Genomic DNA, 121896 nt, shown 5'->3' with positions numbered 1-121896 from the left:
ACACTTAGCAGTACGTATTGTTGAATGACATCTTTCTGACAACATTTAGTATGAGCTGCATGGCGATCTTAGTGAATGACATCTTTCTGACTTAAGAAAAAATGGAAAATTATATAAAGATAAGATTGTATTGTAATTCTTCCAAAACGTGACTGAAATATGGATAGGCTCATGGGCGTTAAATTTGTTTTACTTTCATTTTTACAACAAAAAACAAATTTCATGTCCATTTTTACGTCGAAAGAAACCGAGCCTTCATGGAAATTAAAAGGGTTTTATTGTAATAAGAAATGCTTATTTGTGGTGTTGAACAGGTGGTGTGTGTCTTCCTTTGCACACACACACAGAGAGAGAGAGATGACTAGCCTGTCCTTAGTTTGATGTTCATACTCAGTTTAGCGCAATCCCAAACACAATTGGTAACTAAGTTTGATATTCATAAGAGATGTGCCCTCTCGTGGCTTCACTATCCTGGTCTTCCTACGGGTGAAGACCAAACCATTTTACAAGCTTTACACCAATCTCCAAGGGTTTATATGCTGCGCTCCACCAATCTAAGTTTTATCATCGAGCTTGGCTTTTTAGTGTTGATGAGGTGTTCTACACCGATTACAACGAACAAAGAAAACAAAAATCTTCTTTCAAAATTAGATATACAATTTTATGCTAACTACAAAAAAACTCAAGAAATATATACAATAAACCCTACCTAATCCCTCAATTGAACAAGTAATGGCACTAGAATCCTAACACTTCTACGATAGTAAATTATGAGATCAAGTGTCTTAGTTATGTGTTTAGGTACCTAAGAGAGCCTTTTATGAAGGTTTGGAGCCAAAACTAGCCATTATGCATGGGCTCCAAAACGGTCTTCATGGACGAACCATAGTCATCCGTTGGACAAGTCGTTGGGGACTAGCCGTTGGGCGAGGCCTATAGATGGTCGACTGTGGACGGGCTATGGCTGACCCTGCAGGGCCGTGGTTGTCCTTCCAAGGAACTGGAATTGTCTTGAGACAGATTGACCCTCACGTTCAGAGTATGTTTCCTGATGGGTGGTTTTGCCGGCATGACAGTTGTTCATCCTTGGCCCCTTGCTTAGATCCTTTCATTCACACAGACGATGCCACTTTGTTCCCGCTGAAATTGAACAAACTCTTGGAGGAAGACCTACCCAATATCAGTCAGAAAGAGCACTAGAGTTGAGTCGGGTGCTCTCCGATGCTTAAGCCAGGAACGAGAACCATAAAAAGGTTTAGAGAGAAATGAAGTGAAGAGATTGGAATGACAGTGTACCTTAGATTCTATTATTCTAACTAGGGGTGAAACTCGGGCGGGTTCAACGTGGAAAAAACTCGGGTTGGCTTGAGTTCAAGTCGGATTATGTTTGGTTTTTTTCAACCCGGGTTGAGTTCGGGTCGGGTTCGGGTTGAGGGCTTGGGCAACCCGACCCGAGTTCAACCCGAAATTTTTAATAATTTTTTTAGTTTTTAAGCTTAAAATCTTGGGTTGGGTCAATTTGGGTCGGGTTGGAACTCAGGTCGGGTCGAGTTCAGGTTGCCCTCAACCTGAACCCGACCCGCCCAAGTTGCACCCCTAATTCTAACCCTCTTTTTAGGGTTAGGTTAGCTCATTAAGGAGTCTTTCCTAATAATCTGACTTCCTACAATCCCTCAGGTATTTTTTGAAAGAGTCGAATTCCTAGAATAAGGCAATTTCTGGAAGGGTTTGTGTACTGTAATTGCCTTTTTCATTTCAATTGCTTTCGAGTCTCCTTCACACGCCACGTGTCAGCTTCTCATTGGGCATCAATTTTTTTTTCCCATCAAATGCACCCATGATTGCTCTTACCTGCCCCCGCCCCCACCCCCAAACCACCCCCACCCACCCACCCACCCACGCACATCTACCCACTGACCCATACACCCACACCCAGACCCACCTCCACCACCACCACCACCACCACCACCACCACACACACAAACTTTTCAAAAAAATTGAGGCTCGCGCCTATTAGATAATCTTTTGGATCCCACTTATGCCAAATGTGATCAGATCATTGACACGACGGGTCCAACCAACAAGAGCCATTGATTTTTATCCTATGACCTAGGTCATCTCTGATCACCCATGGATGTTGTCTCGTAATGTTCTGCAAAATCAACGGTCTTGATTGTATATATAGACACCCACGTGGGACCCTACAACTGATCTTCACCATTGATCCTTACAATTGCGTCGAGCCTATTGTTCTCAGTTTTTAAGTCCCCCTTCTAAATTGCAAACCGTGAGTTAACAAGCACGATTTATACGGAGGGTGCGTATGTACGCCCCAGCTATAGATTAGAATTTCTCTCCACTACTCCCAAAAAAAAAGAGGGAAATGATATCAAATGATATCAGCACAAATAAGTTTTGATAATTGCACTGACCCATCTTGTCTTTTCTTAATGGAAGAGCTGTAAAGGGTTATTACTTATTACTGTTTCCAAAAAGCTCTTACAAAGTACAAACCAATTAAAAAGCAAAAGACAAACTGTGTTTTTGCAATTATTAAAGAAAAACATAAAAATAAATAAAAATACCCCGCGCGTTCTCACTCTCTCTCGCTCTCAGTCCCGCCAAAAACAAAACACTATAAAAATCACACCCTTTCTAAAAATAGGTAGGAAAAGAAAACCATGGATTCTGAAAATAGAAGAAGATTTAAAAGAAAACCCCTCTCTGATTGCACCAACACCACCCCCATTTCCTACACTATCAAATGCAAAAACAAACCCAAACCCTCTCTCTCTAACAAAAGACCAGACGAGAATTCCCTCAATAACGAAAACAGTAGCATTGGATCAAATAATGATAAAAACCCCATCAATCCCCAACACAAATCCTCTCAATTTTATGGTAATTCTCCAAATCTTTTTCACTCATTTGATTAGCTTAGTGTTTTTTTTCTTCTAAAGGATTAGGGTTTATGGGTGTTCTCTTTTTCTTTTTCAATTGTTGGGATGATTCTCTCTGCATGTTCTGATAATTGGGCATTATTTTGTTATTAGCTTTTAATCGAATGCGTAATCGATTTTGGGCTAAAATTTTGAATTGGGTATTTTCCTTTTATGGTTTTGTTGAGTTTATTTGTAAATTCCTTTGGTCTGAACACTATTTTTCCTAAATGATAGGGTTTATGGGTGATCTCATTTTTTTTCAAATGTCGGGATGATTATCTCTGCGTTTTCTGATAATTCTGCAATGTATATAGTTATTAGCTTTTTTTTGAATGCGGAATCGATTTTCGGCTAAAATTTTGAATTGGGTATTTTGCTTTTATGGGTTTGTTGTGGAAATTCTAGAGTTTATTTTCCAATTCTTTTGTTTTGAACACTTTTTTTCCTAAAAAATGGGGTTTATGGTTGGTCTCGATTTTTTTATTTTTTTTCTTTCCAAATGTTGGGATGAATCTCTCTGCACTTTCTGATAATTCTGCGATATCTTGTTATTCATAGCTTTTAATTGAATGCTGAATCGATTTTGGTCTAAAATTTTGAATTGCGTATTTTTCTTTTAGGGTCTTGTTGCGGAAATTCTAGAGTTTATTTGTAATTCATTTGTTCTGAACACTACGGGCTCGCTTTTGAATCTTGTAGGTAGCATTGTTATTGAGGGATCTGCAATATATTGTTATTAGCTTTTAATGGAATGCCGAGTCAATTCGGTCTAAGATTTTGAATTGTGTATTTTTCTGTTAGGGTTTTGTTGTGGTGATTCTGGGGTTTATTTGTAAATTATTTTGTTCTGGACACTATGGGCTTGCTTTTGACTCTTGTAGATAGCATTGTTATTGAGGGCTCTGTATCTTATTATTTATACCTTGCTTTTGAATCTTGTAGATAGCATTGTTATTGAGGGCTCTGCAATATATTGTTATTAGCTTTTAATTGAATGCAGTTTCAATTCCTGTCTAACATTTTGAATTAGGTATTCTCCTTTTATGGGTTTGTTGTAGAAATTCTTTTATTTGTAAATTCTTTTGTTCTGAAACACTACAGGTTTGCTTTTGACTCTTGTAGATAGCATTGTTATTGAGGGCTCTGAGGTTGGTACTGTTTACAGTCAGCAAAGTATAGAGAAAAAGGGGAAGAGGAAGAGGGAGGGAAAAACGGTTGCAGTCATGATGCCCTTAACTTGCCCTCCTGTGGGAAGAATCAGGAGTTTTGTGTAAGTGCAATGAGATCAAACTTTCATGGAATTATTGTTTCAGGTTGCTGAATTCTGTGAAGTTTCTTTAGGTTCTGTTTTGATTGTAAGAAAAAAATTTCTTTGATTGAACATAGTTTCCTAGGAAAAATTTTCTTTACATGATTTAGAGGAAAATTATATGATTGTGGTTAATTTATAGGGATATTGTCATAATTTGAAGGCCCTCTAATTAAAAATTGAATAGGGTTGGTTTAAGTTATCTTTTTCTTCATTTGTAAAAAAAAGTACGAAAATTTAGAAATATTTTTCCTTTCCAAACTTTTCTGAAATTTCCTGCAATCCAACACCTCTTTTGATTGTGGTTTAGTGTTAGTATTTTGTGACCATTCATTTGTCGTAAATGAGCTTTGCGACCATGATTTTGTTCTACTGGAAATTCGCTGGAATTGACTTAGGCCTATTTAAGCTATCAGCTGAGCATCCTACGCTAAGGTAAACTAGTCTTGATCCTAGTCTACCGATAGAAAGAAAGAAAAAATTGAAAAAAAAAAATCCATAGGTAGATACTCCGACCCTTTTCTTCTGTTTTTCTTTTAGAGGAAAATTGGGGATTAAGGAATTCATTTTGCCTTTTGGGTGTTGGTTTAATTTAATGGTATGCTCATTGTAATTTGTAATCCATGTTGATATTCTAAACGAGCTTTGTGACCATGATTTTGTTCTACTGGAAATTCGCTGGAATTGACTTACGCCTATGTAAGCTATCAGCTTAGCATCCTACCCTCAGGTAACTAGTCTTGATCCTAGACTCCTACCCTCAGGTAACTAGTCTTGATCCTAGTCTACCGATAGAAAGAAAGAAAAAAAATAAAATAAAATCAATAGGTAGATACTCCGACCCTTTTCTTCTGTTTTTCTTTTAGAGGAAAAGTGGGGATTAAAGAATTCATTTTGCCTTATGGGTGTTGGTTTAATTTAATTGTATGCTCATTGTAATTTGTAATCCATGTTGATATTCTTGATGTTATAACGTTTTATGTTTTTTAGGGGGAGCATGTTCAATATTCGCTGACAGTTAGAGAAGCATTTAACATGCGGTTTTACATAGTAGATCTCAAGAACAATCTGCGTTGTTTTCCAGAAAATGAAGAATGGTATCTGTAAACTTTATTTTTCCTGGACTTTATTAGGGATTAAAAATGTTCTCTTTTCTGTTTATCTGTTTTCAAAGCTTTTGTCAAATGTCTCATCCCCTCTCTGAATATGCAAATGTTTCGCTGCATTTGTATGTCATAACACTAGTTCTTATGTTTTGCTTTTGGTTGTCACTTATTCCATGCTTGATAGTTTATCATCTGCTAGAGCACCTTGGATGAGAAATAGTAAACTGTGATTCTTTCAAGCTATGCTATGCTGAAGATGAGAATTTGGTTTTCTTCTTATATGTCTATTTGCTGGTCATGCATTATAATGAAGCTATTCATTATGCTACAAATTTAAAGTAGGGACAGGCTGAAGCATGCACATCGAGGTGATGGTCTGTCTGAGGTGTGCTCAGTTTGTCATTTAGAAGGCAAGAAGGTTTGTTTCTAATTATAATCTGCTCACAAGTTATTTTGACATAAATCACATTCTTACTTCTAGCTACATGTTAAACACACACACACACACAAGTTTTTTCTACACGAATCACCTTATTACATGTTAAAACACACACACACACACAAACAGGTTTAGTAAATATTACATTCAAAACCAGTAACTTTGCTTCTACACCCAATTGTGTTTCTTCAAGCACGACCGTCCTTGGTAATATCCTCAAAATTAGATGTCCTTTTGTTGCAACTTAGATCTTCTCATTTGTACTACCCACACATTTCTCATTTGTACTACCCACACATGCTTGGTACATGTTTATGATTCTAAACCATTACTAGAATTGACGCTCAGTTCTTGGAAAGCAGTCTCATGAATTAGTAATTTGATGTTCTATTTCGAGGAATAGGCTTTTTCAGAAGTAGAATATTATGTATAGTTATTTACTAGACCTATTCCATAGTTTTTGCTTTATGTATATCTATTTGGTTCATTTTGAAGTTAATAAAATCTCTTACATATAGTCTATGTTGCATGGATTCGGATTCGCGTGTCACGATCCGACACGGATTTGAGGTCTTAGATTCGACAAGCCCCCAAAAGTAGGATTCGGATTCGGTAATTTTTAAATGAAATAAAATTTTCAAAATAAAAAATTTAAATGTGGCTATATATGTGTGTGCATGTATATGCATATGTATATATATTAAAAATTGAGGAAGGGGTTGTGCACTGGGGTTTTTATTAAAGAGTACGAGCTGTGCTTTCGTATAAATTTTTTTAAAAGAGACAACAATGAATCAGATTCGCCTGAAAATAACAGGATTCGTGTGGAAAAGAGACAAAGATGAATTTGATTCGCCCGAAAAAAAACAGGATTCGTGCGAGACACAACTACGACAAGAGTCCGGGTGTGTCCCATGTGAATCCATGTCCGATTCGCATGTGGAGACGTGTCGACATGGATTCGGCATAGGGGGGCAAAGAATCCATGCAACATAGCATATAGTAGTTATATCTGAAACTTGAGAAATTTTAGATGTTATGTGAATGCACACGGATGACGGAACCATTAACTGTAGCATTTTGAACGATCTTATTCAACTCCCTCACATAATATTTTCTTTAGTAATAAAATTTGTGGATTGTTCATAAGTAATCTCGAAATTGGACTAGTTAGTAACAGTGCAAACCAGTTGTAATTGCGATAGGAAGGGCCTACTGGCGAAGTATAGAAGCAATATCACACACAGATTAGCTGTGGTTTCAAATTCCGAAGGATGTGGTGCTGAGCTGGTTAACCATGGGAATTAAATTCAGCATTTTTCAAGTGGATGAAATGCCAACTAGGGTGGAAATTCAGATCAGATAATGAACAGAAAGGAATTCATCAAAAAAAATGAAAGAGTTTAGCTAGATCTAATGGCTAATGCTAAACAAATTAATGATTCAGAATGGAGGTAAACGGATTGGAAATTTCAGATCAAATGAAAAGTAACCGAAAAGAATAAACAGAAAATGACTAATTTGCAGGTTTGTGCAGTGTATGGAAAGATCACATATGGAAACTTTCTGAAGTGATCAATTTCCACAAGATTTAGCTTAATCTGATGCTAGCAGATTTGAAATTCAGAATTGAAGAAAGATCATGCAAAGTGGTTGGTTATGGAAGCTGATTTAAGTAAACATTCAGTTGAAAATGTTTAAAGCTCGGGTAGATCTGTTACTAAAAGATCAGTAATTCAGATTGGAAGCAAGTTGATTTGTTACTTGCAGATCAAACGATGAGGAACAAGAATGAGTAAACCAAAAATGATAGGCTCTGCAAATGGATTTCTGCAACCTTGAGCTGAATTGAGCCTCAAACCCAAAGGAGAATTCGGATTACATAAGAAACACCAGAGAAGACTCACCGGTAATGGCGGATCAGTCAAATGGTGAGATGTTTGGACTCAGAAGCAGCTAAGTAGACCGACACTGTGAAGATCTGTTTCTTTAATGGAAGGAGATTTGAAATTCCTGCGAGGGGAGACTGGAATTTGTTCAGCACAATGACAGCAAGCTGAACCATTACAGAACAGCAACCTTGCATGAAACAAGGTAAAATAATACTTAGGAAAGGATGGAAAATGACAACCAGCTAATGTCTGCCATTCCATTGCTTCGGAGAATGTTGCTGAAGAAGACAATCGTATCTCTCCAAATTCAGACTCCAGAATTCAATTCAATAAAAAAAAACACCGAAAATTGGCAGTATTGGGCTTTATATACCAGCATTTTACAAATTAAAATGAATAAACTAACCTGCTAGCAAATGACTAAATCACTAAACTAACCTGTAACAAACTTAACAGCTTCAACTGATTTTGGACCCAATCGCAGAGTCTTTGTCCTAACCATTTCTTGTACTAAGTTGAGGCAAGCAAAGTTTTCTTTTGCTGTTTTTGAAGCCTCTCAGAATATCTGACACGTTTGGAGTGGTCTTATTTCCCCTGAAACTTGGCTGCGACCTCCTCTATATAATCCCTCTTAGTTTATGCTTTTGCATCACCCTCCTCTTCTTGAACAGAAATTGACCATGAGTTCTCAGCAGTATTATCATAGAAGGCATAGATGTGCCTGACATTGAACGGATTATCAATTGTCGACCCTTCTGGAAGCAACACCTGATAAGCATTGTCATCTATCGTTGCCAAGATTTCAACATGGTGTACAAACCACTGGGAAATCTCTTTGGGGAAAAACATATACAGACCTTGTCTGCAACTTCAAAGGCTAAATTCCTTCTTTTCATCTCAGCCTTCTCCTTTTAATTGGCTATATGTTTTAGGATGGTTTCTCTCACTTTTGTGTGTATCTGCTGCAAACTTTCCAACATTCCTCAACTTTATTAGGGATTTTCTCAGATGTACTGGCAGTGGAATAAGGTCTAAGGGCCCTTGTTTATTCTTCCCCAACACTATCTGAAATGGAGAATATCCTGTAGTGTGATTCACCAAACAGTTAAATTCAAATTTCACTTTGGGCAAGACTAAGTCCCAACTTCTGAAGTTCTTCATAGCTGTTCCCGTCATATTTCCATGCGATCTATTGACCGTCTCGGTTTTACCATCACTTCGGGGTGGTATGGGCTACAAAATCTCATATTTGTTCCCAGCATCTTCGAAAGACAGCTCCATAATTGGATGCTGAACTTTACATCTCTGTCTAAAACAATAGTGTGGTATCCCATGGTACCTTACAACTTCATTGAAAAAAATACGTTATCCAAACTGACTCATCTTGGAGAATGCGTCCACAATCACAAATATGTTATCCAAACTCCTTGCTGCCTTAGGCAATTGCACTACAAAATCCTTTGAGATGTCTACCCATGGTGTTGGAGTTGAGAGAGAGAGAGAGAGAGCTACAAAAAACATAAGAACATGTGGTTGCAAAGAATTTAGATCACTTATCGACTTGAATCATGAGTCAAAACCCTCTGTCCTTAAGACAAACTTTGCCCCCAATCTGACGAGTCAATGATGCATATGGGTTGATGATGTTTGCCTCTAGAATACACTCACAGAACCAAAGGCCTTGCAAACACGCATTGTCCACCTTTACTTGAAAGAACAAAGAGAATAGAAGAGAATGCAAAGAAGACAATAGTGTCTGTAAAAAATTGTATATGAAAAAGAAGAGAGCATCTTCCTAAATAGGGAAACTCAACCACTCACTAATATAAATTGTTCACAAATGCATTTGTTTAGTAAGTGACCATTAGAATGACCGTTCATTGCAAAACACACATTGTGTAACGGACAAAACAGCTATGGCTCGTGAACCTATGTGAAAAGTTTGTTATACAACTGTCTTTAGTTTTTTTAGATCCCAACTGTTAGAGAATCTCGATAGTCTATATAAACCCATGAACGGTCTTTTGCATTACCGATATGGGACTAAAGATTTTCACTAAAGACAAAACTAAGAACAATGACACTCTTTCACAGCATACAAAATAAGAAAAATCCAAACATGAAACTTGAAATACATCTTTTAAAGCACATTAAAAGATAACATCTGACATGACACAATATCCAGATGCTTCACAAATGCTTCATGAATACATCTGTTTTGTTTCAAACATATGCCTCTCTAATCGAATTAACTATCATAGTTTTTGCTTTCTAGGGTCTTATATTTGCAATTATAACTTTAAATATGCATCTTGCAAATGCTGTTTTAAATTTATTATAAATTCTATTATTCAAGTTAAATCTACTTAAATATTGATATATTTCATTTATAGATGCCTTGTGTCTTATGGCATGGGATGCCAGGCCAACAGACTTGTGCCTTGCACCTTGCTTACAGTTTACGCTCTCTCTTTTTCACCCATACAACAAGCACAACAAAAGCATTGTGATGATGCGAGATTTAAATATGCATCTCATCCATTGTATTTTTTTCATGGAGGCACTTTGCCTAGAATGGATGTTGTCGGACATATGAAAGAACAGTATGGACTATGATAAAACAGACATCAATGGGGTGCTTCTACTTTTTTGCATGATTGGTCATAACATAAACTATACTTTTTACTGTAAACATGTCACTCAAATTCAGAAGATGTAGAGAACTGGTTTCTTCTGAACAAGGTTCACAATACGGCCTGCTTTTCTTCGGAACAAGGTTCACAATACAACAAAATAGAATACTTTTTAGCCACTGGTGCGCGGGTTTGGTACATGGGTAGTACCTTTTACATCACAGGAATCCTATGTTTTGGTTAATTTTTTTATATAGATTCCTATTTTGTTGTTCAAGTTGGAGTATTTGCACTTCCCCAAAGCCGAGATCTGTTTGTATCTTCTTTTCTAAAAAATGGAGATGTTTCCCATGACTTTTGTCCACTTGATAATCAATGTTACAGTTTAACAGTGCCATCACATACAAAAAAATTTCATTATGTTGCTTCTTATCATTCAGTTTGTCTTTACAAAGTTTAATTTCTATTGACTTACCATTTCTCTTGCATTTTCTGAGCTATTACAGTTGTTGCCATCCAAAGTTTGATCTTCTCATTACTTAATCTTAATATACTTTGAATCTGACTGACATATCCACAGAAGCAACGCCGTTCAATGAACAAAGGTGTCAGCATACACTCTTTGTCTGAGGATTTTGTCAACAAACAGAGAGCTTACTTTGCAGAAATTGACGCGTTCGAACTGCAAGAGGAGGTTGTTTCAGAAAGCGAACTGGAATAATAAATTGAAAGTAGAGGCATTCTCTCATGGGCAATTCTTTTGACTGGTAACCCTTACATTTTCTGCATAGTAGTTTCTGTATTACTGAAGCAAATGTAATTGGGGGTTATTTTGGCGTAATCCCCGTTACCCAATGTACATTTGTTCAATGTAATTCTTGTACCTTGTTGCATACTTAGCGATAAATGAATAGGATGTTTTGATGTCAAACACGAAAAATGAATGGTATTATAACCCAGAATTACTTTCTATCTTTCCACACGATATAGAGATGTAGGCTGAAATGTTTGATTTACTTTCAATTCTTTTACATATAGGACAAACTGATTGGGGTGCCACCTCTAATTTCAAAGGGCACAATATGAAGATCCTCCTTTCAATTTTTATTTTGGACGATTTCAATGGTTTGAGGATGATAAATTTTGTTGTTGAGTAGTGATCTTATACCTGTTTTATTTGTTTGGGAGCTGATATTGGCACCCCTTAAGATTTACAGGAACTTGCCTTCATGGACAAGGGCGATTACATTCCTAGTCTGCCTGTTGTCTCTTGTAGAGACCATTCTCCTGATATATAATTTTAGGATTGAAGAAAAAATGTTATGTACCTAGATAGGTTCCACTTGGGGTGGAATAAATTAGTTTAGATTTTGTAGCTTTTGGAGTTTGCTTTTCTCAGTTGTTTGGTATGGGTAAGATTCTTAGAGATAAGTGTGGTTTTTAGATTAGCTTGGGTCGGAGTTTTAGAGGAAGTAATCATGTGGTTCCCAAGTAGCTTCTTCATCTGGTATAATTACCATGTAATTAATCCTTTTCAAATCAATGAAGAAATTTATTCCTGAAAGCGTGTTTCTGTGCACAGACGACTGACACTTCCCTCGAAGTGGGTCAAGAGGCGTATAATGTTGCGAACCTATGTGTTAGTAACAAAAAAAAGTAGCAGAAGAGAAGAAAACTAGAAAGACAAAGGGCATGCTTGGCAACTCTGACAAAGAAATCATGGAGAATTTGTTTACCCAAGGTGAGAGAGGGGTAGACAGGGCTGGTGAGAGAGTGGTTTCGGAGAGCAGTAAGAAGAGCATAACAATGACATTCTTTCTGTCTCTTTATTAATTCTTCACAACGAATCCACCACCCCAACAAGGGAGAATATTTAAGGTGAACCCTACTAGTATTTGGTCTTGATAAATTTGTCACTAATTCATTATTAAGATTTTATAACTAATAAGGTTTCGATCCATATATTTTAAGGGATTTGCTAGGGCCATCGCAGAAGGCGTTTCTCGGACGGTCTATTGCATGAGAGAGAAGCCACATCATGAATGAAGACAAAACTGTTGAAAAGTACTGAGCCTGTGTGGCTGCTCTCTCATGCAATAGACTGTCTGCGAAATGCCTTCTGCGATGATCCCTGTCAAATCCTATATTTTAAACAAAGTATTTTCTAAAAAGAAGTTTTGAAGAATATTTTGTACAGTCCAAAAATCAAATGCGGTTCACAGTTAATTTTTCAGACATGATTTTGCTAGGCAATTTTGCTGAAGCAGCTCAGTTTTGCAGAAGAGAACAGCCACTCAAGTTCACTATTTAGCAGATTTTGTCTTATTCATTTCATTCATCTGAGGTGGCTGTTCTCTTCTGCAAAAGTGAGCCGCAGAAGAAATTTGCGAAATTGACATGCAAATCCCTTATCATACACCTAAGGTAGACATGTATTCTACCCCTACATTGGTCCCAAATGTGAACATTAGTTGCTGAAAGGATTGAATTGTAATTCTGGTACAGAGGGTCTACTAGTAATTTTTGGGTGATGATATTTTCACCCCCACTGCAGCACGCATTCGCCCCCTTTTAACGTGATTTGACGTCAAAAAGCGTTAAGGTTGCCCACTGTTCACGCTGTAAAGGGGCGAATGCGTACTGCAGAGGGGTGAAAATATCATCTCCCTAATTTTTATGATAGAGAAATTTAAATAGTAATTTCATAGATGGATACTAGTTCTAATTGTGAAAGTCTATTATTAATGACTAATGTGCTTTCAGTAGAAATCAAATATTGTTAGAATTTAAGTGCTGCCTAATTAGAATTTAAGTAAGCTACTCAGACGTCTAACAAAACTCCTGAGAAGTAGGGGTGTAAACGGATCGAATTCGGAGCGGATATGGCTATATCCGAATTCGATTACAGTATACATTATCCGAATTCGGATTTGGATTCGGATTCGACGGATATTTAATATCTATTACCGAATTCGTATCCGTCGGATATTGTTCGAATTCGGATATGATCCGTATCCGTTTATCCGGTAAATTCGAACATTTTATTGCAGCACTTTATCTTTTTTCTCCTACTTACTCGAATGAATTTTCCAAACCCTAAAACTAGACCTCTACATTCTCTTCACAAAATTAACTCTCAAACCCTAAAATATATGAGATCCTCTTCTTCCTTTTAAAACAAAGGCAGAGAGAGAGAGAGGGAGGCGATGGGGATGGATGATAGTGTTGGTAGTGGTCTTTGGGTTTTTCCTTTTTTTTTTTTTTGTATATGATGGAATGGGTTTGGGTTATTTTGATGGAATGGGTTTGGGCTATTTTTGTTTTTATTTTTATTTTTTTAAAAAGAATATTCACTTTTCTTATAGAAACAAAAGATAGTGTGTCATTACTAAAAATAAATATTAATGATATTATTAATAATAAATAAAAAGGATTTACTTCTCGGATTCGGATGTTAAACGGATCGGATATACCATTTACCAGATTCGCATCCGCTAAGAGCCGGATATCTCATAAACGGATTCGGATAATATCCGCTTGAAACGGATTCGGATAATATTCGCTTTAAATGGATTCGGATGCGGACGGTAATCGAATTTTCGAATATCCATTTACACCCCTACTGAGAAGGTCTCACTCAACACTTGCTACTTTGGAAAACCATATCCTCTATACCTCATGGAGGGCCTCCCACACCAAATTGCACACCAAATTGCGAGTGCATCTTATCTCAAACTTTTGTTGAGCATCTCGTTGAAGGTGGACACCTTTGTGAGCAATGAGTGGATTGACACGAGGAAAACTTGAGATTCTTTAACTAATGACCCCTTCAATCTTTCTTTTTCTCTTTTCTTGATCAACCATAAATGTCGAGGAGGCTAATATGATAAAAAATAATTATCAACTATTGTGTCGTGGTGGAGTGGGTTATCACATGAGTCTAACGTACCGAATTTCTCGGTTCAAATCTCAATGAAAGTTTCATTACCTCACTCTTAATCACAATAGTCTCTTTGCTACTGTTCCTTTGGGACATTGGTGCGAAGGGGTTGATTTTTGTGGAGGAATTCGAGATCGAGCCTATAGCTCAATGGTCCAGGCTTTGCACTTCAACGTGGAGGTCAGAGGTTCAATCCCAGCTTACCTAACCAAAAAAAATTCGACCAAAATTATAGAATAATCGCGCTTAAATCGTAAAAGTTGTTGGGTATACATGTGTATGGTATAACCCTAGTATATGTTCTAATATAAGCCTAATAAGATAATGGACCGGTGTAGTAGGCCTACATGGGCTAGAGTCCATTAACCAGTCATTAACCCTAGTGTATCTCTATATATATATATAGGGGCTGGAGGCAACAAACTTGGTATTCCAAACTAGATACCTTGGGTGTAATGCTTCAAGCAACCTCTTGCTTGACCTAATTACTCTAACAAAAGTAAAATCAAGCTTCCAATCCTTCATCGAGAAAGAAGAGAGATCACAATTACAACATATCTTTGTTTAGTTATCGTTAGTCGTTGGACCATATAAAGTGGTGGTGTATTTCAATCATAGATGATTTTATTCGGTCTATCAAAGACCAGCTGATGATTGGTTTAGACCATCTGAATATGTGGGCCCCACTTATACTTTTGAGGGGAATAATTTTTATAGGAAAATAAGGTGGGACATCGTATAATTCCTCCTATAACATACATTTTAGAAAGGGGTGGGTACCAATCTTTCAGTAGCGAGGGATGCCTTTACCTGTCTCATCTGATACTTTCTACGGAATTTCCAAATTGAACCATGCCTCTAACATACATTTTCTTCTTCATATTATTCCTTTGGTCCATTTATCACTTTACAAACATGTAGCTTTTGAAGAGTTGCCATTTGCACACACTTTTCTTCTATCGGAATCTTTTACCATTTTGGTATCTCGAGAAGAAAAGTGGAATGCCAACAATGCTTAGAATAGTGGCTTATGACTTTTAATGAAACAAATTTTAAGTATTGTAAGTTACAATTTGGGATTTGCTAGGGACTATCCTAGAAAGCATTTCACAGAGCGGCTGTTGCATGAGAAAGCAGCCACGTAGGCTCAGATTTTGTCTTATTCATTTAATTCATCTGAGGTGGCTTCTTTCATGCAACAACCGGTCCTCGAAATGCCTTCTGCGATGGTCCCTAGCAAATCTTAAGTTACAATCTATTATTCTTTTTTGGGTTTTGCTAACTAGTGCCCTAAGGGCCACCTGCTAAGGTGCATTGGAAATTTGATTTTAGTGTTTTGATAAAACAATCTCAAAACTTGTGTAAAGTATGAAAATCTGTGTAAAATGATTGTAAAATCACATTTCCAATTTCACCTTAACGGGCGCCCTAAGGGGACTCTTTACAAAAACCCTTCATTTTTTAAGTGTTTAAATGTTTGCACATTTCTCTATTGTATTTTATTCACTCTTTAATGTCATGCTTTTTGCCTTTATTTTATTCTTTGCAAACGGTTTGTACTTTTAAAGAAGAGAGACCCAGCGTGTATTTTGTATATAGAGATCATCCTTTCACAGAAATATACATATACACAGGGAAAACTTCATCTCCTCTCTTTCTCTCTCTTTGTTTTTGTTCTCTCTGAACTTGTTTTTATAAGTTCTTGATCTTTCCTTATTTTCAAAGCCTTTTCCAGAGCTTTTCAAGTGGGTATATTGTTCAGCATCGATCATGTTATCAAGGTCCAATCCGGTGCTAGCACATTGTCAAATACAATGAAAAATGGAGTTGTATCCTGGAGATTACCACTCATTCTATCTTAATGGTAGCATGAACCATGTAACGTTCCTCTACCACTCATTAACTTTGATACTGAGCATATTTAGTTAGATATTACATGTGAATTTATTGCTTACATATGTTATTATCAATCACAAATTCGTAATTTTCAAAATAGTAGCTTGATTTATCACTTAGATTGTTGAACTAATCTAGATACCCCAAATTATCCCAACAATCTTAAGATTGATTATCATATTAGTTCAATATGATAGGTAAAGATCACACACGTCCCGAGAAGTTTGATTGATTGAACTTCTAGCGTTAGGAACTCTTATTCTTTTGGTTATCAACACATAAATTAGTGTATGTCTTGAACACATCACAATCACATCATGAAGAATACAAACCTGCTCAACCTTCGCTTAAAAATACGTGGGAAAGTGATGACTTTCTGTGTTGCGGTTACATATTTAAAGCCATGACGAATTCATTATACGAAGTCTATCGTGGTATGAAAACTTCAAGAGCAATGCGAGAAGCTCTATATAAAAATATTAGAGCAAAAATACAAGAGCAAAAAAGTATGTAGCTAGAAACTATCTTAGATACGAGATGGTAGATGGAAAATTTGTTTTAAGACATGGATGACCATTTCCATTCAGCTACAATCATTGAACTTGAGGACGCCATTCGACGTTCGCACTTTAGTGTTTTGTCTGAACCGAAGGCTAGACCATGACTAAAAAGTTCAAGGGATCCTGCTTTATTTCTCTCATTTATATGTATTATTTGTTGTGGATTTAGGGTATAATATGGCTTACCAGACTTCTGTTGAGGAACAGAAAAACAAACGAACAACGTTAGTAAAACCTTTTCCGATGCGGCGAGATGAAGCACGGACTATGTCACTCTCTTTATGGTGAATTTGCGCCTCTGCAGAAACTAATTCGGATGCAGCAGATTACTGGCCGTAATCACCCCCAGGATACAACAGCCCGACGCACCGTCGATCTCCAAGAACTGCACGATTAAAGAGATTTGAACTACCCGACCACTCCAATAGCCCAACAAAATACGTACAATAAAGAGGAAAAAAGAAAACTTCGTTTACATAAAGATAATGAAAAGCAAGAAGAAACAATAAACTTCTGTAAGGGTTTTTCGTTCTGTTATGTTGTAGAAGAAAACACAGAGAACTTCCTCTTTTATAAACCAAAACATGTTCGTTTAGCACACCCTTTAATGTAGTAAATACGCCATTTAAGAAAAGAGCCATTCAAAAGACGTTACGGATGCTAAAAGTCGCATCTCAACAGCCACAATGTTCAGGAACGGCGCAGTTATTCATAAAATAACGGCGGCATTATTTACCCAGTTAATCAACGTTTTAGTAAGCTGGCTTACCCAGGTATGCCGGCTTACCTTAATAACGTTGGCATTCTTTTTGAAGAATGGCGAAGGTAAAGGTAATGTTTTGATGGATAGAAACAAAAATTAAAATATAGGGGAAGGAAAAACCTTGACTCACACGCGCGGCCGGCTGGGCCGGGCCAAGCGGCGCCCGTGTGGTATAGCCAAAAGCCCACCGGTCCACTTGGTGGCTCATGCGCGTAGGCCCCCCTTTTCTTCTCATTCACAAAGCTAAAGAAGTGAAAAGCTATAGACACATAAAGCTTTTCTTCACTTTCCAATACAGGACTATTCACTTTTGTGAACGAAGTGAGCAAACTCATTTTCCAAAACCAAAGTGGCTTCTCTTTGTAAACATAACATCTTTGTAAATTACCAACATTATCCGCGGCCTCAATTCTTTTTGAACATTTGCCTTGCTGAATTATTCTTGAATTGGTATCCCATTTGGGTGGGCCCCATCTTTATATCTAGAAATGGAGATTCTTCGCGTAGGTTTTATATCATGAGTGAGTTTATTTTTATCCGGCTAAAATCCTGTCATGCTTCTTTTCTTTTCAATGTAAAATCAGCATAAAACAAATTTTATGCCTTTTTTTTGACTTAGAAATGGGTGAAAAAAATGTTTCATGCCCATTTCACGTCGAAAGAAACAAAGCCACAAAGTAAAATGGTCAAAAAGCATAATTGTTGTGGTAAAAAACAGTTAATGTGATGTGGCAGTTCAGGAGAAGCGAACCTGGCTGGGATATGATCGGATATTGGAGTTGATGTTGACCCGATTGTCTGATAGAGAGGGTCCAGCGCTCAGATGAGTCATGCACGAAGTAGCACCCGATCAGAAGGCCAACCCAGGGTAATAGTCCCCGGGAGGGCCCTTCGACACTCAAGTAAGTAATGGGCACCAATAAGGAAACCAAAGCTGTGAATAGTCATTTCTTGAGATCCCCCCATTTACCTTTGAGCCTTTGATGGCTATTTATAGTAGGTGGTTATGGCTGATTTACCTCTTTACCCTTTGGACTGGTGTCGCCCTGTGATTGGGTGGAGTATGAATGTTTCCTTTATTTTTTAGGATTTGGCTTTTAATTATTCCCTTGTAGCGGGGGTAATTAAGGTATATCGTTAGAGGAGACGTGTCGCTTTCTGATTGAATGATCAATTCTAGGTCCCATCAGATGCCCCCAGTTCCTTAGGCCGTATTTATGGCCTGGGGAAGTCTGAGTACCAGCCTTTAAGATTGTCTTTAGCGCATTATGGTTGCCATATTAAGATCGGCTAGGGCTGATCCAAATCCCATATTATTGCTTGTCAGACATTGTGGTCGGCTAGGGCCGATCGCCACCTTTTCGACTTTATCGGTATCGCATTATATTTGGATCGGCTTTAGGATGATCCCAAAACTTTTTTTATAGCATTGTTTGGATCGGGTTTCCATGATCCTAGTCTTATTTTTTATACGGCATTCAGGCTATATTGAGACCGGTGTTATAAGACCCAAATCTCGAATTTCGAGGCGTGTAAGTCATATTAGCATCGGCACCCAAATCTCGATTTTTTAGGCATGTAAGCCATATTAGCATCGGCAATTCTAAATTTTTGTCTTTTGTGGTATTGCATCATGTATGGATCGGCTCTGTATGATCCAAATCTAAAATTTTGCCGTTTGTGACACAAAGCTATATTTGGATCGGCCACTAGGGGGAATTGTAATTCGGCCCTTTAGTTCCTTTTTAACCTGTAAAGGGCTGTTAATACCAATAAGGGGGGATTCACCTCAGGGATAAATCTCTGGCCGAGACGTTGTGCGAATTGTGATAAACGAGAACCTTCTTCTCTATTCTCATTGGATGAAAAGTGAGGTTCAATTAACGGTTCTGATTACGTACACCTTGTGTAGGAGTGTTGTAGCACCGAAGGTTTGTGAGTTTATCCTTGTTGTATATGATTGGTTCCACCCATGAGGCATAGATTAAAAGCGGCACCCATTGTTTGATCGTGTGGTTGGGACCGTTCGACGATCGTTTTTGGTTCCGCGCCAGATTTGGATCGGCCTCAGATAGTTCAGATTTTGTCTTTTATGGCTTTGTGCCGTATCCGGATCGGCCTCAGACGATCCAGATTTGTCTGCGTGATGTCCGGATCGGCCACGGATGATCCGAATTTGTTTGTTTGATGTCCAGATCAGCCACGGATGATCCATATTTTGTCTTTTTGCGGCTCTGCGCCATATCGTGATCAGCCTTGGAAGATCACAACTTGCCTCTTTGTGGCTTTGCGCCATATCGTGATTGGCTTTGGACGATCCCATTTTGTCTGCACGATATCCGGATCGGCCACGGATGATCCGAATTTGTCTGCGCGATGTCCGGATCGGCCACGGATGATCTGAATTTGTCTGCGCGATGTCCGGATCGGTCACGGATGATCCTAATTTTTTCTGCGCGATATCTGGATCGGCCACGGATGAACAAAATTTTATGCTTTGTGGCTTTGCCTCATATCGGGATCGGCCAACGTCGATCAGATTGTTATCGTTTTGTGGCTTTGCCCCATATTGGGATCGGCCAACGACGATCAGATTGTTGTTGTTTTGTGGCTTTGCCCCATATTGGGGTCAGCCAACGACGATGAGATTCTTTGAAGCGATCGAGACAAACTACTTTGCTTAGTAGTTTTTTGTCTTTTTTCTGCATGGGGGAGGCGAAACGACGTGATTCCTCCTGAACCGAGCCAGCCATTAATGGCCTCTATCTTTGTGAGACACGTGTCAAGGTGGCATTAGGGAATGCGAAGGGTCGCCTGCTTTTGGGTCATCTATAAAAGGAGATGGCTTTTTCTTCCATTTTTATTTCTGGCTTCCTCTTGCCCCCTCTCCTGCTCCCTTTTCTCTCTGGTCATATCGGCTGTGTCTGTTCCCCTTAAGTTCGGGGCTTCCAACTTTATGATCGGTAATCTCTTCAGCTCCCTTCATTTCTGATTTTTCCTTTCATGTCTGGTAGTAGTAGTTCTAGTACCCGAGTCGAGTCCAGATTTGGTTCGTCTTCGAGACAGTCTTCTTCTTCTTCCAGTAGTGATTCCGGAAGTAGCTCTTCCGAGAGGACTAGATCTACCTCTAGGGGTTTTAGCAGCCAGGCCATGGCTGGTCAGAGTCCTCGAAGGAGGATTCCCAGTCCTTACGCAGTTGATAGCGATGTGGAGGTAGCCATTGTTGATGACGATCCCATCTTAAACTTTGGTGCGGCTCCTGATCCGTTAGCGTCTCCTTCTGATGAGGGAGTGGATCACGATTCCGATGTAGAATTGAGAAGTCGTGTACAGGGGACCTCTAGTTCGTCTGTGCTGGATAGGATTGTAGATGTTATTGTGGAGGCACAAATGGATGCTGAAGTAAAACATCACAAGGCGGCTCTTAAAGAATCCAGTATGCTGGCGGAGCCCAAGTTAGACTTTATTAGAGACAGGTTCTGTATCCCTAAGCGGTTTGGCTTGCGATCGGCAAAAGCAGGAGATCGCGCTCCCAACGACAATGCAGATGTGCTCATTTACAAGGATTCCCTTAGGGCCGGGTTTAGGTTTCCCATTCATCCTTTCGTGATGGAGATGTTGCGCTTCTATGGGCTAGCTCCATCTCAAGTGGTCCCGAACTCATGGAGGACCATAGTTGGCTTCATGTACATAATGAAGAAGAAGTTGGGAAGAGATCCTACATTGGATGTGTTCCGCAGGTGTTGTCATCTCAGTAGGAATCACTCTGATAGCTGGGTTTCCTTTAGCCAGCGTCTGGATATGAAGTTCATAGTCGGTTTGCCGTCTTCGACCCATGGTTGGAAGAATAGGTTCTTCTATGTGAGCCTTGATGATACTAACCCAGGTGAGAGGTGGGAGGTTCCCTTGGTATGGATAACAATAGATACGAAGTTAATGAGTGAGAAGTCTGAGTTGTTGGGTGGTGACCTGGCAACCTTTGAGGCTCTTGAGGCACATATTCGGAAGGATGGGCCAATATTCTACAGTAAGGACTGTGATAGTGAGGAGGCCTTGTTAGCACTTGGAGTTAGTTCTGCGACCCCAGGCAGTAGGTGTCTTAGGCCTGCTTGTGATTAGAATGCATGCCTCTGTTATTCTTTTGCCTTAATTGGTCATATCTCATTCTCTGATTGCTTTGTTATTTCTTTGTTCTTTGCCTTATTCCCAGTGATGGAAGCTGCGAAGAAGGTTGAAATGGTGAAGCGAGTAATGGCGGGCAAAGCAGGCCATGCTCACAAAAGGAAGGAGCCAGAAGGACCTTCTGAACGTCCGACTCAGGAGAAACACACTGGTCCGTCCTTCGAGCGGATACTGCACTTGCCAATCCGAACGTTGCTCGAGAACTCCTTAGAAAGGTTGTGCTGGAGAAGGCTGCTCTGCGCATTGAGAAAGAAGTTCCTGAGACGGCCTTTGGGTCTGGCTTTGCATCTATTTACCAGGTGACCGTTCTCATTTCCTCTTCAACTGGTTGTGTGCGGCCTTCGTAGTCCTGGTTATCTTCTTATCTGCTGCCTGTGTTTGCAGTTGAGCTGCTACTGGACGAGGAGAACAAATGCCTAGGATGAGAAGATCTGGAGGGCTTTAGATGATCAAGCTTTAGAGCATCTGGCTGATAAGAAGAAGGCTATCGATGAAAAGTAGGCTGAGTGTGATGAACTCACTTCTACCGCTTATGCCGAGGCTTTTGATGCATGCAAAGGCCTTATCCTGAAGAAATATTCTAGTGCTGGTTTTGACTTTGAGCATATTACTTGGGAGAGCCTGTTCACCAGTTCTTCTGCTGATCCGGTGGATGCTCCTGTTGCGGAGGAGGTTGGTCAAGGTCATGATCAGAGTCCTACTCTAGTTGTTGATGATCAGGAGGCTCCGACTCCTTAGGCTTCGTTTGTTTGTTTTCTTTTCTGGTGGTGCTACATTTTATTTTGTTCTTAGTCCTTGTAGGCCATTTATGGGTATGTTGGCGATCGGGTTGGCCTTCTGACCGGGTGCTACTTCGTGCAGGACTCATCTGAGCACTGGACCCTCTCTATCAGACGATCGGGTCAACATCAACTCCAATATCCGATCATATCCCAGCCATGTTAGCTTCTCCTGAACTGCCACATCATATTGACTGTTTTTTACCACAACATTTTGGCGCCATCCGTGGGACACGAACGAAAAGCTGTCCCCAATCTCCCACATGGCAGGCAAGAAAAGCAACCGCTCAGGTCAAGGTGCAGGATCGGGGCGAGGTGCCCACTCCCCGTGGCCACCTAGAGACCCTCCGCTTTCCAAGGTTCCTCCAAAGAGCAGGCACCTAGCTTCGCAGATCGTAGCTGAAGTTCATCCAGAAGATCAAGGACTAGAAGAGCAGCGATCGGCCGCGCCCGTTATGCAGCTCCCGGTGGAGCAGTTCAATCACATGATGCTACAAGTGGCCGATCTGACTAACCAAGTCAAGATCCTCACCAACCCTCAACCTGTTTGTCCACTGTCCCCAGGGCTACACATGCAAAAAGAGGGAGTGTCTCACAGGCACGAAGAGCCACACGACTGTCTCAGATCTCACTCGCGCTCGTCCAATCGATACTCCTGCCACAATCATGACCGGTCTCCTTCGATTAGTCGAAACAGACGTCGAGAACGATCTCCATCACCAAGCCACGATTGCCATCGGGATCGATCGAGATCGGTAAACCGACTACAAGGCCCAAAGAATATCGTAGGCCAGGAAAAGCACCAAAAGCAGAAGAAAAGATCCAAGAGTCGATCAGACTCTACTTCTAATCCTTTATAAGAACATAAAAGGCACAGGGAAAGAAAATAATACAAAAAGGGAGAGCGCATGAAGCGCAAACTTGAAGAAATTGATCATCAGATTGAAGAACTAGCCAAAGGTCGTAAGAATCCTGATCTCAAAGTCTTCAACAGCAAGGCTCCATTTACAGAAGCCAATATACTACATCAGCAAAGTGCTGCACGAAGCTGAGACAAGTTATAATCGAATGGAGAAGTTGGCATATGCTCTAGTAATGGCAACAAGGAAGCTATGACCATACTTCCAAGCACACACAATTAAAGTACTGATCGACCAACCGCTAAGGCAGATTCTACACAAACCTGACACATCCGGACGACTCGTAAGGAGATCGGTAGAATTTAGTGAGTTTGACATTAGATACTTACCTCGGCCGGCAATAAAGGCTCAAATCCTTGCTGACTTCGTGGTAGAGTGTACTCAGCCCAACCAATCGGAGGAGAAGCAGGAAAATTCACAGCAACCCCCAGGTGGGGATAATACAACTACACCTGGGGAGCAGCAGCGCGCGAACGATGCGGAGAGCTCACAACAACCTCTGAGTGGGGATAATAACTACTCTCGGGGGGCAAGACCATGAGAAAGAGGCACCGAACCTCGAAGGATCCAGGGCAATAAAGGCTCAGATCCTTGCTGACTTCGTGGTAGAGTGTACTCAGCCCAACCAATCGGAGGAGAAGCAGGAAAATTCACAGCAACCCCCAGGTGGGGATAATACAACTACACCTGGGGAGCAGCAGCGCGCGAACGATGCGGAGAGCTCACAACAACCTCTGAGTGGGGATAATAACTACTCTCGGGGTGCAAGACCATGAGAAAGAGGCACCGAACCTCGAAGGATCCAGTGATCCAACTGAAGGCGATTAGCCACTATCGACTTCAAGAAAATAAATTCGAATATTCCAATTCGGATGAGTGAAAACCAATCACTTGCTAATACTCCCGAAAGTCGGAGGACAAACTCAGGTTGGGATAAAAAGACATGATGATGGGTTAAGCTTCCAAAAAGATAAAATCTGGAAAGAGCATTCCAGGTAGCCAAAAAACCAATTACTTGCCAACCTCTCGAAAACCAGAGGACAACCTCAGGTTGGAAGAGATAAAGGCATGATGATAGGTTAGACAAATAGAAAACCCGAGTTTCTAAACTCAGGTCGAACCAAAAGACCTAACCTGGTCGTGCATCCGAATTCTAGGAACTACCTGGGAGGGATGCTAAAGACAGAGTTAGGAGGAATAGAAAAAGTTATGAACCCCCCTCTCCCCCCCAAAAAAAAAAGAAAAAAAAAAGAAGAGAAAAAGGTAGGGGAAATCTAACAACTACTGGCTCTCAAAAAGTCGGCACAGGAGTCTTAATCCAATCAACCTTAGCCTATCAAAGCACAGTTGATCCAATTAGGACCACCCCCTGCAATCAGACAAAATTGCTTCACTAACCATCAAAGCAAGAAAAACTACATGTACAACAACAGAGCAATGAAATTTCCAAGCATGAGAAAGTTCTGTATTTACCAAGCGCGAAGTAGTAAAACATCCACCACACAAAGAGTAGCAAGACTACTTAAAAGGAAAATCAGTCAAAATCCCATCCAAAGAGTATTTATACAACCTATAAATAGCCATCAAAGGCTCAAAGGTAAATGGGTGGGGGGGGATCCCAAGAAATGACTATTCACAGCTTTGGTTTTCTTATTGGTGCCCATTACTGACTTAAGTGTCGAAGGGCCCTCCCGGGGACTATACCCTGGGTTGGCCTTCTGACCGGGTGCTACTTCGTGCAGGACTCATATGAGCGCTGGACCCTCTTTATCAGACGATCGGGTCAAAATCAACTCCAATATCCGATAATATCCCAGCCAGGTTCGTTCCTCCTGAACTGCCACATCACATTGACTGTTTTTTACCACAACAATAACTTATGCCAATTTTTCAACTAAAAAATGGAAGTAAATTTTTTTTTGCATCTATTTTATCATTGAAAGAAATAGAACCTCAATAAAAATTTATGGTGGCAAAAATATAAGTATACCCCACATATTTGGATTATCTAAGCCATCCATTCGTAGGTTCTTATAGTCGATAGATCATCCATCTAAATTAATCTCTGTTAGTTGATCCTAACCCTCTGATTGATTTTTTTGTAAAATGCAGGCGTCAATTTTTTTTTTTTAAAGATAGTACAAAAAATCCACAAATTAAAGGACTAGGACCATTGATTATTTTTTATGCACGACTTATCTGTGGTGGGGACTAAACAACGAATGGTTTAGATTATTCAAATATGAGGGTCCCACTTGTATATTTGTTGACTAGTATCTCGGACGAGATAATTCCCCTTGTATATGATGCGTGGGCATGTATTTCTCTCAAAAGTACAGCACGGGCCACTTGAATTATCTAAGCCGTTCATAGTGAGCCATGCCTTTATTCTACTTTGAATAATGTCTCTTTCGAACTCATGAGAATCTTTCCCATTTATAGGCACTTGTCTCTTTCGAACTCTCCTGAACAAAACAACCACTTTATAGTTAGGGAGATGATAAATCTGCACCCCTGTAGGTTAATTTGCACCCCTTTAGCACGAATTAACGTTAGAAAGCAATGAAATCTGCTACATACCCTCCTGTAAAGGGGTGCGAGTTTATCATCGTTCTATAGTTATCATGCTATATGTTGATGCCGAAATATACTTCAAGGGGTGATGGGTGATGACTGGTAGAGCTCCGATCTATGTTCAACCTACTCTCAAAGAACACGCGTAAGAGGTCTCGGAGTGTGGACTTCGGGAGACCACTCCGACGCTCAAGTCAGAAATTGGCACACAAGCAGGAAACCAAGCAATAGGAGAATGGAGAAACAATACTTGTGAGTGATTGAGAATAATTCAAGATACGTACTTTTGAGCATGGAGGTCTTTTTTTAGAGGAGTCCAAGGCCGTTTAGAATACTTGCCTTTGTGAGAGTCTTTCCTGAGAAAAGGGCCGCACCATTGGATGGTGGGCTGATGCAGCCCCGATTCATGTGAGAGACAAGCTAGACCATCCAACGGCTTTAAGAAGATCATCCCTCATTCGAGCACAACATAAGGCTCAAGCCCAACTTGAATCCACAAAGCATAAAGGCTAGCTTCAGCCCAAGATCATGGGCATGCCAATTCAAGCCTGACCCAGTTGCATTTTCGTCATAATGAACCTGGTCAATTTTGATGCACGTTTTTGGACCTCTAGATGGACGAATCAAAGAAAATGCTTAACTAAGATGAATTATCTTTCCAAAGGATATTCATGGTCTTAATTTAGCCCAGTGGTTGAAGAGTTATGGTTATTTTGGTAGACTGTGTTTGCTAGCTTTGACTAGTTAATGTGTTTAGAGTTCCTAAGCTATTAATGATGTATGTGAGTCCCTAAACTAGTTAGTGGACTAGTTTGAACGAATTTTCTCATGTATTTCTCTATTTGAAGAGCATCAAACATATGTAATGGAATTTTAGTGAATATTGAATGAAAATTTGCTCAATGTATTTTTCTTTGAACCTTGAAGAGTTCATCTTTGAAACCTAGAAGAGTTTCACTCATTCCTTGAAGAGTAGGAGCTTTTCCCTATCATTTGTATCCTTGAAGAGTTGCAACCATCAATCTAGAAGAATTGATGTTACCCACCTTCCTTGGCAACCTTGACGAGTAGCCATTGAAGTTGTTATCTTTCCTATCATATCCCACTCTGTTTTTCAGAATTCTGTCCATTCTCTTTTGTCCATAATTTTTCGAGCACCCTATGATGATAATCTGAGAAAATATTTGTCAGCAAAGTTGTAGATCTTTGAGTTCTTGAAATTTTGGCTTTGAATCATGTCATTCCGATCTATATCGAGGGAGATACGCTTATTTCACCGAAATCGCATAAATCTGTTTTCTTGTATCCAAGTCATTGTGCAATTGAGTGTCTTTCTTTGTCACTCTCCCAATCCTTAGTCCAAGAAGCCTAGGAGAGGCTTGCATCATGGGCCATGTTTAATTAACATGTGTACCTAGAATACTTAATTTCTATTGGCTAGAACTTAAGTGATTCAATTGTGCATGTGCTTAATTAAAGCTTAAATCCTATTGGTTGGGATTTAAGTAAAATCCTATTGCCTACAAGATTGGTAAAATCCTATTGGTTGGATTTTTACAAGGAAAAGAGAGATGGAGAGATTACTGGAAGCCAACTTAATTGGAGAGCTTCTACACACTTCCCCACATGTTAAAAAAACGTTTTCACCCGTTGCTTTATTTAAATAAAGAAAGGTGGTAGAAGGTGAAAGTGTAATTACACATAACTTACCAATTTAGAGGCATTTCTAGTGGGAAACAAATTCCCAAGAGTTCTCTATATAAAGGAATATGGGGAGAACGAATTTGTCAAGTATGAATTTTTCACTCTACACATCAGTTCTTGCTTCAAAAATTCATGCAACTGTTCTCTCTCACCTTTTCTAAATTTAGCAAGTTCTTGCCTAGTTTTAGTTCCGGTTTCTCATTGATTCTAGTTCTAGTTCTTCCTGAACTTGGTTTGGGTTTGTGAAACCCTAGTAGCCTCTCTCTTTTTTTTCTTTCTATCAGTGAATAATTTGTCCAGTCCATGGATCTAATTTGAATAGTCCAGTCGTGGAATCTTATTACTGATTATGAAATCTTTTCCAATTTCACTCGGTTGATAGCCTTTCCTCAATCCAAATAATAAAATTGAGTTCACTTTTGCATGCTCTTTCATTATTCTTTTTATAAATAGAACTATTTTGATTACCCATCGTATTTTTTATTTTGAGACCTTTAGACAACATTTTGTTCTTTCTTTTAAAATTCTGAAAACTCGAAAATATTTTTTTTATACTTTTTTCGAGATTTAAAGTCGGGTTTCGAACCCAAGGATATCTTCTTCAACCTCCTCCATCTTCCCAAGCTTTAGAGGCTACTACTTCAACTTTCGGATCGGCACGGGTTTGAGAACGCTGAGCATCTAGCGGGGAGTAGATTAAGCAGCGATTGGCGGTGACGACAAACTAGGATCTTGGGTCGGCCGATGGGAATGGAAATTTTTTGTTTGTAGCGCAGTCTTGCTTCTGCCGCGTGTGCCGATTGCCACCACCGTCTTTCATTTTCTTAGGTGCTAGTTCTCAGGATCTAAAACCTGGGCTCTAATGCCACTTTTCTGTCCCTTGAACCAAGACCATAGCTCCGCACATGACAGCGCCGCACACCCGCAAAGTAAACTCTAGAAGTATGCAAGGCTAAAGCAAAAATACTCCAGAACCATTCTTGTCATTATTCTAATTATCAAGTTTGTTCATTAATAAAGAATTGAGATAAATAAAATGGTCCCAATATAAGAAACTAAAACATCAATATGGATCATCATATCCAAAGCAAAATACTCACTTGAATGTAAATCAAAGTAACTAAAGTCTCTCAAATAAAGAAATATGCTCAAAATAAAGCATGTTCCTTGAGCGAACGCTGAGTAAGTAATAAAGCACTACTCTAGCTGGGTCTAGGCATGCCAAGAGAACATAAAGGTAAACAATGAATGTTATGTGCTAAAATCACAAGATTAAAAAGCGGTTACATATTCAGAAAGGGAATCTCATTAGGTTGTCATAGGGAAATACAAATAAGGTATGATGCAATTTAACTTAGAAAGGACTAAGCTTCAGAACACATGATGTTTTGATAAAGTTTCACATAGCCACAGTCTAATAGAGTGAAGAAATCACACACAAGTCATATGTCGAACAAAATACTTCAGTGCCATTGGTTTATTTCACATTAACAACAGGCCACAAAACCCTGCAGAGCCCTGTGGTTCACAAAGACGCGATGCATTCGCCAGTGGTTAGCGGCATCACAATCTTCTGTTGACAGGGTCAACATACTAATCTCCATTGGAAGGAGCCATAATAATAACCTAAGTCTCCACAAGAATTGCCCGCAGTAAAAAAAGGGCAGCCTAGTGCATGAGACTCCCGCCATTGCGTGGTCATCTTGATCCTACTATGATCTTAGGTTCAATAGCTTTAGGGGCAGGCCTTAACATCAATAGATTGCGGCTACCTTTTTCCTACTGCTGCAGCCCCAAACCAAAGCCCGATCAATGACTTGAAAGCTATTGCAGCCCTGGGGAGGGCTAGATGTACGCGGCCTTACTCCCATTATGCAAAGAGGCTGTTTCCGTGACTCGAACCGGTGACGACCAGGTCACAATGGAGCAACCTTACCGTTGCACCAAGTACACATAGCAAATACCATGAAAGGAATGTACACAAGTAATTGACAAAGGCCACATGCTAAGTCTTTCACAAATGGAGTTCCGTAGTGGAATAGAATTCAATAACATGGCAATAATGGGTAACATAAGTGAGGAGATTTTATATGGTGGCCGACCATTACATATAAAGGTCGGAGAGAGAAAACCCCTCCTCTCTTGATTTTTGATCCGGCAGAAGCCCCCTTTTTTGACTTTTTGTTGGATCCCAAATCAAGGGTGGCATGTTTTCTCTCTCTACGCCCTTGTTTCTACACGGTCGGCCACCATATAATTTCTCTATAAGTGAGTATACAAAACACAACGAATGCCCTACATCTTGCTTTTAAATCTAGGAACAATTACCAATGGGGGACACAAAAATGACGTAATTTCAACATGACCCATACTTTTCTGAAATTATCAACGAGGGACAAAAGAGGTCTTATCAGTATAAGCTGGACGAAAATGCCCTTTGGCATTTACAACATGTTTTCACCTCTTTTTTTTCCTTCTTTCCTCTTCTTTTACTTTTCCATTTTCACCTTTTTGATTTTTACCCTACTAGTCATCTTCCTCCTCAGTTAGTCACCATTGTTGCTGGCAAGTCTTGAAAACTTGAAAGTTGAGTTCTTAACATCTATCTCTCTGTATATATGTTTTGTTTTTCCTTTTTTTTAAGGTTTTGCACTATTTTTCATTCCTCTGTTTTTTATTTATCTTCTTTAGGGTTTAAGTGGTTTGTATTTTAGGGTGTGTTCTGGAGATAATGCATGAATGGCTTCACTCACTTTTTGGAAGACAATTGGTTGTATAAGAAAATTTTGATATAATACATGAATATCTGGCTACACATTTTTTGATATACTTGAATTTTTTTTAATGAATTGGGATGTAATACATGAAGCACATTTAATGAATACAACATCCATTTCTTTTGTTATTTCTATCATGAGCAGAATTGTTATGCCATTAGAAGAGTTGCTATAGGCAGGGGGTTTTGTAGCAGAAGGGGTTTATCAACTCTTTGGAAGGGGGTTAGCAACTCTTAAAAGTAGGGTTGCCAATTTCCGAATGGGCTTATAAAGTCCCTGAAAAAAGGTTGAGGGTACTGGAGTTTTGGAAGGGGGATTTCAAGTCTTTGGGATTGGGGTTATCTATTGTCAAAAATGGGGTTACCAATTTCCGAATGGGCTTATCAAGTTCATGAAAATTGGCCGAGGGTACTGGAGTTTTGGAAGGGGCTATTCAAGTTTTTTGGGATTGGGGTTATCTAGTATTAAAAATGGGGTTACCAATTTCCGAATGGGCTTATCAAGTCCCTGAAAATTGGCCGATGGTACTGGAGTTTTGAAATGGGGTTTTCAAGTCTCTGGGATTGGGTTATCTAGTAAAAAAATGGGGTTACTAATTTCCGAATGGGCTTATCAAGTCCCTGAAAATTGGCCGAGGGTACTGGAGTTTTGGAAGGGGTTTTCAAGTCTCTCGGATTGGGTTATCTAGTACCAAAAATGGGGTTACCAATTTCCGAATGGGCTTATTAAGTCCCTTATGAAAACGTTTTTAGTTCCTATTTTTTTCACTCGTTCATTTTCACCGTTTTTTTTCTTTCTACCCTACTATTCATCTTCCTCATCCGCCATTGAAAGGGAGAAGGAGAAATGTAAAACCCTAAAACAAATGAAAAACAAAAGCTAGATACAGAGAGATAGATGGGAATGAACTGATGTTTCAAGTTTTCGGGACTTTCCAGCGACAATGGAAGCTGAACTATGAGGAAGATGACTGGTAGGGTAAAAAAAATAAAGTTGAAAATGGAAAAGTAAAAAAAAAAAGAGGGAAGAAGAGAGGAGGGAAAAGTGGAAAAGTAAAACGTGTTGCTTAACAATTTCATCATTTTTGTGCCCCCCATTGGTAATTGTTCATGTTTTCTACTTTAATTACACGGTTTTATCTTCTTTTTTTTTTTGATGATTAAGCTGCGGTTAGGCAAGACCCCCACCAGATATATTAAAAGAAAAGGAGAAATAAAGAGAACGGGCCACCAAGGACCTAACTTAGCATGCCGCGACAAGCCACCAAGGTCTAATGAAAAACAACAATATACAAGCTACAAGAGATCACCAATCCTAAACAGAGAAATACATTAAAGAGGATTGTGCAGACAACAAATTCATTGAGGCTTTCGAAAGTAAAGCATCCATCTCTTGTCACTTTCCAGTAATCTCAGCAGATCAGTGGGAAATTTTGAAATGCCCAGATTTTATCTTTCTAAAGTAAGGCATGCCTTCTTTATTTTACTTTGAAACATTTCACTTTCACTGAAATTGCATGAGAATCTTTCCAATTTATAGAAGGGAAATGATATCTCCCCGGCCCCCACTAACGGTTTCTGTGCGAATGGTTAAAAGCTGAGGATAAATTCACCCCCTTTAGCCTTTTTCTTTGCCTTCAAAACTTAACGGGGAGATTTTATCCGTCAAAGGCGTGGGAAAATATCATTCCCCTTTTATAGAAAAACGTATCTCTTTCTTATCTCCGAGAAAAAGATAGCCACTTCAAGTTTGGTCGGGCCATATTTGCTAAAATGTGTGGGCCCACCTATCTTGAAAATCTGAAATTTAAGGAGAACCTACGCAAGTGTTGTAATGTAAAGCCTGTAGGTCCCACTACAAACAGTAATGACACATGGGGAATCTCTCTCCCCTGGCCCTTCTTACTCTACGCCGGGAATAATGAGTATATTTTTGCGTGAAAAGCAACACAGAAAGTGAGCGTGCGCTGTAAACCACCATGTGAGAATAGAACAAAGTTGTGTGCTATAAATGGGAAATATTCTCTGTAAATAGATAAAAGTACGGAATACAGGCTGATGTTTGGAGAAATTACGGATTACGGGATCTTTAAACAAGAGCGGCTAATCTTCAAAATCGGGTGGTCAAAAGACCCTGATACCCTTTTTACATTGACAGAGTCTTCCTTTTTTATTACTGCCTATTAAATTGGCAATTTTCACGAGGATTCTTTTGTTTCGTTTGAATGGGTATTCGAACCGAAAGAACATTGGTTCGTTTCTATCTTGGCCGTCAGAAATAACTAGAGATGGAAGGATGCTTAACACGTGTTGGAAAACTTAAACTTTTTGGAACGCTAACGTTATTGAATACTTTAGTGAGCAGAGTTAATCTTTTCTCACTTCTCTTTTGGCTTAGAACAGTAACGCTATTGAATACATCTCTTTTGGCTTGGAATCTTTTCCATTCTCTGTTGGTCTCCATTATTTACGCCGGCGTAACCCATTATTTACGCCGGCATAACCCATAAAGGAAATAGAAAAAGCAAGATCCATGTTCTTGCTCTATGTTCAGACAAAGATACTAAAGTGTGGTTGATGAATGGTGGCCTCAAGTCAGGTATGTTTTGTGGCCACAGAGCTGCCACGTGGAACATTAATAGCCAGAATTCCCACGTGCAATAGTACCATCCCTTCTCTTTATAAAGCCAGTCTCCACTATCCTTGCATTTACGTTGCCTCATTTTCTATACATCAAAATGAAATGGTATATGTTCTTATCATTGTCAAACTAATTATCATGTATCTATATACTCTGAAATATGATATTCTTTCCTTATTAAGAAAAAGTGTGTGACTAGGGTTTTGTGTTACTTTTATTACGGTTAATTTTTTTTTACAAAGATGATGATGAAGATGCTAATGATGATGTTCCCAGGCTACAAATCGTGAGCTCTGGCCAAATGGGTTGAGGGTTCTCGTCGTCCAAAATGACGCTTACTCGTCCCACATCTACCAGCTCCTACACCAGTGCAACTACCAAGGTAAATTAGAATTAGGGGTGCAACTTATGTTCGGTCAGGTTGGACTTTAGCTTAAAAAAATGGAGTGTTTTGCTAGGGCATTCGTTAAGCATCATTTAATGGCCCTAGGAATCATGAATTTACACAAACTTTGATGAAAAAAATCTCAAAACGAGTGTAAAAGTGTAAAAGTATGTGTAAAATCATGTTCCCTATGGCCATTAAATGATGCTTAACGAGTGCCCTTAGTTATCAAAACCCAAAAATGAATTGGATTCAACCCAAAACGGGTCTGATTTTCACTAGAGCTCAACCCGAGTTCCAAAAAAGTAAACCGAGTCGCTGCCTTAACTACCTGTTTGATTTAATTTGGATTTTGAGAACCGAACGTGAGTCCAAAACTGATTATGGGACTCAATTGAGTCCCATAATCAGTTTTGCCATAATCAGTTTTGGAATCACGTTCGGTTCTCAAAATTTTGAAATAATAGGACCTAAGTTAGATAGTCTGATAATTAATAATTATCTTCGGATTGAGCTGCATCGCTTGCTTCGAAATTTGCAAATCCATTTCTTGTAGAACCCAAGTGATCAACTAAAAAAGAATAATTAGAAGACGACTAAAAATGTCCAATTGTACTTTTTTTAATTTATTTACGCGCACTCATCATATGCACATTTAAATTCATTAGACTCACAGTTTCTTCTGGTTATCAATGTTTAGGCTATCACTCTTTTTGTGGCATGTCTGTATGGTAAATAATTAATTTGAGCATAAGAGTGTGTTTGAAACACTAAATTTGAGCATGCATGATAGTGGGTTTGAAACACTAATTATTGTCATTATTCCTACTATCATAACACTTGTTTTTTCAGTTACTGGTTGTAGACAAGTTTCAGAGGCTATAATGATGGTGACGGAAGATAGACAAAGATTTGACATAGTTCTCAGTGATGTGTTCTTCCCAGATGAAGATGGTCTTCTCCTAGTGAAGATACTTGGTCGTCAACTTGGAATCCCAGTGATATGTAAGTTACATTCTCTTTGAACTTTTTCCATATTCAACCAAAAACAGTAGGTTTTTTTTTAAGTTCTACTCTTCTGGATCTTCTGGCTATTCTCTAATAAAATTGTAGAATTTTTTGAAGGATAACACTGCCATCATGAACATTAATCTCCTGTGATATAGCTTTGTGGGGTTTTTATGTATATCCTCTTTCCTTTTATAATGGATCACCAGAGGGATCTAGAATTTTTTTTTACTATATCTCTGCTATTTAACAACTTTTTCTATATAAATAACACAACTCACACAATTGAAGGTGTGTTGGAAATATGGCAAAAAGCATCTCCTCATTCGATGCTACACATGGTTTGAGACGAACGGGCATTGTAGTCTGACTTGTTCAAGTATAAATGAGTAAATGACACCAACTCTAATAGCTTAAGCTTTTGGAGTAATTGGTTGTTTCACATGGTATTAGAGTTGTTGCCTCACGGCTATGTCACATTCTCGTGCTTGGGAATTTCTCAGCAAGGGAAAATCTCGAGATACATTAATTTTATTTTTATTTTTTCGGGTTGTAATATTGGGGAAAAAGGGTAAAAATAAAATTATTTAAAAAAATATATAAAAATATTAAATTTAAGAAAAAAATAAAAATATCGTAAAATCTCGGGGTTATTTCAAGATTTTGTCGTTTTATCAAAGTGATATTTTGAAAATATCGGAGATATTTGTGACATGACCTGCAATCAAACAGCTCTTTGATATTAAAATCCACGAGTACGGACAACCCAAAAGAGGAGCACGTACAACAAACCCAAAAGAGGGGCCATATATACGTGAGGAGGGGTGTTCAAGTATAAATAACACAACTCTAACAGCTTAAGCTTTTGGAGCAATTGGTTGTTTCACATCGCTGTTTTTTTTTTTTTTTTTTCTATTAATTTTTCTGCTGCTCTCATCTTGCCTACATCCCATGGTCTCTGATAGTTCAACGATGCACACCCCTTCATGCTCTTCAATCCCACCCTATGATATACTTTTTTTCTTTTGTTATAGTACGAAACTTCTCAAATCTACGTCAGTAATTGCCAAGGTGCTCCTAATCCGCATCTGTAATGGCCACAGTTTTCCTAATGCTCATTAATTTTGATGTCTTTTCTTTATGATATATGATTCACTTGAGTAATGATCTTCATGTTACTTCCATTAGAATAACAATCTCTTGTTTGCTAGTCATTATTGTGCTGAGAATAATGTTTACTTTGAATTTCATCCACACTTCTGTCTTGCTAAGGACAGGCAGACAGGGACCATCCTCGCAAGAAATGACCACCAATGGACTTTTATCACATTTTTTCTTCACCTACGAATAATGCTTCTCTGTTGGACCTCAATGTACGTACTTGATGGGGAGACTACACTTACTGACATTTCGAATCAACGTCTTGGGCAACCTCCTTTATAAACGTTTCAGCATAATATCTTCAACATGGTCCCCTTGTTTTATGCCTTATCTAGTGATTCCTGTTTTTGTACTTTGTGTCAACTTGGAAAAAACCATTGGTTGCCATTCTGTAATTCAAGTAACGCATCTACCTCTCCTTTACAACTAGCCTTTTGTTATGTTTCGGGCTCAACTTGTTAAGATATGTCAGATCAATATAGTAAGATCTGACCGTTGAATCATTAAAGGGTGAGATTAGGGTATCTAGCTTGATTAGGTAGTTAAGACAATCAGGGTGAGATTAAGCTATCTAGCCTTATTAGGTAGTAGAGATAAATTGTCACACCCCAAACCATGTCCATGGCCTGGCACGTAACAGCATCACTGTGGACCTCGATTCGAGAGAGGCGGGGGATGAATCCCCAGAAAGTCTCTAGATCATCCATGTGAAGGAGAGCTTTACCAAAGAACTCTCGAAAGAGTGCCCCTCACAACATGAGTGACGATGTAAAATGAGATACCTCTCGATTCGGGGACTAGCCCGGATTCGAGACGTATCTTAAACAAAGAAGAGTCGTTATTTAAGAAAGTAGGCCCTGAATCCCATACTATGCTGTGTTGCAATGGATAACCAGAGATATATAAAAGGTTCGTGCCTGTTTACGAATTTGGAAGGTCCGAAGAGCACCTCATCCGCCCAAGTGCAAGCACCTGGTCTCTTATGTCATTTATTTATTGATTTTGAAGAGTTTTGGGCAAAAATAATGTAAAATAGGAACAAATATCTCCGAGAAGACGTCTATCTAATCATGCATGTCTCGGAGATGAATAATTAGCATACACAAAAGAAATGTCACCTAAGAATAGCTAGGTTATGAGTGTCATGCCTAATTGGTGTCTAAGTTCTGATAGGCAAACACATGCATGCTATAGCTAAAGGTATAAGGTCTGTACATGAAAGTAAGAAAACACAACAAAATACACAACACAATACAACTTGACTCCACACACGGCTCGACACGATAAACCCTAAACTCTAATGTGATACTTGACTCGGACCAAGATGACCATCCGTCCCGGCTGCTCTACGTATCCCGGCCTCGCGAAGAATCAGAGTCGACGTAGTTCGGTGACCTATTCTAAACTACGATGCCTAACCATCTAAGACCGCTATCCTAGACTCGATCAACTAGACCCGACTAGTTTTTAAAGCTTTTTGTACGAGTGCTTAAGTTCAAGTGAATTGTAACTTTTTAGGACTCCCTATATGTCCCAAGTAATGCAAGTTGGTTAGCCTTAAGCTAATGCAGGTGGTTCCTATATCCTATGTGTAACTAGGCTGTGTGTCCTAAGGAAAATCATGGGCTAACTAAGTGTTTCCTAGTCTAGCCATCGGCTCGACTAAGTGTCTAATCGACTACGACTCGGGGCCTCCTAACTCTAGGGACACTCACACGACAAGACACAGCATATCAACACAATCAGGACAGACTCCTGACTCTAAGACACCCCAGATATCTAGGACAGACTCCTAACTCTAAGGGAATATCTTTTTGAAAAGATTTTGAAGATTTTTTGTATTTTTGGAAGGTTTGAAATGTTTATTTTTGAAGGTTTGGCTGAACTTGGGATAAGAATCTCAATCTGCCTACGTACCTGGTGGAAAGGGATCAAGCCAACGTAGTTCAGAAACATAACTTCCTAATACGCTCCTAAGACTCGACTTTTCAGATGTTTTGATTTTTTGAAGAATTTCAATATTTTTGGAATTTTAAAATATTCTTCCTTCTAGCCAAAGGGGAAACAGAAAGACAATCAGAAGGAGAAGAACACTCCTGTGATCCATAGCCTGGAGAAGTGTCAGATGAAAAGACAGAACCCTTTTAGCCTAAGGGTTGTCCTAAACAAGCAAATCGGTGGCTCAAATGAATGATAGAATGGAAGGAATCCCAAGAAGGTGTGAAAACCTAAGAAGACTGGGTTAGACCTTAAGAAGAGTGAAAAGAACTAAATCAGAAATGAATTCTTGCATTTTTCTTCTCTGAAAGAGTGTGCAGATGAAATAAAGCCTGTCTCTCAAATGAAGATGGCCATTAGGATCAATGAGACATAGCCTGTCTCTTAAAAGAGAAGAATCGACAATATAATGAGACTGGGCGAGTCTCCTAAAAGAAAAGAATGAGACTGGGCGAGTCTCCCTAAATGAGGATGACCATCTAGTGAGACCAAACATGTCTTTCTAAAGGGTATGACTTTCTATGAGACAAAGCATGTCTCTCTAAAGGGTGTGACATTTCTACACAAGACATAGCTTGTCTTCTAAAAAGGGTTTGATTTTTCTGTTGAGACATAGCTTATCTCTTTAAAAGGGTGGGCTCTAGATAACTCTTTCATCTCCCTTGCAATGAAGAACTAGTGGTTTCAAGGTACATGTCTAGAAGATTTGGCAAGTCTTTTAAATAAAAGAGGGGAGTGCTACTTGGACTGAGCAAGTCCCCTAATGATGGGCTTGGGCTAGCGCCTTCATCGCCCTGCAATAAAACTAAATAGGACAACAAGACAAACGGCAAGCCACAACACTTATGAGACCATTTTGCCTCAATCATAAAATTCGAATTAAATTCCTAAAATGCATACAGAGTGACTATAAAGTACAAAACTGATATGATTACTCAATAATGCCACCTGCCTAATATAACTCATCCATTGAATGACTAAAGAAGAGCACTTATCCAATATGTAGAACATAAAAAAAGTTATTCAATTCCATTTACAAGCTAAATTTAAACTATTCATGAAACAACTGAAGCAGTTATTAAATTATTAGAGTTAATGAGGATAATGCATTCATGCAATATTCAGTATATGATTGCGCATCCAATATCATCCAACACGACTTATTTAGGCAAACAGAACATACATCAGTTCATTGACTACATATTACATATGTATTTGACTGAACATTCTTCTCTGGAATTTATTCAAAGCATAAAAATATCTCATGACATAAAAGCAAGATGGGCCTATATCATTAGATAAGCAAACCTATAAGCTTCTATTATTTTGACAACAGAATAGAACAATTCTTATGTAATTTGTAAATCAACATATTCCCCTTTGTTAAATGACAAGTTTCCTTGGCCACAAAAGATAAGCCCAACATGAAGACGAAAAATTGTTCTCTCTCTCTAAAAACAAAGTTTAGCAATAAGATCTCCTTTTCTTTTCTTTTTAAAAAAATAAAAAATAAATAAATAAAATAATAATAAATAAAACATTATAATACCGGGTCTTATATATGCAATGAAATCATGCTCAATTACTTTTTTCTACTATTCAACCATAATTTTATGCCAATCCAAATTACCTAACAGTCCAGATTTGTATTGTCTAAAAACATATTGCATCCAATATATATAAGATTTGTAATACTACCATGATAAGCAACAATAAATCATACCAGAATGACTAAGAAGAGAAAATCTGTTGATATTATCCTAATACCTGGAATGCATATTCTGACTTAATCCAATAAGTGAAAACCACAATATCTACATAATTTGTAATATTAAGCATAACAATTATGACCAATAACCTGTAGCTTAGTATAATCTTCCTAGATCAAAAGGCAAATACAAGACACAAGCAGTAAACCTCCAGTAATCACAAGTTCATAAATTACAAAACTGTTGATAATGATATATAGATCTACTGTCTCGGAATCAAGTAGCATTGAGGTCAAAGAAGTGAAGGGAAGAAATACATACAAGAGCCATACTGTTTTGACAGAAGTATGAACTCAAAGCTTCTTCTATCAAAATGATTATGAAAAGTTAACATGACTCGTAAATTTTCAGGCAAAAAATAAGAGAATTTATTTGGTCAGAATGAGCAAATCGGATTTGGATTCCCTAACTATTCAATCAGTTTACTACCCTTTTGATCCTTTTAACACTAAATTAAATCTGAAAAAAATACGATTAAACATGATTTAAAAAAAAACAAAAAAAACAAAAAACAAACAAGATATACAGCAATTAGTATGCTAAACATAAAACCTGTTCCAGAATCACAAACAATACAAGAAGTAAAAACCACTATAAATCAACAGCCATGTTCCACTAATAATTTGCTTTATCTTTAATATTCAAAGAACTACTAATACTACTATAAAGCTTTCTTTAAATAAATTTACTACAAGAAAGAAATGATCATTAAATGAGTGATCCAAACTTGAAACTCTTAACATAAAAAAATGGAATAGAGCTACAGGTCCTCTCAAAGTATTAATATTTATCTTAGCACTCTCATCGAATAAATTTTAATGTAAACTAAAGTGCCTGGATTACTCCTAGTAACAACAAAAAGAAATCCTTCCATCCACTTGTGATAAAAAAAATCTATTTACAGAAAATAAACATTTCCATATGAAACTGAAGATACATGAATTTTTTTTAAAGATTTGAACTGAAGATACATCCTTCTACATACAGTTTGTCTCGATACATGAATATGATTCCTTCAAGATATAACTCCATATCCTCTGCTTAGCTATATACATACAATCTCTACTCTATTAGGCAACTATACACAAATCATAATTCTATCCCTCTATTAACTTTAGTACCTTTTGAAACCTGCTATTAAGAGATAATCTTATGTATACTCAACAATATGATGAATCATAAAAACCGAGGTGATCTAACCCAAAATATTACCATTATGCAAATTTTCTAGTCTAGTATAATAGATATGGGACCAGAAAATAACTATACTTTTTGACAAATTTTCATATCTGTTGAAATGCTTTGACCAGCTCACAAGAGATTTTTCATACACAAATCCGAAAATAAAAACATATGAATATCACATATTATTTCAAAATAGCTTTTTACTAATGGAAAATTAATTGACAAAAATACCTTTAATATTCAGACAAGTCATTCCAAAGATACACAAATTCTCTAACTTTAGTACAAGATTTCTAAATTTGTTCAATGATTTATACATATAATAAAAAAAATCATACAATCTCAGGGAATGTTAACAATCTACAAATAGAGAATGCAATTTCATCAACTCGTGTCTCCACAAATCAATTGAGAAAATAATTTCAAGAGACAATCATATGAAAACCTAATTCGAGCATTCTTATCTAAAAAAAAATCCATATACATTTCAACAGATCAGGAGAGATATTCTTGAACATTTTAACAAGTCATAAACCGTTCATTCCCTCACAGAACATCAACATGATTTCGCATAAATCTGAACATGACAGCCCCTTTTTTCTTTAAAAAAAAAAATCACATCATTCATTCAACTTTCAGCTGCTAATTTACAATCAACCTATAACTGGAACTATTTTAGAGAATTTATAAAAAGAAATCAAGCCAAACAACCACAAATCATAAATTATTCTAGTTTAAGATCCATACCTGATGAAATTCTCTTACACAAGATATTAAAGATGATAAGCACTTGATTGATATGAACGGAGATCGATTTCACTGCGGCAAGATGCCCTTGCTTTCACAAAATCCTTGAGTTCTACGTTAAGATCCATAGGATATTTTTCAAGAGGAATGAAAATCCTTAGGGTTTCCAAAGAGGGGAAGCTCAGATCTGATGATATTTCAAAGAAAGAAATGATATTGCCATGAAAGAGAAGAAAAAATTAGCTGAAATGTTGGCCGGCCAGAGCTCCGGTAAGGCTATTGGAGAAGATGATCGGAGAAGGTGAGAAAAGGGTTTCGGTTTTTTGGGATTTCTCTCGTTCTCTGATTAGGAAAGGAAAACCCGGATTAATGAAAAATGAGGGCTTAAAGTGACATTTATAGGAAGATTGGGGGAATGATATCGGCACAACTAGTATAGATAGGCGCGCGATTCTGTGCAAAAAAGTGATGGGCGCGCGGATGGATTGTGTCTCATACGGCCCAAGCTCGGCCCTATTCAGGATAATTCGCCCCCCTTTTCGATTTACACTACGGCTCTCTCTCGGCTTGTTCGCTAGGCAAACATTCTCGGATTTTGACGAAATTTAGCAGGGACCTTGGTGAGACCCTAACCTAGCTTAGGGTGCAATTTGGCGTCCTACCTCACTGATTTGATAGATATTTGCATAAACATAGAAGTTTAAGGCACGGTCAAAATGGGGTGTCTATAGTCACATACTTGCAAAGCATGGGCGGATCTAGGGGGTCAAGGGGGGCAATTTCCACCCTTAAAATTCCAAAATTTTCTAAGTTCCTCCATAATATTAGCATTATCGTGTAAAGTTCCCATATTATAGGAATTTTGAGTAAGTCCCTCCCAACGAGCCATCACTCTCTCTCTCTCTCTCATTAAAAATCTAAATAGCGGCTGAGATAATGTCACCTTAGGTAGATAGGTAATTATGAGATTTTATATGTTTCATGCAAGTATTTTTCAAAAAGTACTGCGGGCCCACTTCATTGGATGATCCAAACTGTTCATTTGTTCAGCCACAACATAAATAGGATGTATCACGTAAATCATCTCCATAGGATGATCCTAACCCTCCGTTCTGTAAGGGAATCACCAGTTCAATCAGATGGTTAGGATCATCCTATAGCGATGATTTAAACGGTGTAGAGAATGAGAGTGGGACCCACCACATCGAAATATGAGGGGTAAATTGTTGGCTTCACCTTAAGCATGGGTTAGGGGGGAGAAGGTGGGCCCCACCTATCAAAACATGAAGTGCAAAATGGTGGACCCCAAAATGGTCCCCCCCCCCCAAAAGCATATTCCTGGCTTTGCCTCTGCTACAAAGTAAACTCTACAAGCATGCAAAGCTAGCGGAAATAATCAGATCCATGCTCAATGACATTTAAATATAAATTCTCATAAATCCAACCACATCTAATAAATGAAATATTTATCAAAGTCTTGTAAAACTTTATGTAATTCAAAATTAATACGGAACTTACCTCCCGCCATGGCAATTAGAAACAAGATCAAGAATCCTCTCAAGCTTTGCGATCAATGAACACGAACTACTGCTCACAATCAAGAGAAAAGAGATATTCTAATCTTGATAAGACCTTAGGGCTCGATTGATGGAATAATAGCACAAGTTTTCCCCTCAGATTAGGGACCCTCTTTATGATGGAACTTTAGCTATAACGTATGAGTGTTGTTCCCATCAAACGCAACCCATATTTATAAATTTCAGATCACAAGAGTTTGTTTCCTTCCACACCTCTAACACTCATGTGTTTTAGAGTTTCAAAACACCTGGGATTTATCCGTAAGACTCCCTTTGTGAATACAACACAAAGTGAATAGGAAAACCAACGTTTTCTTTAAAGTGGGTTCCACCAATGTGGACCACACAATAAAATGCCAACATTCTCCCACTTGGTCCACATTGGTATATCCATAAAGTAACTTAGAGTCTTAAGATATTAATTTTAAAACTTTATGGCCATTGTTTTGGAAAAACATTAATACCAAATATCTTTTACTCTGACTTTACTGTATACCCTTATAGCATGTCTCACATGTACGAATCATAGTGGCATACACCTCCAACCGGAAATGTTACCTTCTATGTATCACATACACTGATTCATACTAATGTACACTTTATGTTTGGTTTAAAACTTTATTGAATAAGCCCTCAAATGCTTATTCAGGTCCAACTTTATCTGTCCTCGTGGACAGTCCGTCTTATTAAACCTAGATGTATATACACTTTATATAAGACATAATATATGTAAAAACATATGAACAGAATCATCAACTTTATGTTGCAACCAAAAGTGACAAATGTAACTAAGTGTGGACCCCGATCCGAGGACGGTGCCGAGGGACGCGAGATCCCTCCTGCAATCCTCTAGATCTCCACAACGTGAAGGAGAGCTCTACCAGGGAACTCTCGAAACGGATGCCACCCTCACAGCATAGCATGAGTGGCGATATAAGAAGAAAGAGATACATCCTGATCCGGAGCCAGGGCTCGAAACCGAGATATATCTGAAAATAACTCAGCTTCGCCATCCATGGACACGCCATGGAACCAAAACAAATGCTCTGTTTGCAATGGATAACCAGAGATACGAAAGGTCCGTGCCTGATGACGAATGGAGAAGGTCCGAAGAGCGCCCCCAATTCGCCCGAGTGCGAACACTTGGTCTCTTATGCCATTTATTATTAACCTTGAAGAGTTTTAGGCGAAAATCATGTGAAATGGGAACAATCATCAGGAGTCGTCTACCTAAGCATGCATTTCCTGAGAATACAAATAATAAGCACACAAAATAAAATAAAAGATGTGTCGCCTAATGATTGCTAGGTTATGAGTGACATACCTAACTGGTATTTAAGTTCTGGTGGACGAACACATGTATGCTACAACTACAGGTATAAGGTTTGCACAAGAAAGTAAGAAAACACAACAAAATATACAATATAACAACACAACAAATCCTAAGACTCTAAACGATTTAGCCCGAGTCCTCGGATGGTCTGATATTCATCCAAAGAAGCCTACGTATCCCCGCCTCCACGAGAATCAAGGCAACGTAGTTCTTCGCACCTATTCTAAACTAGGATGCCCAAGACACCTAGACCTCTATCTTAGACTCGATCTAAAAGACCGGACTAGTTATTAAAACTTCTTGTACGATTATTTAAATTCCAGTGGATTGTGGATTTTAGGACACCCTATATGCCCTAGCTAAATGCGGGTTAGCCCTAAGCTAATGCAGGTGGTTCCTACAACCTATGTGTAACTAGGTTGTGCGTCCTAAGAAAAACAATGGGATCACTAGCGCATCCTAGATCTAGTCATCAGTCGGCGATGTGAATCGCCAACTGACCGGACGGAGGCGCTCCTAGCTAGGACAAACTCCTGACTCTAACACAAACACACACAAGCACACAACAAATAAAAGACAAACTCCTAACTCTAAATCTCTCTATCTAGGACAAAACTCCTAACTCTAGAGGAAGATCTTTGGAAAACAAGGTTTTCAAAGGTTTTTAAAAGATTTTCAAAGTTTATTTACAAAAGTTTGGCTGGACTTGAGATAAGAATCTCAAGCTGCACTACGTACCTCGTGGAAGAGGATCAAGCCAACGTAGTTCGAAACGAACTCTCCTAACTAAAACCTAACACTTCAAATGATTTAACGGTTTTAATATTTTTCCAATGTTTTTGATATATTTTTTTAAGTTTTCAAATGTTTTTGAATTTCAAATTTATAATATTTTTGGATTTTAAAGCTTTTCCAATGCTCTGGACCTTTAAATGCTTTCAATCTTAAAGGGAACACGCAAGAACAACCACAAACTAGGGCAAAGCCCTAAATCCAAAAGGGGAAACCCCGAACAAGCAACTAACGCCTCAAAGAGACGAACCACAACAAGTAACTGGTGCCCCAAGAAAAAATGAAAACGATCTAAGATCCCTAGCACTGAAGGCTCTAATAAGACTGAGTTAGTCTCAAACGAGGATGAATGAAAACAACTCTAAAGGCGGACTCGCTCTAAAAGAGGAGGCCACTCTAACATGAGGCTAGGTAAGCCTCCTAAAGGGAAAACTCTCTATATGAGACAAGACTTGTCTCCGAGACACAAATGACGTAAACAAGGGTTCTGATGAGACTGGGCAAGTCTCCTATATACAAAGGAGGGGAGCTCTACTCGGACTGAGCAAGTCCCCTAAGGATGAGCTTGGGCTAGCGCCTTCATCGCCCGACCCGACAAAGTGTTCCCAAAATCGAGAGAATCCCGAAACTCAAAAAGGATCCCGAGGAACGCGCAAGAAATGATCTCGAAAGTGAAGGGAACTCCTAAACCTATAAGAAGAAATGACCTCGAAAAAGGGGAAACCTCTAAGCCCTGCAGAAAATGATGAGATACGAAAAATGATAAGAAGGGCAAGGGGTTGGCTCAAGAAACATTCCGTCATCGCCTAACATGACAAAGCGTTCTCAAGATTGATGGGACTCCAAAACTGCAAAGAGGATCCCGATGAACATGTGAAGAGAGTAAATGAACGATCCATGGGCAAGGGTAAATGGATACTCAAAATGACGTGCCATGAATAATTAAGATTCGCAATGATTTACAAATGGGTATATGCTCAAAGGTAAAATTCCCAACAATCAACATTCATCTGAGACAATCTAACGATCGAGATTGAACACAACCATTGAAAGAATTAAAAGGTCCAATGTGATTTAGTACAATACAGGGGGCTATGAGTCATGCTAAAACGAGCTTAGGTTTAAGACCCCACAGACCCGAATCTCCAATACATCCAATAAGCACAATAAATTGACAAGGGCGATGGGCTCGGAGGATCAATTGCTATCAAATTCAAAAATCTGATGACCATATAATACTGATAAAGAATGAAAGACAAACTATCTGCTTTATGCCAAGAATCATCAACCAAAGAAAAATGAAATGGAATTGGTCTCAGCCCTCAAAATCATCTCTGAGATTTTCAAATATAAACTAATCATTCAAATATTCCTATTAACATTCATAAGCCCAGGGGTACAACTGAGTAAGATGACTTACCTGTAATGAATCTCTCAACAACTGATTGATGAATAAAAATATTTGCAGAGGAAAAATGCCCGATCAGAGCTTAAACTTCTCAAAGAAGATGAAAGAAGAAGAAAAAGAATCTTGCTCTAGAACACATCAACTTTGAGAAGAATAAGCAGCCGTAATCTGGCCGGAGAAGATGGTGGAGCCGGCTGATGGTGGCTGAGATTCTCTCTTTTCTTCTTCTCTCAAAACTTCTCTCTCTCTCTCTCTGTTGATTTCTTTCTTCCTTCTTGGATTTTCCCTCTGAAAATCAGCAAACCCCTTTCTGAAAATGGCTGAGTAATAAATGGGATGATGGTGGCTTGCGGTGGAGGTGGAGGTAGAAGGTGGGTTTTATGGGTTATTCAGATCTGAGAAACGGTGATCGGAAAAAATGGAAGATGGGTATGGATGCTCAGATCTGATTGTAGAGGAAAGAAAAGTGAAGTGGGTTTGAGGCGGAGATGGCGGCTGCAATGGTGATTGGATTCCGGTCGGAGGTGGAAGATGGAAGAAGGTGGTGGTGAATGGGTTTCAAAATGGGTGGCGGAAATTGGAGGAGAATGGTGGTTGGAGGTGGACGGATTTCGAGGGTTTGGTGATGGCTTGGTGGAGGAGAACAGAGGAGGTGGTGCAGCTGAGATGGTGGTTGAATCATATGGGAATGGGTTGGGGTTTGGAAAATGGGTTTAGGGTGAAGATAAGAGATGGCTGAGAGAGGGGGTTGATGGAGATGGCCGGATTTAATGGTGTCCGGTTGGATTCCGGTGGGTTTCCCGGATCCCGATTGGGGGTTGGTCGGATGTGGCTGGTAAGGTGGAGGAGATGGAAGGAGTGGGTTTGGGTCAGTGGCGGACAAGGAGGAGAAGAGAAGGGTTTGAAAGGGTGGAAATAGAGGTGATGGTTGGGTTGGTGGTCGGAGGTGGCACGGCTTGCCGGAGACGAGGCCAGAGAAGAAGGCCGGCCGCAAACTCTCTCTCCTCTCTCTCTGTTTCTGCTTTCTCAGATAGAAAAACCCAAAAAATCCTCCCTCCTCTCTTATGCGGCTGTGAAAACGAGGTCTCTCTCTTGGGGAGAAGAAAAAAATGAAGACCCCCTTTCTAGCCCTAATTCGCTGGATTATATAGGGAGATGATAAATTCGGGCCTTCTTTTCCCCTTAGGACAACCCCCTATACAATTGATGCACCCCCCCTTTACAAACTCATCTCCTCCATGCTTCGTTATTTGCACCCCTTCTTGGATAGTTTACCCTCCTTCAAAGCTTCTAAAAAAAAAAAACATGATATATACTACCCCCATTCTCAACAGACAGCCCCTCCAATGTATTCATAGCTACTCTTCTTACACTATTAAAGGGGGGGGGGGGCTGGATAGAAATTGGCTCCCTTCACCTTTGCTAAAAGAAATGATATTGGCACTACTACGCCTTGATAATAGCATTGACTCGACTCGTCTCTTCTCCCATTTTCCGCCTGTTCTACCTGCTTTATGCCAAGAATCATCAACCAAAGAAAAATGAAATGGAATTGGTCTCAGCCCTCAAAATCATCTCTGAGATTTTCAAATATAAACTAATCATTCAAATATTCCTATTAACATTCATAAGCCCAGGGGTACAACTGAGTAGGATGACTTACCTGTAATGAATCTCTCAACAACTGATTGATGAATAAAAATTTTTGCAGAGGAAAAATGCCCGATCAGAGCTTAAACTTCTCAAAGAAGATGAAAGAAGAAGAAAAAGAATCTTGCTCTAGAACACATCAACTTTGAGAAGAATAAGCAGCCGTAATCTGGCCGGAATCCGGTAATCTGGCCGGAGAAGATGGTGGAGCCGGCTGATGGTGGCTGAGATTCTCTCTTTTCTTCTTCTCTCAAAACTTCTCTCTCTCTCTCTCTCTCTGTTGATTTCTTTCTTCCTTCTTGGATTTTCCCTCTGAAAATTAGCAAACCCCTTTGAGAAAATGGCTGAGTAATAAAGGGGATGATGGTGGCTTGCGGTGGAGGTGGAGGTAGAAGGTGGGTTTTATGGGTTATTCAAATCTGAGAAACGGTGATCGGAAAAAATGGAAGATGGGTATGGATGCTCAGATCTGATTGTAGAGGAAAGAAAAGTGAAGTGGGTTTGAGGCGGAGATGGCGGCTGCAATGGTGATTGGATTCCGGTCGGAGGTGGAAGATGGAAGAAGGTGGTGGTGAATGGGTTTCAAAATGGGTGGCGGAAATTGGAGGAGAATGGTGGTTGGAGGTGGACGGATTTCGAGGGTTTGGTGATGGCTTGGTGGAGGAGAACAGAGGAGGTGGTGCGGCTGAGATGGTGGTTGAATCAGATGGGAATGGGTTGGGGTTTGGAAAATGGGTTTAGGGTGAAGATAAGAGATGGCTGAGAGAGGGGGTTGATGGAGATGGCCAGATTTAATGGTGTCCGGTTGGATTCCGGTGGGTTTCCCGGATCCCGATTGGGGGTTGGTCGGATGTGGCTGGTAAGGTGGAAGAGATGGAAGGAGTGGGTTTGGGTCAGTGGCTGAGAAGGAGGAGAAGAGAAGGGTTTGAAAGGGATGAAATAGAGGTGATGGTTGGGTTGGTGGTCGGAGGTGGCACGGCTTGCCGGAGACGAGGCCGGAGAAGAAGGCCGGCCGGTAACTCTCTCTCCTCTCTCTGTTTCTGCTTTCTGAGATAGAAAAACCCAAAAAATCCTCCCTCCTCTCTTATGCGGCTGTGAAAACGAGGTCTCTCTCTTGGGGAGAAGAAAAAAATGAAGACCCCTTTCTAGCCCTAATTCGCTGGATTATATAGGGAGATGATAAATTCGGGCCTTCTTTTCCCCTTAGGACAACCCCCTATACAATTGATGCACCCCCCTTTTACAAACTCATCTCCTCCATGCTTCGTTATTTGCACCCCTTCTTGGATAGTTTACCCTCCTTCAAAGCTTCTAAAAAAAAAAAAAAAAAAAACATGATATATACTACCCCCCTTCTCAACAGACAGCCCCTCCAATGTATTCATAGCTACTCTTCTTACACTATTAAAGGGGGGGCTGGATAGAAATTGGCTCCCTTCACCTTTGCTAAAAGAAATGATATTGGCACTACTACGCCTTGATAATAGCACTGACTCGACTCGTCTCTTCTCCCATTTTCCGCCTGTTCTACCTGAAATGCTTGGAAGTGGGAAAAGCTATGGGCAACCTTTTAGGCACTAAAAGCGAGTGCGGTCAACGGAGATTGATGGGGTTTTGGATCGTTCAGGCTCCACAAAGGCTCCAACTAGGGTCTGCAAATGGGCACATTCGAGTTTTTTCGCAATTTAAGGCTCAAATCTTCAAAAGATCTTGGACTTTGATTTCGAAAATTTATTCATCTATGGGGGAAAGGGTTCGGTCAAAATGGGGTGTCTACAGATGCCCCTCTTTGGCAGAGCGTGTGTAACGCGCGAATGCCAAAGCTGAACAGACAACACATTTTGGCTGACCCGAAAGCAAACAATTTTTTTTTTTTTGGGTTTTGATTTTGAAACACAAAGGTAAACTGGCAAAAAGACTTTTCAAAAGACTAAAACTGCAAGCAATAGGGAGATAGTCTCTCTCTGACCCTTAACTCTGCAATCATTACATCTCAATAAGATGGCCTCTCTTGAATCTATACCTGAGAAACTACTTTTCTCTCCAAAAACTCTGCCTTTGAGAAACTACTTTTCTCTTCCAAAAATCTTTAAATAATTGAGAAACTACTTTTCTCTTGAAAACTCTATTTTTGAGAAACTACTTTTCTCCTCCAAAAATCTTCAAATCATTGAGAAACTACTTTTCTCTAAAAACTTCCTCCAATCCAAGGGGAAACTACTTTTCGCATAATCTTCAAAATCATGGGGAAACTACTTTTCGCCCAATCTTCCAAATCAAAGGGGAAACTACTTTTCGCCCAATCTTCCAAACAACGGGGAAACTACTTTTCACCCAATCTTCCAAATCAAAGGGAAAACTACTTTTCGCTCGATCTTTCAAATCAAAGGGGAAACTACTTTTCGCCCAAACTTTCAAATCATGGGGAAACTACTTTTCGCCCAATCTTCCAAATCAATGGGGAAACTACTTTTCGCCCACTCTTCCAAATCAAAGGGGAAACTACTTCTCGCTCAATCTTTCAAACAACGGGGAAACTACTTTTTGCCCAATCTTCCAAATCAACGGGGAAACTACTTTTCGCCCAATCTTTCAAATCAAAGGGGAAACTACTTTTCGCCCAATCTTCCAAACAATGGGGAAACTACTTCTCGCCCAATCTTAAAATCAACGGGGAAATTACTTTTCACCCAATCTTAAAATCAACGGGGAAACTACTTTTCACCCAATCTTCCAATTCAAAGGGGAAACTACTTCTCGCCCAATCTTAAAATGAACGGGGAAACTACTTTTCGCCCAATCTTAAAATGAACGGGGAAACTACTTTTCGCCCAATCTTTCAAACAACGGGGAAACTACTTTTCACCCAAAACTTTCAATTAAAAGGGGAAACTACTTCTCGCCCAACTTTTCAAATCAAAGGGGAAACTACTTTTCACCCAAAACTTTCAATTAAAAGGGGAAACTACTTCTCGCCCAACTTTTCAAATCAAAGGGGAAACTACTTTTCACCCAAACTTCCAATCAACGGGGAAACTACTTTTCGCCCAAACTTTAAATTAAAGGGGAAACTACTTCTCGCCCAATTTTTCAAATCAAAGGGGAAACTACTTTTCACCCAAACTTCCAATCGAAAGGGGAAACTACTTCTCACCCAATCTAAAAACACAGTGAAACTACTTTTCACCAGACGATAGCTATACAGACCATTGCTGAAAATCCATCTATTTAGTTATCCGGGTAACTCTGACTCCTCTCTTTCAAGGTAGCGAATCACCCAAGATTTATATGCTCCTGCCAAACAGTTCCATATAAATCCACGCAGATATACCTGACTCCTAACTCGTTAGGTAGCGGTACATTGCGAAGCGATGATTAAGCAAGTCACTACTTGACATTTCATTGCTAATCATTTGGGTATTCAAATATTTGAGGAAACTACTTCTCGCCCAAACATTCAATACCAAGGCGAAACTACTTTTCACCAAGCAACAAATAAACAGGCCACTACTTGGCACCTCACTGATTAACAATCAAAAGATTTTTTTTTCTTCTTAAACAAATGCCCCTTGTTTGGGTTTAACAAAGAAAAAGATTTTTTTAGGCCCAAAGGGCTTGCAAACATGATTGATGGGTTTATCGATATTATATCGAGTTCATTGGTAGCATAGCTATCTCCTGTCGAGAATAAATGGGAATGCCTGATCATTGCTGAAAACCAAACTCAAGTAACTTGAAAGAATTTTAGGGTATTGACTCCTTTTAACAAGGGAACTACATTCTGCTGGGTTTGAAAAACTGCAAAAGCAGGCTCTAGATTCCGCTAGGGACTAGATTTTCTGAAATATTGACTCTTTCAAATAATGAGTTCAATTGATGAATTTGATTCAAGAGAGCGTTCAAGCTTCTCTTGCTTCTATTTGCTGAAAATATTTATCTCAATTATCTTGTATGCGATATCTTTTATGACGCAAGTCATAAAAGATGCCCCTAGTATGATTACTTCCATGACAGGATTCATTGGAGAGCAAAATCGAGATAGGTAAGAAAATTCAAGTTTGCATGGGTTCTTTCTCTGGTATATGGGTAAAAGGATATCCACAAATGGATGAGTCTGAGAAAATTTTTTTGTTCTTCTATTGCTCACTACTTGAGGCTTTGATGTCTCTGGCAAGTTTGAACAAAATGTCTCTTGCCCTTTCCTTGATTTCTAAACCAGGATCTACTCTGAATTTTTTTCGCATTTCAGAAGGTGTACTCTCACTCTTCCAGTGCCAAACACTTCGGACATTGAGAGAGAGAAAATGATAAAAATAAGAAAAAGACTTCTAATGACTCAATCAAAGAAGACTCAAATTACTCAAGGGACCTGACTCACTTTTGATTCACCCTTAGATAAAATGTGTTATTTATTATGGTAAGGCTAGCCACTCTTAGAGTACTCTCGAAAACAATGTCAAGAGGCTCTAATTTCCCCCATCGGAAATCTGTCATGGTTATTACCCCTCCGGGTTGCTCGGTTTTAATGCCCCTAGTTTAAAAAGAATATCAAAGCAAGTCTCACTGACACCTCTCGGATTCCGGGATCCTGCCCTGTGTAGTGGTTGCTTCTCCGTCTCCTTGATTTCTCTTTTCGAAAGAAGTTAAACTAATGCCTTCCAATTTTCTGTCTAAAAGACCACTTGTCTCAACTTTTGCTTTCCAAGTTTTCAGTCTGAAAGACCAATTGTCTCAACTTTTGCTTGTTTCACCAGAAAGACTTTCTAGGTGAGCTTGGGTTCAAAAGGGTAGGATGTTCTGGTTTAAACGATTTGGACCGAATCTGGTCTAGCCAGACTACCTACGTACCCCAAAAATAGAGGATCAGATCCGCGTAGTTCGCTTTGGGATTTTTCAAAGAATGGTTTAGCATTTAGCTTCAAAATTTTGAAAGGAATTTTATTCCAAAGTTTGACCGAACCTGAATAAATCAGGTTGCCTACGTACCCCTGAAGAGGTGGGGATCAGGTCCGCGTAGTTCGGGTGCATAAATGCCCCGGGTTTATCATGTGTTTGAAAAGAAATTGTATAATTTTGCTTTTGGCCCAAAGGGTTTATAGAAGGATTTTTAAACGTTGGGATTTTGGCCATAAAAGTTCAGACGTCCAAGGATGGCCTCCTGATGTATTTGATGTACAAGCTATTTTGCTTAAGGTTCAAAGACTTGGAATTTTTTTTTGAGGAGTCTGACGGCATGTCAGGCAAAACTTCACTACTGTGCTCCACTCCCATCTTGAAGATCTTAAATTTATGCTCAAGGTTCCACAACTCCTTGTCTCTTTCTTTTTCTGAGGGCTCAAATTTATCATACAACTTCCTTGCTAGAAAGTCTTCTCTCAATATTTCATCAGCTCCACAGGATGTCTAATGCTCATCTCTTTAAAATTTTACTCTTCAACTGGATGTCAAAGCCGATGAAGTCTTGCTTTGCTCAACGACAGGGCCTTCCCCTGGTTTATCCTTACAGGATCAAGCAAGACTACCTCAAACCCCTTTAAACAGGTTTATCAATTCTTTGCGCTCCTCGGGAGATAAAGTTTTGCCACTCCATCTTTCCCGAGTTTCGAATTTCGATACCACTATCAATGGCTTCGATTTCTTCTTCATGTGGCTATGCTCGACGCTCTTCCTCTCGTTTGATCATCTTTCAGATCTCGAGGTGAATTTCGTCTGCATTCTCATCCAAGAAGGGGGTCTTTAGTTGTTTAAACATTAGATCTAAGAGTGAATCATAAAACATTGAAGATACATAATCAAATGCTTTATTGAATTGAAATACTTTGAAGTACATAGATGACTTTGAACGCGCCTCAGTAGGCTCCACATTGAATTTAATCAAAGAGCTAAACACCGACTCTGAACGAGAAAGACTGATTGATATGACACATTTTCTTTTCTTCTTTTAACATAAACATAACTGAACTTTTCCAACTTAGAGAGAAGAAAGTTGATGTACACTCAATGAAAAACAAATCTAAAGACATAGGACACTTCTTCAAAGGTAGTGAACCGGCACTGAAAGTTTATAGGTGATACACCCTTCTTCATGATAATGATAATTACAAAGTTCGATCCCGAAGTAGGAATCCCAGAAAAGGCAACTCCACAAGGTCTAGGTTAAATGGGGCAACAAAAGGCTTATGCTGACAATGTGGATAAAGCAATAGACTGCTGTATCGAATGAATTCATAAATGGTCAGTCTTTTGGAAGAAGGGCTTTTTGTTGAACACAAACTTTTGACTTAGAAGCAATCATACTATCTCAATAGTCATGGGATAAAAATTCTAAACAAATAAAGATAAAAGTAATCTTGAACACATCAATGTGCATTTTATTTTTAAAGTCAAAGAGATACTGTCTGTGAAAGTCAAGGAAAAAATAGACAGTGATAATATGACCTACATCAACAGGGTCTCCAGGAATTCTCAATCCGCTCCTTTAAGTCTTTTTGAGATATGGCTGCTCTCTTTTTAGATATGAAAAAGTTAGGAATGATAAACACTCATAATCTAAATGAGTTTGGACCTCAACAACAATCATGCACTCGTGACAGATAGGCAAGATTTAGCTAATCCATCAATGATCGTGATATAAGAAAGGTAAATCCATGATGGAAAATATGAATCAATTATATGTACAAAAGATTAAAAGAAATAGATTATGAACAAAGTCAAGAATCTCATGATAATCTACAAATGGATAAATAGGAATAAACAAAAGGATCACGATACAACAAACTCACGGTTATTCCTGACTTTGGAGAATAGCAGTCATGCTCAAAATGTTCCAGGTAAAATCCGGCAGCATAACAGCTATACAAGAAGGTCGAAGTAAGGTAAACTCATGGTTTAACTAACTCTAAAGGATAGCGGTCATGCTCAAAATATTCTGTGAAAAATTCGGCAGCATAACGACTAGACAAGAAAGTCAAGATAAGGTAAACTCATGGTTTAACTAACTCTAAAAGATAGCGGTCATGCTCAAAATATTCTAGACAAAATCCGGCAGCATGACGACGCTAGAAAGGATTCTCATAACTCAACCAAAGGTATATAAATAATGGTGGTAAGATAAGCTCGGAATATGGTTACCAGAAAAAGGTGACCAAATGAAGGACCAACCAAAGGTGAGAACATATGACAACGGGTGAAATCCTATAATCAACAGATCAAAGGATAAAACCCGGCCAAGGAAATGGCAAGCAAAAGCCACCGACTAGATCTAGATCTGAACAAAGAATGGATATAACCAATTGAAGTGAATAAGGAACTCTAACTAAGAGGAGAACCCTAATATACATAATCAATATATATAAGTATATATATACACATAAATCCTAACCAGGGGCACCAGCCCTAATTCTAATCTAGCGGAGTCAAGGAAGTCTCGACTCAAGACAGACTGATGAGTATGCTAGGACCGTGTTGTAGCCATATAAAATGAGCTACCCTAGTCTACAAATAGGACAAAGCTCCTAACTCTAAGCTTTACATGTGTAAGCAACACATGTTCGTCCCTATATGCAAACAAGAGGACAATGCAATATATAGAAGGGGGGACCGATGCAAGGTCCACCTGGCCGGGTGCATAGTTACTTGTACACTGTGACATAGAGTCCAGTGTACGAACTATGTCCGTTTTACACACGAAGTGTCCAGGTGCTGAGTATACTACTGGTGCGGTGGCACTAGAAGGCGGGTATAGCCCTCACGGCTCCTACTCATAGTATCTCGAATAGGTCATCTGACAGTATATCCACAGCAAACCATAGCAGAAAGTAACCACAAAACAGATAATATATGCATGCATGAAAGTGGTGTGTGAATCCTTGTTTTAATTACGCACCTATCTGGTGCCCCTGGATTCTAACGATAGAGTTCCCATTTAAAATGATTTTAGCTCAAATTTCTCCAAAGTTAGTAAAAATGGCATTTTTAAAGAGATAGGCAATGTTTCAAGAACTCCCCAGCAGAGTCGTCAGCCTGTGGACCCCGATCCGAGGACGGTGCCGAGGGACGCGAGATCCCTCCTGCAATCCTCTAGATCTCCACAACGTGAAGGAGAGCTCTACCAGGGAACTCTCGAAACGGATGCCACCCTCACAGCATAGCATGAGTGGCGATATAAGAAGAAAGAGATACATCCTGATCCGGAGCCAGGGCTCGAAACCGAGATATATCTGAAAATAACTCAGAGTCACCATCCATGGACTCGCCATGGAACCAAAACAAATGCTCTGTTTGCAATGGATAACCAGAGATACGAAAGGTCCGTGCCTGATGACGAATGGAGAAGGTCCGAAGAGCGCCCCCAATTCGCCCGAGTGCGAACACTTGGTCTCTTATGCCATTTATTATTAACCTTGAAGAGTTTTAGGCGAAAATCATGTGAAATGGGAACAATCCTCAGGAGTCGTCTACCTAAGCATGCATTTCCTGAGAATACAAATAATAAGCACACAAAATAAAATAAAAGATGTGTCGCCTAATGATTGCTAGGTTATGAGTGACATACCTAACTGGTGTTTAAGTTCTGGTGGACGAACACATGCATGCTACAACTACAGGTATAAGGTTTGCACAAGAAAGTAAGAAAACACAACAAAATATACAATATAACAACACAACAAATCCTAAGACTCTAAACGATTTAGCCCGAGTCCTCGGATGGTCTGATATTCATCCAAAGAAGCCTACGTATCCCCGCCTCCACGAGAATCAAGGCAACGTAGTTCTTCGCACCTATTCTAAACTAGGATGCCCAAGACACCTAGACCTCTATCTTAGACTCGATCTAAAAGACCGGACTAGTTATTAAAACTTCTTGTACGATTATTTAAATTCCAGTGGATTGTGGATTTCAGGACACCCTATATGCCCTACCTAAATGCGGGTTAGCCCTAAGCTAATGCAGGTGGTTCCTACAACCTATGTGTAACTAGGTTGTGCGTCCTAAGAAAAACAATGGGATCACTAGCGCATCCTAGATCTAGTCATCAGTCGGCGATGTGAATCGCCAACTGACCGGACGGAGGCGCTCCTAGCTAGGACAAACTCCTGACTCTAACACAAACACACACGAGCACACAACAAATAAAAGACAAACTCCTAACTCTAAATCTCTCTATCTAGGACAAAACTCCTAACTCTAGAGGAAGATCTTTGGAAAATAAGGTTTTCAAAGGTTTTTAAAAGATTTTCAAAGTTTATTTACAAAAGTTTGGCTGGACTTGAGATAAGAATCTCAAGCTGCACTACGTACCTCGTGGAAGAGGATCAAGCCAACGTAGTTCGAAACGAACTCTCCTAACTAAAACCTAACACTTCAAATGATTTAACGGTTTTAATATTTTTCCAATGTTTTTGATATATTTTTTTAAGTTTTCAAATGTTTTTGAATTTCAAATTTATAATGTTTTTGGATTTTAAAGCTTTTCCAATGCTCTGGACCTTTAAATGCTTTCAATCTTAAAGGGAACACGCAAGAACAACCACAAACTAGGGCAAAGCCCTAAATCCAAAAGGGGAAACCCCGAACAAGCAACTAACGCCTCAAAGAGACGAACCACAACAAGTAACTGGTGCCCCAAGAAAAAATGAAAACGATCTAAGATCCCTAGCACTGAAGGCTCTAATAAGACTGAGTTAGTCTCAAACGAGGATGAATGAAAACAACTCTAAAGGCGGACTCGCTCTAAAAGAGGAGGCCACTCTAACATGAGGCTAGGTAAGCCTCCTAAAGGGAAAACTCTCTATATGAGACAAGACTTGTCTCCGAGACACAAATGACGTAAACAAGGGTTCTGATGAGACTGGGCAAGTCTCCTATATACAAAGGAGGGGAGCTCTACTCGGACTGAGCAAGTCCCCTAAGGATGAGCTTGGGCTAGCGCCTTCATCGCCCGACCCGACAAAGTGTTCCCAAAATCGAGAGAATCCCGAAACTCAAAAAGGATCCCGAGGAACGCGCAAGAAATGATCTCGAAAGTGAAGGGAACTCCTAAACCTATAAGAAGAAATGACCTCGAAAAAGGGGAAACCTCTAAGCCCTGCAGAAAATGATGAGATACGAAAAATGATAAGAAGGGCAAGGGGTTGGCTCAAGAAACATTCCGTCATCGCCTAACATGACAAAGCGTTCTCAAGATTGATGGGACTCCAAAACTGCAAAGAGGATCCCGATGAACATGTGAAGAGAGTAAATGAACGATCCATGGGCAAGGGTAAATGGATACTCAAAATGACGTGCCATGAATAATTAAGATTCGCAATGATTTACAAATGGGTATATGCTCAAAGGTAAAATTCCCAACAATCAACATTCATCTGAGACAATCTAACGATCGAGATTGAACACAACCATTGAAAGAATTAAAAGGTCCAATGTGATTTAGTACAATACAGGGGGCTATGAGTCATGCTAAAACGAGCTTAGGTTTAAGACCCCACAGACCCGAATCTCCAATACATCCAATAAGCACAATAAATTGACAAGGGCGATGGGCTCGGAGGATCAATTGCTATCAAATTCAAAAATCTGATGACCATATAATACTGATAAAGAATGAAAGACAAACTATCTGCTTTATGCCAAGAATCATCAACCAAAGAAAAATGAAATGGAATTGGTCTCAGCCCTCAAAATCATCTCTGAGATTTTCAAATATAAACTAATCATTCAAATATTCCTATTAACATTCATAAGCCCAGGGGTACAACTGAGTAAGATGACTTACCTGTAATGAATCTCTCAACAACTGATTGATGAATAAAAATATTTGCAGAGGAAAAATGCCCGATCAGAGCTTAAACTTCTCAAAGAAGATGAAAGAAGAAGAAAAAGAATCTTGCTCTAGAACACATCAACTTTGAGAAGAATAAGCAGCCGTAATCTGGCCGGAGAAGATGGTGGAGCCGGCTGATGGTGGCTGAGATTCTCTCTTTTCTTCTTCTCTCAAAACTTCTCTCTCTCTCTCTCTGTTGATTTCTTTCTTCCTTCTTGGATTTTCCCTCTGAAAATCAGCAAACCCCTTTCTGAAAATGGCTGAGTAATAAATGGGATGATGGTGGCTTGCGGTGGAGGTGGAGGTAGAAGGTGGGTTTTATGGGTTATTCAGATCTGAGAAACGGTGATCGGAAAAAATGGAAGATGGGTATGGATGCTCAGATCTGATTGTAGAGGAAAGAAAAGTGAAGTGGGTTTGAGGCGGAGATGGCGGCTGCAATGGTGATTGGATTCCGGTCGGAGGTGGAAGATGGAAGAAGGTGGTGGTGAATGGGTTTCAAAATGGGTGGCGGAAATTGGAGGAGAATGGTGGTTGGAGGTGGACGGATTTCGAGGGTTTGGTGATGGCTTGGTGGAGGAGAACAGAGGAGGTGGTGCAGCTGAGATGGTGGTTGAATCAGATGGGAATGGGTTGGGGTTTGGAAAATGGGTTTAGGGTGAAGATAAGAGATGGCTGAGAGAGGGGGTTGATGGAGATGGCCGGATTTAATGGTGTCCGGTTGGATTCCGGTGGGTTTCCCGGATCCCGATTGGGGGTTGGTCGGATGTGGCTGGTAAGGTGGAGGAGATGGAAGGAGTGGGTTTGGGTCAGTGGCGGACAAGGAGGAGAAGAGAAGGGTTTGAAAGGGTGGAAATAGAGGTGATGGTTGGGTTGGTGGTCGGAGGTGGCACGGCTTGCCGGAGACGAGGCCAGAGAAGAAGGCCGGCCGCAAACTCTCTCTCCTCTCTCTCTGTTTCTGCTTTCTCAGATAGAAAAACCCAAAAAATCCTCCCTCCTCTCTTATGCGGCTGTGAAAACGAGGTCTCTCTCTTGGGGAGAAGAAAAAAATGAAGACCCCCTTTCTAGCCCTAATTCGCTGGATTATATAGGGAGATGATAAATTCGGGCCTTCTTTTCCCCTTAGGACAACCCCCTATACAATTGATGCACCCCCCCTTTACAAACTCATCTCCTCCATGCTTCGTTATTTGCACCCCTTCTTGGATAGTTTACCCTCCTTCAAAGCTTCTAAAAAAAAAAAACATGATATATACTACCCCCATTCTCAACAGACAGCCCCTCCAATGTATTCATAGCTACTCTTCTTACACTATTAAAGGGGGGGGGGGCTGGATAGAAATTGGCTCCCTTCACCTTTGCTAAAAGAAATGATATTGGCACTACTACGCCTTGATAATAGCATTGACTCGACTCGTCTCTTCTCCCATTTTCCGCCTGTTCTACCTGCTTTATGCCAAGAATCATCAACCAAAGAAAAATGAAATGGAATTGGTCTCAGCCCTCAAAATCATCTCTGAGATTTTCAAATATAAACTAATCATTCAAATATTCCTATTAACATTCATAAGCCCAGGGGTACAACTGAGTAAGATGACTTACCTGTAATGAATCTCTCAACAACTGATTGATGAATAAAAAATTTTGCAGAGGAAAAATGCCCGATCAGAGCTTAAACTTCTCAAAGAAGATGAAAGAAGAAGAAAAAGAATCTTGCTCTAGAACACATCAACTTTGAGAAGAATAAGCAGCCGTAATCTGGCCGGAATCCGGTAATCTGGCCGGAGAAGATGGTGGAGCCGGCTGATGGTGGCTGAGATTCTCTCTTTTCTTCTTCTCTCAAAACTTCTCTCTCTCTCTCTCTCTATTGATTTCTTCTTCCTTCTTGGATTTTCCCTCTGAAAATTAGCAAACCCCTTTGAGAAAATGGCTGAGTAATAAAGGGGATGATGGTGGCTTGCGGTGGAGGTGGAGGTAGAAGGTGGGTTTTATGGGTTATTCAGATCTGAGAAACGGTGATCGGAAAAAATGGAAGATGGGTATGGATGCTCAGATCTGATTGTAGAGGAAAGAAAAGTGAAGTGGGTTTGAGGCGGAGATGGCGGCTGCAATGGTGATTGGATTCCGGTCGGAGGTGGAAGATGGAAGAAGGTGGTGGTGAATGGGTTTCAAAATGGGTGGCGGAAATTGGAGGAGAATGGTGGTTGGAGGTGGACGGATTTCGAGGGTTTGGTGATGGCTTGGTGGAGGAGAACAGAGGAGGTGGTGCGGCTGAGATGGTGGTTGAATCAGATGGGAATGGGTTGGGGTTTGGAAAATGGGTTTAGGGTGAAGATAAGAGATGGCTGAGAGAGGGGGTTGATGGAGATGGCCGGATTTAATGGTGTCCGGTTCGATTCCGGTGGGTTTCCCGGATCCCGATTGGGGGTTGGTCGGATGTGGCTGGTAAGGTGGAGGAGATGGAAGGAGTGGGTTTGGGTCAGTGGCTGAGAAGGAGGAGAAGAGAAGGGTTTGAAAGGGTGGAAATAGAGGTGATGGTTGGGTTGGTGGTCGGAGGTGGCACGGCTTGCCGGAGACGAGGCCAGAGAAGAAGGCCGGCCGCAAACTCTCTCTCCTCTCTCTCTGTTTCTGCTTTCTCAGATAGAAAAACCCAAAAAATCCTCCCTCCTCTCTTATGCGGCTGTGAAAACGAGGTCTCTCTCTTGGGGAGAAGAAAAAAATGAAGACCCCCTTTCTAGCCCTAATTCGCTGGATTATATAGGGAGATGATAAATTCGGGCCTTCTTTTCCCCTTAGGACAACCCCCTATACAATTGATGCACCCCCCCTTTACAAACTCATCTCCTCCATGCTTCGTTATTTGCACCCCTTCTTGGATAGTTTACCCTCCTTCAAAGCTTCTAAAAAAAAAAACATGATATATACTACCCCCCTTCTCAACAGACAGCCCCTCCAATGTATTCATAGCTACTCTTCTTACACTATTAAAGGGGGGGGCTGGATAGAAATTGGCTCCCTTCACCTTTGCTAAAAGAAATGATATTGGCACTACTACGCCTTGATAATAGCACTGACTCGACTCGTCTCTTCTCCCATTTTCCGCCTGTTCTACCTGCTTTATGCCAAGAATCATCAACCAAAGAAAAATGAAATGGAATTGGTCTCAGCCCTCAAAATCATCTCTGAGATTTTCAAATATAAACTAATCATTCAAATATTCCTATTAACATACATAAGCTCAGGGGTACAACTGAGTAAGATGACTTACCTGTAATGAATCTCTCAACAACTGATTGATGAATAAAAATTTTTGCAGAGGAAAAATGCCTGATCAGAGCTTAAACTTCTCAAAGAAGATGAAAGAAGAAGAAAAAGAATCTTGCTCTATAACACATCAACTTTGAGAAGAATAAGCAGCCGTAATCTGGCCGGAATCCGGTAATCTGGCCGGAGAAGATGGTGGAGCCGGCTGATGGTGGCTGAGATTCTCTCTTTTCTTCTTCTCTCAAAACTTCTCTCTCTCTCTCTCTCTCTCTCTGTTGATTTCTTTCTTCCTTCTTGGATTTTCCCTCTGAAAATTAGCAAACCCCTTTGAGAAAATGGCTGAGTAATAAAGGGGATGATGGTGGCTTGCGGTGGAGGTGGAGGTAGAAGGTGGGTTTTATGGGTTATTCAGATCTGAGAAACGGTGATCGGAAAAAATGGAAGATGGGTATGGATGCTCAGATCTGATTGTAGAGGAAAGAAAAGTGAAGTGGGTTTGAGGCGGAGATGGCGGCTGCAATGGTGATTGGATTCCGGTCGGAGGTGGAAGATGGAAGAAGGTGGTGGTGAATGGGTTTCAAAATGGGTGGCGGAAATTGGAGGAGAATGGTGGTTGGAGGTGGACGGATTTCGAGGGTTTGGTGATGGCTTGGTGGAGGAGAACAGAGGAGGTGGTGCGGCTGAGATGGTGGTTGAATCAGATGGGAATGGGTTGGGGTTTGGAAAATGGGTTTAGGGTGAAGATAAGAGATGGCTGAGAGAGGGGGTTGATGGAGATGGCCAGATTTAATGGTGTCCGGTTGGATTCCGGTGGGTTTCCCGGATCCCGATTGGGGGTTGGTCGGATGTGGCTGGTAAGGTGGAGGAGATGGAAGGAGTGGGTTTGGGTCAGTGGCTGAGAAGGAGGAGAAGAGAAGGGTTTGAAAGGGTGGAAATAGAGGTGATGGTTGGGTTGGTGGTCGGAGGTGGCACGGCTTGCCGGAGACGAGGCCGGAGAAGAAGGCCGGCCGGAAACTCTCTCTCCTCTCTCTGTTTCTGCTTTCTTAGATAGAAAAACCCAAAAAATCCTCCCTCCTCTCTTATGCGGCTGTGAAAACGAGGTCTCTCTCTTGGGGAGAAGAAAAAAATGAAGACCCCTTTCTAGCCCTAATTCGCTGGATTATATAGGGAGATGATAAATTCGGGCCTTCTTTTCCCCTTAGGACAACCCCCTATACAATTGATGCACCCCCCTTTTACAAACTCATCTCCTCCATGCTTCGTTATTTGCACCCCTTCTTGGATAGTTTACCCTCCTTCAAAGCTTCTAAAAAAAAAAAAAAAACATGATATATACTACCCCCCTTCTCAACAGACAGCCCCTCCAATGTATTCATAGCTACTCTTCTTACACTATTAAAGGGGGGGCTGGATAGAAATTGGCTCCCTTCACCTTTGCTAAAAGAAATGATATTGGCACTACTACGCCTTGATAATAGCACTGACTCGACTCGTCTCTTCTCCCATTTTCCGCCTGTTCTACCTGAAATGCTTGGAAGTGGGAAAAGCTATGGGCAACCTTTTAGGCACTAAAAGCGAGTGCGGTCAACGGAGATTGATGGGGTTTTGGATCGTTCAGGCTCCACAAAGGCTCCAACTAGGGTCTGCAAATGGGCACATTCGAGTTTTTTCGCAATTTAAGGCTCAAATCTTCAAAAGATCTTGGACTTTGATTTCGAAAATTTATTCATCTGTGGGGGAAAGGGTTCGGTCAAAATGGGGTGTCTACACTAAGCACCAAATACTTGAAGACCCATATGATCCACATGTTCCGCATGCAACTTTGGCGGAAATCCATAGTCATGGGATCTACTGTCAACTGTAAAGTAGAATGTGCTTAATAGCCACTCGACGATTCAAAAATTCTCTTTAACTTTAAAGAAGCTATATACTTTGCTCTATACTTTTCCACGAATTGATGTCTCCTTCAAGTAAGAAGATATACGATATACGCCAATATTAACCCAGAAGGGTGTGGCTCTTTGGCGTAAAGTCATGGGTTTGCTCCCTAGTGACGAGCGTTCGAATTCTCCCTTGGTTACCCGATGCGTGTGGCTTCCAGGTGATTGCGGGCATCCATAGGGAAATAGTCCTACCCCCGAAGGGGGTGGGGACACCCTTCGTTACCAAAAAAATATATATATACGCCAATATCAACTTCCTAGTTTAAGACACCCGGCAAAGTTCGGAACTGAATATCCGTTCACCACTAAGTGATCAAAATCGGTATGTAAGCATGTAAACCTTCGTACCCTGAAGATAATGTAAAACCTTATTAGCAGCTATCTAATGATCCATTCCAGAACTATTTGGTATCTCACTAGCATCCCTACAGCGTGTCTAATGTTTGGTCTAACATAGACCTATGCACACATCAACTGTCAACCGCTGAAGCATAGGAATAGTACTCATCTGTTCCCTTTCCAAATCATTCCTTTTGGGATTGTGACTCACTGAGTCTATCACCTTTAATGATAGATGCTACATTTAGTGAACAATTCTGCATTCTAAAACTTTCCAAAACTTTGTTAATATAGGCTTTCTGAGATAGTCCCAAGATACCTTGAGATATACTTCTGTGAAACTCAATGCCAATGACATATGAGGCTTCACCCATATCCTTCATATCAAAGTTTTGAGTTTGGAACTGTTTCGCCTCATTTAGCATTTCCAAATTATTAGTAGCCAACAAAATGTCATCTACATATCGAACTAAAAAGATAAATTTACTCTCACTAATTTTAAGATAAATGCATTGGTCCCCAATGTTTTCGATGAATTCAAAAGAGGATATTACGTCATGAAATTTGAGGTACCACTGACGGGAGGCTTGCTTTAGTCCATATATAGATTCCTTTAATTTGCAAACTTTATGACTACCACTTTTACATGAAAATCCTTCAAGTTGATTCATGTAAACCTCTTCTCTAAACTTTTTAGTCCGATATGTAGATGATATTTTGTTGGCTACTAATAATTTGAAAATGGTAAATGAGGTGAAACAGTTCCTAACTCAAAACTTTGATATGAAGGATATTGGGGAAGCCTCATGTCATTGGCATTGAGACTCACAGAAGTACATCTGAAGGTGTCTTCGGACTATCTCAAAAAACCTATATTAATAAAGTTTTGAAAAGTTTTAGGATGCAGAACTGTTCACTAAGTGTATCATCTATCATTAAAGGTGATAAACTCAGTGAGTCGCAATCTCAAAAGGAATGACTTGGAAAGGGAACAAATGAGTAATATTCTTATGCTTCATCGGTTGATAGTTGATGTGTGCAAAGGTCTATGTTAGACCAAACATTAGATAAGTTGTAAGGATGCTAGGGAGATACCAGAATAGTTCTGGGATGGATCATTAGATATCTATTACCCGCATAGGTAATAGCAATGTAATTAGGTAGATAATGAAAAATCAATTTGAATTATGGGCTTTAAACGAATTGATCTTACCTAGATCAATTGTCACAGCACAAAGACTGCTCTGATACCAACACCAAAGAATCATAATTGTGTCATGAATAAGAAATAAGGCAACAAAAATCCATGCTGAATAGGTTTCTAACTTAATCATGCATATTTCAAGTACAGAAACTGAATCTTAAGCAATATCTGAACAATAACATAACAAATCAAAACAGAAATAGGTGAACACTCCAAGTTCATAGGCTTAGTCCGAAATGAAACACCTGTTATTTTGTCTCCGATGGTTGGCAATGTCGGAACTCGTTCCTACAAAAATACCTGTCGATAGTCTAGCATACATTTCCCACTAGCGGGATCTAGAACGTACTATCCCCATTGGGAGGGCCCAAAAACTAAGCTCACATGCCCTGATGGCTGGGCTAAACACAATAATCTAAGCCTCTCGAGAAGTTTCAATGGCACAATATCACAATAACTTGGGCATGTCAATTTGCATGTCAATTGATAATGTATACTGAGGATATCAATAGTAACATGGCAATATGTCAAGCACATCATCATCATAAGATGGTAGGCCAAATCTTACAAAGGATACAATATGAATCATAGACAAATAGATGGATGCTAGACCCAAGGATTGTCAACGAAAGGGCACAGTTCAGATTGGATATTCATAAAGGCACAAAATCAAAATGGTAACATAAAAGTTTGATCAAAGGATACTAGAGAAGTTCCTTATTACTCACCTCGGTTGAAGTTAAATGTTTTCCTCACAATATACCCCAGTCACCTACAATCAACAGTTCAAGTGTTCCCAATAAGTCCCACCATCAATACAAAGTGTGCTTAGGATGCTCCCAAAAAGGGTCAATTCAAAGATTGGGTGAAACCGGGGTATATATACCGAGAACATCACTAACACAATATATAAGAGACCTTACTACGAGGGATTCGAGTGCCCGTTTGAGGGTTTGCGTCGCCTAGATCTTGAAACTAAAAACCCCAAATCCTCGGTTCAAACGCTCGAAGGGGTGCCTTCGGACGCCCGAGCGACATGGTTTGGACGTCTGAAAGGAACTCCTCGGGCGATCGAACCATTCTGGACTCTCGGAACCAGAGAGCCGATTCTATCAGTCCTATTGGGACGGGCACCCGAAGGCTTCCCTTTGAACATCTGAAGATGGTTCGAGCGTCCGAATCGACAAGCAAGACTTTTTCTCTTTGGGGTGATTTTTACTCGATTTTTTGCCAAACTTCAAGAGGTCATATCTTCTTTGTTTCTTGCCAAAATCGAGCGAGATTGGATTTTTTGGAAAGCTTGTGATGAAAGGTTTCTAAAGAATCTAAGAAACTCACTGGTCACTCAACGGAACTTCTCCAAACGAAGAAAAATGAAAAAGGACCCTTCCAACAAACCTTAATTGGTAAGAAGCCATTAACTATCACATATTTAACACAAAACTATAATCAAGACTTGATCTTAGCTCGATCCATCCCTTCAATGGTGGAGAAAACATTGCCGGCTCTTGGTTTCTTTTCTAAAATGTTTTCTCCTTCTTGGTTTTGTGTTTCTGGTGGAGAAATAGACTCTTAGTTAGTATTTATAATTGTTCTTAGAAGCCCTAATACATATTTTAGGAGAATTTATGAAAATATCCTCCCCTATTAAAACCAAAATGCGTTTGGGGTATTTTATTCTCCCCCCCACCTACAAAAATTTCGTCCTCAAAATTGAAGGGACAGAACATACCTAGGTGTGGACCCCGATCCAGAGGGAATAGTGCTGAGGAACGAGTCCCCTGCAATCCTCAAAGATCTCCACATGTAGGAGAGCTCTACCAAGGAACTCTCGAAACAGGTGCCACCCTCATAGCATAGCATGAGTGAGGATACAAAATGAGATACCTCTTGATCTGGAGCCAGGGCTCGAAACCAAGACGTACCTAAAATAACTCAGAGTCGTCATCCAGGGAAGTCAGTCTTGGAACCCATTAAAAACAAAATCCTCTGTGCAATGGATAACCAGAAATATATGTGGGTTCGTGCCTGATTACGGATGAGGAAGGTCCGAAGAGCATCTCAATCCGCCCTAGTGCGAACACTTGGTCTCTTATGCCATTTATTTATTAACTTTGAAGAGTTTTGGGTGAAAATCAGGTGAAATGGGAACAAATATCCCCAGAAAAAATGTTTACCTAAGCATGCATGACCAGGGCATAGAAATAACAAGCGCACACAAAATAATAAAAGATAAGTGTCACCTAAGCATTACTAGGTTATGAGTGACATGCCTAATGGGTGTCTAAGTTTTGGTGGACAAACACATGCATACTACAGCTAAAGGTATAAGGTCTGCACAAGAAATTAAGAAAACACAACGGAACATATAACACAACTCGACATCACATACGATACAACAAGACAAATCCTAAACTCTAAACGTATTCCTCGACTCTTGGATGATCTGATGTTCATCCAAGCCGCCTACGTATCCCCGCTTCCACGAGAATCAGAGTCACGTAGTTCTTCGCACTTATTCTAAACTATTATGCCTATGACATCTAGACTTCTATCCTAGACTCGACCTAAAAGACCGGACTAGTTATTAAAGCTTCTTGTGCGATTATTTAAATTCCAGTGGATTGTGAATTTTAGGACACCCTATATGCCATAACTAAATGCAGGTTAGCATTAAGCTAATGCAGGTGGTTCCTACAACCTATGTGCAACTAGGCTGTGTATCCTAAGGAAAACAGTAGGCAAACTAACGCATCATATTCTAGTTATCAGTCGGCGATGTGGATCGCCAACTGACCGGACGGAGGCGTAACAAACTCCTAACTCTAACACAAACAAAACTCACAACACATCAAAGACAAACTCCTAACTCTAAAACTCTCTATTTAGGACAAACTCCTAATTCTAGAGGAAGATCTTTTTGAAAACAATGTTTTAAAGTTGTTTGAATGATTTTTGAAAGATTTACAAAGTCTATTTACAAAGTTTGGCTGGACTTGGGATAAAGATCATAAGCTGCACTACGTACCTTGTGAAAGAGGATCAAGCCAACGTAGTTCGGAAACAAACTTTCTTAATACGCTCCTAAAAACACAACACTTTAGATTTTTTAAAGTTTTCAAATGTTTTTTTTATTTTCAAATGTTGGTAATGTTTTTGGAGTTTAAAGTTTTTCAATGTTTTTAGATCTTTAAATATTTTCATCCTTAAAGGGAACACGCAAGCATAACCACAAACTAGGGCAAAGCTCTAAATCAAAAGGGGAAACTCCGAACAAGCAACTAGTGTCTCAAAGAGACGATCTACAACAAGTAAACTAGTGTCCCAAGAACAGAGAAAACTATCTAAAATCCCAATCCCAAGTAAGCAAAGCTCTAATAAGACTATGCTAGTCTCTAATAAAGAAGAATAACAACTTTAAAGGAGAAACTCCTAGCTAACAATACTAAAGAAGGGGTGCAAATGAGTCAATGACTCTCTAATAACGCCAGCAAAATGAGGGGCAAATGAGTCAAAGAATCGCTAATAACGCTACCAAGAATGGGGGCAAATAAGTCAAAGACTTTCTCTAGAAGAAGAGGTTACTCTAACATGAGGCTGGGTAAGCCTCCTAAAGGGGAAACTCTCTGAATAAGACAAGGTTTGTCTCCAAATAGGGGCTCTATAAATGAGGCAAGGCATGCCTCCTATGATGGAAAACTAACTATTGAGACAAAACATGTCTCCTAAAAAGGAAAACACTCTAATGAGACAAAGTGTGTCTCCTAAAATGAGACTCATGAAATTTGGAAGGTCTAGACATGATTTGGAAGTGATCATAGAAGTTTAGATGTCTAAGTTGACATGTAGCATATGTTCCATTCATTTAGCATAAAAAAAATTGAAAGCACTCAACACAACATGTAATTTTCACAAATAAGGCTCTAAAATACAAAGTAAAATATGAAATTGATCAATATATGACTTATGACTTAATAGCATACTCATCATATCCTAATACAAGCATTAGAATCAATATAGGCTCAAAACAGTCTTTAAAAAAAGGGCAAAATTTCTACTAAACATGCAATTTTCACAAAAAATATCCAAAAGTACTGAGTAAATCATGGAACACGTCCAAAATATGATTCATGACTTGCTATCAAGCTCAAAACATCCAAAACAATCATTAAAATTGAATAGAGCTCAAGTTGTCCGCGATTTTCAAAAAATTGCACAATTACGTCATATAGTGTGAAAAATGCCAATTTCCGTTGAATTTTGGACCTATCAAACATCAAAACCACAAACAACCTCATGATTCAAAGTTGTAGATCCCATCATGAATGACATTCTCTCAGTTGACCACTTCGTCTAATTCCAGCTGGAAGTGACCGGAAAACCGCCATTTCCTGCTCATCGCCATTAAAATGCACATTAGTGTAGAAATTGAGATTTTGCATTGAATTTTTCACACACTAAACTTCATTTTCACTAAAAGATAAAAAACAACAAAGTTTTAGGGCACTCATTAAAAAAAATGTCTCTAGTTCATCTCTCCTGCTAAATCTCGCCAGAGATGGCAAGAAAATGGGCATCTCTGTCAGATTTCATAATCTCAGTTTTTTTTTTCAAGACAGCTGAAAGTTTGAATCGCAATTTCAACCATTCAAATGTCACATTCAAGAACAGTACTCAATATCAACATTTTATAGAATAGATGAAATAACACTTTTCTAGTTCACCACTTCGGCTAAAGCCGGGCCATAAATGGCCGGAAAATTGACATTTCCGATCTGATTACAGAATCTCAGTTTTTCAAGAAAGCTGAACGTTTGAATCACAATTTTAACCATTAAACTATCAGATTCAAGAAAAGTACTCAACATCAACGTTTTAGAGAATAGATCACAGAACACTTTCTTAGTTCATCGCTCCGGCCAATTCTTACTGGAGATGGCCGAAAAATTGACATTTCCGATATGATTTCAAGAAAACAGAATTTCAAGAAACTGAAACTTAGTTTGACTATAGCTCTTTACACACTTTAAATAAAATATCATGAACATAAAAATAGTTTTAAACATCATGCTTAACAAGTTTTATGTTCAAAGCTTTTACTAATTCCTATTGGATGAGAGCAGAAATCATGAAAATCCTCATTTTAACCCATTTTTGAGCTTAAATCTTAAAATCAATGTAACTTGCTCAATTCTTTACCAATTTTAACGAATTTTATACTGATATTTATCTACTCAAGATGTTCTACAACTCTTATGTTAAAAGTTTTTGCTGATTCACACCAAAAAAGCTCAAAAAAACTCAATTTCTACGATCAACAGCATATATGAGCAGTTTTACATGATCAACAACATATAGAAATCTAAAATAATTTAGCAACTTATGTTGAAATCGATGAAGAATTACTAGAATTGTATTAAGGTTGCTAGAATTTGAAGCCTCATCCACCGAAAATCATGGAATTTAGCAGAAAAAATGAATTTTGGCTGGATTTCATGGTGATCCACCGGATTCCAGCGAAACTTGCCGGAGAAGACAAAAAGTTAGGGTTTGTTCTTAGGTTTAAAACATAGATATAGGGTTCTAGGGTGAAGATTTAAAGCTTTGAAGACCATAAGGGTGAAAAAGATTTGAAGGAGGTTGGACGGCCGGAGTTTGGCCGGATTCCGGCGAGATCTCGCGGGGGAAGATGAAGAGGGTTAGAGTTTCTAGATCTATTTTCTCTCACAATATTTCTCACTCTTTCTCTCTCTAGTATTTGCAAAGAAAATCCTAATTTTCTAAAATGAGGCTTATCACTTCTATTTATAGGAATTTGGGTTAATTTTTAACCCCCATTAGTTATCTTGGACAACCCACCTTATGCATACTTAAACTTTATTTTGGATGGGCAAAGGGTGGTCCATAAGAAAAGTTTTAAAGAAATATTAAGGAATAAATTCGTGTCCTTTTCCATTGCCAGGGACACCCCTCACTGCAAATTACACACGTTTTTTTTCTCTCAGGCAACCCCCTGGCCAGGATAATACACCCCCTTCTGGTACAGTATTTTACACTACACTATCTACTACACTCGTTTGCTAGGCAAATCTTAACGGATCTTGACGAAATTTTAGGGGGACCTAAATGGGGATCCTAACTTACTCTAGGCTACAATTTGGGACTCTAAAACACCTATTTAAAGGAATTTTTATTCAAAATAAGGGTTTAGGGTTCGGTCAAAATGGGGTGTCTACACTAGGTCCTCGAAAAGATCCATGCATTTTGTTATGATTTCTTCTACCCACTCCCAAGTGGCTTCACATCCCAAGTGGCTTCACACTTAGTGTGATTCTGCCACTGAACTTTCACATAGGGTATGGTACGCCGCCTTTCCGATCCACTATGTGAATGGGTTAATCATCATAAGACAAATCTTCTCTCAAATGCAAAGGCGCAAGTTCAACAACGTGGTTTAGGTCTAGCACATATTTTCGCAACATACATACATGGAATACGTTGTGAACTGCCGCCAAGGATGGCAATGACGCAATTCTGACGCCACTACTCTCACTTTATCCAGGATCTTGAAGGGTCCAATATATCTAGGGCTAAGCTTCCCTCTGATTCTGAATCGCATCATGCCCCTGGTGGGTGATACCCTCAAGAAAACATGATCTCCAACCTGGAATTCCAATTCCCGTCTTCTAACATCTACTTAGCTCTTTTGCAAACTCTGAGCTGAACCAAGATGTTCTTGAATCAAATGGACCTTTTCAACATTCTGATGAACTATCTCGTGACTGAACAAACTTCTTTCCCCCAAATTATCCTAACATATCGGGGATCTGCATTTCGTTCCATGCAAAGCTTCAACGGGAGCCATATGAATACTGGTCTGATAACTCTCATTGTACAAGAATTCGACCAAGGGTAGGTGACGATCCTAAGAACCCTTTAAGTCGATAGTGCACGCCCGAAGCATGTCATCCAAAAACTAAATTGTTCTTTCATACTATCCGTCTATCTGAGGATGGAATGCTGTATTAAAATCAAGTAAAGTGCTTAAAGCTTTATCTAAGCTGCTCCAAAACTACTGAGATACAAACCGAGTGTTCCTATCGGACACAATAGACACGGCCAGCACTCCATGCAATCTAACAATCTCCTTAATGTACAATCTTTCTAAATCCTCGAGGGCCAAAACCGGTCTTGGATCAAGTAAAGTGCTTAGCATGTCAAAAATCACTCTAGACCGTTGGATCACAAAATTAATGACACATATTGTGGAATCCGATCCGGAGAGGACGAGTGCGGCGAGGGACGCGAGGTCCCCACAGCAATCCTCTAAGATCTCCACAATGTGAAGGAGAGCTCTGCCAAGGAACTCTCGAAACGGATGCCACCCTCACAGCATAGCACGAGTGGCGATACAAAACGAATGAGATACATCCTGATCAGGAGCCAGGGCTCGAAACCGAGATGTACCTAAAAAGAACTCAGAGTCGCCATCCATGGATAGGCCATGGAACCCTAAAATCAAATCCTCTGTGCAATGGATAACCAGAAATATATATGGGTTCGTGCCTGGTTACGAATGGGGAAGGTCTGAGAGCACCCCCAATTCGCCCGAGTGCAAGCACTTGGTCTCTTATGCCATTTTCATTAATTCCAAAGAAGTTTGAGTAAAAATCATGTGAAATGGGAACAATCCTCAGGAATCGTCTACCTAAGCATGCATTTCCTGAGAATGGAGAAATAAACACGTAAAATGAAATGAAAAATGTGTCACCTAAGCAAAGCTAGGTTATGAGTGACATGCCTAATGGGTGTCTAAGTTTCTGGTGGACACGCACATGCAAGCTACAACCAAAGGTATAGTATCAGTACAAGAAAGTAAGAAAACATATCAAAACATGAGACACAAATCTATGCTATGTATGACGGGACAAGACAAGTCCTAACTCTAATGCAGGACTGGACTCGGACCAGAATGGCCATCCATCCTAGCTGCGCTACGTATCCCGGCCTCGGGAAGAATCGGAGCCCACGTAGTTCGATGCCCTATTCTAAATTATGATGCCTAAGACATCTAGCCCTCTATCCTAGACTCGATCTAAAAGACCGAACCAGTTATTAAAGCTTCTTGTATGATTATTAAAATTCCAGTGAATTATGGATTTTAGGACACCCTATATGCCCTAACTAATGCAAGTTGATTAGCCTTAGGCTAATGCAGGTGGTTCCTACAATCCTATGTGTAACTAGGCTGTGCAACCTAATGAAAACCACGGGCTGACTATATGCCTAGTCTAGCCATCGGTTCGACTAAATGTCTAACCGATCGACTCGAGGCCTCCTAACTCTAGGGACACTCACACGACAGGACATACCATATCAATACAAATCAAGACAAACTCCTAACTCTAGAACACAACCTAAACAGCTAGGACATACTCCTAACTCTAGAGGAAGATCTTTTTGAAAATGGTTTGAATATTTTTGTAACTTTGAAAGATTTAAAATTTTTATTTTTAAAGGTTTGGCTGGACTTGGGATGTGGATCCCAAGCTGCACTACGTACCTCGTGGAAGAGGATCAAGCCAACGTAGTTCGAAACGAACTCTCTACCTATCAAACACTTACGGCAAATCAACTATGCTCTAATAATACTATTATAAGAGCAAATGAGTCAAAGACTCTCTAATGACAGTAACTGGAGAATAAATGAGTCAAAGACTCTCTAATAAAAGCGACTAAAGGATAAACGAGTCAAAGACTCTCTAATAAGAGCAACTGATAACACTGAAATGAGATAACGAAGTCAAAGACTCTCTAATAATACTGCAAATAAAACAGATGAGTCAAAGACTCTCTAAAAACGGAAACACGAGTCAAAGACTCCAATGACACCAACTAAAAGATAAATGAGTCAAAGACTCTCTAAAGGAAAAGAAATACGAGTCAAAGACTCCACTAACATTAACTAAAGGATTAATGAGTAAAGACTCTCTAAAAGAGATGAAAAACACGAGTCAAAGACTCCACTAACACCAACTAAAGGATATATGAGTCAAAGACTCTCTAAAGGAAAAGAAATACGAGTCAAAGACTCCACTAACACCAACTAAAGGATAAATGAGTCAAAGACTCTCTAAAAGAGATGAAAATACGAGTCAAAGACTCCACTAACACCAACTAAAGGATATATGAGTCAAAGACTCTCTAAAGGAAAAGAAATACGAGTCAAAGATTCCACTAACACCAACTAAAGGATAAATGAGTCAAAGACTCTCTAAAAGAGATGAAAATACGAGTCAAAGACTCCACTAACACCAACTAAAGGATATATGAGTCAAAGACTCTCTAAAGGAAAAGAAATACGAGTCAAAGATTCCACTAACACCAACTAAAGGATAAATGAGTCAAAGACTCTCTAAAAGAGATGAAAATACGAGTCAAAGACTCCACTAACACCAACTAAAGGATATATGAGTCAAAGACTCTCTAAAGGAAAAGAAACACAGTCAAAGACTCTACTAACACCAACTAAAGGCTAAATGAGTCAAAGACTCTCTAAAGGAAAAGAAACATGAGTCAAAGACTCTACTAACACCAACTAAAGGATAAATGAGTCAAAGACTCTCTAAAAGAGATGAAAACACGAGTCAAAGACTCTACTAACACCAACTAAAGGATATATGAGTCAAAGACTCTCTAAAGGAAAAGAAACACGAGTCAAAGACTCCACTAACACCAACTAAAGGATAAATGAGTCAAAGACTCTCTAAAAGAGATGAAAACACGAGTCAAATCAGATAATATAAGATTGAAAATCTGTGATCAAGATGAGATGAGATAGCATAAGATTGCTTTCAACGGATGGATCATGAATGACTAATCCTATGAGATCTTTGGAAATGAATGGGATTTACATCCTAACCCCAAAGGAAAAGTTTTTTAATCTTCGCACATTTTATCAGTGTTACCTGAAGGCATCAACCCTAACCATAATCTAGCGGAGTGGAGAAAGGATCTCGACTCATGACTTTGTTTGTGTACCTAGGACCGATCGTAGCCATTGGAAGATGGACTACGGCCTAATCTAGACACAAATGGGTAGGATATCCTAAACTAGGCTCACACACGTGATGCACATGTGTTCGTATACTACATGCATGTGTGGGTTAATCTAGGGGTAAGGCCAAGAGTTCCCTTAGCGCGAATCCATGTTCGATATACTGTACCAGTGTCCGGCGTATCAGTACGTGAACAAGAGATCCGTTTACGTACCATAAAGGTACTAGGCTAAGGGTGGAATGCTTCTCTAGCACAGAGGCACCAGGTGATGAAATCCCAGTCAACCATGCTAGATAACACTCCGGGTTCCTAAAATAGGACGTGTGTGCATGTGAGATGCAGGGGTTTAGATGCAAGTGATGTAAGTGTGTGCAATAAGTTCGCGCAATCTATGATGCCTTCAGGTTTTGTTAGATTAAGTTTGAGTAAATGTGATTTTATCAATGGATTTTATCAATTTTAATTTCGAATTTCGAATGTTGAAAATCACTTGGTAGTAATTAATTTCGAATTTTCAATGGATTGTATCAATTTTAAGCATATGAATGATTTTACAAGTGAAATTATTGCAAACGAATTCGAAATGAGTTGAAATTTCTACAGCAGCAAGATGGGAATGTATGTAGCTTAATAGATGAGTTTTGCAGATTTTTACATTAAATTCATATTTAATCTTGATTTAACAATTAAATGACCAGATTGCCAAATTAACACAGAAACTACAAGAAATAGACATATAAATTCTATGAAATTTCTACAGAAATAAGATATCAATAAAATGAGCATGCGGTGAGAATTTCATAAATTATAAAGACTATTTACTACCGATTTGGGATTTTACAATTTTCAGACCAGATTAAGAATTAACACTACATCTCATATGAAAACAGATCCAAATCACTCGAAAATTTTACAGTAACAAGAAATATGGAAGATAAGACTACTGTAAAAATTTTAAGAATTTTAAGGGTGATTTGATGTCAGTAACAAGTCTCACAAAATCTGATAATTTTCAAAGAAAGCATTAAATAATATACCAAATAAACTCCAAAAATCCTTAAAACTTCATGGTAAAATGAATCAGTACCATATTAATTTCCCACGAAATTGCATTAAATTTGGAATCTGTTTGGTATATAATTTAATTTTTCTTCGTCAAAAGATGTTTTTTTGAAGAGTTTTCTATTTTTAAAACACAATTTGCGGAAAAAATCAGAAAAATTCGGAAAAATACAGAAATATTTTGAGAAAAATGCACCTACCTGTGGTGAAGATCTTGCCGCCGCCGATCCGATCCGCCGTCTTTCGCTTTCTCTTAGAGGGAAGGATTGGGAGGTGATTGGGAGAGATAATGGAAGAAGAATATAGGGAAAGGGATTTGAGGGAGTGATTGGAAGAGATAATGGAAGAGAAAGAGATAATGGAAGGTAAATCTCCTTTTTTTCTCCTCTTTTTTATGGATGGGAAGGAAGATATATATAGGGAGAGAAAGAGAGAGAGAGAGATGTGTTGGTGGAGAGCTCATCATGTTGTCCCTCTTAGTGGAGAATCCATCATCATTCTTCTTAGTGGAGGGCCCATCATGTTTCTTAGTGGAGAATCCATCATCATTCTTCTTAGTGGAGGGCCCATCATGTTTCTTAGTGGAGAATCCATCATCATTCTTCTTAGTGGAGGGCCCATCATGTTTCTTAGTGGAGAATCCATCATCATTCTTCTTAGTGGAGGGCCCATCATGTTTCTTAGTGGAGAATCCATCATTATTGTTCTTAGTGGAGGGCCCATCATGTTTCTTAGTGGAGAATCCATCATCATTCTTCTTAGTGGAGGGCCCATCATGTTTCTTAGTGGAGAATCCATCATCATTCTTCTTAGTGGAGGGCCCATCATGTTTCTTAGTGGAGAATCCATCATCATTCTTCTTAGTGGAGGGCCTATCATGTTTCTTAGTGGAGAATCCATCATCATTCTTCTTAGTGGAGGGCCCATCATGTTTCTTAGTGGAGAATCCATCATCATTCTTCTTAGTGGAGGGCCCATCATGTTTCTTTAGTGGAGAATCCATCATTATTGTTCTTCATAAGAGGCCTCACAAGAGGCCCTACTGAGGCCCCACAATGTGGGCCCCACAACGCGGGCCCCACAACGTGGGCCCCACAATGTGGGCCCTCGGTTGATTCAAATTTTAAACAAATGTTCAATGCGGGCCCACCAAACGGGTCCAAATTCTCCCTCGCTTGGATTCTTATGAATAATCTCTCTCAACCTCTCACGGAAAAATGCGAAACATGGCGGAAATGATCGGATGGGGTTTCTCCCAAGCATAGCGAACTTGGGTCCGGTCAAAATGGGGTGTCTACAGATGCCCCTCTTTGGCAGAGCGTGTGTAACACGCGAATGGAAAAGCTGAACAGACGACACATTTTGACTGACCCGAAAGCAAAGCAAATTTTTGGGTTTTCAGTTTTAAAACGATATTCACAAAGATAAAACTCTACCAACAATAGGGAGATAGCCTCTCACCGACTCTTAACTCGGCAACTAAGACATCTCAAAGAGATAGTCTCTCCCTAATACTCATGACTCAACTATCTAAACTAGATAACAAAAACGAACGAACAATTATAAAAACACAAACACACATACACTGTTTTTATTAGGCTAAACCAAAGTAGACATAACCTCTGCTCAAAGAGCAGAAACCAAACAGACAAACCAATTACTTCAGTCGCTCAAAGAGTTTTCATTTTTCATTTTTTTTTTTAAAAAAAAAAATTTTTAGAAACCTGCAAAATAGGCCAAAGACCAATGTATTGAAACTTGTCCAAAACAAGTTCAAAACCAAACACTCAAAGAGTTTTTTTTTTTTTTTTTTTTATCAGGCTAAGTCAAAGTACACATAACAATTGCTCAAAGAGCACAAACCAAACAAACAAACCAATCACTTCAATTACTCAAAGAGCTTTCATTTTTTTTTTCTTAGAAACCACGTTGCAATTTGTCTAAGATAAGCACAAACTCAAACACTTAAAGAGTTTTTCCTTTTTAGAAACCTGCAAAAATAGGCCAAAGACCAATGTATTGAAACTCGTCCAAAACAAGTTCAAAACCAAACACTCAAAGAGTTTTTCCTTTTTAGAAACCTGCAAAAATAGGCCAAAGACCAATGTATTGAAACTCGTCCAAAACAAGTTCAAAACCAAACACTCAAAGAGTTTTTCCTTTTTAGAAACCTGCAAAAATAGGCCAAAGACCAATGTATTGAAACTCGTCCAAAACAAGTTCAAAACCAAACACTCAAAGAGTTTTTTTTTCTTTTTAGAAACCTGCAAAAATAGGCCAAAGACCAATGTATTGAAACTCGTCTAAAACAAGTTCAAAACCAAACACTCAAAGAGTTTTTTTTTTTTTTTTTAAATCATGCCGATCAGTCAAAGACTCGACCAATTATTAGGGTAATCGAATATTCAAGCTAAACTCAAACTTCTAATACCCGAGGCGAGACTAAGTCTCAAGCCCAGCGATAGTTATACAGATCATTGCTGAAAATAAATCTGTGTAACTATCCGAGTAACTCTGACTCCTCTCTTTCAAGGTAGCGAATCACTCCGGATCATGCGGTTCTGCTAAACAGTTCCACGTAAATCCAAATTCGTAGGTCCTGCTAAACAGTCCCCTACAAACCTCTTCGCAGATACACATGACTCCTAACACGTTAGGAAGCTGCACATTGCGGGACGATGATTAGGTAAGTCACCACTTGACATTACACTACTAATCATCTGGGTACTAAGTACCAGAGGCGAGACTAAGTCTCAAGCCTAGCGATAGTTATACAGATCATTACTGAAAATAAATCTGTTTAACTATCCGAGTAACTCTGACTCCTCTCTTTCAAGGTAGCGAATCACTCCGGATCACGCGGTTCTGCTAAACAGTTCCACATAAACCTAAATTCGTAGGTCCTGCTAAACAGTCCCCTACAAACCTCTTCGCAGATACACATGACTCCTAACTCGTTAAGAAGCTGCACATTGCGGAACGATGATTAGGTAAGTCACTACTTGACATTACACTACTAATCATCGGGGTACTAAATACCCGGGAGAAGGAAGAAAAGACCAATCCGTGTAACACAGGATCGGAAATATTTTCCTTATTAAAACATTTCAAAAAGACCAAACCGTGTAACACAGGTTCGATAATTTCCATCTCTATTAAAATCTTTCAAAATGACCAAACCGTGTAACACAGGTTCGGTAATTTCTATCTCTGTTAAAAACTTTCAAAACGACCAAACTGTGTAACACAGGTTCGGTAATTTCAAACTCTGTTAAAATCTTTCAAAAAGAATGAAGAATTTACCATCTTTGATCGATTTCACTAATGGGCCAGTCATCTCTTACCAAGAATAACTAGGAGCGCATGATCTTTGCTGAAAGCAAAACTCAAATAGATTGATGAGATTTTCAGGTGCTGACTCTCTTTAACAGGTGAGAAGCATTCTGATGAGGTTTGAAGGATGCAGGAGTAGATTTTATACTCTGCTGGGAATTAAAGTTTCTGAAACTGACTCCAAAAGAAACAATTGGATCAAGGAATTCAACTCAAAGAGTATGTTCAAGCTTCTCTGGTTTCTATTTGCTAAGAATAGATATCCCAGTTATCATTGTGTAATATCTTTTATGACGCAAGTCATAAAAGATGCCCCTAGTATGATGTGCTTCCATGACAAAGTCTTAAGAAGGCAGAACCAAGGTAAGTAGAAAAAATTTGAGTTTGCATGGGTTCTTTCTTTGGTATAGTGGTAAAACCAACTCTACAAAGGCTGAACGTAAGAATTCTTCATTTTGCTCAGTGTTTGAGGCTTTGATGTTTCAGGCAGGTCAGAATAAAAAATCTCTTGCCCTTCTTTGATTCTTAAACCAGGATCTACTTTGAATTTTCTTTTCACTTTGGAAGGTATACACCCATTCTCTCCAGTGCCAAACACTTTTGATTCTAAAAGAAAAACAATGATAAACCAGAAACAGACTTCTGATGACTCTTTCAAAGAAGACTTACAATATTCAAGGGACTTGACTAAATTTTGATTCACCCTTAGATAAAATGTGTTATTTTGTTATGGTAAGGTTAGCCACTCTTAGAGCACTCTCAAAAACTATGTCAAGATGACCTAATTTCCTCCATCGGGATCTCCGTCATGGTTGTTACCCCTTTCGGATTGCTCGGTCTTAATGCCCCTAGTTTAAAAAGGTGTCAAAATAAGTCTCGCTGACACTACTCGGATTCCAGGATTCTGCCCTGTGCAGAGGTGGCTTCTCCGTCTCCCTGATTTCTCTCTTCAAAAGAAGTCATAACTTTTGCTTTCCAAGCTTTCAGTCTGAAAGACCACTTATCTCAACTTTTGCTTGTACTCAAACTTGGGAATTCTACGTAACTGAGGAACTCCTTCTGCTTCTATTCAACTCAACTGTTCATGTGAAGTCTTTGTCCTTGACTGGATTACCTCTTCAAGTTTTCAATCCAGCAGACCACTACCCTGACTTTTTGCATAAGCTAACTCTTTTGGCTGTTAACTTAGCAAATGTATATCTCTAGGCCGCCCTTTCGGGTTTTCAACCTAGTGGGTCTTCAGACTCTCATTCTTTTCTTTCTGTTTTTCTTTTCATTCGCCTCGAACCTTTGCTTGTTTCACCAGAAGGACTTTCTAGGTGGGCTTGGGTTCGAAAGGGTTGAATACCTAAGGTTCTAAAGATTTGAACCGAATCTGGTCTAGCCAGACTACCTACGTACCCCAAAGATGGAGGATCAGATCCGCGTAGTTCGCTTTGGGATTTTTCAAAGAATGGTTTAGCATTTAGCTTCAAAATTTTCAAAGGGGATTTTATCCCAAGGTTTGACCGAACTTGAATTAATCAAGTTGCCTACGTACCCCTGAAGAGGTGGGGATCAGGTCCGACGTAGTTCGGGTGCATAAATGCCCCGGGCTTATAATGTGTTTGAAAAGAAGTTGTTTTAATTTTGCTTTTGGCCCAAAGGGTTTACAAATGGATTTTAAAACATTAGGATTTTGGCTATAAAAGCTCAAACGATTAAGGATGGCCTCCTGATGTATTTGATGTACAAGCCCTTTTGTTTAAGGTTCAAAAAAATTTTTTTTTTTTTTTTTTTTGAGGAGTCTGGTGGTTTTCTGGCAAAACTTCAACCACTGTGCTCCACTCCCGTCTCAAAGATCTTGAATTTATGCTCAAGATTCCACAACTCTGTCTGAAAATCTTCTCTCAATATCTCATCAGCTCCACAGGATGCCTGACGCTTATCTCTTTAAAATTTTATTCCTCAACTGGATGTCTAAAGCAGATGAAGTCTTGCTTTGATCAACGACAGGGCATTCCCCTGGTTTATCCTTATAGGATCAAGCAAAACTACCTCAAACCCCTCTAAACAGGTTTATCAATTCTTTGCGCTCCTTAGGAGATAAAGTTTTTCCAATCCATCCATCCCGAGTTTCGGATTTCGATACCACTATCAATGGATTTGATTTCTTCTTTAAGTGGCTATGCTCGACGCTCTTCCTCTCGTTCGACCATCTTTCAGATCTCGAGGTGAATTTCGTCTGCATTCTCATCCGAGAAGGGGGTCTTTAGTTGTTTAAACATTAGATCTAAGAGTGAATCATAGAGTATCAAAGATACGAAATCAACAATTTTATTGAATTGAAGACTGTAAGTACATTGATGATTTTTGACACACCTCAATGGGCTCTTCAACAGTTCTGATAGAAAACAGAATACTGACTCTGTATAAGAAAGATTGACAGACATGACTTCATTTTTTTTTTTTTTAACATCTACGTAACTGAACTTTTTCAACTTAGAGAGAAGAAAGTTGATGTACACTCAATGAAAGACAAATCTAAAGATACAGGACACTTCTTCAAAGGTAGTGAACTGACACTGAAAGCTTATAGGTGATACACCTTTCCTCATGATAATGATAACTATAAAGTTCAATCCCGGAGTAGAAATCACAGAAAAGGCAACTCCACAAGGTCTAGGTTAAATGGGGCAACAAAAGGCTTATGTTGACAATGTGGGTAAAACAATAGACTGCCTGGATCAAGTATGATTAGAAATAGTCAGTCTTTTGAAAGAATGGTCTTTCGCTAAACATAGACTCTTGACTTGGAAGCACACATACTAGATCAATAGTCATGGGATAAAGATTCTGAACAAATAGAGAAAAGAGTAATCTTGAAATACACCAAAGGGTATTTTATTCTAAAAATCAAAGAAATATTGTCTATGAAGGTCAAAGCGAAATAGACAGTGATATTATGACCTACATCAACAGGGTTTCAATGAATTCTCAATCCACACCTTGAAGTCTCATTTGAGTATAACTGCTCTTCTTTTTGGGAATGAAAGAGTCAGGAACGATAAACATCCATAATCAAAATAAATTTCGATCTCAGCAATGATCATGCACTCAAAGAATACAGGTAAGATCAAACTTTTCCATTAATGATTTCGATATGATCCAAGGGTAAAAGATATATGATAGGTAAACATGGATCAAAAAATCAATGGCTCAGATAATAGACCATGGCCATAAGAATGACAAAAGTAGGGTCAAAGACCAGATCTAAAATATGAATGATGGATATCAACAACTGTACGATCAATATGAGATGAAATGATAGACCATGGTCATAAGGACAGCAAACGAGCTATCGGCCAGATCTCAAGACAAACAGGTTGACAAATAAGGATCTAATCCTACTAAATGATGTATACATGAGAATCAAGACAAGGCAGACTGACTCCAAAGGATAGCAATCATGCTTAACATACTTTTGGATAAAATCCAGCAGCATAACGGCTATACGAGGAGGTCAAGGTCCAGACTAAGTAAACTGACTCTAAAGAGTAGCCGTCATGCTCAAAATGTTCTGGATAAAATCCGGCAGCATAACAACTATACAAGGGATCACCCTAGCTCAATCGAAAGGTATGAATAACGGTTACTAGAGAAGGGTGATCAATAGATGGACTAACCAAAGGTGAGAATATACAACAATGGGTCAAACCCTATAATCAACAGATCAAGGGCTAAACTCGGCCAAGGTAATGACGGTCAAAATCCACTGACTAGATCTAGATCTAAATTCGGAATGGATATAACCGACTGAAAGGAATAAGGAATCTCTGACTAAGAGGAGAACCATAATATACATAATCAGTATATATAAGTAAATACACATACACACAAATCCTAACCAGGGGCACCAGCCCTAATTCTAATCTAACGGAGTCAAGGAAGTCTCGACTCAAGACAGACTGGTGAGTGTACTAGGACAGTGTTGTAGCAATGTAAAAATGAGTTACCCTAGTCTACAAATGGGGCAAAGCTCCTCTAGGCTCCACATGTGTAAGCAACAGATGTTCGACCCTATATGAATGCAATATACACACGGGTACTCCCTAGTTGGGCTTCACTAGGTCAGTAAGTATATATATAATATATATAAAACAAAGTAGGGCTCCGGACTCAATCTAATGGGTACTATGCGTATGAAACATACTTAATATGCTGCAGCGCTGGCGCATAGCTTGGAAATAGATTCAACAGTACCATCAGGATGTAATAACATCCCAGTCAGGCACGCATTGAATCTATCCCATGGAGCCAATAATGAAAAACAATGAAAAATAATAAAAGAAAATAAAAAATATGACAATGCATGATGTGCAGTGTGTGAATCCTTTGTTTTAATTACGCACCTACCTGGTGCCCCTGGATTCTAACGATAGAGTTCCCATTTAAAATGATTTTAGCTCAAATTTCTCCAAAGTTAGTAAAAATGGCATTTTTATAGAGTTAGGCAATGTTTCAAGAACTCCCCAGCAGAGTCGCCAGCCTGTGGAATCCGATCCGGAGAGGACGAGTGCGGCGAGGGACGCGAGGTCCCCACAGCAATCCTCTAAGATCTCCACAATGTGAAGGAGAGCTCTGCCAAGGAACTCTCGAAACGGATGCCACCCTCACAGCATAGCACGAGTGGCGATACAAAACGAATGAGATACATCCTGATCAGGAGCCAGGGCTCGAAACCGAGATGTACCTAAAAAGAACTCAGAGTCGCCATCCATGGATAGGCCATGGAACCCTAAAATCAAATCCTCTGTGCAATGGATAACCAGAAATATATATGGGTTCGTGCCTGGTTACGAATGGGGAAGGTCTGAGAGCACCCCCAATTCGCCCGAGTGCAAGCACTTGGTCTCTTATGCCATTTTCATTAATTCCAAAGAAGTTTGAGTAAAAATCATGTGAAATGGGAACAATCCTCAGGAATCGTCTACCTAAGCATGCATTTCCTGAGAATGGAGAAATAAACACGTAAAATGAAATGAAAAATGTGTCACCTAAGCAAAGCTAGGTTATGAGTGACATGCCTAATGGGTGTCTAAGTTTCTGGTGGACACGCACATGCAAGCTACAACCAAAGGTATAGTATCAGTACAAGAAAGTAAGAAAACATATCAAAACATGAGACACAAATCTATGCTATGTATGACGGGACAAGACAAGTCCTAACTCTAATGCAGGACTGGACTCGGACCAGAATGGCCATCCATCCTAGCTGCGCTACGTATCCCGGCCTCGGGAAGAATCGGAGCCCACGTAGTTCGATGCCCTATTCTAAATTATGATGCCTAAGACATCTAGCCCTCTATCCTAGACTCGATCTAAAAGACCGAACCAGTTATTAAAGCTTCTTGTATGATTATTAAAATTCCAGTGAATTATGGATTTTAGGACACCCTATATGCCCTAACTAATGCAAGTTGATTAGCCTTAGGCTAATGCAGGTGGTTCCTACAATCCTATGTGTAACTAGGCTGTGCAACCTAATGAAAACCACGGGCTGACTATATGCCTAGTCTAGCCATCGGTTCGACTAAATGTCTAACCGATCGACTCGAGGCCTCCTAACTCTAGGGACACTCACACGACAGGACATACCATATCAATACAAATCAAGACAAACTCCTAACTCTAGAACACAACCTAAACAGCTAGGACATACTCCTAACTCTAGAGGAAGATCTTTTTGAAAATGGTTTGAATATTTTTGTAACTTTGAAAGATTTAAAATTTTTATTTTTAAAGGTTTGGCTGGACTTGGGATGTGGATCCCAAGCTGCACTACGTACCTCGTGGAAGAGGATCAAGCCAACGTAGTTCGAAACGAACTCTCTACCTATCAAACACTTACGGCAAATCAACTATGCTCTAATAATACTATTATAAGAGCAAATGAGTCAAAGACTCTCTAATGACAGTAACTGGAGAATAAATGAGTCAAAGACTCTCTAATAAAAGCGACTAAAGGATAAACGAGTCAAAGACTCTCTAATAAGAGCAACTGATAACACTGAAATGAGATAACGAAGTCAAAGACTCTCTAATAATACTGCAAATAAAACAGATGAGTCAAAGACTCTCTAAAAACGGAAACACGAGTCAAAGACTCCAATGACACCAACTAAAAGATAAATGAGTTAAAGACTCTCTAAAGGAAAAGAAATACGAGTCAAAGACTCCACTAACATTAACTAAAGGATTAATGAGTAAAGACTCTCTAAAAGAGATGAAAAACACGAGTCAAAGACTCCACTAACACCAACTAAAGGATATATGAGTCAAAGACTCTCTAAAGGAAAAGAAATACGAGTCAAAGACTCCACTAACACCAACTAAAGGATAAATGAGTCAAAGACTCTCTAAAAGAGATGAAAATACGAGTCAAAGACTCCACTAACACCAACTAAAGGATATATGAGTCAAAGACTCTCTAAAGGAAAAGAAATACGAGTCAAAGATTCCACTAACACCAACTAAAGGATAAATGAGTCAAAGACTCTCTAAAAGAGATGAAAATACGAGTCAAAGACTCCACTAACACCAACTAAAGGATATATGAGTCAAAGACTCTCTAAAGGAAAAGAAATACGAGTCAAAGATTCCACTAACACCAACTAAAGGATAAATGAGTCAAAGACTCTCTAAAAGAGATGAAAATACGAGTCAAAGACTCCACTAACACCAACTAAAGGATATATGAGTCAAAGACTCTCTAAAGGAAAAGAAACACAGTCAAAGACTCTACTAACACCAACTAAAGGCTAAATGAGTCAAAGACTCTCTAAAGGAAAAGAAACATGAGTCAAAGACTCTACTAACACCAACTAAAGGATAAATGAGTCAAAGACTCTCTAAAAGAGATGAAAACACGAGTCAAAGACTCTACTAACACCAACTAAAGGATATATGAGTCAAAGACTCTCTAAAGGAAAAGAAACACGAGTCAAAGACTCCACTAACACCAACTAAAGGATAAATGAGTCAAAGACTCTCTAAAAGAGATGAAAACACGAGTCAAATCAGATAATATAAGATTGAAAATCTGTGATCAAGATGAGATGAGATAGCATAAGATTGCTTTCAACGGATGGATCATGAATGACTAATCCTATGAGATCTTTGGAAATGAATGGGATTTACATCCTAACCCCAAAGGAAAAGTTTTTTAATCTTCGCACATTTTATCAGTGTTACCTGAAGGCATCAACCCTAACCATAATCTAGCGGAGTGGAGAAAGGATCTCGACTCATGACTTTGTTTGTGTACCTAGGACCGATCGTAGCCATTGGAAGATGGACTACGGCCTAATCTAGACACAAATGGGTAGGATATCCTAAACTAGGCTCACACACGTGATGCACATGTGTTCGTATACTACATGCATGTGTGGGTTAATCTAGGGGTAAGGCCAAGAGTTCCCTTAGCGCGAATCCATGTTCGATATACTGTACCAGTGTCCGGCGTATCAGTACGTGAACAAGAGATCCGTTTACGTACCATAAAGGTACTAGGCTAAGGGTGGAATGCTTCTCTAGCACAGAGGCACCAGGTGATGAAATCCCAGTCAACCATGCTAGATAACACTCCGGGTTCCTAAAATAGGACGTGTGTGCATGTGAGATGCAGGGGTTTAGATGCAAGTGATGTAAGTGTGTGCAATAAGTTCGCGCAATCTATGATGCCTTCAGGTTTTGTTAGATTAAGTTTGAGTAAATGTGATTTTATCAATGGATTTTATCAATTTTAATTTCGAATTTCGAATGTTGAAAATCACTTGGTAGTAATTAATTTCGAATTTTCAATGGATTGTATCAATTTTAAGCATATGAATGATTTTACAAGTGAAATTATTGCAAACGAATTCGAAATGAGTTGAAATTTCTACAGCAGCAAGATGGGAATGTATGTAGCTTAATAGATGAGTTTTGCAGATTTTTACATTAAATTCATATTTAATCTTGATTTAACAATTAAATGACCAGATTGCCAAATTAACACAGAAACTACAAGAAATAGACATATAAATTCTATGAAATTTCTACAGAAATAAGATATCAATAAAATGAGCATGCGGTGAGAATTTCATAAATTATAAAGACTATTTACTACCGATTTGGGATTTTACAATTTTCAGACCAGATTAAGAATTAACACTACATCCCATATGAAAACAGATCCAAATCACTCGAAAATTTTACAGTAACAAGAAATATGGAAGATAAGACTACTGTAAAAATTTTAAGAATTTTAAGGGTGATTTGATGTTAGTAACAAGTCTCACAAAATCTGATAATTTTCAAAGAAAGCATTAAATAATATACCAAATAAACTCCAAAAATCCTTAAAACTTCATGGTAAAATGAATCAGTACCATATTAATTTCCCACGAAATTGCATTAAATTTGGAATCTGTTTGGTATATAATTTAATTTTTCTTCGTCAAAAGATGTTTTTTTGAAGAGTTTTCTATTTTTAAAACACAATTTGCGGAAAAAATCAGAAAAATTCGGAAAAATACAGAAATATTTTGAGAAAAATGCACCTACCTGTGGTGAAGATCTTGCCGCCGCCGATCCGATCCGCCGTCTTTCGCTTTCTCTTAGAGGGAAGGATTGGGAGGTGATTGGGAGAGATAATGGAAGAAGAATATAGGGAAAGGGATTTGAGGGAGTGATTGGAAGAGATAATGGAAGAGAAAGAGATAATGGAAGGTAAATCTCCTTTTTTTCTCCTCTTTTTTATGGATGGGAAGGAAGATATATATAGGGAGAGAAAGAGAGAGAGAGAGATGTGTTGGTGGAGAGCTCATCATGTTGTCCCTCTTAGTGGAGAATCCATCATCATTCTTCTTAGTGGAGGGCCCATCATGTTTCTTAGTGGAGAATCCATCATCATTCTTCTTAGTGGAGGGCCCATCATGTTTCTTAGTGGAGAATCCATCATCATTCTTCTTAGTGGAGGGCCCATCATGTTTCTTAGTGGAGAATCCATCATCATTCTTCTTAGTGGAGGGCCCATCATGTTTCTTAGTGGAGAATCCATCATTATTGTTCTTAGTGGAGGGCCCATCATGTTTCTTAGTGGAGAATCCATCATCATTCTTCTTAGTGGAGGGCCCATCATGTTTCTTAGTGGAGAATCCATCATCATTCTTCTTAGTGGAGGGCCCATCATGTTTCTTAGTGGAGAATCCATCATCATTCTTCTTAGTGGAGGGCCTATCATGTTTCTTAGTGGAGAATCCATCATCATTCTTCTTAGTGGAGGGCCCATCATGTTTCTTAGTGGAGAATCCATCATCATTCTTCTTAGTGGAGGGCCCATCATGTTTCTTTAGTGGAGAATCCATCATTATTGTTCTTCATAAGAGGCCTCACAAGAGGCCCTACTGAGGCCCCACAATGTGGGCCCCACAACGCGGGCCCCACAACGTGGGCCCCACAATGTGGGCCCTCGGTTGATTCAAATTTTAAACAAATGTTCAATGCGGGCCCACCAAACGGGTCCAAATTCTCCCTCGCTTGGATTCTTATGAATAATCTCTCTCAACCTCTCACGGAAAAATGCGAAACATGGCGGAAATGATCGGATGGGGTTTCTCCCAAGCATAGCGAACTTGGGTCCGGTCAAAATGGGGTGTCTACACATATCGACGATCAAGATTGAGATTATGCTATAATATGATTTTCAAAGGTCAATCAATCCAAGAGCATCAAGATAAAACACGGCGCTACAATCAACGGCCCTTGTTTCTCATAGGGATACAAATTCATTTGTTTTAGATTTTTAGAATTTTCTCATTAATTGGTTACAATTACTTTGTTTTAGTCTAATTAGGACTTTTAGTTAGCTTTTTAGAAATAGACGAAATTAGCTAAGTTTTAGGTGATTTTGAGATTATTTAGGAATTGATAGCCTTAGGAAAAGATTAGATTTTAGTAGGGAGATGTTTTCTTCTTTCTAGTTTTACTAGAATTAGGATACCTCGTTAGAATAAGGAAACTTACATTAAAGTCTATAAAAAGACCATCAACTGTAATAGTATTTGGCTGAGTTTTTGTGAATAAAATTTGAGTTTTGGTGAGGAAATCTCCTCTTTCTATCTTTCCTTTGAGAAGAAGAAGATCCTAACCTGCTTCTAAATGCCCCGAACCCTCTTCATTGTATACCTGAAAAACCTAGCTACCTTTTAACTTACTCGTACACCTTTTATCCAAGCTGACCACCACCATACATAACTGCCTTGCTTCCTTTAGATTAGCCTCTCATCGGGGGGTAGCCATACAAGTGGATAATTTTATAAGGAGTTGTTGGGTTTTGAACCCTGCCGTGAGGCTATAGCTCTGATACCATGTGAAACCTACCAATTAATCCAAAATCTTAAGCTTTTAGGTTAGTTTTATTTGATCATTTCTACTTCAACAAAGAGGAAGGGAAGAAAGGGAAAGTGGAAGAAGAGAAAATAGGGGGAAAGAGAGATAGTAAGAGGAGACGAAAATCACACAATGTATTATTTCAAAAACTCCCTCCAATATATCTGGCTTCCATATATATAATCAATCCAAAGTGAAAAAGCAATAAATATTATAAAATAAAATTTCTAAAGGGCAAGATTCCACTTATTGGACCCCCTACTTGTAAGGCCCGGGTTTGTCATCTCACCTAGAATATGTTTGAAACGGGCGCCTGTGATTCCCATCACTGTGAAACAACCAATTACTCCAAAAGCCTAAGCTATTGGAGATGGTGTTATTTTATCTTTTATACTTTAACACTCCCCCTCATGTGTGACCTGTCTTTTTCAAGGTTGGCTTACACGTGGCACATGTGGCCCCTCTTTTGGGTTTGGTCATCGCATGTGGATTTTGCTATCAAGGAGGTTTGAACCCAAGCATTGGCTCTGATACCATGTGAAACTACCAGTTACTCCAAAAGCTTAAGCTATTGGAGAAGGTGTTATTTTATCTTTTAACAAATCACATAAATCCTTCGCAATTTCAACATACATGTTGAAAAAAAATTCTAGAAAGGTTCTGAAATGCGATCCTTCCTCTACAAGCTTTTTGATACTATTATCAAGATATGCAACCCCATAGAGTAATTTTTCTCCATCATAATCTGCACAAGATTTGATATCCATATTGTGAAACAACCAATTACTCCAAAAGCTTAAGCTATTGTAGATGGCTTTATTTAATCTTTTATACTTTAACTCTCCCACTCCCGTGTGGCCCCTCTTTTTTTAGGGTTGGCCAACACGTTGCACATGTGGCCCCTCTTTTGGGTTTGCCATTACATGTGGATTTTAATATCAAGGAGTTTTGAACCCCAAGACCTTTTGCTCGGATACCATGTGAAACAACCAATTACTCCAAAAGATTAAGCTATTGGAGATGTCTTTATTTAATCTTTAATACTTTAACAGATATGGTTTTTATCCAATTGTTTTATTGTAGTAATGTCATGGAACGGAGAGACAAGTACTGTGATGAAGTACATCACCCATGGTGCTTGTGATTATCTAATCAAGCCTGTGAGACTTCAAGAGTTGAAGAATATATGGCAACATGTATTCCGTAGAGTAATGGGAGATTCTCGAGTGACGGGAGACTCTCCAAATGATAGATCGAGAAATGATATGGTCGTCATGGGTGACTGTTCTGAAACCATGGATAGCTGGACAAAGAGAAGTAACACTTCTTTGCTATTGCCCGAAGAGGCTGATGAAGTCATCAATGATGTTAGCCACCTTAAAAAGACTAGATTACAATGGACCAGCCAACTCCATCATCAGTTTGTTTCTGTTGTGAACACACTAGGCCTTGATAGTAAGTCTCCTATTCAAAATATTTAAACAGCCCTTTTCCTTCTACTGTTTTTTCTAATCCTATATAGAGCACGGCAACAAGTGAAGCATGAAATAAAGTATCTTATCTACTGATCTTATTCTTGTAGAAGCTGTTCCAAAAAAAATCTTGGAGACCATGAAAGTCCAACAACTTACTAAAGATCAAGTTGCAAGTCATTTGCAGGTAATTAACATTTCTATTCTTGTTTTGGGATATGTTATATAGTGTTGTTTCTGTAGCCATAACTGCATGCATGTAGTAAGTATAGAAGTATAAATGATTAAATAACACCAACTCTAACAGCTTAAGCTTTTGGAGTAATTGATTTTTCAACAGGAAGCCTTGCTAAAATTAGAGGAGATGTGTTGAAAACAAGGAATCCAAGTAAATGGGTACGAAAGGAAAGAAATCAAAATAAACTTTGTCATTCTAATATCTACACGACCATGAATTGATAATGGGACTAAGATGCCTTGTTTTACACATTTTAATTGGACCTTGAGAGCTTATTGCAACTCGGGTTGGGTTGGATCGGGTTGAGGCCAACCCCACATATCATTCTCTCAACCCTAACCCTACCCATCTAATTAACCTGCTTTTTACCAAATCGGGTCGTGTCGGGTTTGGGTTCACCTGGGGCCAAACCGAAAAATACAAGGAAAAAACATGATCCTAAGAAAATCACTATAAAATTAGAGACCGGAGGTCGGGTCTAGTTGCCAAGGCCTCAACCCTGACCCAACCTAAAATTAAATTGGGTTAATTGGCTTTTCCCAACCCAACTCAAGGAAATGCCAACTCAACCCGAACCACAATCGGGTTAAACCTGTCGGGTCCAGGTTGAGCCTGACCCAAGTTGCACTCCTAGAAGAGAATGGCTTCTAGTCGATCTAATACAATATTATTTGTTTGTTATTCTAATAGAATCTATTACTTCGGTTGCAGAAGTACAAATTATACTTGCAGAAGTTAATTTCATCCCTGCCTCAGGACTACGACAAATTATCAGACGACCAAGTAATCTTAGCATTGGGATCTAACGATAAGATCGACCTCGCAACTCTTGAGTCCTTGCAACAATTGATAGCCATGGAGAAGAAGAATGCTGCTTACCAAGAAGTAATCTCTGAAAGCTTGAATACCAAGGGAAAAAGTCAAATATAAACTTAACCAAACAATTTCCTGACATTCCCATAGAAGACAACCATTTAATGGAGGAGCTTTTTTATAGCAATCAAGTAGAAGTGGAGCAAGAAGTTAGTCAGAATACTAAAGATATGGGAAATGGTAATTGTGAAGAAGACTCAGAAATTCATGTTGAACAAGAGGATAACAACAGAGGAATAAGACTGAAACAAAAACCTCGATGGCTGGAGGATTACATCAGTTCTTAGCTGTAATTAGGGAATAATAGTTAGTTAGGACTGACCGAAAGGGAATAATAGTAAGTTAGGATGCAGAATCAGTTGTAAGAATCAGATAGAGAGTCTTTAAATAGAGCAGAACTATTGCACGAGGCATGATGATGAATTAAAAAAGTTCTTTCTTCCTCTTTTCTCTCACTCTCATTTACTCTGTTTTATTTCCCAAATCTCTTTTTTCTTCTTAGTCTGTCATCAGAACGTGTGATCCAAAATTGAGGATTGTATCACTTTTTTCGTAAATTATGATATTAGGAGATTTTATATGATGTGTGGCTATATAAACCTGAATTTTTCGAAAAGTACGGTATGGCCCACTGCTTAGGATGATCCAAACTGTCCATCTGTTGGGCCTCAATGCAAATAGCCCTAAAAATAGATCGGAGGGTAAGGATCATCATATGCAAGTGACACAACCTATTTACGTTGTGGCCCAACAAATGGACAGTTTGGATCATTCTATGGTGTGGGCCGTAATGTACTTTTTGAAAAATACGGGTTTATAGGTCCACACATAATATAAAATCTCATGATATTAGACGAATTTATGAGATTATTAACATGACTCAATAACAGAGAGAGTTGAAGCACTAACAGTACATGTAAATAAGGGTTACAAATTTGAAAGTTGTCTTTGTTATTTTAAAAGTAGTCCAGAGCTCATCAGCTGTAACACAAAACCCACACGCGGATTGGAATATTTGTACGAAGAGGCAATCTCTTGTGTGAAATTCAGATTTTGATGTTGAAGTCCTATTTCATTGCTTATTCCCTGTTCGTTTAAGATTATCAACCGATTGTGAGTGCTAAACCGATTATTCGACTCAACTTTAAACGTAAATTTGAATCCGGTTTTCATAATCTTAAACAAACAGGGCTTTAGTAGTGGGACTGATTAGTTGTAAGGTGTAACACAAACCCTACACAGTTATTGTAACCTGTACAATTTCTGAAGGGTGCACACATGGTAAGTTATTATATTGTTACAAATTGAATTATTTGTTTATCACCACATGAAATACAGTCATTGGCGAGAGCTAACATCCGTGGCTAAATATCTTTGGTGACGGATAATGCACCGTCGCAATAAACAGCATCATTCATAGCTGTACATATTGAATTAGTGGCAGAAGTGTCCATCGCTAATTGTAATTTATTTTCCTTAAATTTTGAAAATTTGTTTTGTCTCGACAGAAAATAGGCCATCACTAAAAAAATCGTTCATTAAAAGTAATATTGGCAATGGAAAAATATATGTCGCAAATTTATTTATTTTTTACTATAGAAGTTTCCATAATGTGCAATCCCTCTAGATCAGAAGATTTATTTTAGCATAAGATCTATACTCAGATGACTTATTAATGGGTTTTAATGAAATGCTTTCTTGACAGTAAATTAACTATGAAAATTGTTAATGCCAGTATTTTTCTAAATTACTAATATTAGTATTTTTCTCATCTCCTCCATGCATTATGCAAGAGTTGTAAACCATTTAAAAATCATGACGAGATGCAAAACTTGAAGAAAGAAATACGACTAATAACAAGTACAAATATTCTGAGCCATGATGTATGGCTCAGAATGTTGGGCCACTAAGAAACAGCATGTGTATAAGATGAGTGTAGCGAAGATGCAAATGCTTAGATAGATGTGCGGCCGCACAAGGTTAGATAGAATTAAAAATGAAGACATCGGTAAAAAGGTGGGGGTGGCACCAATTGAGAAGAAGATGAGAGAGCACCGCTTAAGATGGTTTGGGTATATCCAACATAGGCATTTGGATGCTCTGGTGAGAAGAAGTGACTCATGCCAACTTGATGAAGTAAAAAGACGTAGAGGCAGACCGAAAACAACTTGGGTAGAAATAGTGAGAAAAGACTTGATGGCTAGGAACGTAACAGAGAACATGACATTGGATAGGAGAGAACGGAAGAAAATGATCCATATAGACGAATCCAACCAGTGTTAGGATTAGACTTAGTCAATTTGAGCCGTGTAGATTCTTTCACCTTCTTCATGAAAGTTTTCTAAAGGATTCATTAGCCGACCCCGACTAGTCTTGGACAAAGGCTTTGTTGAGTTAAGTTGAGTTGAACAAGTAGAAACTTTTATTAAAATGGTAGTAATGAATTTTTGATGTAGTGAGGGTGACTCATTTTGATAGAAGAAACTATCTTGGGCGTTTTATGCATAGCAGAGAAGGGTAACTCGATTATCTATAGCTAAGGTCATGTTCGTTTGAGATTATGGCAATCGATTTGTGAGTGCTAAACCGATTATTGGATTCAAATTTAAACGTAATTTTGAGTCCAATAATAAGTCTGGCACTCGCAATTGGTTGTCATAATCTTAAACGAACAAGGCCTAATTAATCGTTCGTCATCAAATTTCCCTGCAAGGCTTTTGCCTTGTGGAGAATAAGAAAAGATAGGAAAGACTCGAAGATCCTATTCGACAAATCCATTTCTCCAAATCCCAGTAAAACCGATGCAAGAGTGAGTTTTCACCCATTTTTTTCGAAACCAAGCACATTTGATTTTGCGATTCTCATTCTCCTGTTTGTTACATCTGCTCCACCCAAGTGAGAGAACGACAATGGTTGTTGAACTCCCCTTAAGGCCTTATTCATTTTGGATTCTGAGTCCAAAAAAAACTCAAAATCAATTCTCAAAATCCAAAACAATCTTAGGCTTGGTTAGTTTCATTACAATTCATGAGTAGAAACCTACCATGAGAAGCTTTTAATACGAGAATCATATGAGAGGCTTCACAGGCGCCAGCTCACACGTCATCAAATTATTTTCTTGCTCAAAAAAGAAAAAACTACCCATTGGGTCCCACTACAAAAATAAAATAACTAATTATTAATAATAAAATTAAAAAAAGCCCCACTTGGGTGATTTAAAAAAAAAAAAAAAAAAGGAAATACGAGAACTAGACTACTAGAGACATAGAAAGAGAAGGGAAAGTCTCTTACTTCTTCTACAAGAAATTATACCGAAAGTATCTTTCGATCACTATAAATATCTCATCTCATCTCATCTTCAAACCCTCACCTTTGCTTTCTTCTCTCTATTTCTCTTTGTAAACACTCCCCAAAGCAAATTCAAGATGACCCACCAAGCCGAGTCCTCAGATTCGTAAGATCTCTCTCTCTCTCTCTCTCTCTCTCTCTCTCTCTCTCTCTTTCTAATTTTTGTTGGTAATTGATAGAAAAATAAGATGATTATATTGATGGGTTTTTTTGGGATTTTAGGAAGGGGGCGAAAAAGGATTTCAGCACTGCGATTTTGGAGAGGAAAAAGGCTCCGAACAGATTGGTCGTTGATGAGGCAATCAACGATGATAATTCTGTTGTTTCTTTGCATCCTGAAACAATGGAAAAATTACAACTCTTTCGTGGGGATACGATCCTCATTAAGGTAATAATAATATTTTCTTTAAGTTTTTATCTATGTTCGTTTAAAATTTCAGAATAATTTGATTTTGAGGTATTGGGTAGAGTTTTCTATTAATTTTCTATGTGGGTCTAATATTTTTTTTAGGGGTTTTATGGTTTTGATATGGAGATGGGTTTTGTTAGGGTTTTGATTAGGGAAGGTAATTTATTTTTTAAGTTTTTTGTTTTTTTAGAGAATTGAATATTTTTCTAGGGTCCTATTGAAAAAACTAGGGTTTCTGATGCACTTATTTTGGTTCATAGATTGATGTTTAAGGGTTGATGGAATTAGGGTTTTGAGCTCTGTTTGATCTTCTATTATGGATTTTTAATATTGTTGTTATTTTTTGGTTTAATTTTCTGAATTTCTGCTGGAGACTTTAAGGACAAGTGTTTCTTATGGAGTTTCTTTAGGGATCTTAAATACTAAATTTGTAACGGTGGTGTTAGATAATGGAGTTAGGGTTAGAAGAGAGGAAGAAGAAGAGGAATGGAGAAGATGGTGAGTCTCCACTAGGTAGGGGTGCAACTCGGGTCAATTTTTAGGAATTCGTGTTAGAACTTTAACCTTAAAATCAGGTCGGGTTCGGGTTGATTCCTATTCATTTTTCAGCAAAAGCTCGACTTGACCCGACCCAAGTTGCACCCCTACCTCTAGGGAGCTCCTCATGTAAATGATGTATATATAGGCCCATCTGGGCAACATGCGTTCAATGTCTGTAATACCTTCTAACCTACAAGTAATGACTAAACTACCCTTATACATTATTCAACAGGTGGCTCTTTTACTTACTGCTCCTGGAATATTAGGGTCTGTTTGGTTGCACAATATATGTTAAGTACCTTACCAATATGCCAAAAGCTCCAAAGCTGATGGAACACGTTAGGCTAGGCCCTTTAAACCTGTCCCATACCAGGGTGGGACAGTCCCACCCAGTCCATTACCTAGGCGGGCCCCCACTGAGGACTGTAACAATATCCTGGGTTTTGTAGCGGTTTTATGTAGTTTTTGGCTGCTACCTCAGCAAAATACTCTGCTTGGTTGCATGTAGAGTTTCAAACTATCAGTAGACTACTTGGCTTGTCTTTTCCTTGTTTACTCACGTGACATATTAACAAACAACTAGTGAAATCCAAGCAAAAAACCACCTATTGCTTTCTCTTTCTTTTTGTCTCTATATTGGTAATAACACTGCCTACCGCTACTCTATGAGGTAACTATGAGGAGACTACTTGGCTTGTCTCCTCCCCGTTGACCACTTTAAGCTTTAATTTACCATTACTGCATGAGGTAACTACATGCAACCAAATTGACCTTTAGGATTAATATGGGTGATGAAATGCTTAGGGTTCTTGATTATTTGTTTATTTGTTTAAGACCATTTTTCGGTGTTCTTGAAAAGTACAGGTTTTTTTTTTGTAGATGCTTTGATTTTGGAAACATAGATCCATGTAGAAGATCATTTTTAGTATATTAAGTCTATTATTACTTGGTGGATGTTTAGGGAAAGAAGCGGAAGGACACCATCTGTATTGCGCTCGCCGATGATACATGTGACGAGCCAAAAATTCGGATGAACAAAGTTGTTCGGTCAAATCTTCGTGTTCGGCTTGGTGATGTGGTGTCTGTTCACCAGTGTCCAGATGTCAAATATGGGAAACGAGTTCATATACTCCCTGTAGACGACACCATTGAAGGCATAACTGGGAATCTATTTGATGCATTCTTAAAACGTGAGTTTGTTACCTTTTCATTCTATTACTTTATGGGTTTAGAATACTCCCTTTTTATGCATTTGAGCTCTTTGTGGCTACCAAAAACTTATCAAATTTGGCATCTTTTTTCATATGGCATTATGGTGAAATTCTTTGTTCTATTATGGCCTTTACACTTGATCTGATCAGTTATGCTTTGGCGTTCCAAAGATATGCCTTCTGTAGGAAACAATGTCTAATATGCTTTTTTTAATGTGTTTGTTGTCTTTGCTCTGATATTTATTGCTTGTGGTTTTCTTTTATTTTTTGAATAACCGTTTAAGAATTCAAGGCCAACATCTACCTTGGTGGGGTCCTTATATTTTCTTAACTTGTATCACATTTAAGTATTGCATCTTTGTTTGTCAATTAACTAGGCCTTAGTTCCTGCTTATTTAATGGAAATTTGTTGCCTTCTTGATAGTTCTTCAGGTTTCTTTAGTATTTTCCGGGTTCAAATTTTTAATCTTTTTTAATCTCACTAACAAGCGTCATTGTAAAAATTAGTTTAGCTATGAATTTTTATGTGTCCTTGATTGGAAGCAGTCAGGATCATAATTAGTTTGTAACCATTAATCAGTCTTAGAAAGTAATGTTCTGATTTGATTGCCTACAAATTTCAAGTGCTTAAGTTTAATGATTGGATAAGTGCAACATATTCAATGTGGTTGCTTTTGTATGTAAGTCTGCACAGATGTGGACTTGGATCCAACACCATAGGGTGATGGGAGAACAGCACTTCTTGAGTAACTAAAGTACCTTTTACTTCAACCTTTAACCAAGGCCTCACTTCCAAGTTGAAAGAATCAATGATAGTGAGGGAGGCCGACTAAAACTAAAGTTGAGTTGTAAAAGAAGATTCAATAAATAATTTAGTTTGCTTATATATCTATTGTGAATTAGCGGAACATTTGAAGTTTTCTTCGCATAAGGAACATACCAAGCTAGATCCAACAAGGTTTAGCAAGAAACACAATAGAAGAAAAAATCAGAATGATCCAACAAGGTTTATACAGAAACAATATATGTATTAAAAGTTAGGTATGTGATTCCAACTCATTAGCTAATAACTAGGCTAGTTAGTTCCATGATAAACTTGCGAGCTTGATTTGCTAGGAGTTCCCTTTCCTCAAAGATATAAAATGCATCTGCATTTTTTGTTGGGAATGGGTAGGGGATCTGTCTATTCTCTTAGAACTTAACAAAAAAATCTTGACAGAGGGAGAGAAGCCTTTTTTAACTAACTAATGGACCACTTCGAGTGGATCACCCTTACATTTACATTATATCATGCTATAAAGCTAACACCTCGGCTTTGATTGATGTTCGCCATGCTTGTAGGATCTTTCGTAGAGAAAATGACCCATATCATTCAAAAGGATGCCCTAGCTGTTCCTTTGCATCTGTTTCCTTTAGGATTATAAGCTTTACTCCGTATCATGAGGAATACGTCACTAGTGATAATAGTAAGAGAGAAGTCAATAGAGGACTCCAACCAGATCCTTGGCATGAGTGATGCCAGTGCTAAAAGACTTCAACTGAGAGTGCCTAAGACGAGATAAAAACATTTCCGTTTTCATCCTTGCCATGAAATGACCGAAATGTTTCCGTTTTCATCCCCACTGAAACACATACAACAACCGAAATGCATACTGAAATAAAAAACAGTAACTATTTTAGTAGTATACAATATTACTATATATTACGTAATTATATTTATGCAAATTTTTTGTGAAATGTGGTATATCTATTATGTCTAAATATTTATATGAATTACATGTGAAATGTGGCATGTACTGCAGTAGATGTGCTACAACGCATGTCATAAGGTGTTCGTTATTGTTAAACCATTATGGATGGGTGTCTTATGTAATGGTTTCTAAGTTTCTATTTGTGCTTATTCTAGCATTTCCTAAAGTTCTCTTAAATTTCTACCATCGGCTTATGTTTCAAGACATTTATGTGATTTTATAGGATTTCCACCGAAATTTCAAACCAAAGCCTAAACATTTCCGTTTCCGTGGCGACCAAGCAAGGTTTTAAATTTCGACCGAAATCCAAAATTTTCGGGTTTCGGAAATTTCGGGTTTCGGTCGAGACCGAAAGCGAAATAGGGTATACCCGGAGCGGTCTAAAATTTTGACCGTGATTTTGAAATTTCAATCGAAATTTCGTTTCCCCCAAAATTTTGGCCGAAATTTAAGGAATATCACCCAAAAAATGGATTTTTCCCATTATTTAATAATATCCTGAAATTTCAGCCGAAATTTGATTTTATTCTATGAAATAAAATATTATTTTATTTGATTTCGTAGATTTCGCCCAAAAATTCAAAATTTCAGCCGAAAATTTCGGTTTCAGTGAGGACCGGAGGGTTTCCGAAACCGAAATTTGAAACCTTGCTTTTAAGTAGGTTAGCAATATGCAATTTATGGATTAGATGTAATGAATATGTCCAATAAAATTAGATTTTTTGGTTATTTTCAAAAAAAAAAAAAAAGATTTTGCGACTTTTACAGTGAGGGAAGTCTTAAGATTTTATGATTTTGCTTTTTGTCTTGGGTTTTTGTTAGGAAAAATCCGGTAAAATAAAATAATAATGACGAGAAAATAAGGGAAATGATATCAAAGTATTATAATGATGCTAGCCTAACTTCCCCCTTAGTCTTCAACTCATATGTAGATTTTAACTCATCATTTATGTCTTGTCTACTTATGTCTACCATGGTGAGAGTGATATTGCCTTTCTAAATTCTATTTATACCTATTGATGAAGGAAACTAGAGAAGTTATGTGAAACCAAACATCACTTTCCCATTACCAACAGTGTCCTTCTCAATCTCAGTAAATGGCTGACAAGCAGGTCTCTTTTAAAGAACAAGGGACATTCAATAAGGAGATCCATTGTCGCAATATCTTTTTCATTATGGTGGAAGAATCATTTAGTTTCTTAATAGAGAGAGCAGAAGAGAGTGGCTTGGTGGTAGGATTCAAGGCAAGAAGAAACTCACCCATCATTTCATGCCTACAATTTACGGATGACATCCAAAATAATAATGAGGAGCTAACAACCTAATAATGCTATTTAGGTGGTTTGAGTTGGTGTCAGGCACCAAGATGGGAAATGAATACGGGAAACGAAACTTGAAATGGAAACGGGGAATGCATGAAAAAAATATAGGGGAAACGAGAAACGAGAAAACGATAGAAAATCATAGAAAAAACACACATGTAACACAAGGAAAACACGAAATATGTGGTTTTGTAGATTAATTTTGTTAATTTCAAATTTCTGTTTGAATTTTTCTTATTTTTATTTATATTACAATATATGATATTGTTTTCTTTTTAAATATCTATTCCACAATTTTTGATGTGTTATTTCCAAAATGATTTTCGTAGGTTCCACACTTGTTTCCTACATGTTTCACGTGCATTTTCTATGAGTGTCGCATATGTTTATCACTCGTTTCACACATGATTTACATAAGTTTCTCATATGTTTCCCATGCGTTCCGGAAACATTTGTCCAGTTTTTTTTATCATGTTTCATAAATGTTTCCGAGATGCGGGAAATGCGTTTTAGGGGAAACGGGTTTCCCACCCGCCCAAGGAGTTTCCGGCAACTATGGCTTGAAGATTAACTTCGAGAAAGCCCTCGGTCCTGTTGGCTTTCTCATAGCATTTTGTCAATTATTTTGGGATGATATTATAAAAGAGTTGATGTGTGTATTTAAGGAGTTTCATTAAAGAGGAAGGATCGGGAGGGACTTGAATTTAACTTTTATTGCCCTAATATGTAAAATGGAAGGCGCCATAGAAATAAAGGGCTTCAAACCTATAAGCTTAGTCAGTAGCTTATACAAAGTGATGACCAAGGTTCTTGCAAGAAGATTGAAAGTGGTAATAGGGGATGTTATATCTCCATACCAAGGTGGTTTTGTGTAAGAGAAGCAAATTCTTGATGCAGTCCTAATTGCTATATGAATGTATTGACATTAGAAAATGTGAAGGCTAGGTGGCATGGAAAAGGCCTATGACCATGTGGAATGGGATTTTATTGATTTCCTTCAAGACCAAATGGATTTTGACAGAGGTAGTCGTGGATAACGGTTTATATATCGATGCTATCCTCAATCTTAGTAAATGGCTCACCAACGAGTTTCTTTGGAAGCACAAGAGGCATTGATCAGGAGATCCATTGTCACCATATTATTTCATTTTTTTTTATTCATTTAGTTTTTTGGAATGGCTCACCATATTATTTCATTATGGTGGCAGAATCGCTTTAGCTTGTTAATAAAAAAAAGTGGAGGAGAGGGGCTTGGTGGGAGGATTCAACTCAAGTAGAAACTTACTCTCATTTCTCACACCTACAATTTTGGGATGATATCCTTATATTTGTAGACAGTGATGAGGAATTAAAGAACCCAAGAATGCTTTTTGGGCGGTTCAAGTTGGTATCAGGCTTGAAGATTGACACCGGCAAAAATGTGGTTGTTGGCATGAATGTGGAGGAAGTATCCGTGTCATGGTTTCCTGACTTTCTGAGGTGTAATAGATGGGATATTCTACCAACTTGGCCTTTCATTAGGATTGGGAATACCATCAGGTCAATCACCATCCCTTTGAGACCCAGTTATTGAAGGAATGGAAAGAAAGTTGGCTTCGTAGAAAAAAGTGCTCATCATTTAAAGGAATGATCACACTAATAAAAGCAAACACTTCTAATTTACTTGTCTCCTTTATGACTCTTCAAAATCCCATTTAAGATGTGTCAATAATGGAGAACCTTAAAAGGGATTTTCTATGGGAAGGGAGAGAATTTAATAAAAGCATATCATGAAGTGGAAAAGCGTGTAAAACTAAGAAACAATGTGGCTCGAGATTTGAAATCTCAAAATGAGAAACAAAGCTTGCTTGGGGTAATGGATATGGCATTTTGGTGAAGAAAAGAGATGCCTTACGGCACATGATATTTGAGGAGGGATGTGGGAAATGATGGGGTGATTGGGACTGTAGTTACCCACTGACACAGTTTTAAATTTCCACCGAAACCAATACGAAACGATTGAAATGTAATTTTCATCCCCTCCAAAACACATCAAAACCGAAACACAATTACACCAAACCATAAGTTTATTAACGGTTGATTATACCAATGTGTTATATAATTATTTTTATATGAATTTCATGTGAATTACATGTGAATTGTGATATGTACTGAATTGTCAGAGCACATGCCCCTATGTGTTCAATGTTGTTAAACAATTATGGGTAATTTTGTTGCTTCTTCAACGGCTCTGTGTATTATGCTTATTCTAGCAGTTATTGACATTTCATCTTAAATGTACCTCACTTGCACATATGTCTTAGTTTTCGTAATTTTACAGGATTTCAACAAAATTTCCATCCGAAATCGACATGTTTCCATTTCTATCATGACCGAACTGTATACCTAAATCAAATCCTTAAACCTTGCCTGCCAGTAGGAAAAGATTCGAGGGCATTGCGGTCATATGTTTGTTGCATTTTTTTACGGGTCAAAGGTTAGGTTTTGGTTTGGTGTGGGAGAGGGAATCCAATTTTGGGAGGACTTTTGGTATGGTAAGTTGTCTTTATGCCCTGCGTATCTCAAACCTATACACTTTAGTAAGCCACAGAGGGGTGAGGTATAAGGTGGGATGTGTCCACTGTTAATATGTTTTAGGTAAAAGTTTAAGCCATTGGGCCTCAGACATCAAGGTGTATTCTTGATTCGATCATTCTTTCAAGGCATCTTGGAGGATGATAGTGGGTCATCCCCATTGGCAAGACTTTGCCATTCGGCAGTGCCTCCTAGAGGTGGCTTTCATATGGATGGTAGTGCAATAAAGATTAATGCATGTGAGAAACTTGAAAAGAAGAGATTTTGCTAACCAAGTGGATGTGTACTTTTCAAAATAGCAGAGGAAACCCTTGACTATGTTGTGATTCATTGTTTATTGGGAAGAAAATTTTTGGGAGTCCTCATTTATATATTTGGAGCTTCATAGATATTTCATACCTGAATCAAAACCTTTTTTTCTTCATTGGGCTTGGGTCCTTTTGGAAACTCCAGCAAAACCCTTTGCAGGATTGCTACTTAGATGATGACTTCCTACATTTGGATGGAAAGGAACCACGGGATTTTCATAGGGCATTTCAGTCCAATTGGAAAGATAATCATGGAGATGGAGACAAAAAATGATCTAATCTGTTGGGCAAAGGGTAGCAACACGACTTGTTCTTTGCCTACCCTTGATGTGAGTAGAAATTGGTAAACAATTGTTTTTGATAGACCGATTCACCCAACACTAGTACTAGTACCACGTTGGATGCCACCCTCTCAAGATTGTGTCATTAAAACTTTCATGGTAGCTCAAGAGGGAACCCTGGTCCATCCGGAGTGGGAGTATTTAGGAACCATCGAGAGAAGTAATCAAAGCATATTCAGGATCAGCAGTGGAGTGTGATTCAATTGAAGTGGAAGCAAAAGCATTCCTTTTGGGGCTTTGTATCTTTGTGGAATAGTTGAGCAGGAACGGGAACCTGACGATAGAAGGGGATTCTAAAAATTTATATCATGGCTTCGCATCCTTGCACAATTGATGAGCGGGAACCTTATTTTATTTTTGAATGGCAAAATTTTTATTAGATATAACAAACCGAGAAGGTCTGAGGGATAAGTACAAGACGAGATCAAATCAAGGTCTTAGCCGAAGTTTAAGGAGGGAGAAAATCGAACTGCTCCAGTCTCTCTGAATACCTTGTCTCTAGCTAATTTATCTGCCTCACCATTAGCCGACCTCTTGACATGATGGCAGACAAAATTGAACCTCCCACCCTATCGTGGGCTTCATCTAATAGAGCGGCAAATCTCCAAGGAATTGGAGGTGTACCTTTAAGCCACCTGATCATATTCAATGAATCCCCTTCTATTTCCACCACCTCCCATTCTATATTTTGGATAAGTTTTATTCTATGGTGGACGGTCCGCACTTCCGCTTCATTGGCATCTGTGATCCCTATGGGATCCGAGTAAAGCCCATATGACTGTCCCTTGGTCATCTCTCAAGATGCCCCCAATTCCGGATGGTCCCGGATTTCCCATGCTAGATCCGTCGAAGTTGAGTTTGAGCAAGCCTTGGGCCAGTGGCTTCCACTCTTGGGTAACTCTATGTTCTGCATATCACTTTCCATACATACCATAGAGCATAAGCTAACACAAAGGAGAAGCTATTTAGAAGGGGATTAAAAAATGTTCTATCACAGGCCCAAAGATGCTGGGCGGGTCTGTGGATACTTGGATATTTTGGATCTATGTAGCAGACCAAATCCATCACTATTTCATATGCCTAAATCTTCCAATAAGATAATGTGTTGGAGAGGGAAGGGGTGGAGAGTGAGGAGCTGATTGGGGGAATACAGCTCTGTTGTAATTTCTGATGTAAATAAGTAGTTTTTCTTCATTTTCTGTCTATAGGGGGGACACGATCACATTGCCCCTATGCCCTCATATTATGTTTCTTTTTTCTGAAAAAAAATTAGTTGTTGCTCAAAAAAAAAAAATTAGAAAAAAAGTCATGTTTGTGGTTTCGGTGGTGCGATTATCCATTATGGTCGAGTTAGATGAATCTTGCCGAATTTTTTTTCCTTCAGTAAATTCTAGTTAATTGTCGGGTGATCCTTGTGGTTAGACAATGCTTTTTATATAATGTTGTAATGTAGATCATGAATTTCCTTATTTCTTGTTGACTCTGCAGCTTACTTTCTGGAGGCATATCGCCCTGTAAGGAAAGGAGATCTATTCCTTGTTAGAGGTGGTATGAGGAGTGTAGAATTCAAAGTTATCGAGACCGACCCAGGAGAGTACTGTGTTGTTTCTCCAGATACCGAGATCTTCTGTGAGGGGGAACCCGTGAAAAGGGAGGATGAAGATCGATTGGATGAAATTGGTTATGATGATGTTGGTGGTGTGAGAAAGCAAATGGCTCAGATTCGAGAGTTAGTCGAGCTTCCTCTCAGACACCCACAACTTTTCAAATCAATAGGCGTAAAACCACCAAAGGGAATTTTACTCTTCGGACCTCCCGGTTCAGGAAAGACATTGATAGCCCGAGCTGTTGCCAATGAGACGGGTGCTTTTTTCTTCTGTATTAATGGACCAGAGATTATGTCTAAACTAGCTGGGGAGAGCGAAAGCAATCTCAGAAAGGCCTTCGAAGAAGCCGAGAAGAATGCACCGTCAATTATTTTCATTGATGAGCTTGACTCTATAGCTCCTAAGAGAGAGAAGACACATGGAGAAGTTGAGAGGCGAATTGTTTCCCAACTCTTGACACTCATGGATGGATTAAAATCGCGTGCGCATGTTATTGTTATTGGAGCTACGAACAGGCCCAACAGTATTGACCCAGCTCTAAGAAGGTTTGGGAGGTTTGATCGGGAAATTGACATTGGGGTTCCAGATGAAGTTGGGCGACTTGAGGTCCTTCGTATTCATACTAAGAACATGAAACTGTCGGAAAATGTAAGTGAACATATGCATAAAACTTTTTGCTTTTGTCTTCTCTACACCTTTTTCTCTCTGTTTTAGTTTACTCAAGTGCGTGATTTTGTAATACTTTACAGGTTGATTTAGAAAGAATTGCAAAGGACACCCATGGGTATGTTGGCGCCGATCTTGCAGCTCTCTGCACCGAGGCTGCCCTTCAGTGCATCCGTGAAAAAATGGATGTGATTGACTTGGAAGATGAATCCATAGATGCTGAGATACTGAACTCTATGGCTGTTACAGATGAGCATTTCAAAACTGCTCTTGGGACCAGTAACCCATCTGCTCTACGTGAAACGGTCAGTAGATTTACATAGTTTATTGAAGGTGTAAATTTACTCGAGGTGCATCTCGGGTAGGATTGAGGACAACCCGAGGAACCAATTTACTCAACCCAAACCCGACCCTAAGTAAATTTACATAGTTTATTGAAGGTGTAAATTTATTAGGGGTGCATCTCGGGTAGGTTGAAGCCAACCCGAGGAACCAATTTACTCAACCCCAACCTGACCCAACCCGAGTTCCAACCCAATCCAACTCGAGGAACCATTTTTTTAATCTGAACCCGACCCAACCCGATTTTTTAAGCTTGAAATGTACAAACTAAAATAAAAATAAAAATTGTCGGGTTGCACTTGGGCCTGGTTCCCCAAGCCCTCAACCAAAACCCGACCCGAACTCAACCTGGGTCAGTAAAACTCAACCCGAACCCGACCCCCCACCCCGACCCGAAAGATACCAAACCCAACAGAGTTGCACCCCTAAAATCTACATACTCATTGTTTATTTGAAATCCATAAATGGAAATCTCTGGCCTTGTATGAAAGACTCCTTAATAATTTCTTCTCTATTTTGGTGAGCAGGTGGTTGAAGTACCCAATGTTAGCTGGGAAGACATTGGTGGGCTTGAAAATGTGAAGAGGGAACTTCAAGAGGTAATGAGTAAAAAATAAAGTTTGGCTTTAACAAACTTGTGCTATTGAAGCTCCATAGGCTCTACTGACCTTTTGTTTTCTTGTTAATGTCATAGACCGTTCAATATCCCGTGGAGCATCCTGAAAAGTTTGAGAAGTTTGGTATGTCTCCATCAAAAGGAGTACTTTTCTATGGGCCTCCTGGTTGTGGCAAAACCCTACTAGCCAAGGCAATTGCTAATGAATGTCAGGCGAACTTCATCAGCATCAAGGGTCCTGAGTTGCTTACAATGTGGTTTGGGGAAAGTGAGGCCAATGTCCGTGAGATCTTTGATAAAGCTCGTGGCTCTGCACCCTGTGTCCTCTTTTTTGATGAACTCGACTCGATTGCTACTCAGGTTTGTTTCTGAATGCACCAGGTGCCTTTCTTTCGCTCCATTGCTATGTCACAACTATCTCCGATATTTTCAAAATATAGAGATTTTATCGCGATATTTTGATAAAACAAAATAATCAAGAGAATTTAAAAAATATACTGATAAAATATAGCGATATTTTCATTTACCGTGACAAATCACAATTTTTTTTACAAATTTTTTTTTTTTTTAATTTATATATTGTTATTTATTTTTAAATAATTTTATTTTATTGTTTTTTCCCGATAGATACCCAAAAAAAATAAAAAAAATATTACTATATCCCGAGATTTTTCCTTGAGGAGAAATTCCAGAGAACGATATTTGTGACATAGCTCCATTTGCCTTGGCTTTTTCTCATTTATTTCTTATCACAGAGAGGGAGCAGTGTTGGAGATGCTGGTGGGGCCGCTGATAGGGTTCTCAACCAGCTCCTAACTGAAATGGATGGAATGTCTGCGAAGAAAACAGTTTTTATAATTGGGGCTACCAACAGGCCTGATATTATTGATCCTGCACTGCTGAGACCGGGTCGTCTTGATCAATTGATTTACATTCCTCTACCGGATGAGAGTTCCCGTCATCAGATCTTTAAAGCAGCCCTGAGAAAATCTCCTGTTTCGAAAGATGTTGATTTGGGAGCTCTAGCAAAGTATACTCAGGGGTTTAGTGGTGCTGATATCACAGAGATATGCCAGCGTGCGTGCAAGTATGCTATTAGAGAAAACATCGAGGAGGTAAGCTAGACACCTTGCTTTTCATAATTTTTAATTTTATACTTTAGTTCTCTTTCCATCTTTGGGGCTATATGTCTCTCAAATTTTTTTTATGTTCATGCAATTCAGTGGTGCTCATATTTATTGTGGGAAGAAAGTCTTTGCCCAGTATTTAAGGTTACGCAGTTTCACTGTTTAAATACACCGGGTCCTTCATCACTTTGCCCGAGTCCGCTGGTTTTTATTTAAAACGCCCCATGTCAACATCGACTTGCCCCTGTCGAATGAGTTTTACTTTTACCTTACCAATTTCTTGAATGAGTCCCATTTTTTCCCTATCAAGTCAATCAAAATCTCCTTTGACTTTCCCGAGTCAAAGAAAAATTGTGTCAATTATAGAGTCGTTCAGGTAGACTTCTTTTTACGTTGGCTGAGTTTTCTATTAAGGCCAAGTTTCTTTCAAGGCCGAGTTTTTTAGCATATTAGTAACACTGATAGTTAGCCATAGGTAAAAGGCAAGTCTTTGAACCTATCAGTAACACTGATATTTAGCCATAGATAATTGTGATCAGTTATAAACTATAAATAAACAGCAACATAGATTGACGGATATTTAGCCTAGGTAATTGTGATCAGTTATAAATAAAGGCAACATAGATTGGCTGCATTTCAAAAAAATATTGTTGGGCAGCAGATCACTGACCATCTTGCAACTAGTATAAGAATGTGCATGGTGAAGAGGCTAGACCCAAATTTTGTCTTCTCTGTTTGAAGTGGCCAGTGATTGGAATGAAGCACACAGTTCAAACAGTTGTTCTAATTGTGAATCCTAGCCACAGCTGATCGGCCTACAAATCAATGGTTGATTTTTGTTGATAACTGCAAACTAGCTGTTCTTGCACAACATTTAGACTACTCTTCAAACACTCGTTCCTGATCATGAAAATGCTACAAAAACAACCTTGGTGTGTTATTCTGTTTGCAGGATATAGAGAGGGAGAAGAGAAGGCAGGAGAATCCTGAGGCCATGGAAGAAGATGATACTGAGGAAGTCGCTGAGATCAAAGCTAGCCATTTTGAAGAGTCGATGAAGTTTGCACGAAGGAGTGTTAGCGATGCAGACATCAGAAAGTACCAGGCATTTGCACAGACTTTGCAACAGTCTAGGGGATTTGGAAGCGAGTTCCGATTCTCTGAGAGATCTGAGACTGGAGCAGGAGCAGGAGCAGGTGGGTCTGACCCGTTTGGGGCGTCTACTGGTGGAGCAGATGATGATGATTTGTATAGCTAAGTTAATTTTAAGTTATGGGGATTATGTTACATTTACTCTGTCTTATTGCTCCTATTACTCTATCTTATTGCTCCCATGGATGATGGGTAAAAGCTTTTATGCCCGAGTTCTCGGCATTTTGTTACATTTTAGTGCTCCCATAACTATTTACCAAGAGACTCTCTAGTGAGGACATTTTAAAAACACTGGGGGTATCCAATTTGGTGGAAATGTTATTGGTTTTATAAGTTTGTTCTAGTATTTATTGCATATGGATTTGCAATGGTTTCATTTGTTAGATCCTCCTCTTCCCCTACCCAGTAGATAGGGGTATATGATGGGAGTCCTGTCTGTTGTTTTCTAGCATGCATTGCTAGATCGAATCTCAGAGAAGAGAAACAACACTCTCCATAAATGAAACAGAAAGAGTTCATTCACTGATTCATTATGATTACTTTCTAATCTTTGTGAATTGCGACTCTCTCTGGACTACTCATTTACTCATGGAGAGGAGAAACATAGCAAACCCTGAAACCGCTCTAATAGGGGTTTGTTTTGCTCTATGTGGGCCTACAAAGTAAATGGTTTGGATCATTGAAGAAGTTGCCCCCACTTTTACTTTTGCCCACTCATATTTTTCTTTTTAAAAATGTGCATCCATCATTTAAGAACCCTTTGCTAAAGTTCTGACCTCAATAGATGTTGGTACTCCTCTTTAGTTCTATTCCACGTCTATAGATGTTGGTCAGAAAAAAAGGGCGGATTCATCCTAGTTGGGTGTCGCCCAAACTTGGATGGCTCAAGCTAAATTTTGAGGAGTCTAGTATGGGAATTCCATGGCTGGCTAAGGGTCGGAGGTTTGGTTAGAGATGAGGAGGGTGACAAACCAAATCGGCCTTCTTTGAGAGCAATAGGGGTTAACGACACTAATGAGGCAGAGGATAGAGCAGTGCATCAGGGTATGAAGATCGTTAAAGATAGCTTGTTGGACAGATTGATAATTGAGGGACTCCCTTAACACCATTACATAGATGGATAACAACAGGCAGTATCTGTGAAGATTTGTGGATTCAATCGATGAGATTCGTGACCATATGGTTAGTCCCTCTGTCAGTTTTCAGCACGTCCGTCGTTCGGCTAATAGCGGGTGAATTGGTTGTCCTCAGAGATGTTTGAATTTCTTGAATTTCGTTGTATTAACTCTGTTGCCTTGTATTTGGTCCTTTTATCAATCTAACTCTTGATCATTTTAAAAAAAGACCTACTTATGATAAAGTGGTCCGAGTTCGAGTTAATGTATAATGGTTCACAATTTTCTCAATTTTCATGCAAAACCAACCTGTGATTAGGGTTTCTCCGTCGGCGAGTTTGGTATATTAGGCTTACTTAGGATAACCATTCAAATTCTAATCTATATTGTAGGTGGGAAGTTGGGATTTAAAAGTAGAATATCACATACATTTAGGAGTTGGAAATGAGAAAAATTGAAAGTAGAACAGAGCACTGAACCACTTAGCCTTCATTCTGGTTTGTAATTCAAAAATAGGAACCGGTGAGTAATATGGGATACGAGAAACCTCCATATGTTTCATTCATATCTTTTCATGATTCTATGGCCCCTGATACATTCATTGACTGTTGAAATTGCAAGCTTATATTCTCATTGTTCTACTCTTCCCTTCATCCCTCCTTTTCATAATTGCACTCAACTCTTTGCCTTTCACATCTCTGATTAGATTTTAAAGGGTGTTACAATTACCAAGATGCTCTAAACAGCTAATCAGAAAGAGGTTAAAAACGTGGAGCCATGTAATAATTGCTTTCAACATTCAAAAACATTTTCATCACATACCTATGAAAGGTCAGTCTTACATATAATGGAACTAAAAAGAAGTGGGAATCTATATACAAGTTTGTCAATCAAATCAAGTGGAAAAGAGAACTCTGGCTGGTTCAGACAAGGACATTATATATGGATACGTAGGTGAAAATAATTGAAATCTTTAATAAAATGAGAACTTTCACTTTCGATGTAGAAAGTGTGACTGGTGATCTGATCTCGCCCAAGCAATGCAAATAGTAAGCGAATAAGCAAAGTAACGATGAAAATCGACACAAATAAGCACACGATATACGTAGCTCGACAAAGACACCTCTTAAGAACTCGTCCACGCAAAACCCCAGCTTACCCATAAAAAAAGAGAGAGATTAAACTCATCCCTGTAACCATTTCCCTTTTTTTTTTTCTAACCCTTTCCACTCACGATCTAAAGAAAAAAAAAATCCCTCTTCAATACCTCATGTGACTCCCTTGTGTATTGTGAATGTTCTCTCATACAGACAGTCATTTTATAAATAAGACAATGGCTCTTCTCTTTCTCATATAAAACTAGAAAACAAAACATGTATCCTGTAAAAAAAAAATCGACGGACAATGGTCCGATCAAAATCCGCGATGTAAAACAAGATAAAACAAACCACAATTGCAACCACAAAGAACCCACAGATTTTTTTCGTGGTTCGGCAAAGCCTATGTCCACGGGCAGTCCAAGAGAGATATTCCACTAATCAAGAAAGATACAAAGATTACAATAGATTCTTCAATCGATCCAATACCTGATCGATTCTCAAACCTTTCCCTTGTAACCCTTTTCAAATCCCCTCTTGACTTCCTCTCTTGTAGTGCACACAAGAGAACAAATCTTTCTCCTAATTCCAAGAGGCACAAAACAACGTTTTTCTTTTTCTTCAATTTAGCCAAGAGAAAACTTTACTTTTTCCTTCTCTCTTGAAATCATTAGATATTAGAATGTTTCCTAATTTTTTTCTTTCTAAAAACCACAAGCCAATTTCTCTCTTTCCTTACCACACGGCATTGCTATATTTAATAACAGCAAGCCGTGTGAAACAAGGCAACTTTCCAACAATCTCCACCTTTGACTTGTTTCATAGCCACATGAAGATCAATTGTACTGTGTACATCAAGAACACAGCTCCGCACCTCCTGCACATGAGGTACCCACCCCACTTGTTGGGGTGCCCCACCAATGATCAATGTCTGGTGATGTTGGCCAGATCCAAGCAATGCTTGAACTTAGTCATTGTAACTGGCTTAGTCAACATATATGTTGCATTGTCATTTGTATGTACTTTCTTCAAGTAAATACTTTCATCTACCACCCACTCTCTTATCTTGTGGTGTCTTACATGAATGTGCTTAGTCTTGGCATGATACACTTGATTCTTCGCTAAATAAATAACACTCTGACTGTCACAATGCAACAACACACTTCCTTGCTTCAGTCCCATCTGGCGAACAAGACCACCCAACCAAATGGCCTCCTTGGCTGCCTCACCTGCTGCCATATATTCTGCCTCTGTCGTAGACAAAGCAATCGTAGTCTGAAGTGTCGCCTTCCATGAAATAGGTCCATCGGCTAATGTAAACATATAACATGTAGTAGACCTTCTCTCATCTAAATCACATGCATAATCGGCATCCACATATCCTACTAACTGTGTAGAAGTACAATGCCCATCAAACATGATGCCAAGATCCGTCGTTCCTTTCAAGTATCTGAGAATTCACTTTACCGCATTCCAATGCTCTTTTCCTGGATTGCTCATATATTTACTAACCACACTGACTGCCTGTGATAAATCTGGCCTGCTGCATACCATAGCATACAAGAGGCTCCCCACTGCACTGGCATATGAAACTCGAGACATGTAGTCCAACTCCTCATCTGTAGTAGGACATTGCTCTGCAGACAACCTGAAGTGATTTGCTAATGGAGTGCTAACTGGCTTAGCATTTGACATGTTAAACCTTTCCAACACTTTCTCCCTATACTTCTTCTGCATTACCCATAGCTTCTTTGCTTTCCCGTCTCTATGGATCTCCATTCCAAGGATCTGTTTTACAGCCCCTAGATCCTTCATATCAAACTCCTCACTCAACTTAGACTTCAGAGAAATAATGTCATATTTGTTTTTGGCAGCAATCAACATATCATCGACAAATAACATCAAGAGAATAAAAGAACCATCATTAGTAGTTCTAAAATAAACACAACAATTATACTCACAGCGTGTGTAGCCAATCCGCAACATGTAGGAATCAAAGTGCTTGTACCATTGCCTGGGAGATTGCTTTAATCCATAAAGCAACCTCTTAAGCTTGCAAACATATTCTTCTTTGCCCTGCTCTTTGAACCCCTGTGGTTGCTCCATATATATTTCCTCCTCCAACTCACCATGAAGGAATGTTGTCTGTGGAACCCGATCCGAGAGGGGCGGGGGGACGTGCCCCCACGCGAGTCTCAGGATCATCCACGTGAAGGAGAGCTCCGCCAAGGAACTCTCGAAAGAGTGCCCCTCACAGCATGAGCGGCGATGTGAAGTGAGATACCTCTCGATTCGGGGACTAGCCCGGATTCGAGACGGTTAAACAAAGAAAGAGTCGCCATCCAAGGAAGTGGGCCCTGGATCCCATGCTGTGCTCTGTCGCAACAGATAACCAGAGATACAAAGGGTCCGTGCCTGATGACGAATGGGGAAGGGGTTAGGCGCCCCCAATTCGCCCAAGTGCAAGCACCTGGTCTCTTATGCCATTTATTATTAACTTTGAAGAGTTTTGGGCAAAAATCATGTGAAATGGTAACCATCATCCCCGAGATAACGTTTATCTAAGCATGCATGACCCGGGGATGGGCAAAGAAAGTGAACATCCAAATCCTAACTCATCGCATCTAATCCTAACTCATCACATCTAAGAAAGCAATAAACAATCGCATGCATAGCTACAGCTAAACAGATAATGACAGATATAATGAGATAAGGAAAGCAAATATCTAAGTTTAGACAGATAATCAAGCTAAGACGAATGGATAAACGCTATAGCTAAGCAATCAAAGCAGTAAGGTAAACACACTAGCATGCGAGCCTATGCAAGAGATAAGACTAAGAAAATGGCAATCGATCGCACGCTAGAAGAACAAACAAACTAGAATGCATAAGAAATATAAGATAAGCGCACAGCAAGCTAAAAGGTGTAAGAAAAGAAAGAAATCGGAAAATCAACGGCACGTGAGAACCAAAATGCCAGGGGAAAGAAGATGGAACACACGATAGGCTCAGAGGGCGATTCATAAGGAATCAAGCCCAGCGATCCTAATCTGCTGAAGATCGGACAAGTCTCGTGATCGTCATAACCTATCGTTGGGCTCAGCGAGGGCAATCCCTGTAAAGGGGCCACGCTACGTCATCGCCCGTCCCAAAACCCGATAAAACATCAGAAAACCGATGGAAACCGAAAATCACGATGAAAACCGAAAATGGAATGAAAAGAGGGCTCCGAGTGACCGGGCAATCACCATCCTTGCCCATTTTTGCTTTTGTTTTGAAATGTTTGAAAATATTTATTAAAAATGTTTGACTGAACTTGGGTGGACGAAAAGATGAGAAATATTTGTAAAATGGTGATTTAAAAAAATGGTGTGTAAAACTTGTGACTGAACTCAGGATGCCAGCTGCACGCCTGAGCTGCCTACGTACCCCTCAGCTAGGGATCAAGCCATCCGTAGTTCGGACCTTATTTTCCTAACTACACTCTAATGACTCGAGATTTTTGAGATTTTTTTATTTTTCAGATGTTTTTGATTTTTTTCGACACAAGAGGACAGAATCCTATCATCATAAGGAGAGGACGGACTCCTGATATCCCCACAAAGGTTGGACAGCATCCTATGCTTTGCGGGGGGGAAATGAACAGAATCACGACTCTGCAAGGGTTGGACAGCATCCTATACCTTGCAGGAGCGGATGAAAATCACATGACTTGATGAGGGGATGGACAGAATCCTAACTCCTATGATGATAGGACAGACTCCTGAAAGACTGAAGGACTGACTCCTATGCTGAAGACTGACTCTGAAAGATGCAAGGATGGAATCCTAAATTTTATGAAGGGATAGGACGGAATCCTAAACTCTACAGGGGAAGGACAGACACCTAAACCCTAGGATGGTAGGACTGACTCCTAAACTCTCTAGGACTGACTCTAAAGAGGAAGAAATCCCTTAACCTGCGAAGACTCTAAGGCAGGAAGGGAAGGGGTTGTCTCAAGATACATTCCGTTATAGCCTTGACCCGACGAGGCGTTCTCAAAATCGATAGGATGTCGAGATGCAAAGAGTACCCCAAGGAAATACCCCATGCCTGCATAGTTCGAATATTCACATTGAGGAACACAAATCAAGATGAAAAGCTACAACAAGGGATTACATCCAAAACTCCTATATGCCCTACGCTAAAGTGAAGTCCTCTTGAATTCCGCTAACCCAAATGAGCCCAAACAGTGAAATTGCGAATTGACAAATCCAAACAGGGCACCTTCCGATTCCGACCACAATACAAGTGAAAGCCTTGCTATAAGGAGATGGAGGCCAACAAATCATCCCTTGCGATAATACCTTGAATTAATAGTTCGCGCATTTTGTTTCCAAAGTCCACAGGCAATACAATTGGTCATAAGATACATAGCAGATCGTGTAAAACCATTTAACTTGGGCAGTGCAAGAAATCAAGAATGTGAAGTGGGTATTAAGATTTTGCTGCCTTTGCCTATGCAATTAACCAATGACATTAACATTATTAGCATTTCCCTCAAAGAGTATCACAGTTCTATAAGTGTCCAGACAAGAAATCACTTGGAACAGAGGAAACAAGCTGAGTTTACGATTTTTTTAAACTAGAGATCAAAGCATTTTACCAATGAAATTAGAGTGCAAGGAAAGGGATTACCGAGTAGGAACGACCTTGGATCGCCTTTGCCGGAGTTCTTTAACAGGAAACCAATTCCTGCAATGTCGAAGGCATGAGTTGCGAAGCGAAAATCCGGTTGGTGACCAGACGAAGACGAACCACTGACCCCCTCTCTCTCTCTTTCTCTCTCTCTCTCTCTCTCTCTCTCTCTCTCTCTCTCTCTCTCTCTTTCTTTTTCTTTTGCGATAAATATCACAAAAATCCGAGAGGGAGGTGCGATGGCGGCTTAAAGAAAAGGGTTTGGGGAGGTGATCGGGGTTGGAGGCGGCTGGCGGTGGAGAGGGGCTGTGATGGGGGTGGTGGGAATGAAAACGGTGGATGCAGAGAGGGTGGAGAAGCTGGTGATTTGCGGTGGGGTGGCCGGAGGAGGTTCGGATTTCGGTGGGCCGCCGGCCGGAGAAGGAGAGGTGGAGCTTCTTCTTCTTCTTCTTCCTCCTTTTTTTTCTTTTCCTCTCCTCTGCTTTCTCGATCTTTTTCTCCCCTTTTTTTTTTGGGTTTTGGGTAAAAGAGGGGGTGGCGGTTTAATGGAGGAGAGATGGTGGCGGTGGAATGGGTTTGATGTGGTGGAGGTTGCGGTGGCTGAGAAGTGGGTTTGGACGGGGTGTGGTTGCGGCTTGGAGGTGGGTGGCTGTGAGGTGGGTTTTAATGGGGTGGGGTTGCGGCTGGTGGCTATGGGTTTCGATTTTTGGTAGGTGTAGAGAGTGGGTTCGGATTTGGGGGTTGTGGAAGGTGGAGGTGGAGGATGGTGGAGGATTTTCGGAGGGTTTTGGTGGCCGCTGGTGGTGTGGGTGGTGGTGGTGGAGCTGAGGAAGGAGGAGGAGGTGGTTGCAGAGAAAGGGGTTTTCCGAAGGAAATGGGTTTGGGGTTTGGGAGGTGTGGAGAGGGAAAGAAGAAGAAGGTGGGGGAGGAGAGGCTGGCCGGAGGGATGGTGGTGGGTTTTTTGGGTTTTTTTTTTTTGAAATGGGTTTTGGGATAAGGTGGCTGTGGGTGGAGGTGGAGGTGAAGAAGGGAGGTGGCGATGAGGGTTGCCGGTGCCGAGATGATGGTGGTGTGGACGGGGGCTTGCCGACGGCAAGGGAGATTGCCGGAGGAGATGGTGGAATGGAGGCGATGGTGGGCGGCGGCTCCTCCCTCTCTCTGTTTTTTTCTTTCTTTCTTTTTTTCTTTTTTTTTTTGAAACCCTAGCCCGACGGCTTATTTAAAGAGAAATGGCGAATTTGTCCCCACTCTTCTTTACCTGGACAGCCCCCTTTTGGATTTTTCACTGGCTTTTCTCTGCCCAGGGTACCCCCGACTTGACTAATTCGACCCTCTTCTGCACTATTTTTTGAAATAAACCCCATTACCCAGGCAAAATTCTGTCGAATCTCGACGAAACTTCAGGGGGCCCACTTACGGTCTCGAACAATTCAAGATTTAACCCCAGAGCCCTGAGTTGCTAAATTTTTTTTATTTTTATTTATTTACATATATATATATATATATATGTATTTGCACTCGAGGACTGATCCGGGCCCAGCTGCCCAGAGATTTTCCAATTTTTGTTTTTTTTACTTTTTTTGTTTTAGGGCTTGGTCAAAATGGGGTGTCTACAGATGCCCCTCTTTGGCAGAGGGTGCTCGTCACACGATTGTCAAAGCCAAGAGGACAACGCATTTTGACCTGCCCCGGAAATTGGTTTAAAGAAGGAAAGAATTAACGAAAATGATTTTGCGAATGTTGAATTCTTAAAGAGCGCCAGATGCCTCAAGGGTCTTACACAGAAGGGATGCCTCAGGGGTCTTACACAGATGGGATGCAAGGGGGCGACGAGATGGATCGACGAGACAGATTCTCATCGAGAAGGAATGATAAGATGAATTGACGAGACAGATTCTCGAAAAGAAAACTGAGATGGACTCTCAAGGGATAGTGAGATAGACTCTCACAAATTGCAGAATGGAATGATTAGACAACCTCTAATTAAGCCACTCAGAGATTTGGAGATTATAAAGCGGAATGATTAGAGAGCATCATGATCAAACCTAAATTGAGATCTGGGAAGACAGCATCTTGACAGATGAACAAAGCAGAATGATTAGACAGCATCATGATCAAACCTGAATTAGGATCTGAGAAGACAGCATCTTGACAGATGAACAAAGCGGAATGATTAGACAGCATCATGATCAAACCTAAATTGGGATCTGAGAAGACAGCATCTTAACAGATGAACAGAGCGGAATGATTAGACAGCATCATGATCAAACCTAAATTGGGATCTGAGAAGACAGCATCTTGACAGATGAAAACGGCGGAATGATTAGACAGCATCATGATCAAACCTGAATTGGGATCTGAGAAGACAGCATCTTGACAGATGAACACGGCGGAATCATTAGACAGCATCATGATCATTCCTGAATTAGGATCTGAGAAGACAGCATCTTGACAGATGAACAAAGCGAAATGATTAGACAGCATCATGATCATTCCTAAATTGGGATCTGAGAAGACAGCATCTTAACAGATGAACACAGCGGAATGATTAGACAGCATCATGATCAAACCCGAATTAGGATCTGAGAAGACAGCATCTTGACAGATGAACACAGCGGAATGATTAGACAGCATCATGATCAAACCTGAATTGGGATCTGAGAAGACAGCATCTTGACAGATGAACACAGCGGAATGATTAGACAGCATCATGATCAAACCTGAATTGAGATATGAGAAGACAGCATCTTGACAGATGAATGCAGCGGAATGATTAGACAGCATCATGATCAAACCTGAATTGGGATCTGAGAAGACAGCATCTTGACAGATGAACAAAGCGGAATGATTAGACAGCATCATCATCAAACCACTCTAGGAATCAAGAACACGAAACTCAAGAAGGAACAATTTTGATTCAAGAAATCGAGATTTCGATCGATTCCATTACAGGATTGATTGTCTCTTGCCGAGAACTTTTAGGAGTGTGCGATCTCTGTTGAGAACCAGACACAGGTGACTTGCTGAGGTTTTGAGTATTGACCATTTTTTCTGAGAGAACTGAATTTTGCCGGAGATTGAAGGCTACGCGAGCAAATTCTAGACTCCGCTAGGGAAACTGATTTTCTTGGAGAATTGACTCTTCTGAAGAGTGGACTCAACTGAGGAGTTTAGAGGTTTGGCTTGAGATGTGCTCGTACCCCTCTTATCTTAACTTGCTAGAAACATTGTTACTGATTGCCTTTGTGCTCTTGACATCTTTTATGACGCAAGTCATAAAAGATGCCCCTAGTATATTGTGTTTCCATGACAAGAGTTTTAAGGAGGCAGGACAATGATGGTTGAAGAAAAGACGCTTCATTTCATGAAGGCTTGAGGTTGCACAGTTTTTTTTTGTATGGAGAGAGTAGGACAATCACCATGATGGCTGAGTCTGAGAATCCTTTCTTTCGCATTGCTCACTTTTGGAGGCTTAAGGTCTCTGGTAGGTTTGAACAAGATGTCTCTCGCCCCTTCTGATACCTAAACCAGGATTTACTCTGAATTTTCTTTGCATTTTGGAGGACACACTCCCATTCTTCCAGCACCCGACAGTTTGGACTTTGCAAGGAAAGGGAACACAAATATGGAGGAGGAACAGATTTCCAAGGACTCAATCAAAGAAGATTCTTGTTGTTCGAAGGACTCGACTCGCTTTCGACTCACTCTTGGATCTGATGTGTTATTTTTCAAGGGTATGGCTTAGCCACTCTTAGAGTATTTGGAAGACCGTGTCAAGAGGCACTACTCTCCTCTTTCGGTGTTTATGTCATGGTTATTATCCCTTTTGGATTGCTCGGTTTCAATGCCCCTAGTTTAGAGGAATGTTAAAGTAAGCTCGCTGGCACTACTTGGACTCCGAGATTTCGCTTTGACAGAAGATTCTTCCTCCGTCTCATTGATTCGCTTTTTCGTTGGAAGTCATTGCCATTGACCAGATTGCCTTTTCAGGTTTTCAATCTGACGGACCGCTTGCCCTAACTTTTGCCTGGTTCGCCCTTTCGGATTTTCAATCCAGCGGGCTTGATACCCTAACTTTTGCCTAAGCCGACTTTTCAGTTGTCAACTTAGCGGGTGAATGACCCTAAATTTTGCCTAGACCGCCCTCTCGGGTTTTCAGCCTAGCGGGTCTTCAGACTCCGTCTCTTTTTCTTCTTGACTTTGAACCTCTGCTTGTTCACCAGAAGGACTTTCTAGGCGGGCTTGGATTCAAAAGGGTTGGGTATTTCTTTTGGATTTCAAAGTTTCGACCGAACCTTGATAAGCCAGGTTGCCTAAAGTACCCCAAAAATGGAGGATCAGGTCCGCGTAGTTCGCTGGGGTTTGGAACAGAATGATTTGGCTTTAAGCTCAAAAGTTGAAAGGGAATATTTTGATTTTTATTCCAAAGGTTGAAAGGGAATAATTTGACTTTTATTCCAAAGGTTGACCGAACCTGAATTGATCAGGTTGCCTACGTACCCTGTAGAAAGGGATCAGGTCAGACGTAGTTCGGACGAACTACCCCTGGTTTGTGGGTGCTTGAAAATAATGTTTGATTTTGTTGAGGCTCGAAGGTGTTT

At 39.3% G+C, this 121896-nt stretch overlaps 3 protein-coding genes across 7 annotated transcripts; all 3 read left to right on the top strand.

Moving 5' to 3' along the window:
- The first annotated feature begins 2597 nt into the window (after positions 1-2597).
- Positions 2598-11291, top strand: LOC143859224 (uncharacterized). 4 transcript variants are annotated; one of them, XM_077369920.1, is made up of 4 exons: positions 2598-2901; positions 4044-4212; positions 5700-5775; positions 10902-11291. In XM_077369920.1, the coding sequence occupies exons 1-4, from the start codon at positions 2682-2684 to the stop codon at positions 11040-11042; spliced, it is 606 nt and encodes a 201-aa protein (XP_077226035.1). In that variant the 5' UTR covers positions 2598-2681; the 3' UTR covers positions 11043-11291. The 4 variants fall into 4 exon arrangements, 3 of the variants coding, with proteins under 3 accessions (XP_077226035.1, XP_077226034.1, XP_077226036.1); XM_077369919.1 differs by having other exon boundaries at positions 2600-2901; positions 5697-5775; XM_077369921.1 differs by having other exon boundaries at positions 2603-2901; positions 4065-4212; positions 5697-5775.
- Positions 11292-15904: 4613 nt separating this feature from the next.
- LOC143859345 (two-component response regulator EHD1-like) lies at positions 15905-93536 on the top strand. Of its 2 annotated transcripts, none has more exons than XM_077370066.1 (6): positions 15905-16139; positions 33333-33438; positions 34294-34446; positions 91593-91964; positions 92092-92168; positions 92931-93536. In XM_077370066.1, the coding sequence occupies exons 1-6, from the start codon at positions 16083-16085 to the stop codon at positions 93147-93149; spliced, it is 984 nt and encodes a 327-aa protein (XP_077226181.1). In that variant the 5' UTR covers positions 15905-16082; the 3' UTR covers positions 93150-93536. The 2 variants fall into 2 exon arrangements, with proteins under 2 accessions (XP_077226181.1, XP_077226182.1); XM_077370067.1 differs by lacking the exon at positions 15905-16139 and adding an exon at positions 25163-25182.
- Positions 93537-96383: 2847 nt separating this feature from the next.
- LOC143859344 (cell division cycle protein 48 homolog) lies at positions 96384-110749 on the top strand. The gene is made up of 9 exons (XM_077370065.1): positions 96384-96546; positions 96663-96828; positions 98351-98579; positions 106385-107151; positions 107253-107474; positions 108039-108110; positions 108206-108487; positions 108883-109242; positions 110207-110749. Exons 1-9 carry the CDS (start codon positions 96518-96520, stop codon positions 110510-110512), a joined length of 2433 nt encoding a protein of 810 aa, XP_077226180.1. The 5' UTR covers positions 96384-96517; the 3' UTR covers positions 110513-110749.
- Positions 110750-121896: the final 11147 nt, after the last annotated feature.

Source organism: Tasmannia lanceolata, unplaced genomic scaffold, assembly GCF_043159265.1.
Source record: "Tasmannia lanceolata isolate RefF3 unplaced genomic scaffold, GAP_Taslan_0.1 ptg000029l, whole genome shotgun sequence".
NCBI lineage: Eukaryota > Viridiplantae > Streptophyta > Magnoliopsida > Canellales > Winteraceae > Tasmannia > Tasmannia lanceolata.
Note: the sequence above shows the minus strand (reverse complement) of the source record. Positions and strands in the feature narration are given on the sequence as shown.

Excerpts from the sequence above, each read along its gene's own strand:
- LOC143859224 (XM_077369919.1), top strand. The coding sequence starts at position 2,682 with ATGGATTCTGAAAATAGAAGAAGATTTAAAAGAAAACCCCTCTCTGAT. Across the intron at positions 2,902-4,043 it reads CAAATCCTCTCAATTTTATG|GTTTGCTTTTGACTCTTGTA; the intron begins GTAATTCTCCAA and ends GAAACACTACAG. Across the intron at positions 4,213-5,696 it reads GGAAGAATCAGGAGTTTTGT|TAGGGACAGGCTGAAGCATG; the intron begins GTAAGTGCAATG and ends ACAAATTTAAAG.
- LOC143859345 (XM_077370066.1), top strand. The coding sequence starts at position 16,083 with ATGGAGTTGTATCCTGGAGATTACCACTCATTCTATCTTAATGGTAGC. Across the intron at positions 33,439-34,293 it reads ACACCAGTGCAACTACCAAG|TTACTGGTTGTAGACAAGTT; the intron begins GTAAATTAGAAT and ends TTGTTTTTTCAG. Across the intron at positions 92,169-92,930 it reads AAGTTGCAAGTCATTTGCAG|AAGTACAAATTATACTTGCA; the intron begins GTAATTAACATT and ends CTTCGGTTGCAG.
- LOC143859344 (XM_077370065.1), top strand. The coding sequence starts at position 96,518 with ATGACCCACCAAGCCGAGTCCTCAGATTC. Across the intron at positions 96,547-96,662 it reads CAAGCCGAGTCCTCAGATTC|GAAGGGGGCGAAAAAGGATT; the intron begins GTAAGATCTCTC and ends TTGGGATTTTAG. Across the intron at positions 108,488-108,882 it reads TCGACTCGATTGCTACTCAG|AGAGGGAGCAGTGTTGGAGA; the intron begins GTTTGTTTCTGA and ends TTCTTATCACAG.